Here is a 139,562-nt window from a genome sequence, read left to right as displayed (position 1 = left end):
TGCTCCTCGAGACAACCAGCTCGAAAAGTGTTGCTTTTCACTTTTTGACGCACTCTAAAACTGAAGGGTTCTATTTATGTTACATAATGCTTATGCATGCATTTTGGTCCTTTCTGATGTCGTGGGAAGGGCAGGAATTTCTTCTTCTCTTTTGCAGGAGGTGAGGAAAAGATAAGACCGAGGTCCTCAGTTTCACTCTTGTATGCACGATGCATTCTTTAGGCACACCACGTGTTGGCAATAAAATTTCTTTTTTTTTGTTTTTGACTGTTTTGGGGGTTTCCAAGATTTTGTTTTGTTATCTTGTTTTTGTACGGTTGAAAAGAAGAAAACTACATTAGATAAGATTGTTATATTGGTTATACATATTTCATAGTTCACTAACATTTTATCCGAATTTCTTCAATGACGTTATTTCCACAGACAAACAGACGTAAGGGATGATACACAAATTATGTCACGCAAAAATCGACCTTTTTCACCCCCCCCCTTTGTCACACTTTTTGTAAGGGACTTCAAAATTATTTGTATGGGTTGTCACGTTCTGCAAACCCCCCCTTCCCCCTACAAGCGTGACGTTGTTTGTGTACGGCCCCTAACACCTAGAACAAGTTTCCTAGAATCGATCGCCCAGTTTATACAACCACCTACCACCACTACGTTGTACAACACCTCCAGCAGAGTGTGAAACGTCACTTTCGAAGCAAAAGCGATACACGTGGCTCTGGGTATGACTGTAAGGGGTAATACACAAATTCTGTCACGCAAAAATCGGCCCTTTTCAACCCCCCTCTCCCCTATGTCACACTTTCTGTATGGAACCTCAATATGTTTTGTAAGGGTCGTCACGTTCTGCAACCCCCCCCCCCCCCCCTTGAAAGCGTGACGCAATTTGTGTATGGCCCCTAAGAACATAAAAGATGTAAAATGATTACTAGTAAATGATCGATGGTAATTTTGTCAGTGTTACGTTCGTTTGTCTGTGCTACTTCTTTGCTGCACAGCTAGTCGCGTTCGCGGACAGACAGACAGACAGACAGACAGACAGACAGACAGACAGACAGACAGACAGACAGACAGACAGACAGACAGACAGACAGACAGACAGACAGACAGACAGACAGACAGACAGACAGACAGACAGACAGACAGACAGACAGACAGACAGACAGACAGACAGACAGACAGACAGACAGACAGACAGACAGACAGACAGACAGACAGACAGACAGACAGACAGACAGACAGACAGACAGACAGACAGACAGACAGACAGACAGACAGACAGACAGACAGACAGACAGACAGACAGACAGACAGACAGACAGACAGACAGACAGACAGACAGACAGACAGACAGACAGACAGACAGACAGACAGACAGACAGACAGACAGACAGACAGACAGACAGACAGACAGACAGACAGACAGACAGACAGACAGACAGACAGACAGACAGACAGACAGACAGACAGACAGACAGACAGACAGACAGACAGACAGACAGACAGACAGACAGACAGACAGACAGACAGACAGACAGACAGACAGACAGACAGACAGACAGACAGACAGACAGACAGACAGACAGACAGACAGACAGACAGACAGACAGACAGACAGACAGACAGACAGACAGACAGACAGACAGACAGACAGACAGACAGACAGACAGACAGACAGACAGACAGACAGACAGACAGACAGACAGACAGACAGACAGACAGACAGACAGACAGACAGACAGACAGACAGACAGACAGACAGACAGACAGACAGACAGACAGACAGACAGACAGACAGACAGACAGACAGACAGACAGACAGACAGACAGACAGACAGACAGACAGACAGACAGACAGACAGACAGACAGACAGACAGACAGACAGACAGACAGACAGACAGACAGACAGACAGACAGACAGACAGACAGACAGACAGACAGACAGACAGACAGACAGACAGACAGACAGACAGACAGACAGACAGACAGACAGACAGACAGACAGACAGACAGACAGACAGACAGACAGACAGACAGACAGACAGACAGACAGACAGACAGACAGACAGACAGACAGACAGACAGACAGACAGACAGACAGACAGACAGACAGACAGACAGACAGACAGACAGACAGACAGACAGACAGACAGACAGACAGACAGACAGACAGACAGACAGACAGACAGACAGACAGACAGACAGACAGACAGACAGACAGACAGACAGACAGACAGACAGACAGACAGACAGACAGACAGACAGACAGACAGACAGACAGACAGACAGACAGACAGACAGACAGACAGACAGACAGACAGACAGACAGACAGACAGACAGACAGACAGACAGACAGACAGACAGACAGACAGACAGACAGACAGACAGACAGACAGACAGACAGACAGACAGACAGACAGACAGACAGACAGACAGACAGACAGACAGACAGACAGACAGACAGACAGACAGACAGACAGACAGACAGACAGACAGACAGACAGACAGACAGACAGACAGACAGACAGACAGACAGACAGACAGACAGACAGACAGACAGACAGACAGACAGACAGACAGACAGACAGACAGACAGACAGACAGACAGACAGACAGACAGACAGACAGACAGACAGACAGACAGACAGACAGACAGACAGACAGACAGACAGACAGACAGACAGACAGACAGACAGACAGACAGACAGACAGACAGACAGACAGACAGACAGACAGACAGACAGACAGACAGACAGACAGACAGACAGACAGACAGACAGACAGACAGACAGACAGACAGACAGACAGACAGACAGACAGACAGACAGACAGACAGACAGACAGACAGACAGACAGACGTAGAAATTTTATGTCTGCTTCTGGAAAATCCAACTTTATGCATGGATGTAAACGTTTCTACAAATTTTGACGAGTACACATTTCGTTTTAGATTAGCAATTGTCACAAATTCCTCTAAATTTAACGTAGCATTACACCTGCAGATACATACTTTTAAGCATATGTTGTTTTTATTGGATTTTATGGCACATGGAATTCAAATGGACTTTGGAAATTCAACGCACGCTTCATTTTCCGTTAACGGTGGTTTTACAACACTTCATAGCCTACCGCGACGTAGAAATTTTATGTCTGCTTCTGGAAAATCCAACTTTATGCATAGATGTAAACGTTTCTACAAATTTTGACGAGTACACATTTCTGGAGCTCGATTTGAATAGGTCGTATGTACATATGTCGATATAAAATTCGATCAGTTTATTTTAGTTATTGTAGCAATATGGAAGATATTTTGGAGACTTTTACTGATGTATGTATCAGCTTCGTTCAATTTCAACGGATTTTGCTATAATAAGCGAATACGACTGATCGAATTTTTAATCGACAAAAGCACATACGACCTTTTCAAATCGAGCTCCAGATTTCGTTTTAGATTAGCAATTGTCACAAATTCCTCTAAATTTAACGTAGCATTACACCTGCTAAGCGAGATACATACTTTTAAGCATATGTTGTTTTTATTGGATTTTATGGCACATGGAATTCAAATGGACTTTGGAAATTCAACGCACGCTTCATTTTCCGTTAACGGTGGTTTTACAACACTTCATAGCCTACCGCGACGTAGAAATTTTATGTCTGCTTCTGGAAAATCCAACTTTATGCATAGATGTAAACGTTTCTACAAATTTTGACGAGTACACATTTCTGGAGCTCGATTTGAATAGGTCGTATGTACATATGTCGATATAAAATTCGATCAGTTTATTTTAGTTATTGTAGCAATATGGAAGATACTTTGGAGACTTTTACTGATGTATGTATCAGCTTCGTTCAATTTCAACGGATTTTGCTATAATAAGCGAATACGACTGATCGAATTTTTAATCGACAAAAGCACATACGACCTTTTCAAATCGAGCTCCAGATTTCGTTTTAGATTAGCAATTGTCACAAATTCCTCTAAATTTAACGTAGCATTACACCTGCTAAGCGAGATACATACTTTTAAGCATATGTTGTTTTTATTGGATTTTATAGCACATGGAATTTCAATGGACTTTGGAAATTCAACGCACGCTTCATTTTCCGTTGACGGTGCTTTTACAACACTTCATAGCCTACCGCGACCGCGAGCACGCTTAACGTGCACCCCATGTTCTTCTGTATCCTTCTGGCTCCCATCCAAAATCTGTAAAAGGAAATGTAAAAAGGTAATATTTTTATGGCGGAAAATAAAGACATCCCATTCGTTCTAAACCCTTGGGAATTACGCACATATACCTGGATATAATCATAATTTATGTCATTTTCTTAATTACACCGTGGAAGATATACGTGGTTACGTCATAAATCAGCAGGAAATTTCTCCCTGTGAAAGATGTAATTATGGTATATATGTATCAAAAGACTGATCCGGTTCGTCCACCGGACTTGAACTTGTTCCATTTAAAATGCGATTCACACACCGATTAAGGACCTACCGATCTACGAGTCGGTCCCATTTGAGACGACGGGAAATGATCAACCTGATTCGATTTCGTCCGATTAAAAGTGACCGTTTTGGTATTTTAACACGAAGATACCCTCGAATTGTTAAGCATGGATTTTTTTTTCATCGAAGGGTCTCTTTTATTCTTTCCATCCTACATATATAGAGAGACAGTCATCATAAATAATGGTCTTAAGACGAGATCGTCTCCGTCATCCCAGACTGTTGGGCCCCTTTCTCGGTCTGCCGTTTCAGATTCGGTTGAAAGTTGACAAAGGACGATGCAATGACTAGAATCTGCGGGATCTCGAGAATCTGTTTATCTGTCCGAGCGGTTAAAGTGTTACATCTGCGTTTTCCCTCATTTTTTTCTGGTGAGAAGAATATGGGTCCCAAACGCCTGGGCATAGAGTATGTATAACTCTATATAGGTTAAAATACAAAGACGACCAAAACAATGTCAAAGCCTGCTTCGGAACATCGGCTGAAAGTCGTAAAACTGACCTCGATCAATTCAGCTCGACCGACAGGGTGAGGCATTAAAAAGAGGTAGATTTTGTTTGATGGGATGATATTATAACAAAAAACTTTTTTTTATCTATATATATAAATTCAGATATAAATGACAGAACAATTTTTATGAAACCAATAAGCACTTAAATACAATATTATGATAGTATCCCGCATAGAAAAATACAATTTGTCATACGTTCCAAACAATAAATTGCTTCCAACTGGTGAGGTAACTCTATCTCAAAGAGGTATTTTTATGTTCAACAATATGAAATCAAAACCAAATACTGTAATCAACAATTTGCAGAAAACATATCAAGTAGTGACAATTTGCCATAGTGGCAAGGTGTTGTTGAATAATAAGGGAATGAAAACTAGTAGTGCATGGTTGCAATGTAGGATCACAATATATCTAATTGTTAGTTTTTATATTTGAGCAGCACACTCACACCTGTGCAATTAACTATACATAAATTTTGTTCAACAATATGGCATACAGTAGTATGCATTGTATTTGTGAGTTATGAGTTTGCTTCATTTGTCGTCCAATTGTTCACAAGAGCTTATTTCACGCATTTCACGAGCGCAACCATTTGTAAATATTTGTGCAAATTTTCAATTTACATTTCGTAACTTTGCTACATATCGATCGCCTGTTTACGTGATACACTATTATTTTTCATTATTTGCATTGAAGTTTTTAGCATGCAATTTTCGCGAGGATAAATTGGTAAAATGTTATTGATTATTTTCGATGTTTGATTTTTGGTAATTTCATCATAATACCATATTTACTCGGATAAGCCATTTTCAAAAGGTATGCGACTTTTGCTAACCGCGTCGAAGGAGCAAACGTTCATCAAATTTCCCAAATTGCACTTTGCCACCATCACAACCAGTAGCCTGCGGACAAGCTGCCATCAGGAATTGGGACGATTCTTCCTCAACGGAACGTGCGAACCCGAGAAAACCCGAGAGCTGCGGACAGCAATTCCAATAGCAATTCAGCATCAGAAGGAATAGAATCTTGAAGGTAAGTAATTTGATAGTTTTTTTTTTCATTTTCCGAATGTTTCAAATGAGTGAAGCCCGTTTTTCGCAGGGGAGTAAGCTGGCTGTCAACTGGGAACAAATTGCGCCTACCCTCTATTCAATTTTAGTACCATTAGAAGGACGTAACGGCCAACCAAGAAAATATCTATTATCGTTCGCAAAATTGATTTTAACACCGTTTTATCATGCTAAAAGCAAGTCAGCATGTGATTCAAGCATAATCCCACAAATTTTATTTAGATTATATTGAAAAATTTTATTCCGAAAAAAATCAGTGCTTTGTTTTCGCCATTATGAAATATTTGCCTCTACTCTCGGTTGTTTTTGTTTTCGTTTTGTTTGGAGTGCGGAAATCGGTTGAAAATTGAAAACTCCCAGAGCGGTTCTGGTGCTTTAATATGAGGATAATTTAACACTACAACTCAATAAATTTCGATAATTACCTAAAAAGCTGAGCATCAGCACCGAAAGGAAAAGAAAAACGCTAATGTTTTTACTATTGTTGATGTTTATAAACAACTAAACAAAAGATGTTTACAAATTAGAACCAACAGCAGATGGCGCGCAGGTGGGCATGTTTGGGTGGGCGTAGAGGGTAGGATCTACCACCCCTGGTTTTTCGTTGTTTTCAGGAAGGAACTGAGGAGCCGACGATGAACCGAGATAACCAAGCGGCGCAGGATGCTCGCTTGAATGCGAAGGTAAACAACCGGATGTGATGAACATGTGGGTGGATGTAGACAGCTCGGATGGATACTCAAGGAACGAAGCGTTGGCTACTTATAAGGTGCACCAACGTGAAGCTACTTCGGCGACAGGTTCTTCAACAGGATTACATAATGGGGGAGTTGGAGCGTAAATGAACTGCTGTCGAATGCATTATTTCCGTTTAGATTCAGTGGCTACAGCTGGAGGTGGCAATTTTCAATATTCCGCGCACTTGAATTTCTGTTAGTGATAAGTTCAATTAGTCGGATAGGGGTCATCCATAAAGATCGCCACGCTCAGGGGGGGGGGGGTGTTAAAGTATGACAAGCAATGTATTATGTATAGAAACAACCCGTATAAAGAGGGGAGGGCTTGACAACCCCCAATTTTAGCGTAACATACTTAATGGATGCTCCCTCCTACGGTATAGGGTATTGCGCCACTTGGGCGGTGGCTTCTATATTCGTCTGTTTTCCACTAGAACTCAGCCAATTTTGAACCAATTGACTTGAAATGTTGTACACGGGTAGATACTATACTCATCTCACCACATTCCAAAAGTTGTGTCAATTGGTTCAAATTTGACTGAGTTATAGTGGAAAACAGACGAATATAGAAGCCACCGCCCAAGTGGCGCGATTCCCATTTTATATGATTTTCATTCTACCCAATATTTTACCTATGTTTGTTATCAATATATAATCACTAAATTGATTGTTTTTAGTTCTCATTTCCCAAGTAATTTGCTTTTTTCTAGTTATTGCTTTCGCAAATAAGTTAATTCATTCAAAAATGAAACGACTGTTTTGACAAACATTTCTATTTGCTCATAAAATTTATTTTTGGTTTCAACTATTTGCGAAAACAGTTACTAGAAAACAGTAAATTACTTGAGTATTAAATATTTACATAGTTAAAAAAGATTCTAACAATATAGTATACTGTTCATTTTAGTATATAGCACAATACATCAACTGTCTGTCTTGATGTTAAGATTTTCTGTTAAATTTATTGTTTAACAGCTTTGAAACAATATGGCTTACAATTATCCTTGCAAAAAATGGATAGTAAGTCGACACTATGACATACAGTTTTGCAAAAAATTTGTTCGAGAAAAATGCTGATTTTTTATTGTAACCTAACTTAACCGCCTATTACCCATACTGTGATTTGGCCCATTACAATATACCAAATGGGTTACTACAATATGTTCACACTACCACATGATGTGATGACGAACAACATGTGATATTGTTCAGGCATTGTAGCAGATTGTTGTGAACAATATGCGAGATAGTGCACTTACAGTTTACGATTATGCGGGATAATATGCAAAGCATACACTAAATGCTTTTAAGTTATGTAATGACGGTAACTATGGCAACGGTAGCGAACGCGCGTTTATAAGGAAGAGCAAAGGGAGGTTTTGGGAGCGTTTCAGGGGGTCCTAAGGGGTTTCAGCGGGGTACCAAGAGATCTCAAGGTCGTTTCAAGGGGGTACCAGGAGGTCTCACGGGCGTTTCAAGAAGGTTTCAGCGCACAGTGGTCCAGATTTAAAAATACCTGACAAAAATTGCCAAATTATAGTAGCCTGCTAGTTCTAGTCTAAATGAATGTATTGGATCATGATCATAGGCGAAACTACCGGGGGTGCCAGGCACCCCCTAGAATTTTGATGCATTGCTGTGAGATATGGGGCGATGAATGATGAATGCATGAACTCATGAATATTTGTTTGTAGTGCACCCCCTGGCACAAATCCGTAGTTTCGCCCATGATCATGATTTAGCGTGTAATTTCATGTAAATGACATTTTCATTATTTGTCGATTTTTTCGAACAAAATCCAAACAAAATGGATGTTTTTCATACGAATTGACTATACACAAATCATCATGGCTGTAGTAGTGACGAGAACTTGAGAACTCGCTCAGAGATATCGAGTGATAGGACGAAGAGAGAAAAGGGAAAATAGGAGAAGTTCGGCAGTGTAAGAAATAGGAGAAATATAAGAGATCAGAACTTTAGTGACTACAAACGAAGTAACACCTGTTTTATTTATCGTTCCGCATACCAGAAGTCTCTATACCTCTCGTTAACCAGTCATTTTAATGGCGATATTGTTTTGGCAGCTCTTGGCAATTGCATTTTTCCTCAACCGATACTGCATACATGAACGAGCATTTGAACGGAATATCCCCACGGGGAGTAGCGGGGAGCGATTTGTAAGACATTTTGAAGTCGAAGTGTCAGAATGTTCCGTACTAACGACATGAAATGTCAATTTTGAAGCCAAATGTGTTATTTTGATTTCTTGATCCATTGCAGATGTCTGACATACACACTAACTGACTAAAAAACTTTTAAATACAAAACTTACATTGACAGACTTTTGTAGTGGTTGAACTTGTTTGTGTTCTTTATAAAAAATCAGTACTATTTCTATCAGCAGCTATTCAATGCGGTAACAAGATACAAAATCAATCTCTTAATTTTTTTTAAAGGCCAGTCGGTGCTCCTGGTATTATAGATGAATGCAAGAAAGACTGGTCAGTTTCTCCCATTAAGACATGTTCAAAACTTGAGTTTCTGCCAGCTTTTCTCAAAATTGGACCTCTGTGCAGCGGGTTACTAGGAACTCCAGGGGGTCTCGAGCGTTTCAGGGGGTCTCACAGGCAGTTAAAGGTGCCTCAGAGGATTCCAGAGGGTCTAAGGGGCGTTTCAGGGGGCCTCATGGCATTTCAGGAGGTTTCAGAGTTTCAACGAAGTTCCAGGGGATTTCAAGGTGCGTTTGAGGAGGTCCTATGGGGTTTCAAGGGAGTACCTGTAGGTGTCAGAGACGTTTTAGGGGATCTTAAGACCTACGGGAGGGCACAGGTGTTTCAGGAGATCTCTCAGGGGAGTTTCAGTGGGCCTCAGGGAGGTTCCAGGGGGTCTCAGGGAGTTTTTACGGGGTCTCAGGGCCTTTTGTGGGGGTTTCAGGGTATACTTTAAGGTCTCCGGGGCGTTCCATGGAGTCTCGGGGGCGCTTCAGGGAGTCCCAGGGGGTTCCAGAGGGTCTCAGTAGGTCGCCTCCAGAGGCACGTTCGCTTCCATTTGGGAAATTTGTACTATTGGGCAGTGCGAAAAACTACGATTCACAGAAAATTGCTTTTTTAAAGACTCATCTTGTGCAAACATCCTAGTTCGTTCTCTTTTTTCAAGTTCTCTACCTGCATTCTATATGTAGGATTTACAAAGGACACCAAGCGCAGTCCCGACCCGGCGATGATGTCCTGCCTTGTTGCCTGTCGGTCCAGCCATCGCCGCTTGCTCGTGTAGTTCAATTCCAATTTATTTGCCATTGAAAAGATTTTCTCTACCAATTCTTCCAAGTTCATAAGGCACCTTGTCACTCAATATTCCAAACGTCCTACCTACTCGTCCCTTTTGTCATGTATTCATTTTCGCTTTGATTCTCGTTCAAAAGGCATCCGCACAAGTAAAAATAGATGACGTTTGAAGTGGGTCATATATTTTGCTAGGCCGATATGTGGTGCGGGACCGATCGATCTCGAGTGGTCCTTCTGGGTAGGAGGTAAGGTTCTTCCTTTTTGCCCAAGCTTTTGGCGCAGAATCAATTTGTTTGGCAGAAGCAGTTGCAAACTATCGGACTCGAATGGATGAGAGTGTTTCGGCAGATTCCATTCGGCGATAATGTCGATTCCGAATGGTTACCGTTTTTCACACATCCAGATGCGTGTACAATCCTTTTTTTTTCTAAAAAAGAAATTTATTATTTTTTTTATTCACCGTAGTGTGACGTTTTGTGCGATTTTCTACGGATGGGGCCTGAATGTAATACGATGATAAATAATTCTTGATTCTTGAAATCCCTAGCGGATTTGCTGGAAGAATCCTTAGAGGAACTTCTGGAGGATTTCCTGGAAGAATCCCTGGAGAATATCGTGGAGAAATCCCTAGAGAAATCCCTGAAGCAATTCATGAAGGAATCTCAGGAGAAATTCCTAGATAAATGCCTGGAGGAATCCGTGAAAAATTCTTGAGGGTAATCCTGGAGAATTTCCTGGAAGGATTTCTGAAAATATCCCCAGGAGATTTTCTGGAAAAAAATCCTAGAGAAATTTCTGACATAATTTCTGAAGGATGTCCAGGAGCAATTCCTGGATCAATTGGTCGGCGGGGGAAAATGTCCAGCAAAGGCTTAGGATATCGAATCAAGCGCATTATTTTTTGAAAAAATATTATTCTTTATGAAATAAAGCATCTGCATCAAAATAACATCGAAAAGTTCAGTGCTATTGAATTCCTTCGCTTAACCTGCACAAAACATCGCGTGGTCCACTCTGACTGAACGCCGACCAATTCCTAGAGATTGTTGGAGGAATTCCTGAAGAAATTCTTGGGGTAATTCCTGGAGAATGTGCTAGAGGAGTTCCTGGTGGTTTTTCTTCGGGAATTCCTGGAGGAATTTTTGGAGGAATTCTTGCAACAAGTACTGGATGAGATGAACCTTGGGAGAACTTTCTGAAAAAATCCCCTGCAAAATTCCTGGAGGAATTCCTCGAGGAGACCCTGGAGAAATTCCTGGATGAAATTCTGGAGGAATGCCTGCATGGATTTCTGAAGGAATCTCCTGGAAGAATTAGGAGGAATTTCTGGAGGAGTCCTTAAAGCAATTCCTGGAGGAATATCTGGTGGAATTCCTGGAGGAATTGCTGAAAAAAAAAATCCTCGAGAAATCTCTGAAAGAATCCAAGGAGGAATCCCTGAACGACTGCCCGGAAACCTTCCTGGAAGAATGCCTAGTAGAATTACTGGTGGAATTCCTGGAGGATTCTCTGAAGTAATTCTTGGAAAATCTTTGGAGGAATTCCTGTAGTATTCTCTGAAAAAAAATCCTTGTAGGTAAGTATCCCTTAAGGATTTTCTGGATAAATTTCTGTAGGAATTCCTGGTGAAATTCTTAGAAGAATCGCGGAAGCAATTACTGCAGGAATCTCTGAAGGAATGTATGGAGGAAGTCCTGAAGGAATGAATTGAGGAAACCTTGAAGGATTTTTTGGAGAAAAAAAAATCTTGTAGGAATTGTTTAAGGGATCCTTGAAGGATATCCTAGAGAAATGTCTGTAGGAATTCCTGAAGGAATCTCCACAGGAATTCCTGGAGAAATCTCTAGAGGAATTGTTGGCGGAATTTATGGGGAAATCTCTAGATGAATTCCTGGAGGAGCTTTTAGAGAAATCCCTGCAGGAATTCTCAGAGGAATCCCTGGAAAAAATCTTAGAGGAATTCATGAAAAAATCGTGGATTAATCTAGTGAGGAATATCAGGAACAGTTCCTGAAGAAATCGCAAATGGAATTCTTGGAGAAATTTTGGAGGAATTCTTAGAAGAGTTCCTGAAGAAACTCCAGAAGGAATCCCGGAAGCAATTTCAAGAGGGTTTCTTAAGGGAATCCCTAAACAGTTCCTGGAGGAAGTACTGATTAATTCCTGGAGGAGTTCCTTAAACAATACAAGGAGGAATTCCTGAAGGAATCCTAAAAAGAGTTCCTGGGAGAATCTTTGGAGGAATTTTTTAAATAAGTTGTTCCAGAAAGAATCACAAAAGTAATTACCGAGTTGAGACCGGCAGAATTTCTTGGAGGAATGCCTGTAGGGATTAATGGAGGGATCTCTAGAAATATTCCTGAAGGAATCTCTAGAAGAATTATTGGAGAAATTTCTGGAGGAATCTCTAGAGGCATTTCTGAAGGATTCCTTGGATGAGTTTTAAGGGGAATCCCTGCAGTAATTCACAGAGAAATAATTCCTGGAGGAATCTCTGAAGCAATTCGTGGAGGAATCCAATGAGAAATTCCTGGAGGAATTCCAGGAAGAATTCTTGAAGAAATTGCAGAAGCGATTCCTAGAGGTATTCCTAAGAGAATCCCAAAACAGTCCCTGTAGGATGTACTGGATTAAGGAGGAGTTCCTGACAATCCTGACATAATTTTAAGGGGAACTCCTGAAGGAATTCTAAAAAGTGTTCCTGGAGGAATCCTTGGAGGAATTTTAAGAAATCCTTGGAGTTGTTCCTGAAAGAAACACAGAAGAAATTCCCGGATGAATCCCTGGAGGAATTCTTGAAGGAAAACCTGGAGGAATTTCTGAAAAAACCCATGAGGAATCCCGGAAGCAATCCTATGAGAAAATCCTTAGGAAATCCCAGGAAAGCTTTCTTAACAAATTCTGTAGAAGTAGAATTTCTGTAGGAAAAAATAATATGAAATCCATGTCTGCAATAATTTTTGGACGAATTATTGCTGGAATCTTTGAATGTTTTGTACAAAAGGAACTCCTGGATTAATTTTTAGCTAGTCTCTGGTAAAATTCTGGTATTCCTGCTAAATTTTTCCAGATTGAATTATTGGAGCAATCACTAGTGGAATTCTTGAAGGAATATATAGAGAAATCCCTGAAGAAATCTCTGAAGGAACTCTTACAGAAATACCTAAAAAAACTGCTGACGGAATCCCTGGAGAAATTCCTGGAGGAATTATCGATGAAAGCACTGGAATTACTGGAGGAACTTCTATAGATATCCCAGGAGAAATTTCCGGAAGAATGTCTGGTGAAACCCATAGAGGAATTCTTTAAAAAATCTCTGGAGCAATCAATAATGGAATCACTGAAGAAAACTATGGAAAAATTCCTGAAGGAATTCGTCATCCTTGCAGACGTATCTGTAAAATTTCTTAAGCATTTGTTGGAACAAACCCTGAAACCATCACTATCAGAACCCTGCAAGATGCACATGAAAGAATTCGCGAAGGAGAAACTCCTGTAGATGTTCCTTTTGGAATTTCTAAAAAAAAAAATCCCTGGAAAGATCCTGATAAATGGCTAAAGGAATTTCTGAAGGTTCCTTGAAAGAACTCCTAAAGAAATCCCAGGTATTTTGCTCTTAGCATGACGTTTGTTTAAATTTACTACCGTCTACCCCCGTTGGTTTGAACGACACCTCATGCAAACCAACGGGGTTCATTTTTTAATTTGAACTTTTAGTAACCCTGTGGGCATCGAAAATCACACTGATGGCAACTCTTTTCGCTGTTTTGTTTTGATTCTGCGTTCCGTTTCACCCCGTTCCATGAGTAGAATGACGTTTGAACCATTTTTAGTTTGAACGATGTGCAGATTAGAGGGGGTCAAATTAAAAAGTGTTCAGATTAGATGAGGTCAAACCAACGAGGGTAGACGGTAGTGAAATTTCGTGTAGCAGTAGCACATTGCACTCTATAGTAGCATATGGTTCAGTGAATCAAAATTCAACCATCGCGCAACAATAATGACAATGTCGCAACCTGTATTTGTTGCGACAAACAAACCCATGCGACATAAGTTTGTCCCAACTTGAAAATAATGGGATTAACATCGTACACCACGAGTTTAGAGATTTTAAAGCCTTGCATTGCGATTTTCGAACGGTAACTTCGAGTCGGTAAACACTGCAACTCTGGTGAAGCTCTATTATCAAACAGTTTCGACTTTGGGTTAGCAATAATTGATTATTCACGAGTTGAAAAGTACGCAACAAATTCAGCTTCCGTTTTGTCTGCAACAAAAAATTTCGAGATCATGTCATTATCTGTTACCAGTAGGGATAAAGAGTAATCGTCGCACCTTCTTTGTTGCTTGTTTTGTGCCTCTTTTGTCTGACAATTCTCTTCACTGATATGGTTCTACAAGGTCGTACCGGAACCAGTTCCGATATATCTTGAAAATTTGGCATGCTGTTTTTGTATTCCATGAATAAACATCACAACATTTAGTCATTCAACCAAGCTTGTTTTTTGATAAAATTCTATGATTACACTAGTTTACAAAATAAAACGAAAGTCGTGAACTTCTGTCAACGACCAAAATTTTTGAAGCATAATTTAGCGCTGATTTCGAAACCGTGCTTCAAAAAATTTAAAGTAGAACAGTTTTTGAGTTTTAGCTCAATATCGAGTTTTACAACTTTTAAAATATGGAATTTAAAAAAAATCAAATATCTTGCGTTTTGTTCAACCAATTTTAAATCTTTTTCCATAAATTAAAAGCTGAATATAATACCATTCGATCATCTGAAAGCAGGTTTTGCGTCAGATTGATAAAATTCAAGATATTGGCGAGTTTTGGGAACGATCTCCTTAAATTTTAGCAAAATTTCCAAAAATATATGAAGAAATGTATTTTTTTAAAAAAACAATTTAAAATTTTTTCTCAACGTTTATTTGGTATATAGTAAAAAATTACAGTTACAGTGAAAAATTCAGCTCTATGGGAGGATTGGCTACGAAGAATGAGATGAATGAAGTGAGCGACTTTGCCTAAAAATAGAACACCGCCGATTTCAAATCATCAACCTTGTATGGAAAGTCGAAACAATTTCCGCTCTACTGCATTTCTTTTTCTTCGCGTTTTCGAACTCAGGACATGATTCTACACTAAAAATAATCATCAGCTTACCGAGTTCAAAAATGCTATAAACTAGTGTTATCATGGATGGCTTGAAAATTTCTGCGATCAGCATGAAACTAACACAATGTATATAAAAACAGAACAGTGAAAAATTTGAAAGAGACTAAAACATTGTACGGTTTGGTATTGGAGGGTACATATTTATGTTTATGATGGAACTGAACAAATTATGTTATTATATTATTTACGCTACCAAAAGATCATCCAAAGGTAGATCAAAATCTGTCATTAACTCAATTTTACCGAAATTGCAGATAGGACTGACTTGAGGTTTACGGCAGTTCAGAAGTTATGAACATACAAAATCACACATTTCATATAAATTACATTCAAAAAATACCGAGTCAACTAAATTAGTTGCTTCGAACTTAAAGTAGCTACGTTAAAAAATTGAACAAAAACGATTTTATAACTAATCGTTCACTCAACACTAACGATCTATGAAAAAACGATGTTTGACCAACTATAGGGCGTTTCCATATAAACAGGTGGCCAAACATATTTTTGTGCCAGTTTTGTATCATGTCTTGCCCCTATTCGTAGGGTTTATACCTTAAATATATTTAAAAAAAAACACAAAAATACTGCTAAGGTCTCCAAACTCCTTGAAATTTAGTCGTACTATATCTATAAAAGTTGTATCGACATACACGTACAATAATTGTGATTTATTGATGTTATTTTTTGTTAGCGCATATGCTTTGAAGATTCCCACAACAGTTTTACTATTTTGAGTTCCACGGATGTTCTAGGTTGTCACAAGACTTCATGAATTGTAGGTACAGAATCAATAAGCGAAACTAGTATTCTACGAATGCTTACTCTATACGCCACAGACTAATGATCCTTCTAACAAGTAAATGGAGTATGGTATGGATATGGAATAGATCTTTCAAGAACTCCATGGTATTTAAGCCTTTGTATCGACAAGCAGGCTTGTCCCTACTGAGAGCATGAACACCCTGCTCTTTGAATTTACACCATAAAAATCGTAATAAATTTGCAATCTCTCTATTTCAAGTGATACATAGTAGAATGTTGAAATATCTTAATAGTTATTTATGCAACATGTTGCAAAATGATGATTTTTTCAGCACGAGCCCAGGATATGCCGAAAAATTTCGCCAAAGACCGCAAAGTGATCCGACACTTGTGAAAAAGTTATAACGTACAGATTGCCCAGTGGTGCTTAACATTTAACATGTAAAGGAATAACATCAATAATAAAATCTAAATTTTTGGCCCAAGTTACCTAGCTAATAACTTTTTTCACAAGCGTCGGATGACTTTGCGGTCTTCGACAAAGTTTTTCGACATATCCTAGATTATACTTTAACGTCATTAGTTACATGATGTTAGACAAAATAATTCAACTTATGAGAAAAATGCAAATAAGTACGTTTTTTCCATACTAACTTTCATACAAATTTCAATCGTAATGCGGAATACGGGGACGCAACCAATCGCTCCCAAATTTTGCACAGTTGTTTTGGGCGCTAATATAAAATGAAACAGCTTTGTTCCGGGTTGATGCGATCAAATTTAAAATCCAATCTACAAAGTATATTCCAAACCGCTTCTTCGATAAAAGATTCAAGGTCACATTTAGATTCTACTATAATTGATCTACCATGTATGTGGCAACCCTAATCCCACCTAATGCATCTGACAGGAGCCAACATCTATCGTGTATCCACAATGGAATCCTTTGTGGATACACCAATGTTTACATACAAGATGTTGGATTCTTAAACATGGCGGCCTCGCACCCTGGTGTGATCTACCGAGAAAAGCAGCCATAACGTTCAAATTTTTACTCAAATGTGGGCAATAGGGGTCTCCAGTTAGCCTAGTGGTTAAGGCTATGGGTCGCCAATCCGGAGACAGCGGGTTCGATTCCCGTTCCAGTCGGGAAAATTTTCCCGGGCATAGTGTATCATTGTACCTGTTTTACATTATAATAATGTTGCAGTTATCGAACGTCTACTGTAGATCATGCAATGGTAGCCAAAGAAAGCCCTTCAATTAATAACTGTGGAAGTGCTTAAAGAACACTTAGTTGAAGCGAGGCAGGCCAAGTTCCAGTGAGGACGTAGAGCCATAAAGAAGAAGAAGAAGAAGGGTGATTGAATAAAGCTATGTTCATTTAGAATCCGGAATGACAAAATCACGTAGGGTAATTGATCCGATCATGGAGGAGTTAAGCATCGGGTTCATGTTTAAACCACAATTCTATCGCCCCAAGCAAACTTTTTACATGGATTGAATTGAAAATAATAAAATCCATCCTTAATCTACGGGAAAATAACGAAATATTGTCACTTTGATGTTGCTATGAGCATTTTATTCGTTTTTATCTGAAAGAACATTGTGTTCCTAATGTTGCGGCAGCAAACACATTAAGGAAAATATTTTTTTCAATAGGTTTTTGGGCAAATCTTAAGCAAACAAATGGTGCAATCTCATAAGTTTAGCACCATACATCTGTTAAAAATACCCTTTGGTAACATTTCATTCGAAAAAGTGCTCAATTGCCATTACCGCAACATTAGGTACTACCACAACGATGGGAACAATTACCCTATATCATAGGGATGGAATAACAAACATAAAAGGTGAAGCCCTCAAAACAAAGTTTATTTATTGTACTTTCATGCAAAAATATCATTGAAATTATTTATTTTTATTTTTCACACATTTTCTCACTTTTTCAGTGTTGACCTCTCTAAAAATCTGCACAACGGTGGTAAATTTTAGCAACAACCCCTTCCGCACGTTTGTTCAACAATCAGGTCATCTATGCAGTGTCCTGAGTGCCTTGACTAGTCTGACTAGGATTCCGAAGAAAAATTGCCAAACTTTTTTTTATTGCGAAATGAGGGGCAATTCAGTGAATTGAGAAAACGCGAAATTTGAGTGTTTTTTTTTCGTTGATAAACACTACCCATCTGTGACGATACCACTGAACGTCTCCGGCTGTCATGGCAGCTCATCAAAATAGGTAAAACCTCTACATATCCCTTGTGTGCGTTTTTGAAAAGCAGCACGCGATTCTTGAGGCTGTCATCCTTGTATGAATTGGTTCTCATCATCTTGTTGCGAAAAAACCATGCCCAGAGTTCGAACTTCTTGCCAAATCTTCAAATTCAAAGCAGATTTATCAATGAACCCAAGCTTTTTTCTTCCGAGGACACTTCCTTATGCCATGGTTAACAACATATGTGCACATAACACATAGGGTATCGCGCCACTTTGGCGATGGCTTCCATATTCGTCTGTTTTCCACTATAACTCAGTCAATTTTGCACCAATTGACTTGAAATGTTGTATACGGGTAGATACTTTACCTATCTCATCGCATTCCAAAAATTGTGTCAATGGGGCACGTTCGGTGTAGTACTAGATTTGTAGTAATGAGCTGAATTTTAGTATGGTGAGAAGGTCAGTTCTCTGTTTCTGCAATGAAATGTACAAAAAGCGTGGGTATTATGATTCCTTGCCTAATTTGATGCTGTTTGAGCAAAACTTTGGATAACTATGTTGTTTATGTTGCAAGAAATGGAGAAAACAACAACACTGTTGCCCAAAGTTTTGCTCAAACAGCATCAAATTGGGAAAGGAATCATAATACCCACGCTTTTTGCACCATTTCAGTGCAGAAACGAAGAATTGACCATCTCACCATACTAAAATTCAGCTCATTACTACAATACTTCACCGATCTGTCCTATTGGTTCAAATTTGACTGAGTTATAGCGGAAAACAGACGAAAATAGAAGCCACCGCCCAAGTAGCGCGATTCCCTAATGGTTTTGACGATATTAACATTTTTCGCGACTGTCGTACCTGACCACGCTAAATTTTCAACGTGTTTGTGTAAGATTTTTTCCTCTTGTCTTCAATCTGAAATAACTTTTCACTCGTTGCAAGAAAATCGATGAAATTTTCACCATTTAAAGAGGATTAGTGTATGATCAGAGTGCTGCAAAAGAATGATGATTATGTTCATTGAGAGCGCCACTAGAAAATGTGACATGATTCCGGATTCTAAGTGAACATAGCTTTAACTCTCTTGGAATAACTCAATCATCGCCGACAACTTGATTGGAATTGCAGAATAGCAGCTAGTAGCAGCCAAATTTGATTTCAATATCTCCCAGGGATCCTTAAGAAAGATATAGAAGTAGTTCCGAAGCAAACCTGTTTTTTTTTTGTATAAAACGGTTTGTACTGGGAAATTTGTGTTTATTTTTAAGTGGCATCATTTAATAGTTTTACAATCAACTTTTCTACGTCTGATATGTCATTTGAAAGGTTTATAAGTAAGCTTTTAGAAACTTCTTCAAAAGTTCTAGTTTATATTTAAGCCGAAGATATGTGAAGATGAACAATTTATTCATTTTTCCAAAAATTGTCAATGGTCTCATTCTGCTGTCAATATCTCGTCAATATAAGTGTATGGATTGGCAAACTAATATTATAGGGTTTGCTGGTGGTTATCAACTATCGAATCTAAATCTCAAATTAAATAAAGTCAATTTTCGATTTTTGGCCACCTGAATCTCCTTAGTGCACCGGTAGTGCACGATGCGATCGATCGCATGCAGAATTAACTGCATGTTAACCCTCTAATACCCAAATTTTTTATTTTGATCTAAATATCATTTTTCGTCATCTAAAATCGATTTAAACATGTTTTGGAAGATGATTCTTTTTAATTCTCGATTTCGTGAATTTCAGTTTTTGATTTTTCTAATTTTTATTTTTGAACATCCCCATACTTTTATATTTTTCCTGGAAGCCAATTTGGGGAACGGATTTTTTGAGATGAAAACATTTTGAGATTTTATGACTATTATTGAAATATAATTATTTTAAATTTTTTTCACAGAAAATTTTATTTTCCGTGTAATTTTAAGGAAAATAATTTTAGAGTGTATTCAATTCCCTTAAACTATTAAACAAGGATAGAATGATTTGGGAAAAATTTAAAATATGTTAATTGTAGCGATTCAATACAAAATAAACAATGACTTCTAAAAGGTGACTAAAACATCAATTTTTCAACGATTTTAAAAAAATGTAAATACGCTTTAAAATACACTAAAAACCATTTTGAGATATACAAAACAGTCCTAAATATCAGCCAAAAATATAAAAAATTTGATATTCCACGAAACAAAAATTACAAAAATGCTCAAACTATACCCCGTCTAAAGGCGGGATTGGGTATTAAAGGGTTAAATGAAGTTGGTCAGTCATGGTACTCATTCGTAGCTCTTTCTGGAGAAGTATGTAATCTAGAAAAAATCGTATTCTAACAGAAAAAGTCTAGATGTACGACTCGTGCTGAAAAAATCGTCTTTTTGTAACTTGTTAAACTAATAGCTATTGTAATAAACCTAAATCGAACGTTAAAAAAATTCAACCAGAGTTATATTGCTCAATTGCTTGAGCGATAAACAATATTGAAAATTGATTCCATTCCTTCAAACTTTTAAATTAAAATTTATGTATTTTCTTATTTTCACTCTGTGCATTGAATGGAGCGCAGAAAACATCCCTCACATACTCATTCACGTGTTAATTCAAAAGGAATATGTTCGACAGCCGTATAAGAACCCAAAGCAGGCTGCTGTTTGGAAAGGTCCTTGTGCTAATAACACAAAAGAAATCCATTCCATTCTCTTTAGCGCAGCAAGATTTGGGTTTTCGAAGAATCTATGTATATGGAGAATGAGCACTCCAGAGCATTCTCCCTTGGGTGCATCACCATCTAATTCTAATGGTATTTATGAGTCGAATAAAAGCCGGTCTGTCGTCAGTGATGGGTGAAATTTTGTTCCATAGCAATTTATAATGCTTGCACAAAGCAGGCCATGCGGATGGCAAAACCACAGCACACCCAACAAAGGTTCCCTTTCTTCGGTTTGGCCTGCTTGGGTTTCTGCTCTGTTGTTTGCAGAGAGACCCGAGAGTGATCGAACCCGAACTGGCTGATGTCATTTTGATGAAGTATGGCTGTGAGTTGATTTTGATTATCCTTGCGATCCTATTTTGGTTGGAAAGTTGCATTCTTTCGAAATTCTTTAAAAGTTTGTGAAAAAAATTATCTTAACATGGCATATGTTCGAAACACTTGAACTGTCGGAAAACTCCCTGTTCAATTAACAATTTCACACATTTTTCTAATTCTTGGGAATGGAAATCTAACTAAGGTCGTCCGACTAGACTAGACGACACACCGATCAAATTCACCATCCCTTCGCACACATTTCAGGGACCTGCTGCCAGCCGCCGTTGTTTTCCAAGTAAACGGTGGGAAATTGGGATTTGAATGTATATCTGGAAAGAAAACATCTGCAGGTTGTTCGTAGAAGACCGAAATGAGTGTAATTCCTGTAAACCACCGAACGAGCGCAGTATGTAAATCGCTTCGACACCCTATCACCATAAGCTTCCCTCTGTACTGAAGGCAAGCAATATTGGTTGTATCTAATCCCCTGGGGACAAGACAAAAAAACTCAAAAACGAAGAAAAAACAATTTATGGGAAAAGTCAAACAGAGGGAAGAACAGAGGGTCTCTGTTTTAAAGACCGAAACCAACCGAAATCAAAAGGACCACGCCACGTTCGTCTTGTTTCGAAGATTGGAGAGCCGCGCCAGGCACTCGAAAACACATTTGTAACTACTTATGACTTTTGAGCCGACTGTTTTCGATCTATGTATGGACTGGAAATCGCAGCAAGCGATTATGTTCTTGTCGCTTGGGAAACGCCGAGATGCTGTCAAAGTGCACATGTGACAAATTCAATTTGGGCGGTACTTGAGATTGCGGAGAACGTCAATGTGGTCGCACTGCACTAGGGTGATTCAAGGAATTGTTGTTATTCTACACCGCTTATTCTAACTATGACTCCTTCCTAAAACTTGCTCAATTTGTTGAAAAAATGATTCTAGACAAGCTCATCAAAGTTTTAATTGAAATCAGAGGTAGATAGATAGATAGATAGATAGATAGATAGATAGATAGATAGATAGATAGATAGATAGATAGATAGATAGATAGATAGATAGATAGATAGATAGATAGATAGATAGATAGATAGATAGATAGATAGATAGATAGATAGATAGATAGATAGATAGATAGATAGATAGATAGATAGATAGACAGATAGATAGATAGATAGATAGATAGATAGATAGATAGATAGATAGATAGACAGATAGATAGATAGATAGATAGATAGATAGATAGATAGATAGATAGATAGATAGATAGATAGATAGATAGATAGATAGATAGATAGATAGATAGATAGATAGATAGATAGATAGATAGATAGATAGATAGATAGATAGATAGATAGATAGATAGATAGATAGATAGATAGATAGATAGATAGATAGATAGATAGATAGATAGATAGATAGATAGATAGATAGATAGATAGATAGATAGATAGATAGATAGATAGATAGATAGATAGATAGATAGATAGATAGATAGATAGATAGATAGATAGATAGATAGATAGATAGATAGATAGATAGATAGATAGATAGATAGATAGATAGATAGATAGATAGATAGATAGATAGATAGATAGATAGATAGATAGATAGATAGATAGATAGATAGATAGATAGATAGATAGATAGATAGATAGATAGATAGATAGATAGATAGATAGATAGATAGATAGATAGATAGATAGATAGATAGATAGATAGATAGATAGATAGATAGATAGATAGATAGATAGATAGATAGATAGATAGATAGATAGATAGATAGATAGATAGATAGATAGATAGATAGATAGATAGATAGATAGATAGATAGATAGATAGATAGATAGATAGATAGATAGATAGATAGATAGATAGATAGATAGATAGATAGATAGATAGATAGATAGATAGATAGATAGATAGATAGATAGATAGATAGATAGATAGATAGATAGATAGATAGATAGATAGATAGATAGATAGATAGATAGATAGATAGATAGATAGATAGATAGATAGATAGATAGATAGATAGATAGATAGATAGATAGATAGATAGATAGATAGATAGATAGATAGATAGATAGATAGATAGATAGATAGATAGATAGATAGATAGATAGATAGATAGATAGATAGATAGATAGATAGATAGATAGATAGATAGATAGATAGATAGATAGATAGATAGATAGATAGATAGATAGATAGATAGATAGATAGATAGATAGATAGATAGATAGATAGATAGATAGATAGATAGATAGATAGATAGATAGATAGATAGATAGATAGATAGATAGATAGATAGATAGATAGATAGATAGATAGATAGATAGATAGATAGATAGATAGATAGATAGATAGATAGATAGATAGATAGATAGATAGATAGATAGATAGATAGATAGATAGATAGATAGATAGATAGATAGATAGATAGATAGATAGATAGATAGATACAGAACTACACAGAAGCCGCCGTTTATAATCCATTCGAGGACAATAGACAATAACACTCGAAGTCATTAATGATTCATTGAAACATCCCTAGGAAGCCATCCTTCCAACCGTACATTATTTTGTTCCCCCATCAAGTGTGCATAGGCTTATTATGTTTCCTGAATTCCGTTTTCTTCACTAAACTTCCAAAGCCTACTGCCGGTACAAGACAAGCATAATCCATCCACCGACGGAGTCTTGTTCTCTCGCCGTCGCCTACTTGGGAACCGTCAAAGATCCTCATCCTCTATTCCGTGGACGTTGCCGCGTGCAGCCAACGTCTTACTCCGCCCGGTTCGGCGTGGCAGACTGTGTTGTTACAATCAATTTATGTTCCCGAAAGCAGGAAAAGACACGACTGTGCAGAGAAGCCACCCCAAATGATGAGCATGGGAAAAGCATGATGTTTCGCTTGGGAAACAGCAAAAGAGGGAATCATCATATTTTTTGGGATTTTTTTTTCATTCTCGGATCTAGTAGTCATTATCGTAGTCGTCAGTCATAGTAGGAAGTCGTGTCCTGTCCTCCATCCGTATTGGTACGCATCGCACAGTGGCACGGTGGCACTGCGGAATCCGACCGGCCGCGATGATTGGGAAAAATAATTGACTGTCAGAGCTTATTAGATCATGCGGCATGTCAGTCAATGTTTTCCGTTTGGGTTGTCATATTTGGCTATGAATGGATAGAATGGAGGGATCCATCCGACCAGCTGGAAGTTGTTACATCGAAGACAGGCTTACCTGCGATGCAGCAAGGATTGCCCTTACGTAGATATAGGGTATTATTATGGACACGCGACTGATGGTGACTGTGGTCGATGCTTGATGGGAAAATGTTATCACCGTGGAAAATCAGAAGAAATTGTGACTGTCAAAATGTTACCCGAGAAAACGTTCTGAATTCCTTCGGAGCTACGGACGATAGTTTGAATTTTTATAATTTTTCATTAATATTGAAAGGAAGAAACCTTAATTTTTATTTGTTAGGTGAAGTTCGCAACTTGTCCGCATAAGGTGGTGCCACCATCCAACTTTTTAGTTTTACGTCCAAGAGACTGTGTCTTCGGCAACGTTGATCATTTTGACAAAATGAATAACTCTTTCTTAGACGTCAAAATTTCAGAGCCTTACTTGTTTTGTAGACGAAAAAACCGATAAAATCCGCAAAACCTAGCGCAAAACTTTTGGGAGTGTTTGAGTGGTGTGGTCTCAGGAGCCCTCAAATCCAAGGAATTTCAGGGGCACTACAAAGGGATTACACAGTGGTTGAAATCGCGAAAAACACGATCGTGGGCATTTTGAGTGTGATAATGTGAAAATAATATAATGTGATGTTCTGCAAAGTTGTTACATATTTTAAGGAGCAACTTTTGATAACTTTTGATTTTTGATAAATTTACCCAAAAGTTAGATGAAAAATCTATTTTCTACAAAAGCAAAGAAAACTAAATGGTGTCTTCGGCAAAGTTATAGATAATATCATGCAGAAAAATATTGCCGAAGAGACTTTTGCTCTATCTTTTGAAATGAGCGATATATAATAAATTTAGTATAAAAAACCCCTTAAAACCTTGAAAAGCCACTAAATGCTTTATATCTCTTTTGGATTAGGTTTTCGAGGCTTCCGATGTTCTGAAGACTTTTTCATTATGTTATTGTGCATCTTTTTTCTTACGACAGTGTTGCCATATTTTCATTGTTTCTATGTGATTTTTTAATTTTTCTATAAAAAATGACTGTTTTTAATAATGAGATATCTCGAAAAGTTGCAAAAAGTTGCAAAAAATTCAAAGCATGATGAAAAGTTGAATAAAATTACTATCTTATACAGGTCAACTAATGAGTTGCTCTCTGTCTCTTCGATGCGTAAAATCTGTTTGAAAATTGTCACTTTCACATTTTTAAATGTTGAAATATAGTTATTTATGTAACGAGTTGCAAAAAGTTGATTTTTTCAGCACGAGTCGTACATTTATCCAACGAGGCTTGCCAAGTTGGATAAATACGAAGAGTGCTGAAAAAATCGAGTTTTGCAACGAGTTCCATACAAGTATTTTATGCAATTCAGTATTATAATTTACATTTTATATAATGCATTTTGGTATCATAATGGCCAATTTTTCCGAACTGGCTCATTATGCAACTGAAATGATTTGCATAATAAAAAATAATTGTATAATGTTCATAATGCAACTCATTTGAGTTGCATTATGAACATTATGCAACTCAAATGGGTTGCATTATGAAAAAAATCATTGAATAAAATTTTTTTTATGCTTGTGCGTCTAGTAAATTTAACAAACAACACTAAACGTATTGAACAATACGTGGAAATGTGATTCTCAATTGCACTAATTTATTCTCGTACGACAAAGTTCGCTTCCGCATTGGATCGCAGTTGCCTACGCGCGCGGATGGCTGCATTTTCTGCTTGCTGTCACGTTTTTTCTCGGTTCTTCGCGATTTTCAATTCGGACGGCTAAATCGGTCATCGGCTGGTGGTGTTAGGTTTACGGCAAATACATATAGGAAAGTGTTTTTTTTTTCGAAATCGTTGTGCTTGAGATTGTTTTACCAGCAATTGTTATTAGAAGTTAATTGCAAAGTATGAAGCGGGAGAAAAAGTGCGAGCGAGTTCTAGTGTTCGACGTCTTCAAAGTGCATGGTTGTAATCGGTTTTTGTTCCGCTGTTGAGATGTTTTACACTGCGCCACATGCTTCGCTTGGAAGGCGTCGCATAATTTGTATAAATTGTTGGGCTGTCAGCTTGGCTGTCAGTTACGTGTTTCGCGAAATTTTGAAATCCGGATAGATTAATTGTGAGAGGAAGAGTGAAATTCCACCCCCACCAAACTTTCGATTTTGAATGCATATATACTGAGCACAAGTGTTATGTGGATTAAAAAAAGTGAAGCAATGAGTCGGGTCGGTAATGTAACGTGATTAGTTTTATGTTATAATATAAATGAAACAAGTTATAAATAGTTAGCCACTGGAAGTTACTGAGTGGATATTTCTTCACCCTTGCTTGAGGGTAAACCAGGTTTACGAGTTGTTCGGAGGCGATAACCCTGGGCCTGAAGCAGATGAAATCACTCCTCAAGAGAATACAACAATGGATCATTTAAATTTGGTGAGAATGTTTCATGCTACATATTTATTTCATATTCATTATACCTATACTTGATTATATACAACAATACACTTTCATATATCGGAGCGTTTGGTACGGTATGTCCGCGCATCCTTCCAGCCATAGATTCGAGAAATGTTTCGATGTTAAACGAATGTTCATTCAACTCGAAACATTTCAAAGAATCATCTTTGCGGTAAATGCTGCGCAGTAGGCCTGGCCGCTTTGACGCTTGTATCATATCGTCGATATGTTGCAAGCATCAATATTGACAAGAAAAATAATCGGGCGTATTCTAACCCGATTATTTTCCAGGATGCTTTCTCGTACTGGCTGCGTATGTGTTAGATTAGATTAGATTTAGATTAGATTAGTACGACAAAGTTCGCTTCCGCACGAAGCAGATTGGCCAAGCACACTGAAATTTCGTAAATAAACCCGTGGCGCCCCACCAAAAGTGGCGGCTTCATGAACTAACGCTTTCTTCAGGGGGTTGTTGAAATCCCCGAAATCCCCATAATCCACAGTGGTTGAAATCGCGAAAAACACGATCGTGGGCATTTTGAGTGTGATAATGTGAAAATAATATAATGTGATGTTCTGCAAAGTTGTTACATATTTTAAGGAGCAACTTTTGATAACTTTTGATTTTTGATAAATTTACCCAAAAGTTAGATGGAAAATCTATTTTCTACAAAAGCAAAGAAAACTAAATGGTGTCTTCGGCAAAGTTATAGATAATATCATGCAGAAAAATATTGCCGAAGAGACTTTTGCTCTATCTTTTGAAATGAGCGATATATAATAAATTTAGTATAAAAACCCCTTAAAACCTTGAAAAGCCACTAAATGCTTTATATCTCTTTTGGATTAGGTTTTCGAGGCTTCCGATGTTCTGAAGACTTTTTCATTATGTTATTGTGCATCTTTTTTCTTACGACAGTGTTGCCATATTTTCATTGTTTCTATGTGATTTTTTAATTTTTCTATAAAAAATGACTGTTTTTAATAATGAGATATCTCGAAAAGTTGCAAAAAGTTGCAAAAAATTCAAAGCATGATGAAAAGTTGAATAAAATTGCTATCTTATACAGGTCAACTGATGAGCTGCTCTCTGTCTCTTCGATGCTTAAAATCTGTTTGAAAATTGTCACTTTCACACTTTTAAATGTTGAAATAAATACTTTTTCCATGTGATAATCTAAAAATTGTGCTTTACAATGTTCAGCAAAGTTGTTGCATATTTTTTTTTTGATAAAAAAAAATTCTTGGGAATCCGCAAATCAAAATGGCGTTTTCAGGGAAGTTGTTCTAAATGGTAAATGGAAAAACTTTGTTGAAGACACCATGACTCTATCTTCAAAAATGACCATTTTAGAGCTGATTTTATGAAAAAAAAAACCCTTAAAAGTTTAGAAAAACATGAAAATTTCACTTAACCTTTTTATATTTAAATTTCTTGACATGGAATGTTTTAGGAACTATTTTGTATTCAATAAATGCACAATTTTGTCGAAGACACCAAGAAGTTATCTTGAATATTTCTCTTGATAACATGCGTTTTCAAAGAAAAAACACATTTTTGAACCAAAATATTTTTTTAACTAACTTTAAGGCAATTTTTTTGAAAAAGTAATTTTGTCAAAAGTTTGCTCTAAACATATGCAACAACTTTGCTGAACATTGTATAGCACAATTTTTAGATTATCACATGGAAAATACATTTTTGCAACTTCTTATCGTAATAGGCTGTTTTACCTCAAGCAAATATGTCAAGAAATGGCCTACTTTCCCGCACCAAATTAACAGTGCTGTAATGGTTCAATACAGCACTGATTTGCGTTGTGTAATGAACAATTACAGCACTGTTTTCAGTTTTGATCAACTTCTTGATGCTTTCTGGATGCAGGTTTGAAAATTTGTGACAACTGCACAGCATAACCTGCTATGATCAGATTTTCTTAAGGTGAAGGTTGCTCGAGATCATAATAATAAGCTTGGCTCCCGCTCTAATAACCCTCTCAACCACCCACTCAAAACAAACAAATCAGACGGCGCACAGTGTAGTGTGACTTGGTCAAATAAACTAACAAAAACGTTCCAAAATAAGCTATATTAAAATAGCAGTTGTACCTTTGAATTTTGGCACACATATGATTTATTGCATATGCCCACCAACACAATTTGTTCTTATAAAATATTTTTAAATTTATTTAAATCCTTACTTTGCCCAATATTTGCACCAATTATCCCATTGTGCACCACTTTATTTACGTTTTTGTTGACAACTCTCTCCTCTCTTCTCTCGTACTTTTTCTCTCTGACCGTAGAAAACTACCGTGTTATGGGGTGACATTAATTGATGTAATTTCAACTCATAAACAGCGAACGATTGTTCTGTTATCTATTGAAATCACATTGGCAGTATGATATTTAAAATAGTTAAAAAGATTAACAAAATAACAGCCTTGTTTCGTGATAAACATGAACTGCGGTTTTATCAATTTCACCGTACGTTGAACAATACCACTCAGTTTAACGGTACGCTTTTCCGTTTTAGCAAACCGCGATGTAAATTGATCCGGGTTTTCGGCCACGAAAGTGGAAAACGCGTAAGTTTTTCGCAATAAACGGTAGGTCAGGCGAAAGTGCGGACAATTTCACGTAATCGATCAACTTAGTACAGTGCTGTGTTGTGTAGAAGACTGTTAAAAAGTGTTTTGAAAATAAGGGTGACGCGCTTGTCGAAGAAAAAAAAGTGCAGTGTGTGCTACATTTTGGCACGAAATTGTGAAAATATTGTGAAAATTGCAAAACAGTACTTCCTGACGGATGAAAAATATAGTTGTCTACCACAAGTAGCAACCTGAGTGCAATTTGAGAAGGTAAGCAAGTATAATTTTGAGAAATTGTTCGCTAACTTCCGCGCTTCTCGATGACTATGGTGAGGGGAGGGAGGTATAAGGGAGAGAGTGGCGGCCATACTCGCTGCCATTTTGTAACCCCTGCAACTATGTCCTTAAGGCTTTTTACGGCATCATCAGCATCGGCAGCCATGTTGGATATGTGACTCGAAATTTCAAAGTAATAATTCTCTGCCACCAAAGCGAATATTCGTATGAAAAAGTATCATCCTATATGGCTATATGCTCACTCGCAGTGATTGCGATGATACTTTTTCAGCTGCGTTGTTGCAGAATTGACAGTTTTTATCACTTCAAAAACGCGAGGCAAATAATCATTGAAAAGCAAAAAGTCAATGATTTGTTTGAAAACTTGGTGCCGCATCATGACACCTTAAACATGGCTATGAACATGAGCGTGAGGTTTGATGAAAAAGTTTTGTTTAAAACTATCCTCAAGTGGTAATTTATGAAATTGCAAAAAACGTTGTACGCAACTCGGTGCAGAACTCGATTTTTACAGCACTCATCGTAATTATCCAACTCGGCAAGCCTCGTTAGATAAATGTACAACTCGTGCTGTAAAAATCTTTATTCTGCACCTTGTTGCGTAAACTACTATTATGCAATTCAGTATTATAATTTTTATTTTATACTACTCATTTCAGTATCATAATGACTTACTTTTCCGTACCGGTTCATAATGCAACTGAAACGAGTTGCATAATGAAAAATAGGTGCATAATGTTCATTATGCAACTCATTTCAACGGGACCACGGGGATTTCAAGAGCATTTCAATGGGTTATGGAGGTTTCAGGGGTGTTACAAGACATTCCAAGAGTGTTTCAAAAATTTTTGTTAATGAGTCTTAGAAGTTTAAGAGTGTTCAGGGTTATTCCAAAGGACTTACGGGGATTTCAGGAGCGTTTCAACAGTATGATGCACCCCAGAGACCCTCCCTTGAAACCCGTTGAGACCTTCTGAAACTTCATGAGAACCCCTGAAACGCGCCTGAAACCCCGTGACACATTCCCGAAGCCTTCAGGTACCTCCGGCAACCCCATTGGACACCGTGAAAGTCTCCTGAAATCCTATTGGACCTCCTGAAATACCCCTCAAACCCCTGGAACACCCTTGAGATCCGTTGAAGCACCCCTGAGACCCCACAAAACCCTTTAAGACCCCGTCTGAAACCGCCAGAGGCCCTCTGAAATACTCCTAAGTGTAGGTAAGTAAGATTGAATGTAAATTAAAATTAAGTCGATGAATAGATATACAAATTTGTACTGCACATTTATATCGGTGTGCGACTTAACGAAGGTTCATCTTCCTTTTGACGTGGAATGGAGGAAATGAAATGCGAGGAAAAAAAGAGCGAGCGAGAAAAGATCTCCGCTTGCAAGCACTCGTAGCTTCTTGAAGAAGGGAAGCAGCGAGAGCAAGAAATATGCCAAAGGAGTGTGTATGTGTGTGTGTAAGCGCGCCGGCCTGGTAGGCTCCGGGCCTCCACATTTTAGGGGCCCCCACAAAAACATTTTTTGGTTGCTAACATTAACTTTATTTTTCATATTGCTCAAGTACTGTTCGAAAATAAGGAAAAACATTTTTGGTCATCTCTCCGAGGGGCCTCTACATCCGCTCGGGCCCCGGGCCCTCACAATCCTTAATCCGGGCCTGGTAAAGTCTATGGTTTGACTATGTTGTTTGTTGTATATATAGACGCAATTCGGTTCAGAGGGCCAAATTTTGCGTAACCATTGTGATGATAGTTTGTAAAGAAGATGCTACAATTCCGTAGTAGTCTAGAAGCAGCATGAAAGTTTAATTTAATTTTAAAACCATCATAAAACCAAAACAAAAGATATAAGGTTTTAGGACTGTTTTCAAAACCTCTACAAGACTAATTGGTAATCAAAATGTTGCTTGGGCTATGTAACCTCCTCGAAACACCTTGGAACTACCTGAAACGTCCCTGAGATCCCCTGGAGCCCCCTGAGACCCTCTTAAATGTTTCTGAGACCTCATGGAACCACCTTAAACCTCCTGAGACCCCATTGAAACATCCCTGAGAAACGCCGCTGAACAGTACAGTCAGGTGACTGTACACTCCAGAGACCTCATGGAACCCCCTAAAGCCCCCTGAGATGACTCTTAAATGCCACTGAAACCTAAAAAAACCTAAATGCCAAAGTTACAAAATTAAATCAACATAATTTTGTGAGGAAACGGCCTTAAATTACGATACGCTTTGAGAGAGGAGAGGGTTCTATAAAGTGTGACGATCCATTCACAATTTTTAGTGGTTTCATACAAAAAGTGTGACAAAGAGGGCAAGGGGCTTATGGACACTCCCTGATTGGATTCCAAACAAACCCTGAAATGTAATGTTTTTTTTTATGCCCAAAAATAAGGTCTGGGACCATTTGGGCAGGAGCACCTATTTTGGGCACTTGCCGCTATAACTTAGTCAATTTCAAACCGATTGAATTGAATTTTTGTACATGGCTAGATACTGTGCGTATCTCATAGTGTCTCAAAAATCAAGTCAATCGATTCAAAATTGACTGAGTTAGCAGCAAGTGCCCAAAATAGGTGCTCCAGTCCAAATGGTCCCAGACCCTACTTGCAGTATTGACACATTGTTTAAGTTTTAAAATTTGTAAAGTCATACAACGACCTCATGGCTCGTAAAAAAAGATGATAAATAAATCAACCAATAAACAGTCAGCGCGTTTCGAAGCACCGTCCTCTATCTGTAAAAGGAAATGCAGTAGAAATAACTGGGATGTACCCAAGGCTGCATGCCTTGCCTATAGATTTGAAAATCACTCTTTGAATCCCATCATACTTACTTGCTTTGCTATACTCGTGATGCATGTCGTACTGGCAAGAGGGCCCTCTTTGCGGTCATCGAGAGGCAGTGACACACCGTCGCGTCGCCGACGGCAGCGGCGGCGCCACCAGTGCAAGCCTACCCCATAATTATATCCGGGGTTGTCTTTTTAGCATCCATCTAATGAAGGGCCAAAGTTGATTCTTTCCATCAGGCTGTATGTAATTAGTACCCAAAACACACGCACGTACGCACCCGCGCGCGTCTGTGGGCGTATAATTTCCTTTCGATGAGAGTGCGGGTAATTTGTCGGAAGGTGATCACAAATAAAGAACGCAACAACAAACCGGGGCCGTCCGGGATGGAATTCTTCTTTTCAAATAATTTATATTGCTCTATGTATAGTTTTAATAATAGGCTTACACAATATAGGTAACAGTAAGGATTTTTGGTAAAAGTTCCTCAACGTCCGATTACTAGATATCGTAGGATGTCATGCGAAAAGGGATGGGGAGATTTTTTTGAGCACATGCGGCATGATGTCTTTGTGGTTAGGTTCTAGGCGATCGTCGTTTCCGGTGCAAGATCATAAACCGTGTCGTAATCGTCTTCGCATTTGGTTTTCACAGCCAGATTGGTGGGTCGTGGGACGGCCAGCGGCACCGGCAGGGCTTCCGGCATGACCGAGTGGTGCACGATCAGGGCCTGCAGCGTACTGAACTCTTTGTGGAATCCTTTGATCTGGTACGCATCCGAGGCCGTCCGTACGATGAGGTAGTGTGCTATCTTTGGTCCAGGTGGAGGCACCCGCAGCGAGAGGGCGTAACAGTCTTGTTTGGTGGTGCTCCGGCGGACGATGAAGCTGCCGGGCGCTTGGTTGATGAGCAGATCGAGCGACAGGGCCCGGGGTAGGTTTTCGTGGAACCAGGACTCGGCACGTAACCGTTGGTATTCGGCTTCCTGGGTGAGATCGCTCTGGATGGAAGTGGTCTCCGATGGGCGCTCGGGGGCAATCACCAGGCATCGGCTATCGTCTTCCGCTGATTTCAGTAAATTCAGGGCGATTTTCTTGATCTGCGGAAGGAAAGAACAGAGGGTTTTGTTTGTGTGAGAATGATAGTTATTCAAATAGGCTTGATCAAAATAAAGACGTGGAAAAGATGGTCTTGTTTAATCAAAACTTGCGTAAGCGTCATAAAGGCTGGCAGAGACGCCTATCCGCCTATGTAATGTTCGACGAGAAGTTCCAACGAGTGAAGAACGAAAAGAATGCCGCCAAAAGTTGAATGCTAGTGGCCGGTACATGGTTCAACCGGGAGCGGTACAGGGTGGCAAGAGCAGAAGAGCAACGAATCTACCACAGCCAAAACGACAACACGAAGAAGGTGTTATTGCTAAAGCGCAGGAAAGTATGGACAGGAACGATATGCAGAGGTTTTATGCAACTGTCCAAGACGCGCGGCTGCGCCAGTGTCCGCCATGTGCAATGACCGGTAAGGGAATTTGCTGATAGACAAAACAAAGGTGGAAGCCAGGTAATAGCGAGTGCTTCGGAGATTTGTTGAATGGTAGCAATGAAGGAGCACTCAGGAACAGGATTAACATAGTGGATGATGATCAAGCAGAAAAACCATCATAGCTGGATGAGGTTGAGAAGGTCCTTAAGGGGCTGAAAAACACCAAGGCAGCTGGGAAGGACTAGATCCCGGTCGAACTTCTTAAGCACGGAAGTGAGCAGCTACATCAATCAACCCACCAGAATTTTGTAAATACATATGAGGACCAACCAGCTGGGCCAGAATGGCCTCACATGCCCAATCTACAAGAAAGAGCAGAGACTAGCGTGTGCCAATTACAGAGGGATTACTCTTGTAAATTCGGCGTATATGATACTGTCACGTGTCCTGTTCAACAGACTGAGACCTTTTGAGGAGTCCTTCGTCGGCGAACACCAGGTTGGTATTCGTTAGAGCCGATCAACGACGAATTAAATGTTTAACATGTGAATGATCGTAGATAAATTCCGGGAGTTCATTCATTTTTTTTTTTCGGGGAGTATAACTTGCAGATTCATCACTTATTTTAAAGCACCGAACGATTCAGTGAAAAAAAGAGCTTTGACAGATAATGCCAAAACATGGTTTCCCGCGATACTAATTAGGCTGATTCGTGCAACGCTAAATGGATCAAAATCAAGTGTTCGGATCACAGACAAAGTGTCTACCTCGTTTGTGACCTTAGATACCAAGGAGAGATTCGCTTCTCGGTTCGACAGAGGGCGGCCTTGCTGTCGTCAGCCAACTACGTATGAAGGAAGCGCTTGTAATCCAGAATGATCTCCACAAACCGCCATTCCAGATCATTTCCAAGCGCCATTGCAAGCTCAAGACTTCGTAGGTCAACGGTAGCTGCTCCGCCATCTTACCGGTGGACTACAGCGAACCTGGTCCTGGTCGGCCATCGCTGGAACAGCAGGACCGCCGCGAGCGCTCGCAGGTTTGCAGCCAAAAAAGGTACGTGCAGTGAACCAGAGACCAGTGACCAACACATCAGGACACCAGAATACACCGCAGGCAGTGTTAACAGGCATGGAAGACTAAGGCAGTTCCAGTGGGAGCAATAACTACGTCAATACAGCAGGGAGCAACAACGAGTCAACTCCCACTTGTAGGAGGTTAAGGATGCCATCCACCAGCTCAACAACAATAAGTTAAGGACACCAAAATCTGCATGTCTTCCTCTTTCGTATGATGGTCTGGTGACAGCGCTGGACAGCCGCTCAGATGAGGACATCTCCCTAGATGCTGTCAAGGCTAAGCTGGTCGAAGAGTTCAACCATCACATCGAACGGAAGGACATGACAGTGTAAATGGAAAAGGCGATGCAATGCGCAGAGGGCAGGCTACGAAACGAAACTCGGACCTGCCACTACTGTAAGAAGGCTGGACACCTGAAGTTGCTGGCGGACATGCAGTCGACGAAGGCGGAATCGGACAGGAATGCGAAGGAAAAAGCTGCACAGAGCGATGCGAGAAGAGTTGCGTTCACGGTTGCGGAAGCGACCCATAGCAGCTGGGTCATCGACAGCGGGGCGAGCGCCCACATGACCAATGACAAATCATTCTTCCGAGGCTTGAAGCAGTTCGCTAGTGGTTTTATCACACCGGTGGATGGAAAGCGGACGATCCGGTCCGGTGTGGTGTACGGCAGCGACGGTGAAGGCAACACACAGAAGATCGACGTCAACGAGGTGAAATTCGTTCCTGCTCTTCCGACGAACCTCGTTTCCGCGAGTAAGCTCTCCCAAAAAGGCTTCAAGGTGAGTTTTTATACGGATGGGTGTGATATTGTTGATTCTGGCGGTACCGTGGTCGCGACTGGGGATCGTCACAGCGGTTTGTATTACATGCGAATTGCAGAGGCGTCAATGGCTGCAACCGAAGGGCATCACAAGGTGAATTGCTAACACGAATGACATATACGGCTCGGACACAGCAGCTGAGCTGCAGAGAGAATCGTCAAGGAGGATTTGAGGACAGGTATGAAAGTGAGTGATTACGGGTTGCGACAGGTGTGTGCACAGATCGAAAAAAGAGTGTAAAGTTCTGTGACATATGATGCACATGATTGGAGCGTGGGATATCACTGAAGTTTACATGACATATCATGTAAAATTTACAAAATATCATGTAAACTTCCATTATATGTCATGTAATCCAGCATGACTCTGTGTGTTTACATGGCATATAACACAAATTTATATGATATATCATGTAAACCATCATAACACTAAGTTTACATGACTAAACTGAAGTTTACATGACGTGTAAATCTCATTATTTTTATCTGTGTGGGTGCTGCATGGAGAGCAAGTCGGCCAGGTTTCCGCTTCTTCCGGTAGTTGATCGGAAAGCGTCTCGGGTACTATGGACAAAGTACACCCACATCAAGGAATACGTCAAATGGGTCGAGAACCTGTGTGAGCGAAAACCGTGCGTGGTGCGTTCGGATGGAGGGGGAGAGTTCGTGAATAAGGAACTGCGTGACTTCTACAAAGCCGAAGGAATCTAACTCCAGCCTCAGCAGAACGGGGTAGCTGAGCGCACAAACAGATAGCTTGAGGAGATGGCTACGAGTATACGAGTTGACGCAGAACTCTAGTTTAAATTGAACTGTTCTATTGTTTGATAATACAAATATTTTCATTTGTCGAAATTTTTGACAGTTTGTTGAAACAAACAGAGATATGGTATTTTCAACATGAAATAATGGATTGATTCAAACGACTGCACTTTGCCACCCGGATTGTGATTGTGTTGATGACGGCAGCAACTGCGGCAGCTCGGAATTCTATTTTTAGACCATCGGTAAGCGGATGGGGAGAAGAACGACTAGAAAAAAGACAAAAAAGGCGAAACCGACCAACTTTTTGTGGATGCTGTCGTGAGTAACTGCGTGTTATCCACCAACATGGCGATGTTGGGGTAAGCATTTTAAAGATGTGTGAGTGCTTTCGGACCATGTTTATGGTTTTTATTTTGTTGAAACAAATGACATTTTTGACATTATATGAAATGATGGTAATCGGCTGTTTTTAAATGAAAACAAAGAAATATAACTTTGGCATGGATTAAATACCTATGTTCCATCCCCGGAAGGACCAAGGACCAAGGGGTGACATTAACCTTCTTAGCATCGTCACCCCCACCGAATCTTATCATATTTTAATTCGACACCAACATTTCAAAAGGGCGTAACTGCTTTTGGAATCATCACCTTCTTTTAAAGCTGTGGATCATGTTTTTCACAACAAGTACCAGATGGGAAAAACTCTCCTCTTTCCGGCAACCACGGTGGTTTGAGTGTAAGGGAGGCAGTACGACCTACAGCTTTGAAAGAAGGTATTACTTCCAAATGCAGTTACGCCCTTTTGAAATGTTGGTGTTGAATTTTGCTTTTTCATAAACTGAGCGGTTGGTACGAGATGTCCCCACTCATTGTCTTTATTGTTGTATTAAAAACGCTGCACAGTAGGCCTGGCCACTTTAATGCTTGTAATGCATCTCCAATGTATTGCAATCATTAATAATGACAAGAAGAATGACGGAACTAGTCGATTCCATCATTCTCCAGGATTCTTTCAATGAATGGCTGTGTATGTGTAGACTAGACTAGACTAGAAAACAAAGAAATATAACTTTGGAATAAGTTAATTCTCAGTTTGAAAATCAACCATGCGTTTTATTGTTTTAAACAAGCGCCATTTTTCTGCGTGTAGGGCAAGATACTGAGACTTACAGAGACTTACAAACTGTTCAATCGACCCAGTGGCTAAACCAAGGCTCCCGGATAACTAGCTCAGCAGCATGAGACCTAGAGCTGGGTCTACAGGGTCGGCATGCTACTGGGTAATTCGGAGGGGCTACGCGGAACAACGGGTGCTGAAACTGTGGAATTCTTAGTGATTGGTGAATTGAAAAAGTGTTATACAAAAACTATGTGGGATTTATTTAATCTAATACTGATGTTGGGTGTCTGAACTTTATTGGGCTATTGCTACTAATATGGGCTAGTTTGTAGTGTGAGGATCGTTGTTCTGGTACGTACCGGGGCGTTGTTGGACGTTGGCGAGCGCTCGCTGCTGCAGGTGAGGTTTGCTTCGGCGGTGGTGAGTAGGAAGATGGCGACTTGGTGGCTTGGTCTTCGCGCACCTGAATGGCGGCGGCGCCTCTTGATTGGGCCAAAGGCAATGGCGGATTGCTACGGTAGTAGCCTGGGAGTCTACGGCGTTCCCTTCGTTGACGCAATCGACAGGACGAGACCGTATTGGCCACGCCGAGAAGGGTTCTCCTGGACACTTAGGACTTCACGGTCCGAGACTTCTCTCTCTACGGCGGTTACGGAGCCTGAGAGGTGGTCCTTGTCGTTTAGACCAATACCAACGAAATCGTTGGTTTGGCCGAACGTGCACAGTTGGCTGGGGCAATCTAAGGATTATAGAATCCAAACAAAGGTCTTGGCTGAACTATTGGCCTCGCACTGTGGTTCAGGGACACACACGGAACTTTGGGCACTGTAGGCACTTCAATCACTTGGCTCAACTGTCTTGCACGGACGCCGAATTACTATTCATCAATGGCCGACTCCCCAAATTTCTATCTAGCCAATCCATTCATTTTCCATTTGTTACATTCTCCCTTCATTTTCCTTCCTTGTTGAATATCACCACCCATCCATTTTCAATCCTTTTTCCTTATTACCACAGTTGATTTATTCTGCCTTTTTAAGCCCGTTGATCTAATACATTTAACACAAACTATACAATATCTATACAATCTTACAAACCCAACATGAAACACAATCTATAAAAACACTACAGTTTCTGAACAAATGCACAAATTAAAAATAATATTGAGATAATTGTAACTAAACGGTTACAATACCAACGAAGAGGCACGGGATACTGAGGATCCTGAAGCAAGTGATTAAGCTAGTGGTGAAGAAGAGGAATCCAGTTCTGGATTTCGTCGCTCCAGGAGGACTACTCAAGAAACACGACCACGGTACTTGGCTCAACAACGGAACGGCACGTGGAAGCTGATTCCGCGGCCGAAGGTTCAGAAAGCTAGTGTATTTACAAGGTAAAACGGAACGAGAATAACGACATCGTGAAGTGCAAGGTAAGGTTGGTTGCCCAGGGATATACCCAGCGAACTGGAGTCGACGTTCACGATGTGTTCGCTCCTGTGACGTGCCAGGCAACGAGGGGCATTACTAACGGTTGCTTCGAACCACTACATGTCCGTACGCCACTTGGATATAATGACAGCGTACCTCTACGGACATCCTGAAAGCGTCCTGATACGGCAACCGACCGGCTTAGAGACCGCAGATAAAGAGAACCATGTATGCCAGCTCCAACGTAGGTGCGTGAACAAACGTTTGGACGAAGTGTTGATGAAGAATTGGTTCCAAGTTGCCGCGGCGGACCCTTGTTTGTACGTAAAAGATTGCGGGAAAACGAAGGTGATCCTGATGGCATATATAGACGGCATCTACGGACGAAGGCTAGTTAGCGAAGTTCTGTGAAGGGCTGTGGACGAATTTCGAGTTGACGTGTCTCGGGGAGCTACGCCTCGGCGTAGAGGTTCAACACGTCGGCGGTGTCTACAAACTGAGTCTGAGAAGCTGATTACCATGTTCGGCAGATTACCGCCCTGCAGCAGACGTTCCACGTCCGGAATAAGCTTCCAACTCGGAGACGGGACAATATCTTGGGCAAGCCGCCGCCAATCAAGCGTCACTTTATCTTCCAGGGCAAGAATACCGGATAACAGTCCTGCAATAAGCTGGTGTTTGGAAGATATTCGGATGGTACGAGAAGACCTGGAGGGCAACTTGCAAGGTGCGTAACGATTTGGCAAATGTGGGACGTGGCTGAAGATGGAGGGCTGCAGCCACGAACCGGATCTTTTTATTCTTCTTCTTCTTTATGGCTCTACGTCCCCACTGGGACTTGGACCGCCTCGCTTCAACTTAGTGTTCTTTGAGCACTTCCACAGTTATTAATTGAAGGGCTTTCATTGCCTGCCATTGCATGAATTTGTATATTGTGAGGCAAGGACAATGATACACTATGCCCAGGGAGTCGAGAAAATTTCCCCGACTGGAACGGGAATCGAACCCACCGTCTCCGAATTGGCGATCCATAGCCTTAAACACTAGGCTAACTGGATACCCCATGAACCGGATGTTATAGTGAGGAATTGTTGATTCAGTTTTACCATAATATGCAATGAGGTAATACCACGGGTAATACTAAATGAAATGAACGAAGTCAATGGCAATGAAAAGTCATGTGAACTCTTGACCATATTCCACTGAAACTAAACCACACATATTCACCGAAATCAAACACTTACCAGCGCGGGTTTGTCCACACACTTGGCCAGGTTCACATCGTAGTCCAGCGGGGACTTTTCCTTCTCGAGTAAACTTTTAATCTCCCGATAGTCGACCACCTTTGATTTATCTTGCACCTGCTGATGCTGTTGGTGCTGCGGTGGCACTACTGGATGGACTTTGTGTTGCTCTTTGCTGGAGGAAAAGTTGTTCCTTTTGAGGATTCGCTTGATACACTTGTAGATGCGAGCCTTGCAGTTGAGGGCCGTGGCGGTGGCCGTCGTCGAGTGGCGCTTCTTGCCGCCGGGGGTGGATACTTTCGACGACGGCTGCTGGCTGTTGGCCAGTGGTTTGTAACTGCGGTGACTGGGTGAGGAAGTTGCCAGCACTAGGATGGACCGTGACTCGGGCGTTTGGTGGTGGTCCTGATCCGAGAGTGCTTTGTTGTCACTTTTGTTCGTTGGCGAGTCCATGGCGAGGGTGTTGATCTGTAAGAGAAGAGAAAAAAGCAGATGGTTAGATTATCAAGAGATTGAAGGGTGAAGAGAGAGCACATTATAACATTTATTTTAAACACCCAATTGACTATAAAAAGTATTAAACATCACCACACACTGTGGCTTAAAATATTGAAAGACTGTTTAACATTGTTAGAAAATTGTTTTCTCTAAAATCCAAGATGACGGCCGAATTCAATATGGCCGACCCAACTTTTATATAACGGCAAATAGTAGCTCTATGTTTCATCTGGTCAACGATCCTTCGCTTGAAACTGTTTAAGTTATCCATCAATTTATTTAAGCAACCAAATGATTCAGAAAATCACCACTTGTCATTTATAAAGGCTAGGTGTGAGTAGGGAGCCGGTTTCATGATGACATACGTAGTTAACTCGTTAACGCCCAAGGTGTCTCACAATTTAAATCTTTAAATACATTTGTTATCAACGGTCAAATTCCAATAAAATAGGCATGATTTGACGAAAAAATGGAACTCTATGGTGTAGTTCCAAAAAAAATCTGCATTGTAGGTCCTCAATATCTGATAATCTTCTCAAGTTCTATTTCAGCACAACTTCTACGCTATCGTTATATTCTGATCCGTATAGATACACAGCTCTTAACAAATGAGAGAGCTCAGAAAGAATAGAAAAAGAACTTGTAAATTGGGACAGAAATCTAACCCGCTAAACGCCTAAAAGTATGCATGGCCCTTGTAATTTCATGTAGTTTCAACTGTAGTGTTCAACATTTCTCAAATTTAATTTTCTAAAACAAATCAAATAAAGAGTGCTCGCTGTGTGTAGCATAGCTAAATGTTAAAATACTGTAGAAGTTAGATTTTACACAGATAATGATTTCTGATAATGTAATTGAATTTATCATTCAGTACCCCACAAACTCTCACATACGTGAAACACCAAACGTACTCATCATACGTATTTGACCTCAACTATAAGGTCGTTTCCAGTGAGCTAGGATTGCCTGACAAAAATCTCGGCAGAAATGGAGAAGAATTGGATATCAGTAAGTCGGCTCCAGAGGCACGTTCTCCTCCATTTGGGAAATTTGTGCCATCTTGGATTTCAAAATGGTGTCAAATATCGATTATTGACTTCTACTCATCAAGCCCGATCGATAGATACCAATATTGCATGATGTCATAGTTCAAACTATTATTCCGTGACCGACATCTTGGATATGGTCCGCCATCTTGGATTTCAAAATGGCGTCGTATATTAATGTTTGAGATCTACTCATGATGCTCAATCAATAGATACCCATATTGCATAGTATCTGAAGCAGCATTACCGTTAAATAGCATACATTCTGGAGTTTTGGCCGCCATCTTGAAAGCATCTTAATTTTTTAAAACTAAAATTTTTCAAAAAATCGTAACTTTTGAACCAGTTGACTGATTTTAAACTACTTTTTTTATTTGAAAGCTATTGAATTATAGTTTTCAGGATAAATACGTTAAAGGGGCTAAAATGTAAAGAGTACTATAAAATATGCAAATATATTAGTTTTTTCACGTTTTCATGGTCTCGGGACCAAAGAGGTATCCTGGTTTTATATTTTTTTCAGAAAATTCAGGAAATTTGGCGTAACATATCAAAAAATCAGAGATGTATGTTTTTTAGTTTTTGAGATATGATTTTTTGAAAATAAAAGGTAAAATTTTCCCACACAAGACACTTTTTTAAATTTGATTATATTTTGATTCCTTATAATATTATGGATACCAAAACCACCAGGAATCACTTTAAAAAGCAATACTATGCATAGTTTTATGAGAATTTGCAATTTCAAGCAATTTTAGAATAGCTAGTACTAAAATATATTACTCTCTATATTCAAAAAACCATATCTCAAAAAACAAAACAACATACATTTCTGATTTTTTGATATGTTACGCCAAATTTCCTGAATTTTCTGATAAAAATATAAAACCAGGGTACCTCTTTGGTCCCGAGACCATGAAAACGTGAAAAAACTAATATATTTGCATATTTTATAGTACTCTTTACATTTTAGCCCCTTTAACGTATTTTTCATGAAAACTACAATTCAAAAGCTTTCAAACAAAGAAAAAGAAGATTAAAATCGGTCATATGGTTCAAAAGTTACGATTTTTTGTAAATTTTTAGTTTTGAAAAACCTCATTTTTTTGGACCACTTTATATGAAAATTGGTCACCCTAATGACGAAATAAAAAAATACGGGTCTAATTATTTCCGAAGAACTACAAGCCCACCAAGTTTCACGACAATCGGAGTTGCACTATATCGTTTTTCTATGGAATGGCTGTATAAACATACAAATAGACAAACATATAAACATACAATCATACATACATCGACTTTTGCATGTATTGACATCTCTGCCGAAGAAATGAATTATTAATTATTAATCATTGTCAAGATTCCAGGGAAATAAATTCTTTTCGAATTGGAAATGAAGCTCGTAGATCGTGACAATATGTAATCTTTGCAGCACCGTTTACGCCACCTAGTGAAGCAGTCACAAACTACATTGTCCACTATGAGCAAGGTATGGATATGGAGAAAATCTTCTCAGAAGATAGTATTCATGAATTTTGCATAATTCTGGAGATATTCACATCAAAAGGACTGTCCTATTTATAGGACGCTGGGCGTTCGGGGCATCTGTCCTATAAATAGGACGCTGGGCGGATATGGGTTAATATGCTTTACATGAAAAAAATATACCAATGAGGTTCTTAAGCCCTCCCTTTATTTTCAGTTTAAACCACAAATGATAAATAGTCTAAGAATGCATATTTACTCATTTTTCGATGTTTTTTTTATTGTGGTTGAAAATATATATATTTTCTTGTTTTATTTGTCTTGTGTCCCGCCCCTAGGTTTAAACTCATGATTTGAGTATATTTTTGTTACCGAGTACGTTACAGAGGAACATTTTGAAATCCCCAATGAGGAAAATATCGAATTCCATCACGTCAAGGTTGACCTCAAATGTCAGACTAGACATTTTTCAATCAACTCAAAGTAGGGTATATGTGCCATCAGTAATCTCACGCTTCCATGTTCATCCTATTCGAAAACGCCACCGGTTGATTTCGTTCTTCTTGTTTTCATGGGTGCTCACCTCTAACAAAAAATACAAAAATAAGAAACAAAACAAACAGCGCTTCAATCCTTTGTTTTTCGTAGGACGAAAATGGTAGCCACATGCTTAATAAGGGAACCAGTACCCTACTCGAGTTTTCAGAATATCATGCTTGACCGTATTGAAAATTTTATTAATTTTAGGACCCTATCAAGTACCCTATTTACTGCATCGGTTCAACCAAATGTGTTTTCCATTTCCAGTTTTCCAATTGAAACTCCCCTTCTAAAGTCAATCTTTCTATGTTTACGAAAACAGCTTCCTCTATTTATTTCTCCAACCAAATGTGACTAATTGACTTGTGCTTGTTTTCCAACCATGGAATATACGTAATCCCGGCATCATCTCGCAGTAGGTATGCTGTGCTACCGTGTGACCCCTATTCAACAAAGCATCTTAAAAGATGTTTGTTTTCCCTCATCGACTCAACCTTTACCTCATTTTTAAACAGCACACATATCGAATAAAAATGGCTTGCTTGGATGCTGTCTTCGTAGCCGAACAAAATCGAAAAAGTCTTGAGTAGGTACAAGCCAAACGACGACGTTGCAAGAAGTGCTAGAAATCCTTGAGTTGTAAACATCTGTAAACATAACGCTTTGCAAACTGTCAAAATTCATTTGGCAGTCCGCGTTGACGTCATTGTTGTTTACAGTTGGGGGATTATCCACCACGTGGCGTGTAAGCGCTCACTCACACCTCATGGCACACCGTGATTCACGCGCGCTGGATTGCTTGGATTGCTTCATACGAGCGAAGAAAATTTAATGCGGAGCAACCATGAATCACACTGAGGAGAGTGCCCCGTCAATTAGGAGCAGAGTGCAATTTTACGGCTTTCCTCGATTGAAGCGTTATTTACGATCTAATCTGGTGTATGTTGTGTTTTTCGAACGAAATGAAAGCGAGAGCCAAAGAAAAAGTTTCAGTGAAAACCTTCAGTTCTGAATAATGCCCCCCTCCCACTCTTTCCTACTGGATAGCTCATTTGAGTCAGCAAAACAGAGCTAATTCGATGAAGCAGGCGGAAAAAAGGTTCCTTCTGTTCTGTTACGGCATGCTCCATAAATTCTTGTTCAGCAAATGAATGCACTTGGATGCATTGGATGAACACCTTCATGTTGGAGGTGTTTGGACACATATTTATCAGGGTTGACACAGTTCTGTGTCAGAGTTGGAAAAATTAAAAGACGACATTCGACTGCTATCTCATTCAAATACTGATTTAAATTCAGTATTTTTTTTTAATGCAATTCAAACTTAGATTGATTTTGATTAAGGTCGTATTTTCTTATCGTTCTCAATATTGTGAGCTTGATATGATTCAACCCTGTTAATGAAATAACCTCGAAACGTTTTATGGTTGCTAATGGAATTTCTTCACACCCATGGGGAAATGAGATGCGCACTCTTGAAAGAGTGCATCAACTCTGAAACAAAACAAAAAATAATCTCAAACGACCCGACTAGATTGAAATTTATAATATTTACTTTTCCAGCTGACGGTCTGGCCGTGGCGCATGGTTCGTTCTAAAAACGGTAAAGGGGTTCCTCCTCCGAGATGGGTGCCTTGGCAGTTATTCCGTATGGAAAGACCGATAAACAGATGTAAAACTCTTGATCTGTATTCACGTTTTCAAGTGTCCGAAGACTGATCTAAAATGAATCTGAATTTTGTTCAATCACCACCAGATGCGGTAGTTTTCGATCATTGTGCCATTTTAATCGTGTTACGAGATTTGACAATTCTCAATTACCGGTTCGACATTAGCAGTGATAAAGACATGCTTGAATTTGGATGTTGTTAAGTTATGCAATTGCTATCGAAATGACCTGTTATTTGTCAAACTTTCACGTCGTATATGATGAGGAGCAGCAAACCAATAGGGTTTCTGTTTTGATTCGAACTTCTGGTAACCCTGTGATAATTGGAAAAACGTACATTATTGGTTGTTTTGTTCTTATGTTTCATTCCATTTCGTACTGTTCCATAAACAAAATTACGTTTGAAACATTGTGCAGCAGAAGCTGGGGTCAAATTATAAAGAATTCACAAGGTGGAACCAACGTCTGCTTGTCTGTGGTATAAGAAATTGATCTGCCTGTATCGTCTAGCCGTCGGCTCCATTTCCCTCTTTAATCGAACGGAAACCACTTGCAGGGCGTTAAAACATCGCTCGCCGCAACGTGATTGCCATGGGGATCCACCAATTAGGGCCAATCCGCCGAAACACGTGGGTCACTTTAGTAGTAGTGTGATAGATGCGTCCCCATTAGGAATCGCATGTGGATGGAGTTCTTTCGGTCGGAGGGAATGGACTCCTTCGATTCGGGATAGTAGGCGCATTTAGTTGCGACTGCCGCTCAAATGGAGCTGGAGAATTTATGACTGAATTTGTTGAGATAAAGTGCATTCCCCAGCGTAGAATGGGAAAAGAAAATTCCTAACTAATTTAACCACCAACCTAACACATTCGGGACGGGCTTATAAATTAATTGCTGCGCGTGTAGCCATAGGCTTATCCACCTATTATCACCTCATAAACCAAAAACAAAAGAAAAAAAAAACTGTCCCAAAAGGTGACCCAATGCAGCATGCCATGACATTGTTCGACGACGAGGTAAAGTGTCAAAAGCCATAAAAATCAAAGATACCGGGGAATTTCGTTATCTGGCATCTCGCGACCCAACCAAGGCCAACTCGACTCGACGAAGGGCGTCTTGTGGTTGCTCGTGGCTACGGCAGTGCAGCAACGCCTACTAGACCGAGACGCGTCTTTATTATCAACGGACGAATGTTATGGCGCGAGTTCCACACTAGTTTTCCAATGATTCATCCCAATGCACCGGGGAACGTTTTTCAAACTCGACTCAACAATAAATTTCAAGATTGAGTTGGGTGATAATAAAGGTCTGCTTGAGGTTTTCGAAACATGCATTGTTGCTATAAGTACGGGACCAATGCTCCCAACAGTGCGTGATAAAAGCGATTGGAATCTTCGACACACACACACTTTGGGCTATCGGGATGCAAGACGATCCCTAAAAAATAGCTAGATTAATCCACCTAACAGCGATAGTACTTTTCACGTTACCGTGAGTCTATTATTGAAGACAATTTGAAGGATTCATAGGATAGGAGCTATGAAGATCTCTTATAGAGCAGAACAAAACTTAAAATATTACTTGGGATGCGCATTCAATTTTACCGTGAATATTGGGGTTGCAGAATCATAAAATTAATGCGCTTCGTGAATATTATCATCTTGGAATGAAATAAATCAATTTGTTAATTTGGTAAAACTATCTCGAATCACAAGAAAACTCAGCAGAGAGAGTTTATCTATGTATGCAATAAAGTTTTTCAGCACATGTGAGACTATAGTTCAATACAATCGGTTATGTGTTTTAAGTAAAAATAGTGCCCCTCATGAGAAAAATGCTAAAAACGATGTTTTCCCATATAAACTCCCATACAAAATTCAAATGAGTTTAGCACCGCCCAAATGTTAACGGATTTAGCTGAAAATTTGACCAGAGCATCGTGGCGTCATATAGAACGAAATGAGAAGGGGGCCCATTGAACTTTTTGACATGTGGTATTTTGAGCCACTCTACTAAGACCGCAAAGTCATCCGAAGCGTGTAGGAAAAGATATTACACGCAGACCATCTGGTGGTGCTTAACATTTAACATGTAAAGGAATAACAATAGCAATAAAATCTCATTGAATGGGCCCGTATTGTCAAGGGCTATAGCTTTTTTCGCAAGTGTGTGATCACGTAGCGGTCTTCGACAAAGTTTTTCGGCATATCCCAGGCTATATTTCTATAGGATCGATTACGTGTGTTGCTGCCAACACTGTATATCGTTGGTTTCATTATCAGTTAAAACAATAGCGGATGATTAGAAGTTTGAATTGGACAGATGTCAGGAAGAAGCAGTAAGAATAGTAAGAAAACGAGAAGCTGTCAGTATGTTAACTAGTATTCAGCGAGCAGAATAGTGCAAATTGTGTTAACGAAACATTTTCTGTTCTACTTACAATTCTAGTTGAATATTTTACTAACTTATTGCTAAAATCGATAAAACACAATGAATTAATATTGAAATTAACTTATCTTATACAGTAAGTTATCACAGTAAGTTTTCCTATACTAAGTGAACTAAATGTAACTATAACCTATATCACAGATATGTAAAACCACGAATATCGAGGGAGATGACTAGACAAGTTTCAAACATGCTCTAAACCGTTATTTGTAAGTAAAATGTTAATATTAACTCTAAATTTCTAATAAATATGAACTATTTCAGCTTTGAGCTGACTCGCACCCAAATTAAGGAGATTGCGATCTGCTAAATAGAAACGGAGATGAGCCCCCCTCTTTGTTCCCGCAACAACGTGTTTTAAGGGAAATTGGAACCCCTCAGAAGAAAACTGCAAAAAACGATGTTTTCCCATATAAACTCCCATACAAACTTCAAACAAGTTTAGCACCGCCCTAATGTTAACGGATTCAGCTGAAAATTTGACCAGAGCATCGTGCCGTCATATAGAACGAAATGAGAAGGGGGCCCATCGAACTTTTTGACATGTGGTTTTGTCATACAAGCTTGAGCCACCCTAGTATGCATGTTATGGAAATGGTGGCAAACTATCAATTCATGGTTAATTTGGGCAAAATTAACTATTTTCCATTCACGTTAGCTAATTCTTCAATATGGCGACGACCACAACCAGCGAAAATAAAACGAAAGCAAGTTTACTTTTATGATGACCGCAATAAACCTAGCAGTATCGTAGTTTCTGCTTTCCCACCAACAGATGTCATTACTAATCGAACGGATCGCCATCTGTTGAGAGTTTTAACAGTTTTATTCTGCCGGTGGAAGCATAATTGTCCCATGTACATTTTTGGCAATATTGAGATTTTGCAGCCCATGACCATGTATCGTGGGGTACTATCATATGGGGAAATAAAAATAGGTAGTTTGTTCCGAAAATTGTTGAAAAAAATGCATGGCCGATTTGTAACATTCTTAAAAGTGGACGCATAAGAGTCACGTTTCATTGGAAATCCTATGGAACTATAAAATCGCTCTAAAACAAAAAATAGTGCTCAAATTAAAAATTGATTGATGTTAGAACACGATTCAGCACTTATACTTCATAGTTGAGACAATTTACTTTCTTCGAACTTTGGACGCGATTTTCTCGAATGTCTGTTTTTGCACATGGGACATTTATGCGTCCACCGGCAGTATTGTGGTAATAATTATTGCCAGAAGGTTTACATATCGGAAAGTTTTATTTACTCTTGAAATCTGGCTTTATGAATATCTTCAAGTATATTATAAAACATTTTATCAATAGTTTTCATAAAAGCAGTCAGAAAACTGTGAGTATTAATTATTGCTGTAATAAAGCCCTAATAAAAGTCAAACAAAGCCAATCAGCAATGGAATTGTTACTTGGGATACTCACAGAAAATCAACAAGTATTGTAGCCAGGAACGCGTTTACTAATTCCCCAAGCAAAGTTTTGTTTATTTGTGTCAAAATCATCAAACAGGCAGAATGACAGGTATAGATGTTTTGACATCACCTTGTCATCGTGTAGAAAATTCGTATTTAATTTGATCATATAACCTTTCGGTACAATTTGACGTACGAAAAAGGCAAAACAAGAAGGATAACCCAAAGGACAACGAAGGATGATCGTTATTTTTTATGGTCGGTCTATGGTATAGTAGGCTGGGTACATCCTTAAGTGGCTTGTCCGAATGGACTGTAGTCAAATGGTACTCACCAGTACCGTAGTCTGGAAGGTACAATACACACCCTTTTCTTTCGAAGAAGGCCCCATCCCTTCTTATTATCGCAAGGGAATACATATACATTCGGAAGATTATGGGTAAGAGGTGCTTTAATGGTGTCCAATAAATTATGCTTCAATTCGTTACGCTAATCGTCATTCGATGCTGCGTAGCCTGCTATGATGTTCGTTTCTTATTGGGTGCAAGCAAGTGCCACTCAGACTCAGGCGGAAATTGGAATCGAGTAGGCCTGGGCATTTCGTTTCATTTGCTTGTAGGGAGATTGATTGATTCCTTTAGGATATAAATAGAGTTGCTTTCTTATTACGGGTCTCATTTCATTTAGAGGGATTAAGCCAATTTGCGCAAATTGCGTTTCGATAAAAAATCAATGCATACTACCCAAAATCGCTACTCGCTGATTATATGTAAGTGTCACCCTTTGGCGACCCCAGCGAAACATAAGATTGCTTCCGATCGATAGCGTCAAATTTCAAAAGAGATATTTGGAAGTCAACCGTAACTGTGTCGATTCCGTTATTTACAATCATCGCTTCACCCATACCTTAGAAAGCATGATTTTCCCAATGATTAGATCCCAGAACGAACGGTAACCAACAGCAACGGAAGCGCGCATTTTTCCACCCCATTTCCGTTTCTAAATTTTGCTCATCGAATTGGGATTTTATCTAAATTTAATTTATTTACGTTCTCACTCCATGGGTTCACGTGCGATTGGAAAGGGGAGCAAGAATCCCAGGTGGGATCATTTATAGGAAACACCACTCAAGTGGAGGGCAGGCTTCGAACATGTGTATTTGAATGCTTGCGGGTTGCTTCGATTGCGGCTGGGGTTCCAAAAAAGCATGACGCATTATCGTACCATCTTCACGTTTTAAACATATTTTCAGGATATGAAACATTATTATTATTAGCTTTATTAGGGAGATTTTCAGCCCGAGGCTGGTTCATCTCCAAATGAATAGCATATGAAACATTCAATTCGTCTATTGTTTGATCCAGAACTGACAGAGAAAGATCTTACTACGAATACCTAAACAGCTCATTGTTGAAGATCCCAAATTCTGCATCCGAAGTTTACTGCTGATCAATGTACACTTCCACGAATAAGATTTTCCCGTCCTCGATCCAGCAACACAAGCATGGGCCAAAGTCGAACTGGATGAGGCCCTTTGCACAAACGTCAGAAAGATGTTTACACCAGAAAACTGTTTCCTGAAGTAACGAAGATCACTTCTAGCGCAAACAAATCAAGTGGGAACTGTAGTTACCAGTCGGTTTTAAGCCTATCCGGAATTGAACGCCTATCGGCCAAGTGGACTGGGCCCATAACCTGTTGGCAGTGCGCAAGAAGCACGGCTGATTCGATTGACAGTTAGAAGAAAAGTGAACTTTTATTTAATTCGAATAAAATCTATGACTACAGCAATGAATGGCAATGAGCAATGAAGGCCTCCAAATGTCACATCATCAACAAAAAGGAGTCTAAACTTGAACAACAAATTTCAAGTCTGATTGCCTTATCTTCACATTTACCATTGTTTGTGCAAACAGAAGCTATCCCGAAGAGGCATCGAACCTTTGAATTAAGGTGCAAACATGATTATCATCAACCGAAGCGCAATACTTTGAGAGAATTTTCCCCTAGTTGTCTCGTATTCTTTCATCCCATACCAACCAACCAACAAACGCAACGTTGTTGTTGTTGTTGGTAGTAACAAGAAAACAAGACGATTCATCTTCACCCGGCTGGCTGCCGCCAGGTCCTTGCCTTGTACCTTATTTGCTTCGCCAGAAACTGTCAAAATAAACTCAACCCAATCAAATCAAGTTGGAAAGTTTTCTTCCCCCTTTCACTTTTCTCCCTGATTGAACTTTTCACGGGCTCGCATCTTCGCATTTCGGTCGTCATCATCATCCCCTTGTGGTATCAGCGAGTGTTGTTCTTTTCTTTTACTTGGGAAAATATCGGCCTGTGAGGACTGAGGAGTGGCACGGTGCGGTTGTGGTGCCCTAAACGAGTTCTCGCTAGTAATGTTCAAACTGGCTGACTGACACACTACTGAATGTTGAGGTACCATTAGAACAGGGATTCTCAACCGACAAAACTAGCGTTTTCTATTACAAAGACGTTCATAAAACATGTAGATCGTTTTTGTCATTCCAGAACACCCCCCCCCTTCTTTCTCCTAAAGCTGCACTACAAAGTCAGGGAAGTTTCCATTACGAAAAATTCATTCTGCGTTCCGTTTCACCCCATTCCATAAGCAGAATGACGTTTGAACCATTTTTAGTTTGAACGATGTGCAGATTAGAGGGGATCATATTAAAAAGTGTTCAGATTAGATGAGGTCAAACGAACGGGGGTTGACGGTATAGGTTTTCTAGCTAGCAGAGCAAGTAAATTGAATCTTAAGGTACATAGGTATATACTACAGTAGACGTTCGATAACTGCAACATGTTTACGTTTCACTTACCGAATGAAATTCGATAACTGCAACAGCTGACAGACGTCAAAGAACTGCCAGTGGCTGCAGAATGCAGCCAATGTGCATTCAGAAAACATCGCACTGCAAAAAAGTGCATGCGAAAAACATCGCATCGCTGTTGACATTTGATTTTGACGGATAGTGGTGCGATAACTGCAAAATTGTTGCACTTAGCGGACTTGCAGTTAAAAAGCATTGCAGTTAAAGCGTTTGCACCGAGCGAACGTCTACTGTACTAAATCAGGAGAAATGCTTTAATGGATTACAGTCCTAAATCCGAACACTATATCAATGATCAACGAATCTTCACTATTTTTTTCTAATTATGCAACGATGTGTGCTCATCAGGGTTGTGCAGTTTCAGGATGGTCAATGTCGAATGACACTCGCTCTAACCATCACTTCATACGACAAACACAGTCCATCAAAACATAATCGATTCACGCAAAAGCCACTCAAGCCAACCCTCGTTCAATGCAGAATCAACCACATCCAACAGCAGCGATCGTCTCTTGTTTTCGAACCACACGATGAAACACCGAAGCGAGTTTTTGTTCTACGCTTTGCATTCTATTCATAGGGCGTGCTATGTTTGTGTTTGCTTCGCCATGCAATACTACTTAACAAATTGACCCTCATCCTGGCATTTTCAGACGAGAGTCACCCAGCAGTGAGTGACATAGCTCTGCGTCGGAACGACGGTTAAGAAGCGTTCGGCTACTCAAGAGATTTGCAGAGAAAAAGAGTGGCGGCGGCAGCCACCGTATCAATGCGTTCGTCTCGAATGTGTTCGATACCAACATAGAGACGGTCGTCTGTAGCGTTGATGGAGGAAGAAGGGCAATGTTGATGTTGCGGCTTTTTTGTGTTATGATGGTGATAATGCACAAGACTGGTGCTCATTGATTGTCATAGCCTGTCGCTGTCATTAATATTTTGTAAAGCTTGTTAAACATTTTCAGCAAGAAGTAATTTACATCATTTCTTCATCTCAGAACCGCCTCTTGGGAAAATGGTAATTTTTCTCAGACGGATATGCCGCTTTGCGGCTCCCCGAGGGCCCAGACTTGTCAGCAGATCCCGTCGTGAAACAAGTTCGCTAGGGCCACGCCGCCACATCAGCACAGTCATCGAGAGTTTCATTAATCGTGGAAAGTTCACTGAGCTGTAACTTCTCCGCCCATTTGGTTGCTGGTTGGGGAAATGAAGCAATTTGGAGATACATTCAAGGCAGCTTCCTGGGCGTGACTCCCGGTATCGTACGAGGCGATCACAGCAGGCAGGCATACTGACTGACTGACGTTCAACATGTCACTGTCAGAAACAACTGCCTACTGCGCCAACACGTGCCAGAAGTACGCCTCTCAAAATGCGGACGAACAGAACGGACAGCAGACCGATGAACGACCGTTGATTGCAAACATTCGTTGAGTCGGAGTGCTTCAGCATAATCAAGTTATCAATTAATTAACCATATTTCATCGAGTTCCTGTGTTCATTTTCGCCCTGTTGAATGCAAATATTTTCCTTCGCTCTCACAATGGGGCCCTTTATTAGGCGGCAACAACCGCAACCATCGGCAACGGCGAAGCTCGCAATTTCCATACTGTACGGCTTCCTTTTCAACATGCCTACTGCGTGCCGTCGACCCGAAGCCCGAGACGTAAAAACCATTTAATTTAAAAATAACATCTGATCCTATCATTATTTATTTATTTGCTTCTCGTCGCTCGCTCCGACAGCCACTTGAACCTAATGGACCGCTTTTTTTTTTTCCTGCAACCAGGACCCTTTTCTCCACGTCCGTCCGGGTACCGCGAGCTGAGCATTCATTTACTGTGTAAAAGAAATTTTTAGTGCAGAAAAATTGTTCCAATAATAACAATCGATTCCCTTTCGTTCCATCCAGCGGGAACCCTCTTCAGTCTCAGGACCCGGCCCAGCCCGGCCCGCCGTCGTATAGTACCCTCTGACCCACTTGAAACGTTTTTAGCCTGGCTTGCTTTGTTTTCTTTTGGTGCAATTTTGAGCATTGCCTTTCCTCCGATCTCGCACAGTGCGATGTGGGATATGGGTAAAAGGTCTGGTGAAAGAAGTATGAGGAATAAAATGCACTATCCTTCTTTATGATCAACGGCAAATGTGGAACGATTTTGTGGTTTCAAGGTAGCCTTGTTGGCACAGTGAAACAGACGTCTCGCTCTACTTCCCATCGATTACCTTTTTACCAGTTTATTCAAATAATCCATGGTTTATAAATTGGCCAGTCACGGCGCTGGCGCTGCCGCTGTCATTGTTTTTGCTCATGTTTGGCGTTTGCTCACTACTGCCATCTAGTGATGGCTCGACTAAACACTGCGTGATTAGCATTCGGTGGTTTCTTTTCAGTGACGCTGTTTTTTAACTTAATTTGGTCTAAGTTTTACGTCTGTATCTCTGTGTTGGTTTATGAAGAAGCACCAGTTCCTTCGTCACCGATCTGATTCCCAATCTACTAGCACCACATTTACGCACAGAAAAACCTCGTTCGAGTTTCGAAGAACTAACATTTTTGTTACCAATCAATTACCAATCGATGGAATTTCATAAAGCCTAAGAATCCTAAATGGGCACATTTGTGTAGGAATCATGGATAAAACTCATAGAGGAACCTGATGCAACTGTTAGTTGTTTTTTTTTTTTATTGAACTGGATGCGTCGACTCGACGTTTTGGCTTTTTTATCGGGCCTTTTTCAAGAGAAAAGAGCCGAAACGTCGGGCAAAGCAAAACACACCGTTTTGAATAGCCCAAGACTGAGAAAGCCCGTTTTCGGATGATTTTCATTGAACTTCCTGCAATAATGTGAGATGAAATCTCATTTCAACCTTTAGATAAATTTTTTTGCCCCTGATAAAATTGTTAGAAAAACGTGAAGAATTCCTGAGGAAATCGATGATAAAACTCCTGAAAAAATAACGAATCGAATGAGATACGCCCAACAAACAGAACTAACTGAACAGCAGTTTCTTAAGCTTCAGTTTGCTTAAGAATGGTTCGTTCCACTCTTATGCAGCGAAAAAGTTTGTTGGGCGAGCTGCTTATACTTCTATTAAAAGTAAAATCAGTTAAAGATCTCATAATGAATTTAAATCTGGAAAATCTTCAAACTTTTCGAAGACGTTTAACTTCATTCAACTTTGACTGGCTTCGAGCAGAACAGAACTACACAATTTCGAATGAATAGTTTCGTAGTTTATATTGGAAGGCTCAAATCGAATCTTTTCATAGATAGCGCATTTTACCCCGACCTTCCGAAACGGAGAAGGACCACCGCAGCTGCTGCTGTAAAACGCTCTCGGAGCTCTATTGTATCGTCAATTGTTGTAGATAAATAGATTCGATTCGATTCGATTCAAATTTCAACCATTTATTTTGTTCGGCTCCTTCATCCTCCTTGGAACGCACTTGCCTGGAGATGATGGGAAAGGGAACAAACTCAGCTGCTGCTGCACTTCCCTCTTGTTGTACGAAGCAATAAGATCCAAACAGAGCCGCAAAAGCCACCGAACGTGTCACAACACAACACTAGCTAGCGCAGCAAATAATCCCTGCGATGGTAGGCCGATTTGGGACGTTCATATTTGCTCATCGCAAACAGCCCGGTTTGATGAAACTATAACTCCCCTCCATCCCATCCCAGTAGGCGCATGGTGTTCTGTTATGGCTAGCAGGCAGTCGCTTTTCAAGGAAGCGCCCGCACAATGAATGCAGCGCACGTTTTCCGTTCAACTCAACACGTCTGCTCTGCCAGAGTTCGATTCTATCAACTACCTTCTGAGATGTAGCTGTTAGTTTATACTCTCTGCCTTCCTACCTAGCTGTTGTCATTGTTGAGCTGTACGCTTCCACCGAGTTCCGACAACATTTGGGGAATTGAACTTGCCGCCGCACTTCGAACCTAAATACATGGCGTCTCCTTTATTGGTCTAGTAGGCCGATGTAAATATGGTCCTCCTACCTATATGCGTACGGATGGAGTTTACACATCACGGGCACGGCCAGCACAGCCCACATTGGGCCAGGAGAGTGTCATTTTGGTAAAAAATCAATAACTTTTTTTCAAGATGAGATATCAATGGGGTGTCTTCGGCAACTTTTTTATGCATTTTAAGCTGCATCTTATGTAGGGGTCGTCCATATTTTTAATTCATTTTTGCGAAATTTACGATATAAAACTTTTTTCTGGTGCATTTTTTGAGGTCAAAATAATCTACAAAAATATAGCCCAAAGTATACCAAAAAACTTTGCTGAACAAACTTATATTTATTTTTTTCATTTTCATTGAGTTTGGAAGCGGTTTTCATGGCCGACCCCTAAAAACCAGTTTTTGGCCGATAACTTTTTTGTGTGCGTTTTTCAAAGCCTACTATGTTCTAGACAAATGTTCATGGGATGATTTTGCAACTTTTTCTCGAAGACGACCATAAGCTATTTCGTCACTACTAAGAGTTATACAATTTTTTAGCTTGAAAATGTGCTATTTTGTGATGCGTGTATCTCAAAATGGCGCAAACATTTTTCAAAACTGTTAAGGTGACACAATTGTACTAGTATTCAACTACATTTTAACGGGTTAAAACATTGGGGATAATCTAATTTACCCATAATAAGATGCACTTGAAAACTGTGATTTATTGATATTTGCAAGTGAAATTTCCTTGTCACCATGTAAGGCAACATTGCATGGCATGCTTTGATGACATTTAGGGGGCCGATACTATTAAGCACATTGCAACAACATGAAAATGCTTTATTATGGAGTTCAAAAATCAATTTTACTTCATTATTCACAAATAACAGAAGTGAGGAACCTTAAAATCATTATGGTGAAGGTCCACTGCGTACCCCATTTTAATTGTTGGAGTATGGAGTTGGAGTTTCGTCAAACTTACATACTTGAACTTGTTTTAGGTATTGATGCTCTGCAAATCGTTGCGTTCAATCTACGTCAAATCGTTCTTCTCTGAGCCCGGGCCAATCGCTCAGTTCCTCTGGACGTTTAGTGCTTTTTGGTACTATCCTCAACTGCAAACATTACGCGGCCTAGCACGGAGCCGAAGGCATCTCTCTAGTTCTCTACTTAATTTTACTTTCATCTGCTATTTTCCCGACATCCGTGTAACTTGAACAGCCCAATGCAGTCTGCCGTAGACTAGAGAGTTTATAAATTAACGCATATTCTACTCTACAAATGCAACCAATTTCTCCCAAACGGTTTGAATCGTGATCAAAACAGGACGGCCCATAAGCCGCACATTATGTGTAGATGTCTTTTTTTTCCTGTTCGGGTTTGTCACTGCGACCAGTTTTTAGATCAAGTGTGACATTACCCGTATCCTTAGTGTAGTGCATGTGACATTACTCAATTGCCATTTAGGGACAATAAAGTATCGATTTTGATACAGTTTATGTTTTGTTTGTAGATGTCTAAGCTCCGACCATTTTCACAAGAGAATGATTGCTAAGCGTGTTCTACTCCATATGGAAATGACAGGAAGCATGATTAACAGATTATTGATTCACAATTCAATTGAAAAGACATGGAGTTTTTACGCCTTTTTGAGGGAGTCCAATTGAATGTTTCTGGTTCGTTCAAGGAGGCTTTTCTCCATCATAATTCATTAAGAAAAGATGTCAGATGATGCAAATAAATAAATAATAATAATGAATAATGATCCATCATATATAGAAATGCTACTCTAACATTCCTTAGCTCGTTACTTTTGACGGATATAATACTTGGCGGTAAAGAGGAACACGGCGCATGAATTAAGATTTTTTTATAGGTATGTATCAAACGATTGGCATTGTTAAATTAATAAAATAAGGCAGACTGTGTTGGGCTGGCCACGTCACATGGGCGTCGGAAGAACGGCAAGTGATGGTAATATTCAGTAGAAAAGTCCAAGTATGTAAGTTTGACGAAACTCCAAACTCCAGATTCATTATCGAGAAAACGTGAGGCAAAATCCAACAATTAAAATGGGGGACGCAATGGACCTTCACCATGATGATTTTAAGGTTCCTCACTTCTGTTATTTGTTAATATTGAAGTGAAATTGATTTTTGAACTCCATAATGAAGCATTTTCATGTTGTTGCAATGTGCTTAATAGTATCGGCCCCCTAAATGTCATCTAAGCATGCCATGCAATATAGCCTTACATGGTGACAAGGAAATTTCACTGGCAAATATCAATAAATCACAGTTTTCAAGTGCATCTTATTATGGGTAAATTAGATTATCCCCAATGTTTTAACCCATTAAAATGTAGTTGAATACTAGTAGAATTGTGTCACCTAAACAGTTTTGAAAAATGTTTGCGCCATTTTGAGATACACGCATCACAAAATAGCACATTTTCAAGCTAAAAAAGTGCATAACTCTTAGTAGTGACGAAATAGCTTATGGTCGTCTTCGAGAAAAAGTTGCAAAATCATCCCATAAACATTTGTCTAGAACATAGTAGGCTTTGAAAAACGCACACAAAAAAGTTATCGGCCAAAAACTGGTTTTTAGGGGTCGGCCATGAAAACCGCTTCCAAACTCAATGAAAATGAAAAAAATAAATATAAGTTTGTTCAGCAAAGTTTTTTGGTATACTTTGGGCTATATTTTTGTAGATTATTTTGACCTCAAAAAATGCACCAGAAAAAAGTTTTATATCGTAAATTTCGCAAAAATGAATTAAAAATATGGACGACCCCTACATAAGATGCAGCTTAAAATGCATAAAAAAGTTGCCGAAGACACCCCATTGATATCTCGTCTCGAAAAAAAGTTATTGATTTTTTACCAAAATGACACTCTCCTGGACCAATGTGCAGCCTCCTTTTCCCGCCGACTGCTGTGCAAGCATTCATTTGAATTCTCCATCACCACGCCACATCGTAATCTTCCTAGACCTTCCCTCGCCTACTTGATGAGCATTGGCAGCGCGCTAGTCAAGCTAGAGAGTGTGTGCACTTCTCCCGGAATGTTGAAATGTGAAGGTAGGGTAATTGATCCGATCATGGAGGAGTTTAGCTCTGGGTTCATGCTTAAACCACAATTGTATCGCCCCAAGTAAACTTTTTACATGGATTTAATTGAAAATAATAAAATCTATCCTTTATCTACGGGAAAATAACGAAATAGGGTATGTGTTCCATCAGTAATCTCACGCTCCCATATTCATCCTATTCGAAAACTAGCGATTACGGCACCGATTAACTCCGTTCTTTTTGTTTTCATGCGTGCTCACTCCTAACAAAAAATACAAAAATAAGAAACAAAACAAACTAAGCTTCAATCGTTTGTTTTTCGTAGGATGAAAATGGGAGCCACATGCTTAATAAGGGAACCAGTACCCTATTGCCACTTTGAGGTTGTTATGAGCATTTTATTCGTTTTTATCTGAAAGAACATTGTGTTCCTAATGTTGCGGTATTTGTTCCTAATTTTGCGGTATTTGTTCCTAATGTTGCGGTATCCCATTGAAATCATATGGGATACCGCAACATTAGGAACACTACCGCAACAATAGGAACACAACAGCAAACATATTAAGGAAAACATTTTTTTAAAATAGGTTTTTGGGCAAATCTTAAGCAAACAAATGGTGCAATCTCATAATTTAAGCATAATACATCAATTAAAAATACCTTTTGGTAACATTTCAGTCGAAAAAGTGCTCAATTGCCATTACCGCAACATTAGGTACTACCGCAACGATGGGAACAATTACCCTATTTCTGTTCCTTCATGGAAATAAAAACATCCCAAAACAAAATGCACGTGGTGTGTCGATGTCGATGACGATCTCCTTCGGGGAAAAGTTCTTCACCCTGCTATTCTTTCCGCACCGTTTCGGTATTGTTCTGAGAAAGTCAATCAACTTTGCTATACCTAGGTAGTTTGCCTTTCCTTGCTCCCATCACCGGCTAGGAAATTGAGAAAAAACGACGAGCCGAGACGTTGATCTGGGCAAAAAAGGACGCACGTTTTTGGTTTCGTTGTTGGTCCACAACAGTGATTACCAAACAGGAATGAGGACTTGTGGAGCGATTACGGCGCAATGAAGTCTTCTAATATGGGTAATTCCATTGCAACCAAACAAATTTCACACCTTCCACTGCATATTAGACATTTCTAAGGGATTGAAAGATTTACAAAAACACTTTTATAAAGCCTGTATCCGTAATAATCGGGACACAGAAAAACAGGTGTAACTCTGCAATAGATACATTAAAATTGCTCAAATTTGGCCTAATAACATCTTAAAATATGTTCATTTCACCTACAAAATTTAATGTGAATTAGTGCAGTACTTTTTATTTTAGCAATGAAAGAGTAGAATGTGCGCCATTGAATTTTGCACAGCCCCTACTTTTGCTTATCTGCGCTGTAACTTTTGAATTTCTCAAGGGAAATGGCTGAAATTCTGAACACAAACCTCACAATCTACGTATGTTGCATGGGCAAAATTTCAAAAAAATCGATGCAGTATCAACAATTTTATAGTCGAAACATATATTGGGACTGATCGTGATTTTATCCCCTCAGACAGCAATTAGTCAGCACCCTTAATTGTTTCGATTGTACTATTGAGGGTACTACACCAATAATCATCTAATTTTGCAGGCATAATATACACATAATCAACTAACTTCTGTGAAAATGTCATGAAAATTGGCAAAGAAATTCAAAAGTTATGAATAGACAAACATCGCACATGAAAAACACGAAAAATTTTCACTAACACTCACCCCTATCAACACCAGTAGCTTTCAAACTAATTGATCAAAGTTAATGAAATTTTGCAAGAAAGTGTCTCTATAAGTATCATAACTGCTAACGAAATTTCATAATTACCATCACCAGCTTTGAACTGTAGCGTAAAAGAACCATCTTTCATGCGAATGAAAATTGGTCATGATTGTACAAAATGCTTAAAACCACGTCTGTTTGTTTTTCACCCACAGTTAAAAGTAATGCTTCGATTTTTATTAAATTTGGCACAAATAATAAACATACACCAAAGAGTTTTCAGTCAATTATTTGGCCATTTTTACCTATTTATCACATAGCTACAGCCGTACTTCTGTGTCCCGATTATTGCGGATACAGGCTTTAGACTGTTTCAGAAATTATAAATACACTAACGATTAACTGCCGTTTCAATTTGAGCACAATATCCAACAAAGTTTCTTCTAGCTCTTATAGTAAACATGCCAACGAAGCTAATAATACCAATTTTATTGATGTTTCTGGTAAAAGTTAAAAAATAGGGCTCGGTAAACCAGATGATTAAAATTTGAAGTTGCACAAAGTGATCAAAAAATGTAGCATAGTAGAAAAGAAAAAAATCTCACAGATGAAATATTTAATATCCAAACACAATAAAAATTGCTGTATCGATAATAAAAGATATTTCTCTATTGGTAGGAGTAATTTTTACTGGAATATTTGATCAAGAACCCCCATTACGGGCCTTCTCAATACAATTTTTTTTGTTTCAAATTTCTCAACAACACCAGTAGCAACAAACGTTAAGCAAACGAATGTCTTAATTACTGCTTACTGCATTCGTTTTTATGGTGTGGCAAGCTTTGCCATCTGAAGGATCGAATGAGCTGAAAAAATAAGTTTGTTTAGATTAAATGCGTTCAGGAAAGCTAAGAAACTGTGTGGTAGTTCTTATGTTCCGTAGAAAACCTTAAAAAATAAGAAACTTGATCTCTGAAAAAATGTTGTGGGAATGCCTTTATCGATTTTTCCCAAATTTTTATCAAGGCATTACTTAGACAACTTGTTGAGAAAGCGAATGTGATAAAAATTTAGATATGTTTTGGTATTTAGTGATGAATAATGTTGAAATCATTAAAAAACACCTTTGTGCAAATGCAAATTTGAAAAACTAAGTTATTTGTTAGAGAACTCGACTGTTCTTTAAAATAACAAGACAATTCAAAGGAAATATAAAAATATGGAGTACAATATGCTATACTCTGAAACAAGTTGGTAAAAATCATTAGAACAGTTCATTTAATTGAATAAACAAAGTGTATTTATGATTTCTGAAACAGTCTATATTGCATTCAGCTTTTAATTTACGGAAAAAGATTTGAAATTGGTTGAACAAAACGCACGATATTTGAATTTTAATAAATACCATATTTAAAAAAATAGTAAAACTCGATATTGCGCTAAAACTGAAAAACTGCTCTACTTAAATTTTTTCGAAGCGCGGTTTCGAAATCAGCGCTTAAGTGTGCTTCAAAAATTTTGGCCGATGACAGAAGTTCACGACTTCCGTTTTATTTTGTAAACTAATGTTATCTGACGTAAATGGATAATAGTTAATTTTGCTCAAATAAGCAATTAATTGATAGTTTGCCGCCATTTCCATAACATGCTCACATAAATTAACTCTCTCAGCTGAGTTTTCCTGTGATTCGAGATAGTTTTACTTAATTAGCAAATTGATTTATTTTATTCCAAGATGATAATATTCACCATTTTCGAAGCGCATCAATTTTATGTTTCTGCAGTGCAACCCCAATATTCACGGTAAAATTGAATGCGCATAAGCCTACCAAAACAATAACTATTAAAATTTTATTTTGAAATGATCGCTTCCTACTTACAAGAGGTATCTTCATGAACTTTATGTGCCATCGAAGAAGCTTCTCTGCATCTTGAGCTGTCATATTTTTTGTTGAAAAAAAAAACAACAACAATCATCAGAACCTCTTTTTTAGTACGGAAATTTTTCTAACTAGGTTTAAAACAGTTTATTGCTTCTCCTAATACAGTTTGCAAAACCTCTCCGAGAGTGGTCCACTTAACCGGAAGATGCTCTTAAAGAGGTTATCAAGAGGTTTTGTATAAATCAGTTGCAAGTTTTTTTTTAAATTGGTCATGAAGATCTCTTTTGGAGCTGAACAAAAGGGGCTGTTCATAAACCACGTAGACCAAAATTTGGCCATCTCACAATCGTCAGTAGATGATGAGGCAAAAACAACACGTTGCGTTTATAATAACTAGTGAAATACTACTATCTAAAGTTATTTTCTACAGTTAAATGGCTCAGTGTACCAATAGTACCGTAAACCGGGGTCAAATTGATCTTCGGGTCGAAATTGATCAGACGTTTTTCCGTTACAAAAAGCATATTTTTAATCGTTTGCTTTTGATTATCGTGCTGTCAAAATGTGATACTTAATGCTATTTGTAAAGAAATTATTCAAAACATGCTTTATCCATTTGAAAAGCGACTGATCAATTTCAACCCGGAGATCAATTTGACCCCGGTTTACGGTACCTCAAATTCGTCATAGTTGATTTTCAACCTTTAACAATGCAAATCAACAAGAATAAATATGTGAGCAACAGACCACGTTACAAAACATGATTGCATTCATTCAAACTTCAAAATTTTCTTAAATTATGATAGAAATAAATCATTTTCCTTAAACTTTTGGCTTCCTTGCACCCTATTTCGCCATAGTGTACCAGTTATGGCTAATCCCATAAGGAATGCATGTAAATAGTGCGAAGTAGACCGAAATTACAAAATGTATCCATAACTGGTACAGGGTTCCTATCATTGGCACACACACACAGTTTTTATTGAAGAACTGAATTTTAGTTGACACAAAATGTTGAGATAGCTTGCCAAAGTGCCGAAGTAATAAAGTTTTGGGATTCTCCAATTTTATAACATCGAAGTTGCTCAGAAATTTTATATGATACTTCGCGAAGTTCTTATAAATCTTCGTCGAAAATTCCGACAGAAACTCCAACACTGTTTTGGTCTACGCTCCATTTCGAAATCCTTGATACAAAACTTACAGATATTCGGATTTTGTACCATAAATTTGGTCAATGAAATTTCAGAATGATTACTTTACGTTCTTCTTCTTTCTTCTTCCTTTTCTTTATGGCTCGACGTCCCCACTGGGACCTAGCCTGCCTCGCTTCAACTTAGTGTTCTTTGAGCACTTCCACAGTTATTAATTGAAGGGCTTTCTTTGCCTGCCATTGCACGAATTTGTATATTGTGAGGCAAGTACAATGATACACTATGCCCAGGGAGTCGAGAAAAGTTTCCCGACCTGAACGAGAATCGAACCCGCCGTCTCCGGATTGGCAATCCATAGCCTACTAGGCTAACTGGAGACCCTTACGTCTGCCTTTCGAATTCTTAAATCAATGCTGTCCACGTGGAAATTTGACAGACCCCCACTCCCCTCTCCATGGACAAGCGTGGACTTCTCTCAAACTCCCTCCCCCTCTAAGTTGTCCACGTGGTATATGGATGGCCCTAAAACAAATCTATCATTTGACATATCGACGACATTCGTCGGTCTTCCTCTTATTTTCTTAGAAATAGTTTTCCTTATGTAGTGCGATAACTGGTTCAGGTACCCTAATCCTGAACTATATTACAAGTGAAATCAGATATATGAACTATTTTGTATGTACATGCCTTAATCTAATGGACTTTTCCTAAATTAGTGCCTAATATTTACTATAGCGCAAATACCTTTCGAGTCGCAGAGTGCATAACCTATGATACCTTAAGCTAAACCGAAACGGTGGAACAACATGAATTATGTAACAGCCTAAAATTATAACAAGTATCCTTACAGCTACTAGGAATATATACACCACTCAAGACCCTCCAGATTACACTAAGAGTACTAAAGGGAACTCAACGTAAGTTAAATCTATGAAATCCACTATGCGACTTATATTGCAAAACAGAAACTTATATCTACATTATGTCACAAAAGTATATGCTCAATTACCAATCAGTCTTAAATTGTAAACTTAAAATTACACCCTTATTTCTCTCATCCTCATTATTATACAGGAATTTATTAATTTTCCGAATAAAGAGCTGTAGATTGTACATTGATCTGAAGATTAACTAAACGGAAAGAAATCCCCATTCAGTCTGGGTGACTAATTGTTGAAACGAACCTCGACAGTTAACAATGAAACTAGAAAGAATAGCCAATGTAAAAGAAGGAAAAATTTATGATGTGAATATCAACAGTTTCAGCGCCATAAACTATGTTAGCGATGATACTACAAAGAACAACCGTTGCTTAAAGGAAGGAAAAATTCATGGTTTAAATATCAGTAGATTCAACATCAATAATTATTAGATACTGTTTTAATAGAGAGAGGGAAACTGAATAACCTGTAGAGTGTATGTAGATGACAAATATTACAGAAGCAAAGAAGCTGAGAAGCAGGCTTTGTCTCGGTGGGACGTAACGGCAAGAAGAAGACCCCATGACCATTCGGTCTAGTAAATATTCGGCCTAACGACCATTCGGCCGAATGGCCTGACACCTTCAGAAACTGAGGTCAAAACTTAGTGCATCTCATGTATTGCATTGTGTATGGTGGATTGCTTATTTGTCTATGCCTCAGTTGCCCCCGGTTATCACAACTATTTTATCAACGTTTCCGCAATCTTTGTTGATTAGAACTTAAATTCCCGCAATCATCTTTTCATCATTTTTTACATAAAGTATCGTTACACAACCTACTATCCCACAAATTGTGGAACATCCGAGCACTTCCCAACTAACATTTATTGTGAATGTAAACGTCAACAAAGCGTCCTTAATACGGCTTGATGCTGAGTTACTGTGTTGTACATATGGACGGAAGCTTCTATGCAAGCCCTATACCAATGAATCTGGCGAACTTAATCAGCTTGTACATGCTGTGCGATCAGCTTCTATGCCACCTAGTCATAGCTCTTTTCTCGGCTCCTATGCAACCACTAACTGAATAGCATCTTGAGAAGGCGCTTTTTCAGCCTTTTCGCAATTGTTAAATAATAGTTTTACGGCATCCCCAAATTAAACGATTAAATATAATTACGTTATGGATACCGTGACGCAATACATGTGGAACTGGAAGAATTATCACTTTTAAAATTGAATAATTAAAGTACTTGCCGCTACTTGGAATCGAACTCCCGATCTCCGTATCCACTGGTCCCGGAGATGTCCTCGCTGCCACACTGCTATATATAAATAGCATAGAAAATAGCCCGTTTTGTTTTACCCCAGACAAGGCTTCATAATTGTGCCACAAGAAACCTTACCCAACTTCATCTTGCTGTAAAAGCTTGTGAAACGTCAAACGCAATAATGTTTACATTGAACAAGCTGTGTGGTTGCGCCAACAGATTCTTCTCCACAGCTTCTAGCTGAAAGAGTGTTCTTTAAAACGGCTACGAACAGGGGGATGACGAAGGGCCCGAATCATCTACCCAGCATTCAATTCAACATGGCGTCCAATGTTTTTGTTTTGATTCTTTATTCATGGAAAACATGCGCTGGAAACATCGACACTGCTTCGCTGCTACATATAATATCGTGCAAAGTGATAAGGAAAGAGAAACAATCATCAAAAACAACGATTTCGTTTGAAATGTGTAATTTCTGAAATAAGCACTAGCAACACACGAGCCACACACCCGAAAATCAGGAGCAAGTTAGGGTAAACCAACCAGAAAGTGGGTACCAAAACGCGCCGTACCAAAAATGATGTTGGGTGGAGCGGCGATGTACCGAGTTTGACAGCCGTGTCACCCCACTGGCTACGAAGCGCTGCTGTTTTGTGTTTTGGCAACATTAGAAAACGTACTGTATAAAAGCAGCTGTTGTAGTGGCTGGGACTCTTACTCGATTTGCGCATCTTCCGGCAAATCTTTTGGCATTGAATTGAAGTGCAAATAATTTCACAGCACAGAGATGGATAGCTGTAAAGAATTTGTGAAGTAGCTATATATCCGGCTTAAAGTTTGTTTTGACAATAATGTTTACATCCGACAAGCCGGGTTGGTAAACCAACGGTTTCTTTATTACAGCTTCTAGCCGTAATGAAATCGCATAACGGCCTTTAAAGCGCTGCTGGTTTGGGGATTTGTCAGTATAACGAATTGTACTGTATAGTAGCAGCTGTGTTCAAGTTTTCACATCTTCCGGGAAATCTCCCGGAGTTGGAATAGAGTAGAGTAAAGGCAGCCCCAGTGACAAGTGATGGATTTCTGAAAACCGAGTTTGGTAGCTGTATGGTGCTTGTTTTGCAGTCGTATATTAGCTTATGATTTATATTTGACTAGCTTTCATTTTATTCAGCGTTGACTGCTTTTACTCGATGGTTACACAACAGAAAGCAAATGACTGAAGCTTATAGCGCTGAAAATGTTAGTTGGGATATGTTAAGTGTTGTGTAACGTGTTAAAAACCAATGGAACCGTCCAATACAATTACAGATTCCCTTAAGAAGATCCAATAAGGATCGAAACGTTGGAAATAGAAAACATATAGTTGTTTTTGATCCCCGAGCCACAAAAAAAAAACATGTTTTTTTCCATTTGTTTCTAACATAACCTGTCAGAAGATATTTTTGTTTCAAAAATGGATTGAATTTGCTTCAAATGTGACGTTCGATTTGCTCCAAACAGTTTAATTTTTGTTGCCAGAACAAATTGACAATTTATCTGAATTTATCTGAAATATTTTTGATTTTACCTTCCGATATGTTCGACCTCCTCCACCACAACAATTGTAGCTGGTGAAAGAATCAGCTGAATGGATTTCTAATGCCAACCCCCATAGTCCTTCCTCATTCCATAGAGAGAGCAGCTGTTCATCGCGTACTCCGGAGGAGGTCCTCGCCGAATCCCATTCCTAGCGCATCCTCTCCGTTGTATTTATAATGATTTTCAAATTAACCACCACCGTGACGTGACCGACTGTTGTACCAGCAGAGCCTGTATAGTATAGATAGATCTCCGCGATGAGTTTACACTTTTCCAAGCACGCGGTAACAACCTCCAACCAGCATCATTGAAACGGCTGTGCTGTAGAACCTAGATAGGTACTAAACAAAGTGGAGATTCCTTGAAAGCGATAGGATTTTTCCCGCGATTGCAGGATAGCGTGACGGGGCACTCTAGTCCCAACCACAGTCCTAGATCGGTCGGAATGGAATGGAAACGTAAATCTTCAAATGAACCATAACGATACAGCACAACAACCAACGGCTCGAATGGAACGAGAACAGCGTTGGTCGATGGGAGGTTCTGTTTGAAAAATATGATTTACGATTTTACATTGTGTTGGGGGAACCCGTCAATGATGGCGAAGATGTTGCATATAAATCCTATGAATAATGCGATTGCCATCGTTGACGTAATTTGCATAGGAAAATAAACAAGGTATACCTACATCGGATCTGCGGAATAGAAATCAGATCCTCCTGTGTCTTGCAAGATGTTGGAATGGGAAACTCAAACCGGATGGCATCAGAGCCATTCTAGAACGATTCGAAATCGTTTGAAGTGAAGGTGAAGCAAACACGTGGGACGTGCGTTACGGCCCAGAAGTAAAAGTAATTGAAATGTGATCCCATGTGGCAGCGCAAACATGTCGTCAGACAGGGGCCTATTGAGCGGTTGAGTAATGGGATACCTGTACGGAAGTTTGTGTTGGGCCACCGACCAACCGAACGACCGCCTGTGTTTACTACAGCTCTAAGTATGTCATGACGACAACGCACGACGACACCGTCAAGCGGCTTTTGCCATACCTGCCTACTCTTCTCCACGACGGTTCCGACCGCGACCACGTCCTAACAGCGGTGGCCCGTGAGGGCGACGTTTCGTTTCGTAATTGATCCGAATGACAACAGCCATCAACTAAGTACACACACGACATACCTAGGTCCCTCTGTCTCTCGCCCCTCCCGGCATGCCACTAATTATACGCTGATGGAACACATAAAACAAACCGCCGACACCTATTTTGGGGTCGATCCGGGAAGCCGGAAACAAGGTGTAATTAAACTCGATGGGTTGGTTGTTGGCAAAGTTCCCGGGAAAACAAAACGGGTGTCGATAATGATTGATGCTTTTGTGATGTACTGACCGTTCCCGTTCCATTTGATGGAAGGCCGTGGTCGCGTTGGTCAGTGAACCGGAGAAATTGCAATCGGCCTAATGAGGCAGAATTAATTCACGAGGTTCCATTTCATAACGATGATTTCGGAGAAGAGGTCTGTCGGTCATTAAGTGGGACATAATCGGTGTCATACGGATTGGCTGTGGTGTGCGGTAACCGCATTCTACTAAATGAATGGCAGCGCTTTATTGCCACGTGTGACAGACATCCGCAAAGCGGTAATGTCAACATTCATAATTAAAATTTGAATTCACGGGATAATCCACATTTGAGTCGAGCACAGCCATTAATGTGAAGCTACCGCCAAGTACCCAAGTACCCATGAAACACGGTGGATTTTCCAAGAATTATCCATCGCAGCAATGCGGTAACCGAGTAAAGTAAGCTTTTCGAATTTAATTACATAATACAGAAGGTTATATGAGCTACAATGTTGTTGAATAATTAAGATTATGATTAACAACAAAATCGTGATTGGCATTTAGGTACACCTTTGACCTGACGTATTTTAAGTACCAACGAACTGATTTAAGAGTCTTCCACCATTAACAGATAAATGTATGTATATTTTTTAGATTACAAAGAATTTTAATTGTAATATGTACTTTACAACTCTGAGGTATAGCTGATCAAAGCATAGACAACAAACAGACGTAACACCTTGAACAATTTTCGTGAAAATCCATCGCCCAGCTCACACTACCATCACCTGGTGAAAATGTTTCACGATACACCGAGTTGTGCAATATCGTAAACAGAAGGCGCTAAACGTCAAACGCAAAGAAAAGCGATGCGCGCGTCTCTGGTTGTGAAAGCTACAACTATGAAGATTCGAAAATTATCGTTAAAAGAGTGGTCGATGGAAATTTCGCAGGTGTTACGTGTGTTTGTCTGTGGTCAAAGTATAGGTTTTTGAGGCGTTGTTACGCCACGAAAAATCAACATTTTTTAAATTTATTCAAATACAGAAAAAGTCCCAAATCTGATATTTTGTATGGCCTTCGTACTGTAGAATATCTTTCAAATGAGACTAAAAGGAGTTGCGATGGGGATCTCGATCGGGTGGCATTGTTCGGTGGAAAAAACGAAAAGCGACGCGTGTTTGGGTCAGTTGCGATGGGGATCTCGATCGGGTGGCGAAAAAAAAAACTAAAAGTGACGCGTGTTTTTAGCAGGTGCACATTGTCCTTCCTCGTGAAGTGATAAAAATTGATGCACACTATGTAGCAAACAGTATTGCAGAAAATTGAAGGAGTCAAGGAGTGGTTGCGGTCATCCGACGACATGGAACTGGGTGAGATCATTCCGATTTTTTTCTTCATACCCAGAAGGAGTTGGGGTAATTTCGCCAATGCCTTTTCATGAGGACTCCTGGAGTCTGGTAATATTTGCAAAATAATCATGTGGCCTTTCAGTAATTGCAGTTCACAACAATCATTGAGCAAATTGAAAATAAATGACTTAAATACCTCAACGGCTCTCGAGCACAGGTAACACATGGAACTACTCTTAGTAAAATACATAATTTGAAAATACCCAACTAACAATCACTCATTTAACAGGCACCATTATGACGAATTAATTCAGCATAATGTTGAATAACCTTTGAATTATTTTCACGTATAACCTATGTTCGGGTTTTGTTCACACAAATTTGGAGAAGTTGTAAAGCATCATGTTGTGCACAACTTAATTTTTTGTTGTCCAAAGCGTTTTAAAAATGTACAAGGAAGTTGTTATTCAGCTTTGGCAAAAATGACTGAAAATAAATAAAATGCAAAAATGTTGAACTCTCACGAGAGTAATCATTTGCTCTCATGTTGAGAACACCTATTATGAAATAAGAATTACATATAAAATTACCTAAATCCGGATTAGAACTCGAGACCTGTCGATTGCCAGCCGCATGCCTTCCTATCTGCGCCATCCTAGAGATGGTGAGATGCAACATCCGAAGCAAAACATACTCTTCCCGTGACTCAATAATGATCACTTCTGAACTTGTGTCCAGCAGTGGTGAATTAGCACAGCACGTGGTAATCAACTGAACAACGCCTTACACTTCAACAGCTGTTCAGCTCAAAACACGTGTTTTCCATTCTGATTTCGCTGTCAGTATTTTTATCGCACGGTGAGAAAACTTGTATCGAATGCGGCCAAAAAGTGTTGGTCCTTTTTGAAGATATTGTTTCCAGACGAACTAATTGCGATATGAAAATATTTTTATTTTTATTATTATATATCGATCTTTAAAAATGTATGATAATATGTGGTGCGGAATGGTCTTGGACATGGTGCATTCACAGCATCTGTTCAGGTAATCTACCCAAGTAGCACTTGTAACTTAGGAAATATTTTAGAAAAATATTAAAGATTGCATAGCCGTTTCACTTCAGACTAATGGTAACAATTCTATTTTTGCAGTACACATTCTGGTTGCTCAGACATCGCAATGCAACCTTAATCTTGCAGAAGCTACATTAATGTCACACAGTGGCTTTAGTGAAACCTGCTCTTGAACTGTCAAATTCAAAATGTTGCATTCCTGACATCATCCTGTTACATTGAAACCAAAAACCAAAACAAATAACCAGACCAGTTGCTGCGAAGTCAATGTTTGGTTACCATGTATCATGTTACCGAAAGTCGTTTCCAAATGTCGACAGTGTAACTTTTTGTTGTTACATTGTAAACACATATGAGACGCGCAAAAACGTTCGATTACTTGGTCACAAATGTGCAACTTACCAGTTACTAACAGGTTGAGTTCAACACTGCATGTCGAAAGTATCAAGTAATTAGATATGTTTGTATGCTAAAACTTAACAAATACGATGTTTAGAGCTTACCAATTTACCAAAAAAATGAGTATAGGGGCTGTCCATAAACCACGTGGTCATTTTTTTGGGACTTTTCAACCCCCACCCCCCCCCCCCCCCCCGCGTGGTCATTGGTCCATACAAAAAATTTTATTTGTCCATACAAAATGGTCATTGGCCGAACCCCCCCCCCCCCCCCATCATGACCACGTGGTTTATGGATAGCCCCATATCGAATAAACTAGTTTCCCAAAAAAAAACAAATAAAGATGCATCGACCCAAGGGGGGGGGGGATCATGAGGAGAACTCAAGTATGACGATTCCGTGAATTAAAAAAAATGCTTTCAAGCTTTTAGTTGGGAATTCTGAAGTAATGTTTGATGTGAATATTGATATCTTCAGACATCCAACCGGCAATGTAGGATCTACCCAATAATCACAATGGCGATTAATTGTACCAGTTACAAAAAACTGACATAATATATCTTTCAATTATGACTATGGAGTTCTAAGCAAACAGAATAGAAAAGAAAACTTATCAGAAGTGATAAATAAATTGGCCTAACAAGCCTAGTACCCTTTTTCCCGTTCAAAAACCGTACAGCGAATCAGTGCGATGTGCAAATGTTTATGCTAAAATTATCGAATTTTGCAAGCGCACGTGTTTTTCGCTAGTAAAATTGTCAATTTCACCAGAAAAATACAATTGCCAGTCAATTTTATGACGGTGTTCCGACGAAACACATTTCCATTTGACTACAAAGATACTTATTTCCAATCGCCATTGCCATGTTTATCATTTTCCATAATTGTTATGACGAAACAAGCAATGTAACTTTGAGTTTATTTTTCTATTGCAGTGTAAACAAACTATATTACACATTGGTTACCATCTAAGCTCTTGTGCGACGAACGACATATGTTGCACAGGCTCCGCCTCCTGCGCTTTTTCGGTGACATAGCTGTAGAAATAGACGTTGCAGTCTTTTAAAAGCGATTTTTGAATTTGTCGCGTAGAAATTACCGTGATTCAGTTGTAACAAAGTGTGCTGCTTGGGTACTCATGCTCAGTCGAAGTTCCGTTCAGCAATTTTTTTTATTTGTGCTTTTGTCATGTAATCTTGATATTATGTTCAATAAATAGTGCATAAGGATGTTTGGGATACTTGAAATGTGTCGATCGATTTCTGAATGCTGTTTGGTTATCTAGGTGAATGTGGGAACAATATTCAGTAAACACGACAGCACTGCAATGTCAAATGTATCGATCCAAGCGTCTCGTACAATCGAACTGCAGCGGAAGATAAAAAATACAGGGTGTTAGGTTCCTGAGTGCAAACTTTTTAAAGGGTGATAGAGGACCATAAATGGTGAAAAAATTGTTCTACGCATATGGTCAAATCTCAACCGTTACGTAGTTATTGAATTTCCCATGTTTTTTACTCTTATTGCCTTAACTGGCTATAACTTGAAAATGGTTAAACTTATCGTAATTTTTTTGCCCTTATTTGAATGGTTATTAAATTTTCTATCAAATGGCATCTTTGAATTGATTGTTTTAGTTAAATAACTAAGTTTTCTAGAGTAAAAAGCTCAAAAGTAGTGTGTTTTAATTTGTTTATGTCAATTATCTTTGAAAAATGCGTAATAAATTAAAATTTCTTATTCAGCAAAGTTGTGGCCCCTGTTTTACTCTACAATTCGTTCTTTGACATCAAACTTCTATCTCTTATCGTTTTCTTGCAATTTCGATTTAAACATCGCATTTCAGATCATAAATTTGCAACTGTCAAGGTTAGCACTTTTTTGCGCACTGTGTCACACATTTGAATCGAAATTGCAAGAAAACGATAAGAGCTAGAAGTTTGGTGTCAAAGAACGAATTGTGAAGTGAGACAGGGGCCACAACTTTGCCAAAGAAAGAATCTTAGTTTATTACGCATGTTTCAAAGATAATTGACATAAACAAATTAAAACACACTATTTTAAGCTATTTTGCTCTAGAAAACTTAGTTATTTAACTAAACCTATCGATTCAAAGATGCCATTTGATAGAAAATTCAACAATCTTTCGAATAAGGGTAAAAAAATTACGATAAGTTTGACAATTTTCAAGCTATAGCCAGTAAAGGCAATAAGAGTCAAAAACATGAGGAGTTCAATAACTACGTAACGGTTGAGATTTGACCATATGCGTAGAACAATTTTTTTCACCATTTATGGTCCTCTATCACCCTTTAAAAAGTTTGCACTCATGAACCTAACACCCTGTATAACAATCAAGGTACAAGATATCTTGTTACAGACTAATAATAATAAATAAATGACTCATTTTTACGTTGATGGCGTCTCTTGGCACTCAATATTAAACTACATAATTCTATTCTGTTTTATTTTATGTGATTCGTTTAAAATTTAGGTTCTTTACTAACTTGGTTGTCTAAACAGTTTTAGCCATGATTTATCCCATAATCCGAACAAAGTTCCGAGTCAAACTATGACGGGCTGAAGGCGTTTATTTGACAAGTGAAAAGCACATTGTTCAGGAGCATATGCTTATCGATGCATCAGCTTAATAAGATGCAGACAAATGTTTTGTTAAGCTCCTTTGTTAAAGAATCAATGCTTGTCGAATAAATTTCTTGTTAAACTTTTGAAAAGTGTTATCATTGTTGATACCGATGAGGAAAGTCGAACATTGACTATTTTCTCAATTGAAAAATCATTTAAACAGTAATGTGTAGAGCATAATTTTAGTTCAGCTATCATTACCATTATTAAGCAACAATTCAGCAAGCTTGCTTGTTTGTGACTTGCAATTGTTAGTTGGGTAGCTATCTAAGCTTGAAAGTTCATTCTCCGTATACTCTAAGTTGAATACTGTGAGAAACGCGCGACTATTTTCGCCCGGTTTTCTCGGTAGGGAGATGGGGACGCGAATAATGAATCAGAATTGAATCAGAAGCGTGCGATAACTTTCGTGGGAAAGTTGGTTTTCACGGTTAAGTAAACGATCAATGCGGTGACGCGTTTAATATTGAACGATCGTTGACTTATGTGCATTACTCTTATCGCGACCAAAAAAATCATAATCGGGATGAAGTCGTGTCGTGTTTTTACCCTTCTTACACCCATAAGAAGGGTATAAATACCGCTTGGAAAACCGACTTTCGATCCGAGGCCCGCAGGGCCGAGTCACATATACCAATCAACTCAGCTCGACGAATTGAGCAAATGTCTGTATGTGCGTGTGTGTATGTGTGTGTGTGTGTATGTGTATGTGTATGTATGTTACAAAAAAATGTCACTCACGGTTCTCAGCCATCTGTTGACCGATTTGAGTTCTCTTGGAAGCAAATGAAAGCTACTACATCCTAGTAGAACGCTATTGAATTTTATTTTGATTGGACGTTCGGTTACCGAGATATCTTTCAAAGAGTGCTAGGGAGTAGTACAACTTAATTATTTTAGATATTTTTGACAAAGTGTATCACCATAAATTTCTCAGCCGTCTATCAACCGATTTGGGTTCTTAAGGCCCCAAACGAAAGCTACTACATCCTAGTAGAACGCTATTGATTTTTTTTTTGATTGGACGTTCGGTTACCGAGATATCTTTCAAAGAGTGCTAGGGAGTAGTATAACTTAATTATTTTAGATATTTTTGCCAAAGTGTATCACCATAAATTTCTCAGCCGTCTATCAACCGATTCGGGTTCTTAAGGCCCGAAACGAAAGCTACTGCACCCTAGAAGAACGCTTTTGAATTTCATTCCGATTGGACATTTTGTAACCGAGATATCTTTCGGGGAGTACTGTGGAGTAATACAACTTAACTTTTTAAGAGGTCTTTGACAAAATGCTTCATAATTAATGAATCAGCCGTGTGCAATCGATTTGAGTTCTCTCAGCATCAAATGAAAGCTACAGCATCCAAGTAGTATGCTATTAAATTTCATGCCGTTTGGACATTTTGTTTCCGAGATATCTTTCCACGAGTACTAAGGAGTAATGAAATTTACGCTTTTGAGAGATTTTTGATAAAAATGTATCATAATACATTTCTCAGCCGTTTGTCAACAGATTTTTTATGATCATATTTGGTTACACAAGTTAGTTATACATGAAAATGCAATTGCATCAAATACATAAAAGCTACTATCTCTTTGTAATATTTGAGCTTAATAAACAGTAGCAAAAATATCACGGAATGTATGTAGGAAAAGCCTTTTTACCCTTCTTACACCCATAAGAAGGGTATAAATACCGCTTGGAAAACCGACTTTCGATTCGAGATCTGCAGGGCCGAGTCACATATATCAATCAACTCAGCTCGACGAGTTGAGCAAATGTCTGTATGTGCGTGTGTGTGTGTGTGTGTGTGTATGTGTGTGTGTATGTGTGTGTGTATGTGTGTGTGTATGTGTGTGTGTATGTATGTTACAAAAAAATTTCACTCGCGGATCTCAGTCGTCTGTTGACCGATTTGGGTTCTCTTAGCACGAAATGAAAGCTACAACATCCTAGTAGAACGCTATTGAATTTTATTGTGATTGGACATTTGGTTACAAAGATAGCAGTCGAAGAGTATTTGAGAGTAGTACAATTTAGTTATTTCAGAGATTTTTGACAAAGTGTCTTATTGGATTTCTCAGCCGCCTGTCCACCGATTTAGGTTCTCTTAGCACGAAATGAAGGCTACAACATCCTAGTAGAACGCTTCTGAATTTTATTTTGATTGGACATTTGGTTACAGAGATATCTTTCGATGGGTATTTGCGAGTAATATTATATGACTATTTGAAAGACACTTAACTTAGTTCTTAATGTGTCTCAGTCAATTTCTCAGCCGTATGTCAACCGATTTTCGTTCTCTTAGGACCAAATGAAAGCTACAATATCCCTGCAGGATACAATTGAATTTAATTTTGGTTTAATATTTGGATATTAAGATATATTTCGAAGGGTATTTGCGAGTAATATTATATATGACTATTTGAAAGACACTTAATTAAGTTATTAATGTAACTCAGTCAATTTCTCAGCCGTTTGCCCACCATTTAAGTTTAGGTTGAGTTCTTTTAGCATCAAATCAAAGCTACAACATCACAGTAGTAAAACTTTCGTTTTTGAGATATCCCACAAATAGTATTTGGGAGAAAAAAAAAGGTTCAGATACAAAAATATCGTGGAATGAATTTCTGACCAAAGTCTACGGTCCATTCAAATTTCAGTTTTGTATGGACATAAGTCTACGATGGGGGGGGGGGGGGAGGGGGGGGTGGTGAGATGGTCAAAAATGAGTCTACGTAGTTTATGGACAGCGCCTAATGCGAATGGCTCTTGGGCTTGCTTATGTCATAAGCATTGTATAAATACAGTAGACGTTCGATAATTGCAACATGATTACGTTTCACTCAGCCAACATAATTCAATAACTGTAACCACTGACAGACGTCAACAAGCCATCAAATGACGTTGAATGAACGCTAAATTTATGATTGTTCATTTGGACTTACATGCTCAAGTAACCACGGCGTTGAAGCCTTATTGCATGCAGATATACGGTGTATTTAGAGCAATCATTACTTTACATGCAAACTTAAGGTTGATTTAAAGTGGAAATGGGCAATTATAAAATCAAATTAAGATTATTCTGGTATAATCTTAGAACAGTTGCATAATTGCCAACTCCATTTTAAATCAACCTTAAGTGTTCATGTAAAGTAATGATTGCTCTAAATACACCGTATATCTGCATGCAATAAGGCTTCAGCGCCGTGGTTACTTGGGTGGCGCACCATTTTAACGATCCATAACCCTTAGTACTAAGTACGTGGGAGAAAATCTTTATGACTTATTGGACAAAACAAAATGTAGCTCAATGAATTTCTTATCCATTTGTTAATCAGTTCAAAATATTTAGGTGGTAAACAAAAGAAGCAATATTGCAAAATATGTAAGCAAAATTTAATTTTAATGAATCACCTGATTTAATAATTTGATTGCAGAGGAATGAATCAAATTAAACCAATTATAAAATACATCAACACTTTGGAATCCCTCGGCAACAAATGATAATTAGAATCTATTGCGCATTACGTTCACCACTGGACTGCGCACTTAGACTCCATAAGTGCGAAAACGTAAATAAAAGTGCACGATTTCATCAAATCGAGTTGCTGTCTTCAGCGCATTATTTCTTCGATCTTTGCTGAATAAGTGCTCTGAAGACACCGAACTGATTTGCAATTCTGAATTTTTATTTACGTTTTCATAAAACTAGTGCGATAGTGCAGTGATGTACTAAATGCGTAATATTTGTACTATAACTGCAATATTACCTCAATTGAACATTATCTATTCACGTACAGCAACGACATGATAATTTCTTAGAAAAGTACTTTCTTCAAATAGTATTTTCTAGAATGGCCAAATTGCACAATGACATAAAATTAATATGTTATATACGAAAAATACAGCAATGAACTAACTGCATTGGCTGTTTTCCTACTCTCCGCATCGACCAATGTGGCGCTAGCTTCTATGCGCGAAAAATCGCTAAAAGTAAATCGCAAAAATATTGTATGGTGAATAGCATCTAAAGGCAAATTTATCAAAATGGAACATATTATTCGAAAAAATATTTGGTAGCGGTTGTGCACAATGGTGACCACTATGAAGCCTACCTAATATTTTTTCGGGAAAAGATTTCTATTTCAAGTAATTCAAGTTTAGATTCCTTTCGCCATACAAAATTAAATGGATTTACTCCTGCTGATCAACTGTGGGTGCGCGCCAAGCGGGTAGTCCATTCTTTTGATAAGTGTAAGAAGGGTTCCGTTCACCATAGGTGGATTAAATCAGGTTTTTTTCATATAACAATACTCTTTCCCGAGACAACTGTGGGGATGCTGTGGATTCCACGGTTTCTAGTAACAACGGTTGTCGAACTAACATTCCTTCCCTTTCCCGATGACCGTAAGGACGTGGCCGGCGCCGTTATTGACTTCAAAATATTGAACTATCTAATTGTGCACATTGAGACTGTGTATAGTCCCAAGCACCATTCATTGGATCTCTGTGCAATTTCGATTGTTCTGGTCAATCACGGATTAGCAACTACGATATGTACGGCTATCTTTGCTTTGAAAATCCTTAGATTTCGCAAGGATTTTGTTCAACCGACCCCAAAGGGTTTTCCAGCCGGTTCGTTCAGCAGACCGAAAAGCTTTCTAGTAACCCTTACGAGCTGACCTAAAAGCCTCCGATACAGTCAAATGTCGTTCGTTCCAACTCATTCTTTCTACATCAAGGATGGGAACACTCACTTGCAGAGAGTTACACTCACTTGATGTTTTCTCAGCTCAGAAGCGTGCAATCAAGAAATAATGTATGGACGACTTTTGTCTTGTGGTTTTGTCTAAAATTTTGCCGAATAGAGTAGGGGTCGCACACGCATATCGAAGTCGTGAAGGAGCTGCGAGGGCAACTCTCCACGAGGTGAATGTAAATTACAGTCAGGTCTTTTTTTACGCGGTTTTCATTTACGCGGCCGCGTAAATGAAAACTCCATACAAAAAAAAAATTCATCGTCTTATTTTTGCATGATTCGTCGAGAAATGGTGAGACTTTTTTTACGCGGTTTTTTGAACTTTGAACTGAGTTTTATTTTTACGCGGTACGTATCTCTCGCGTAAAAAAAACCTGACTGTACACTCACCTCGTGGAGAGTCGCTTTCACAGCTCTGTCACGACTTTGATATGCGTATGCGACACCTACTCTATTTGGCAAACTTTTAGACAAAACCACAAGACAAAAGCCGTCCATATACCATTTCTTGATTGCACGCTTCTGAGCTGAGAAAACATCAAGTGAGTGTAACTCTGTGCAAGTGAGTGTTCCCATCCCTGTTCTACATTATTCCCTTAGCTTGACCAGGTCAGAGTTCGATCAAAGGGTTCAACAAACTACAGAGGGCAAGCTTCTTCAAAAGCTTCCATGATGAAGGACATTGTAGTATTAACGGCATCATCTAAATTACTTTGAGTGTCCATGGATGGTGAGTATCCGAGAAATGTGGTCGCAACCAAATCATTAAAGAGATCCCAGTTGATCAACCGGGGATTCCTGAAACGCACAGATTGCAAAGTAGCATTGAGATGTTCAAAAAAGATGAAGCGATGACCATAAAGATATATTTAGATTTATAAAGATTCTTCATCTAACACCTGCACACTTATTTTTTTTCGCTGAATCTCGGCAATTTTTCTTGCTTTTTACCGAGATTGGCACCGCCGAGCACTCAGCAAACTCGTTTTTCAACGAGATCTCAGCAATCCTGTTGTTTGTTTGCTGAGGTTCAGGAAATGTTTTGCCGAAATTCAGCTAACAAACGAAATTTTTTACCGAGATTCAGTATAAATATTTGCTGAGACACGGCGGTGCCGGCGTTTGCCGAGCTCATCTTAGTGTGCATGCTAATTGGTCATGCATGCTAATGCTAATGCTAATGCATGCTAATTGGTCAACTCGTGACTAATTATGTTAGAGCAAAACGTTATGTCCAACACTTCCTCTCTGGCAGATACCATGAAGGTTGGGCGGTTGCCTATGTTAAGAAATCCAAGATCTGTACTTCTCAAGTACTCCATCAAACTGGAGCCTCTAGAGTTAATGTCTGAGCTACCCCATATGATATACATAGTGAGCATTAGCATCACTGCCTACAATTAGCGGAAGGCCTTTTGAAGTGCAGCATGCGATGACTTGCTTGAATGCATCCGTAGGGGATGGTTCATCATGCGATAAATGAACCGAACAATAGACGTATTTCCCATTGAGATTTTTAACAGATATATCAATTGTGACAGCACATACCCCAAGAAACAATTTTTGCTTGAAGAAATGTTTCTTATACTTACGATATTAACCTTCCAGGACGCGCGCCATCAAGCAACCGAAACTGCACCGCGCTCGCGCTGTATACGAAAAGCGAGGTTTTTTGGTAGTGTTGTACTTTTTACAACAGCGCGCGCGCTGAAGGGTTAAGGATAGTCGTATTTTATTTGAAAAATTAAGAAATAAAACTATTCTTCAACTCTTGTTCGCCCAAAAATGAGAATCTATTCAACATCAACAGTTTTATAAGCACGATGAAATGAATGTTTATTCAATGATCGTACATCGGTTGTTAAACTCTTGTTCAACGTTTGAACCATCAGCTATTTACACAAATATCATAAGCTTTTCTTCAACGTTTATTAAACATCGTTGTTTGATGCCATTTGTTTAATCGTTTAAGAATGGCTTAAGAAACCATTATTGTGCATTAGCTGCAAAGTGCGTAATAACAAGCTTTCCTCGAAATTTATTCCACCATAATACAATCAAAACATGCTATTGTTTCCAGGTAACCACTAAGCATTTAAATAAGCCGTACAGCAGACGGTATTAAGCATTTGAACTGCTTGCTGCCCTACATAAGCAGTTCGAATGCATAGCTGCCTTGAATCAGCATAAGCTATGCTATTCAGAAGCTTTCGGTTGTTAAATAGCATTTCAACTGCTTGAGGTATTTTTGGTGGGAAGCACTCAGAATGCTTTTCAACTGCTCTACAAATGCCAAGAGCAAAGAGTGTGGGAGATATGTTATGCATTTGGTAGCACATGCTGCCTCTCTCTTACAGAATCTATGCCTTTGTTGACAAATTGGACATCTGAGTTGCTTATTCGTTTTTTTCCCTTATTTATCCAAAAGCTCCGAAGCAAACGTTGCTGCAGCTGGTTTGGATTGGGAACATTGTCATCGAGAAATTGTGTGGTAGGTAATGTCAGAAAACTCCGGCGGATTATACAATAATTCGAAAGAGGGAATCAAATGTTACTGATGGAAGAATAAATGAAAACACTTCACACACTATGAAATGTCTCCTTGAAAACATGTTTCGGGTGTGAGAACAGAATCTGTTTTCCAGTCATTCTTTATATTGGGGATGAAATAAGCGCACGTCATCGGACCAACTGTAGCGTATCCTGGAGCGTGGGCAGCAGCTTGAGCAGTAAACATGATTGAATAATCACCGGACCGTGAGTTCAAGTCCAGATAACACCAAAAACAAGCAAAAAAGCACCACCTTAATCAGCTGGAGTGTGGAGAAAGCGGGATCGTCGAGAGAGTGAGAAGCACACGCAAATCTATTTTTGTTTTGTTTTGCTCGACGAGGCGTTACGCTTCTTTGACATTTTGATACGACGTTCCTGAAGGTGCTGCACTCAGGCAGCCCGTTATTTTGCCAAAACCTGCTGTTGGGTAGCACTATAGGCGTATATACGACCAATTAGCATTAAATGCCTTGTCATAAGGGCAACTATAATGCTGCAGGAATGCTATTTTAAATGCTTACTGGTTACTTGGGTTATGACGTATCTCATTTCTATTAATAGATATGATTTTATAACTGCTTCAAAAACGTTTCTTAAACGTTTCTTCAATATCGTTGTTACAATAAAATGGCAAAATAGTTTTACTTTCTATATTTCTGCATTTGTATTCAATCTGAATTATCTCTTTCTGATCTTATACCTACAACATCACCTTTTTAATTTCATTTTAACCTTCCTTAGTCCCTAAAAAAAAGTTACAAATAAGACCCTGGGGTCATTTTTGACCCCAAACTTTGAACGGCTCTCAAAAATCAGTGGCTGAGCCGATTTTGATTTTCTTTGGCCCAAATGAAAGCCACACATGTCTAGTTTTCAAAACCCCCGGAGAGTTCCGGATTTGGTCACTGTGGCCACCGAGAACCTGCTTCAACTGAAAAATGCCACTTTAGAGACCCTAACTTTGGCAAGCTATAACTTTGCAACCAAACAAGTAGTCAGGACCGTTCAAGAATCGTTGGAAAGGTATTCACGTGGACTTTGATTAAAGACATTAATATTGACTAATTCTTAAGAACCGGTTCCGGAAATCCGGAACATCCGGAAAGTAATGTTTTTCACGATAATGTGCTAGAAAGCACATTCATATTATTTACAGGATAGAAGTTTTTGCATCAAACTTCTTTAGGCCATAATACAATCTGTCGAGAACTATTTCTGTATGTTTCTGGTTATGTCCCGTCCTTCTGGAACCGGTTCCAGGGATCCCACAAGATGGCCAACGAGTTGACTGTAACGAAATTGAACGGTTTTCCGCGCTAAACACATCTGCGTTGGTTAACTCATGATGAAATCTCAATAATTCTACATGCTCCATATTGTTGTGATATGTAAAAATATTGTTGGACATTGTGGTCTTATGTGGCCACCGGAGTGACCACCGGAGAAACCCGTATTGAGGGACTTCCATGTTTGTGCAACAAAGATAGGCATTCGACGGCTCTAACTTCATGATTTTTCATGGCCATGTGGCTTCTTGCATTAAATAGAAGAATTGACCATTCTGGTCTGTTTTGGCCACCGGAGTGACCACCGGAGAAACCCGTATTGAGGGACTTCCGTGTTTTTGCAACAAAGATAGGCATTCGACGGCTCTAACTTCATGATTTTTCATGGCCATGTGGCTTCTGGCATTAAATAGAAGAATTTCCCATTCTGGTCTGTTTTGGCTACCGGAGTGACCACCGGAGAAATCCGTATTGAGGGAGTTTCATGTTTTTGCAATAAAGATAGGCATTCGACGGCTCTAACTTCATGATTTTTCATGGCCATGTGGCTTCTGGCATTGAAAAGAAGAATTGACCACAATGGTCTGTTTTGGCCACCGGAGTGACCACCGGAGAAACTCGTATTGAGGGAGTTTCATATTTTTGCAACAAAGATAGGCATTCGAAAACTCCAAATTCATGATTTTTCATGGACATGTTGCTTCTGGTATTAAAAAGAACAATTGAATAGTCTGGTTCGCTTTGGCCACCGGAGTGACCACCGGAGAAATCCGTATTGAGGGATTTCATGTTTTTGCAATAAAGATAGGCATTTGACGGCTCTAACTTCATGATTTTTCATGGCCATGTGGCTTCTGGCATTGAAAAGAAGAATTGACCACAATGGTCTGTTTTGGCCACCGGAGTGACCATCGGAGAAATCCGTATTGAGGGAGTTTCATGTTTTTGCAACAAAGAAAGGCATTCGACGGCTCTTACTTCATGGTTATTCATGGCCATGTGGCTTCTGGCATTAAATAGAAGAATCGACCATTCTGGTCTGTTTTGGCCACCGGAGTGACCACCGGAGAAACCCGTATTGAGGGACTTCCATATTTTTGCAACAAAGATAGGCATTCGACGGCTCTAACTTCATGTTTTTTCATGGCCATGTGGCTTCTGGCATTGAATAGAAGAATTGCCCATTCTGGTCTGTTTTGGCTACCGGAGTGACCACCGGAGAAATCCGTATTGAGGGTGTTTCATGTTTTTGCAATAAAGATAGGCATTCGACGGCTCTAACTTCATGATTTTTCGTGGCCATGTGGCTTCTGGCATTGAAAAGAAGAATTGACCACAATGGTCTGTTTTGGCCACCGGAGTGACCACCGGAGAAACTCGTATTGAGAGAGTTTCATGTTTTTGCAACAAAAATATGCATTCGAAGGCTCTAACTTCATGATTTTTCATGGACATGTTGCTTCTGGTATTAAAAAGAAAATTGAATAGTCTGGTTCGCTTTGGCCACCGGAGTGACCACCGGTGAAATCCGTATTGAGGGAGTTTCATGTTTTTGCAACAAATACAGGCATTCGACGGCTCTAACTTCATGATTTTTCATGGCCATGTGGCTACTGGCATTAAAAAGAAGATTTTACCATTCTGGTCCGTTTTGGCACTGGCTCGGTCCACGGCGACGGCGACGACGACGACGACGAAGTGATGATGAAGAATAAATTAACGACAGTTTGGTTTTTGGGAGACCACATAAAGTAGTTGGAACAAAACGAGGATAATGATCGAGCATATGATGATGAGGATCAACAACGGGGCGCAAGAAATTTTTTAGGGGATACCAATCGTGATGTTGTCAGAGGCGTAGCTGGATGTTCATCATACGTTATTTATTTATCGGCGCAAATATTGTGTATACGACAGTTGTGGAAATTTTACTATACTGTTGTTGAAAGCTTTATTGAATTAAGGCTCTGATTCATTTGACGGACTTTGTGGTTTGTGTAGTGTCTACCTAATGGTTGTGCGCATAGGATATCTACCTACATGAAATACTATTCATAACAATACCTAAATGTCTAGATATCATTCATTATGTCTACCTAAGGTAGTATAAATACGGGTGGTCATTGGATCACACAGCAGAGACTGCACAAGCCTTGGATTGTCAACATCTTTATTATTCTTCTTTTAAAGGATATAAAAGTTTGATGTTTAATGTTCCTGATTACTCCTGGGCACTGGGTTTTATCCCTGGCCCTGGCCAGTCTCTTTCAACCTATTTTATAACTTTGTATGTATATACAGTCGAGACTCTTATAAGATCACTGGTCGGGGGCGCAATAGGAATCCGCTTAATAGGAGACTAAGAGCTTATGGGTTTTCAGCCTTTGGGGGTATGGCCTATTATCTCGGGTGTGTTAAGAGTTAGCGCAATACTTTCTTCGGCAAAGTTTTAGAGCTTGATAAGATCTACCATTTAGAACTTTGGTTCATAGGATTAGTTGGCAACTTGGCCGCTAGAGGGACCATCAACAGTTTGATGCTAAATTGCACTGACTACAGAAACCATATCAGGTTGTCAAGCAAACGTTACGATATGCGACAGCTCAAGACCCTGATAATTTGGAAGGATTGTGTCTTCGGAAAAGTTGTTGGGTACGCCAATAACTTACTGACGTTGCGAAGTTCAAAATTCCTCCACTGGGCGGCGCTAGTGAATATGCAAATTTTAGAAATTTCATAGCTCAGAATCTTGATAACTTACGAAGTTGGTGTCTTCGGCAAAGTTGATCAGTATCCCGGATAAAAAATTACCATTCATCACATGGTAAATATTATTAACATATGACTGGTTTTATTGTTTACAATAAAACACATAGTAGATATATTGTTACTTTTTACAATAGAAATCAAACCCATATAGTTCGTACAATAAGTGAACATTAGCTTTATTAGTGACTAATTGATTCGATTGTTTTTCAATAGTTCTATAATAATTTAAAGTTACTATCAGTAAAAATTAATTTAAGTTGTTTTTAAATAGTTGCAAAAGTACCTCCAAAGTTCTCATGGACTTCTTATTAAAAAAGAGTTTATTTGACAATTACACTTAAAAACAATTCGTAACAAATAAATAACAATAAATATTATTGTTGCTTGAATCATGTTTGTATAATCAAATACAAAATCACTTGACATATTTTTTATAGTTTTCGTTTTAAATTTGAATACAATAGATGTTTCGCTTAAGCTTCAATGACTGACAGACGTCAAGCCGTGTTGGCAGAGGAAGCTCTCAATGAATAACTGAGGAAGTACTTATAGAAAACTAGCTGAAAATCAGGTTTTAGCCAAGTGAGGATGTTACGACAAGAAAAAGATGAACAATGATTTTTCTAATGTTTTCCAATAAATTAACGACGCGTAGTGCGTCATCAGCATCATTGAAATCTCGCTCGAAATTTCAAAGTGATAAAACTCAGTTACCAAAGCGCAAATTCGGATGAAAACGTATCATCCCATATGCTCACTCGTGGTGAGTGTGATGATACTTTTTCTACTGCGTGACTGCAAAGTTTCCCGTTTTTTATCACTTCAAAAACGCGAGGCAAACAATCATTGAAAATTAAAAAGTCAATGATTCCTATGAAAATTCTGTGATGCACCAAGTCACCTTAAAGGAATCTAGTAAATAGTAAACTATCATTGATAACAATACAAATACAATTAGTTTAATGGGGTCAATTGAACCGATGCTAAAAGAAACATGCAATAATATTTGTTGTTATGTAAACAGATTTCGCCTTTGAAAAACCAGAGAATTCATATTTCTCGCTAACATTTTTCACCAGCATTTACAGATACTAATGGCCACATGAATTGTGAACGATTTATGATATGGATCATACGACCTGCAGGTCTGACTTGTGATATTTGGCAGTTATTTGAAAAGATTGAAGATAGATCTTATCAACAGCTGCCAAGCAATACATACCAGACAGACATCAGAGTGTTTGATTCTTATCCTAAAATGTGCATATCATTCTGGCGGCCGTTAGTGCTCGTAAATGCTGGATATAAATGTTAGCGGAAAATATAAATTCTATGGATTTTCAAAAGCGGAAACTGCTTACAAACAACAACAAATATTATTGTATTTTTATTGTAACAACGATTCATTTGACGCCATTCAATTAATTGTATTTGTATTGTAAGAACAATGAAAAAACATTAAGATATATTGTTTTCTTTTGAAAATTGCCCTAAAAATGTCTCATAAAAACACAATACATTCTATTGTTTTTCGCGAAAAAGTGTATGAAAATTTTCTCAAAATTTTATGGTTAAGATACATAACGACCACCATTTTTTATTGTAAAAGTGCCATTTACCATTCGCCGAATGGTATAGAACAATAGGGGTGATGGTGAGTGTACTGTGTAAATTACAATACGTTTAATGGTGAATATTTTTCGAAAAAATGGTGTTGTAACAATAAAATTTATCGTATTTTTATGATATTTTTTATCAGGGATGACATAAACTTACATAAAAATAAACACTTGTTTCGCAATTCTGCCACTAGGCAGCGCTAGTGAACATGCAAATTTTAGAAAACTTATAGCTCAGAATTCTGATAACTTAGAAAGTTGAGGTCTTCGGCAAAGTTGAGCAGTATGACATAAACTTACATAAAAACTAAACACATGTTTCAAAATTCTGCCACTAGGTGGCGTTTACCTTTTTTTCGTCTTTTTCCGATTTTTTTGTAGTTTTTTGGCTTGGCAAAACTAGTGTCGCTCCCCCCGATAACTTATTAAGTTGGTGTCTTTGGAAAAGTTAATCAGAATGACATAAACATTCATAACAATAAACACTTGTTTCGCAATTCTGCCACTAGGCGGAGCTAGTGACCATGCAAATTTTAGAAATCTCATAGCTCAGAATCCTGATAACTTAGAAAGTTGGTGTCTTCGGCAAAGTTGATCAGTATGACATAAACTTACATAAAAATAAACACTTGTTTCGCAATTCTGCCACTAGGCGGCGCTAGTGAACATGCAAATTTTAGAAAACTCATAGCTCAGAATCCTGATAACTTAGAAAGATGGTGTCTTCGGCAAAGTTGATCAGTATGACATAAACTTACATAAAAATAAACACTTGTTTTAAATTTCTGCAACTAGGCGGCGTTTACCTATTTTTTTCGACTTTTTTTTTTGAAGTTTTTCGGCTCAGCAAAACTAGTGTCGCTCCCCCCGATAACTAAGAAAGTTGGTGTCTTCAACAAAATTGACCAGTATGACATAGACTTACATAAAACGGAAACCTTGTTTCGCAATTCTGCCATTAGGTGGCGCTAGTGAACTTGCAAATTTTAGAAATTGTTTAGCTCAGAATCCTAATAACTTAGGAAGATGGTGTCTTCGGCAAAGTTGATCAGTATGACATAGACTTGCACAAAATGGGACACTTGTGAAAGAATTCTGCCTCTAGGTGGCACCAGTTAACACGCAAATTTTAAAAATCTCATGGCTCAGAATTCTGCAATCTTGGAGAGACTGTATTTTTCATTGATGAGATACTTGGTTTGAAATTCTGCCCCTGGGCAGCATGCACATTTTATTAGGCTCAGTGTACCAGTTATCGCTATAGTACCTCAAATTCGCCATAGTTGATTTTCAACCTTTAAAGATGCAAATCAACAAGAAAAAAAATCGTGAACAACAGATCACGTTCACAAAAGATGATTGCTATCATTCAAACTTCACTATTTGCTCAAATTATGATAGAAATAAATCATTTTCCTTAACTTTTCAGCCTCCTTGCACCCTATTTCGCCATAGTGTACCAGTTATGGCAAATCCCATAAGGAATGCATGTAAATAGTGCGAAGTGGAACCCAAATTAACAAATGTGTCCATAACTGGTACAGGGTTCCTATCATTGGCACACGCCGTAATAAATACTAAAAGTAGTTTTGGTTCCGTTTCTGTATTTTTCCTGTAAAGTATGTAAACAAATCATTGATTGACATATCGACGATATTCGTCGGTCTTCTTCTTATTTTTGTAGAAGTAGTTTTCCTTATGTAGTGCGATAACTGGTACAGGCACCCTAATTGTATACCTTGATGTCAGTCGGACTCGAAAGGAATCCTCCGTGGAACTTTAAGAGTATGCCAGTTGAAACTACTAGACGAATTAATTTTATTAAAAAACTAGCTGTACCCGGCAAAATTTGTCTTGCCTACTGCGTTTTTTGACGTTTCATGTTTCCAGCCAACCAAGACCCCGGTCAAAATGTATGGAAGATCGATTTTCAAAAACTCTCAATTTTTCCATGTTTTTTGCCTCATAAACCTTCCTTGGGTGAAAACTAACAGAACAAAACTAAGACGACCAAAATCGGACCTTCCATTCGCAAGTTATGCGCGGTCCCACGTAGTATGCCACTGCATTTATATATAATATAGATTGAAGAATTGCGAAGTGTTCATAAAATTCACTAAATGGATAATATTTGTGACTGAATTCCTCGATTGCAGAACTTGACAATTCCCTAATTCAAGTGAAACATTGTTTGTCTTCCTCAAAAAAGCCCTTCTCCTACCAACTAAGACAACTTTTCAATCTGAAAAAGCTGACTTCACGTAAGTATAAGAAAATAGAGCCAGCAAGAAAGGAGAAAGCATATCAAGTACTAACAAATAATGTGGACGTATCTAAAAAGATAATGAAAAGAAACGATATGATTTTCAAGAACAGTGAACATAGACGACCAAAACGTTAAGTGGTGTTAACCAAAATATACGATGAAAGGTTTGTTTATGAACCGAAGTAAAACTATCCTCAATTCTCGAACTAACCATATTACCATTGACAGTGCAGTATCAGACTGCAAGAATCGCAGTATATTTTAACATGAATTGCCTCTACTACAGAATAACCTTGTTGAACAATAAGAATAACAACTGAGCATAAAGATAATATGTCGCGTGTCGAAGCATGAAAATTGAGCCGTCGAAAGACTGCTTCTGGTGATAAATCTAGATAATATGAGCGTTTAAAAATAAACATAGGAGTTCCCTAGTATGTGTTTCTCCAGGTGGTCACTCCGATGGCCAAAGCAGACCAGAATAGTCAAAATAGTATACAATCATGAAGCTATAGCCGTCGAATGCCCATCTTTGTTGCAAAAACATGGAAGTCCCTCAATGCGATTTTTTCCGGTGGTCACTCCGGTGGCCAAAACGGACCAGAATGGTCAATTCTTCTTTTTAATGCCAGAAGCCACATGGCCATGAAAAATCATGAAGTTAGAGCCGTCGAATGCCTATATTTGTTGCAAAAACATGAAACTCCCTCAATACGGATTTCACCAGTGGTCACTCCGGTGGCCAAAGCGAACCAGAATATTCAATTGTTCTTTTTAATACCAGAAGCAACATGTCCATGAAAAAATCATGAAGTTAGAGCCTTCGAATGCCTATCTTTGTTGCAAAAACATGAAACTCCCTCAATACGGATTTCTCCGGTGGTCACTCCGGTAGCCAAAACAGACCAGAATGGGAAATTCTTCTATTTAATGCCAGAAGCCACATGGCCATGAAAAAACATGAAGTTAGAGCCGTCGAATGCCTATCTTTGTTGCAAAAACATGGAAGTCCCTCAATACGGGTTTCTCCGGTGGTCACTCCAGTAGCCAAAACAGACTATTGTGGTCAATTCTTCTTTTCAATGACAGAAGCCACATGGCCATGAAAAATCATGAAGTTAGAGCCGTAAAATGCCTACCTTTGTTGCAAAAACATGAAACTCCCTCAATACGGGTTTCTCCGGTGGTCACTCCGGTGGCCAAAATAGACCAGAATGGTTAATTCTTCTTTTCAACGCCAGAACCCACATGGCCATGAAAAATCATGAAGTTAGAGCCGTCGAATGCCTATCTTTGTTGCAAAAACATGGAAGTCCCTCAATACGGGTTTCTCCGGTGGTCACTCCGGTGGCCAAAACAGACCAGAATGGTCAATTCTTCTATTTAATGCCAGAAGCCACATGGCCATGAAAAATCATGAAGTTAGAGCCGTCGAATGCCTATCTTTGTTGCAAAAACATGGAAGTCCCTCAATACGGGTTTCTCCGGTGGTCACTCCGGTGGCCACATAAGACCACAATGTCCATCAATATTTTTACATATCACAACAATATGGAGCATGCAGAATTATTGAGATTTCATCATGAGTTAACCAACGCAGATGTGTTTAGCGCGGAAAACCGTTCAATTTCGTTACAGTCAACTCGTTGGCCATCGTGTGGGATCCCTGGAACCGGTTCCAGGAGGACGGGACATAACCAGAAACATACTCTCGACAGATTGTATTATGGCCTAAAGAAGTTTGATGCAAAAACTTCTATCCTGTAAATAATATGAATGTGCTTTCTAGCACATTATCGTGAAAAACATTACTTTCCGGATGTTCCGGATTTCCGGAACCGGTTCTTAAGAATTAGTCAATATTAATGTCTTTAATCAAAGTCCACGTGAATACCTTTCCAACGATTCTTGAACGGTCCTGACTACTTGTTTAATTGCAAAGTTATAGCTTGCCAAAGTTAGGGTCTCTAAAGCGGCATTTTTCAGTTGAAGCAGGTTCCCGGTGGCCACAGTGACCAAATCCGGAACTCTTCGGGGGTTTTGAAAACTAAACATGTGTGGCTTTCATTTGGGCCAAAGAAAATCAAAATCGGCCCAGCCACTGATTTTTGAGAGCCGTTCAAAGTTTGGGGTCAAAAATGACCCCAGGGTCTTATTTGTAACTTTTTTTATGGGAGCTCCCCTAGGGGTCGTCCAATGTTTTGGATGAATGGAAATGATAGTTTTCCACAAAAAAAAAAAAATTGTCTGAAAATTTCAGATTTCTAGGCCTTTCGAAACAAAAGCTATAGCGAATTGAAATTCGGAAAAGGTCAAAAAAGACCCCAAGGCCTTACTAAGGTTAATGGAACAAATCACATTGGTGGAAAGACTTGAAGTCGGTACCTTCTGATTGACAGTCGTCGGCATTCGGTCTGCTTCAATCTGAATTACATGAATCGGTCAGATTTGAAGCAGTATATAAATATTCAGTTCCTGAGTCTATTGCCGTACATATGTTGTTTAAACATTGCTTAAGTATTTCATTCAACAAATTGTCCTCATAAACATTGAAGCTGATCAATGTTTGAATAATTGTAACCGCAATGTTTAATCATAAGGCATGTATGCTGATATATTTGTCAGTCCGTCAGTCAATCATGGTGTTGTGTTGTAAGTTTGGTAACTCTTTGAACATTTTTTTTTTGTTTGTACGCCTAAACTAGTGAGCTGAGTTTTATTTTTTCCGCTCCTGTTTTGTATCGGAAGGAAAATAGATGTGTGACGCTGGTGCATATCTCCAAGCAGCCATAAAATTGGATCATTCGGAAACTGATCCTGGTTTGACCGGTAGCCAAGGTTGCAACCATTCATTTGCAAAGATTTACATTCATTTGCTATTATCTCAGTTCAGAAGCATGCTATCGAAAAACAATGTAAGGATGAATTTAACCTTGTAGTTTTATCTGAAAGTTTGCCGAATAACATTGGGGTCGCAAACGTATACCAAAGTCGTGAGCGAGCTGTGAAGGCAACTCTCCACGGGGTGAATGTAAATTTCATTCACGCTGTGGAAAGTTGCCTTCACAGCTCGCTCACGACTTTAGAATGTGTGTGCGACCCCAATGTTATTCGGCAAACTTTCAGATAAAACTACAAGGTTAAATTCATCCATACATTGTTTTTCGATAGCATGCTTCTGAACTGAGATAATAGCAAATGAATGTAAATCTTTGCAAATGAATGGTTGCAACCTTGCCGGTAGCACCAAAGTGGGTATTCTATTCGTCAATAGCATCCGCCTGGAGCTACTTCAGCTGCCTTTTTCGGTGTTTCTGTTGGCGGTTTTGCTGTCGTTAGAGCGTGTAGTGCAAAATGTGAGCCAGAATGATTTTGAAAGTGTAATATTTTGAGCTGCTGCTGGTTATTTGTTTGGTGTTGAAGCTGGTAGCCGCAGACGCTCTTCTTAGATTCCTAATCAGCAATCGTGTTTAAAAATGGGAGCATGGCGAACAACGATAATTAAGTAACACAGTTCCACTGCTATTCAACATTGATTGAATAAAAGCGTAACATATGTTCTAACGAACCTGATTACATCTTGTTGTTAAGCTATACTATTGTAGATGAATAAAATGATCAAGCAATAATTGTTAAACTTTGAATAAACTACTTGTTCCATTGTAGATCATATGTGGAATAACGGCATCTCATGCGTCGGAAGCAGCTTGTTTTCTCATTAAAGCACTATTAGGCAGATGAAGTGAATACCTAAACAAATTTCTCTAAACTTCTGTTCGATTAATTATTCAATGTGCAAGAATATGGTTAACAAACGTGCAGTTTTCAGTGTTTGAAACATTTATTCGCAACTTTGTTCGACATATGCTCTTGTTCAACTGTCGGCGCTTTTTGTAGAACATTTGATCAACGCGCATGCTTATTAATGGTTTTGAATTGTTACTTGGGACATCTCTGGTGATTAGTTCATAGATGAGTGTAGCAACGATTGCGTTTTGGATACATGTTCGAGACATGAAACACGAGTATGTCATTTCATTTTGGCTGAAAATAAAGCAAAACGGGTTCACAAGGTTTCCTCATATAGAAATTTCTCTTTCGAAAGTAAGGTTCTTGTACTTGTACTTGTACTAGCCACTTGGGCTGTACCATTTTGCATAAGTCTGCAAAGATTGATCTTTGCTGTTCTTTTATGATGAAGATTGATATGAGCTATCCTATCCGTAGCTACCACCCAAACTAGGCAAAATTTAACTCTTTACAATCACAACACAATAAAAAAAAACAACAGCTATAAACCCAGATCGGTAACGATTAAAAACGCCAAAGGCGAGGGTACACAGAATACACTGTGTAAATCGCATTATCGCATAATCACATAATCAATAACATCTCCCAAGTAACAATCAGCATGCCTTGAAGGTTTATTCATGTTTTATCCTGGTTTTATACGAGCATGTCAAAAAGCTAGTTGTTCTAAACTAGTTTTATGTAGTTTTTTACTTTGAACCTTTTGCGTTTCATAAAACTATCATATAACTTCTGCTATAAACATCTTCAGTTAAAGACTTGCCAGTAGACATGAATTGGTTTTATCACTTATTATATACCATTTCAATAAAACTTGCATTTGCGGTTGTTGTCGGAGAGATTTCTTTTTGTAAACAAATACACAAAACTGTGAGGAATGCATAAAACCAACAAAAGATTTCGTGGCCGTAACATAAACCAAAAAAATGCTGTGATAAAACCGCTAGTTCTATCATGAGCTCAGTTATGACTACCTCAGGAGGGTTAGCCCTATTGGAGGAATCATCAGGAACACAGAGTTTTAGCAGAAAAATATGTCGCCTAGCCGGGATAATTTATGTAAATACAGAAAAAATATTACTCAATTTTATGATTTCACGTACAGCTTAAGGTGAAACATCAAGAAATCCCATTGCAATTTTTCATACAAACTTTAGCGGCACAAATCTGACGAACAAAGCATCGAGCCAAGCCGCACTTGTTTTTCCTGGCTTTGCTCACTCGCAAAAAGAGGCAGCTTTTACAAATCGAGAACATTTGTTTACGAATTTTCAAGATTGGTGCTCTTGAAAACGTGAGTAGGGGACCAAGTCGGTCATTGTGGCAGCCATGTTTGTATTCTTTGAAGTTTCTCCTTAAGATCAAATTAAACCAAACAACACGTTTTCGTCATTTTATTTTGTCAGAAAAATTACATAATAAGGGGATTCACTAAACAGTGTAAACTGATTAAACTGATTAAACGTCGCGATCACCAAGGCAATCTTCGATTATTTCATTCGCAAAATCATGAAACATTTCAAATAAGCAGAAAATCATGGCTTACGTAGCAAATTAATCTGTTTAGTGAGTCCCCCTAATGTCTTTTAAACTCCGCTGTGTTGGAAAAACCTTTTTTGCACCCAATTCCACCGAGTAAATTAAATGCATTTAACTTCCAAATTATGCATAGTTTGTGTGGCGCACTTAGTTTTTGTCATTATCACAGTCACATTCACCACAAATTTTCCGTGGCATGTCTCCTGACACGTATTAAATAGGAAAACAAATCTGAATTCCATATCTGCATCTTTCCAATTGATGGCTGGATAAACAACCAAGCATAATTTATTCTGACGATCGAACATTGAGAGTGAAAAATAATCAAAACAATTATTTGACAAGTCAGAAGATGGTTTTATTTAGAAGATTGATGAAACTATGATACAACCCGAAATCCTAAACCGGTTTGCGTACGAAGTCCTGTAGACCCTAATAAGACTGGGCCAACTAGCCAGAACGTGGGCTTATTGAGGCATACAAGAACTCGAGAGCATTTTCAAGTCGGCATCAATGGTTTTATGTTTAGGATTTTTGAATCGCTAAAAAACTTTGATAAAATTAGAATTGTTACTTGGGCTTCTTTAGCCTCAATGCTTTGAGGCTGTTCATAAACCACGTAGACCAAAATTTGGCCATCTCAGAATACCCCCCCCCCACCCTTCCCCCTCGTAGACTTTTGACCAAACACAAATTTTGAAATTTGTATGGAGCATAGATTTTGGCCAGAAACACCACCCCCCCCCCACCCCCGGAAAAGTCTACGTAGTATATGAATGAATATCTTAAGAAAGGCAATTCAAGTTTGGGTGTACGTAACTCACAAGTTCCCCCAATGATCCCAGTGGGCTCATCTTCGCGAACATCTTGTTGCTTGTGTTCGTTTCTGCTCACTAACGGCATTGGCCTACTCTTCTTGCCTATGGTCCCCACCACATCCCTTCCACCATTACATCATGGCATACTAACAGCATCGCGTCGCAACAGTTTATTATGCAAAGTCAAAAGAAAACTCCCGAACTTTCCCGCGAACAGTAACCTTCGCCGCGATACATGTACAAAAGTAGCGCCAGAATTCATCCCCCCCCCCTCATACACTTTAATACACAAAGAAAGGAAAGGAAAAAATCTTACATTTTTCATCGCGCTCCCATTCAGCTGATTGTGAATCTGACGGTGATGGTGATGCCGGTTCTGCTGCTGCACAGGTGTCAACGTCTGCCGTTGCGGTGGCTGCTGATTGCCATTATCGTCCCAAGGACCCAAAGTGGTCCCCTCACAGGACGACAAGGCCTCTCCACCACCATCGCCACTGCTACTGCTGCTGATGCTGCTACTGCTGCTCAGCTTCTTATACTTCAATAATCCAAAGCGAAGCATTCTGGTTGCGGTGTGGGAGGCGTGGAAACACCACACGACACGTGCCTCGTAACCAGATGGATGACGGTTAATAATTGATGGTTTCCTTCCGCTGCTGGCTGCCAGCGCCACGGGATGACGACGGTTCCAATAAATTCACCGGCCAACTCCCCAAAACACGCTGGACGCCAAACCGTCGTCCGTTGTTGGGCGATAAAAATCTCAGTTTGATACCGGGTATACCGCGTCGTGGGTGATTCAACTAACTTGTTTTTTTTTTGCTCACTGCTGGCAGCTCGATTTTCCCACTTTCACACTTTATGTTCGTTTTGGGATAATTTTAACGAGTTTTTCCGCCCAGTTTGAATTTTCTTTTTCCGCACTTGACTTGCTTCTCAGATAAAAAAGGACCGACGTTATCACCGACTTGGGGCCCACACTCCCGAAAATGGCGCGATCTTAATTAAGAACATTAATTTGCACGAAATTACACGCACACAACGTGCCACCGGAACAAGTTTCGCAATTATAATTCACTTCCAAGCTTGTTCTGAGTTTCACTTTCACTCTTGGCTTTTCGCACCGGGCGACGAAGCACGCGCGTTTTCTTACGTTTTCCACGCTCGCACGTGACTGGCACAGTAGGCGGGTGGGGTGGTGCAGGTCTTTTTCCGAGCCTGCTGTCGACAACCGTTCTCGACGAAGCGCTGTAGAAGACTGATTTCCACCGAACGAACCAAGCAAGACCCGCTGTTGATGTTGTTCGGTGAAGCTCTTCTCCCGACTCACTACCCACTGTTGAGCTTGTTATGTTAGCAGGTATGTAGGCAGCTATTGATGGGAAAACATAAGCATAACACTGAATGCAACAGGACGATGATGCGAGCCAAAGCATAGGTGCAATGGAAAGGAAAATAATGCTATTTATGCTTCGTGAGACGCTCTCTTTTCGGGAGATTTTCTCTCTTCTATATTAGGGCGATGGTTTGATATGGATGTTATGTTGGGCATTGAACGCCAGGGTTGAAGCTACAAAATAAGCTAAAGTACGAGAGTTTTATTGCAAGATGAATTCGCTAATTGAAGTCGATGTAGGGTATTGGTTCAATTATTAAGCATGTGGTTCCTATTTTCATCCTACGCAAAACAAAGCATTAAAACGCTTGAGGGTTTAATAAGGCGCTGTCTATGGTCTTGTGGCTATGGTCAACTGCACGAATTTATGCTGGCCTGCTTACTCTCACAGTAAATTTGGCGTTTGAGAGATGCCGACACCGCCCAAACGTCAAATTTTGCGTGAGAGTAAGCAGGCCAGTATAAATTCGTGCAGTAATCCATCGTTTCTGATTCTTGCAGACCCATCATCTGTGTATTGCTTTGAAGGCGGCATACGATTCAGTGAAGATGAACAAGCTATGGCAGATTATGATCGAACATGGTTTTCCGGCGAAGCTGATTAGACTGATTCGTGCAACGCTTGACGGATCGACATCAAATGTACGGGTTGCGGATGAAATTTCGTCATCGTTCGTAACCTTAGACGGACTGAAGCTAGGCATTGCTGCTTCGAATTTATTGTTCAAGATAGCAGAGCTGGTGTGCAAAGGAGCAGTGTTGGTAAAATCACACTCAAAGCACACTCATGAACCGCTCCTGCGTGAGTAAACTCGCGCGCGATTCTGAATCATTTTCTCACGCGCGAGATTTTCATGCAAAATCTCGCTCTCACGAGTCAAGCGCCGAAATCTCGTTCGCTTGTAAAACGAATCCAAATCAATTTAAACGACATCTAATGTTGTTGTAAGATAGGTTTGGTTTTGTTCTATCATAGAATCCTAAAAACTTCGATGTAAATAATAAGAACACCAAGAAATAACACAATGAGTGAAATCGCGAGTCAACTCATGCATGATTTTTTCGGCGGTGAGTTTGGCGAGTCAAGAATCGCGTGTGAAACAACTCAAGCATGAGATTTGAGAATTTGAGTTTTTACCAACACTGCAAAGGAGCGTAACCATTGTCATGCGATCGGGGCTTCGCGGACGATATCGACCTCATCGGGCCGTGGAAGAGGTGTTCATACTTGGAACGGGACCCGTCTGGTACTAGTGTAAAAACATGTCGTGATTGAAGAGTAATGGAAAGACGACTGCCTCTGGTGACGGTTTTGAATATACTGTTTTATTGAACAAAACATGACTACTATGATCTATAATAATATTTTAGTTACTACGATTCGTTTGTCGTCCTTAACAAAACGAAATCATTTGCCAGCCAGAAAAGATCACTACTGATTGGCCGATTTGACAAAAGCAACATTGCGTCCCGTTATGTCCGGGCACTTTGTTGTTAAGTTAGACCATCAATAGGGAACTGCACTGTTTTTTTGTATGGGATTTTGACGTTTGTTGGCCTTGTTGTTTACAAAATTTCTGTAAGAGTGTTCTGTAAGAGAAAGAGAGAATTTCATGCAGTGCCCTATGGATTACTGCATGAATTTAGACTGGCCTGCTTACTCTCACACGAAATTTGACGTTTGAACGGTGTCGGCACCTCTCAAACGTCAAATTTTCTGTGAGAGTGAGCAGGCCGGCATAAATTCGTGGCACTTGCTGTGGTTACTGAGATTTTTTTCTATGTTTTTGACGTTTCGTGGCCATGTTGTTTACGATCCGGACTTCGTCCGGACTTCGAAATTTCGTCAGCTTTTCATGGGTGGTTTGATTGAATTCAACATGTGGGGTTCGTGTGCGTGGGAAAATGTGCTGATTTGACACCCCTCCAGGAAGTGCTTCTGGGATTCCGCAGGAATTTCATCCTAGATTTCTCCAAGAAATCCAGCTTTCTACAAATTTGATCCAGAGCTCCTCCAGGAGTTTCATATTGGATTCTCAGGGAGTTCTTGATGAGACTTTTACGGGGGTTTATTAAGGATTCCCTCAGAAGTTCCATCTGACATTCTTCCAAGTGCTTTCAATAGGATGCTTCCAGGAAATACTCCAGAGATTCTTCCAGAGATATTTTCTGTGATTTCTTAAGAAATCCCTTCTGAGATTACTTTAGTTCCTAAATTCCTTCAAATATCTTTCGGAAACTTCTCTAGCAATCAATTCCGAGATTCCTCCAGAAATTCTTTATTCCAGTCATTGTTCCTGAACCTTGTACTGACTTTTCGAACCCTCTTCGAATGAGTGTAATCAGTTTCGAGGAAAAAAAGGCGGAATTAAAAGGTATGAAACTGATTACACTCATTCGAAAAAGGACATTTTTCCTGAAATTCATCCGAGAATTTCTTCCGTGGTTTCTCCACAAATTTATTCAAGGATTCTCCTAGATTTTTTTCCTGTGATTCCTCAGGAGCTCCATCTGAGATCTAGGATCCTTTCTGAGATTCCTAAAAGTTTGCTCCATTGACTTCTTTCAAGACTCCTCCAGAGATTTCTTCTGGGACTTCAAGGGATTCCATCTTAGATTCACCTAAATTCCAGCAACTTTACCCGGGATTTCCTCCGGAATTCCTCCAGGAGTTCTCTGAGGGGATTGCTCCAGGTATTTCTTCAAAGATTCCTACAGAAACTCCTTTCAAAATTCCGTCTGGATTCCTTTCAGGAATTTCATACGAGAATCCTCCAGAGTTCCTTGTAGGGTTTCTTCAAGATCCTTCCAGGAATCCTACAAGAACTTCTTTCAGTATTCCTCCAAAAACTTCTCCGGGATTCTTCCAGGAGTTCATTCCGGGATTTTTTTTTCAGTAATTATTACTTCTGGAATTGCTTCAATGTGTTGTGGGCTTCTGTCGGGAATTTCTTCAGGAAAGCTTTCGTGAATTCCTTTGCGGTATTCTTTTGGGAACTCTTGCCGGGATTATTTCGAGAAAGTTTTCTGGAATTCATGCAGAAGCTGCCTCAGAGATTTCTTCACGAAATCTTTCCAGGATTCATCTATGAGCTTTTAAGTGTAGAATTAGCTTAATGTTAAAATACATATTAATAAAGAAAACAAACAAAATCTATGAACTTTTTTTTAGTTTCTTCCAAGAGTTTAATTTTGAATTCCTGCAGATTCTTCTGAATTTCCTCCAGAAGCTCATTCTGGAATTCTTTCAAATGCTTCTAATGAACATCCTCCAAGAGTTTATTAGGGAGTATTTTTAAAAGTTCCCCATGTAGTTTTTATTTATGGCATTCATCATTGCTAAAAGATTTTTGAGGTAATACTCCTGTAAATTCCTTCTGGTTTTCCTCCAACAGGAATTCCTGGAAGAATATCAGTTGGAACCTTAAAGGAATCTCGGAAAAAAAATAAACTAGGAATCGCAGTAGAAGATTCTGAAGGAATCCTAAATAAACCCCCAGAAAAATCTCATCAAAAACTCCCTACGAATCGCACAAGAAACTCCACATATAAACTTATGAGAAGAGCAGTAAAATCGTTCAATGAAGCAGGCTGGATTCGATCCATGAACGTCAGGATCATGTGGTTATTCTTAATGGGGATTTTGGGGGTTTTTGGGCCTACGCCAACACTCCTGTCTCCCCGGAGGGCAATCGTACCAGTTCTGTTTAGCGTCAGCATTTCTTACTCAGCCGATGGATGTCTGAACTCTGAACAGACACTGTTTGAACCGCACGTGCGGTTCCAAGGTACCTCCTTGGTGAAGAGACACTCGGGACGTACTCCCTCAATCTAGCTGGAAGTCAGAAGGACAACAGTGTCCAGGCTGCACTTCCACTGCCGTTCTTCTGCAAAGTGACGTAAGCGCCATTTCAAATTTCGACATATTTGGTATATATCTGGTGAAATAATAACACTGTGATTTATCAGCTATGTTAAGATGCAAGATCTAGTGGAAATCTAATATCTATGGAATAAAACATAGCTAAAGATTAAAAGTTTTATGAATAATAACTAAACATGTACCGAAAGTGTTAATGCACACAACTCTTAGCTGGCGGTCTTTGTCATCGATTGACCCGTGGAAGCATGAGGTCGGAACTTGTGAGGACCAGTGCTGTTTTGGGCGTTCCGGGTTGCCTACTCACCATTCTGCAGTCCTACTACACTGAAATAAATTTTGTTGTCGTTTCCACCGAATCCATGGTAGAATTAAGAACTGTACCAACAATTTTCAGCCGAATGCAAAATTCTGTTAATTGTACTGAAACATTGTCAATATTACCATGCGTGTATTACTGTTGACTAAAAACATTCTTGGTTCTACTATTTGGGCATTGTAATTTCGACCATGTAAACTTAAATATTGCGCGTCTTAGATAAACATGGTCAAAAATACAATGTCAAAATAGTAACATCAAGCATGTTTTTAGTCAATGGTACTTCACGCATGGTAATATTGACAATGTTTCAGTACAATTAACAGAATTTTGCATTCGGTTGAAAATTGTTGGTACAGTTCTTAATTTTACCATGGATTCGGTGGAAACAACAACAAAATTTATTTCAGTGTATATAGGCAAAGTTGAAACAAGATGAAGTTCAAGGACAGTTAAGGACAGACGCCACAATAATGGCTCACATTGGCACCTACTCACGATTTCCAGCGCACAAATCTCTTCGTAAACAAAACCAGCGCACTTGATCTTCTAATTTTAAGCTAATTACAAGTGAGCAAGAACAGAATAATAAAATGCACTGTTGTTTGAAGCTTGCTTCTTCAGATTTGTGCGACTGAAGTTCTGATGCACTGTTGAAGCGAGATTTCAGGACGTTTGTCCTTAACAGGAAAAGATGAGCGGGCGAGGAAGCCCTGATAAAAAATATCATAAAAATTTGATAAATTTTATTGTTACAACACCATTTTTTCGAAAAATATTCACCATTAAACGTATTGTAATTTACACAGCACACTCACCATCACCCCTATTGTTCTATACCATTCGGCGAATGGTAAATGGCACTTTTACAATAAAAAATGGTGGTCGTTATGTATCTTAACCATAAAATTTTGAGAAAATTTTCATACACTTTTTCGCGAAAAACAATAGAATGTATTGTGTTTTTATGAGACATTTTTGGGGCAATTTTCAAAAGAAAACAATATATCTTAATGGTTTTTCATTGTTCTTACAATACAAATACAATTAATTGAATGGCGTCAAATGAATCGTTGTTACAATAAAAATACAATAATATTTGTTGTTGTTTGTAAGCAGTTTTCGCTTTTGAAAATCCATAGAATTTATATTTTCCGCAAACATTTATATCCAGCATTTACGAGCACTAACGGCCGCCAGAATGATATGCACATTTTAGGAGAAGAATCAAACACTCTGATGTCTGTCTGGTATGTATTGCTTGGCAGCCGTTGATAAGATCTATCTTCAATCTTTTCACAGCACAGGGAAGTAGTCTGGAAAGTCAGGGAAAGTCAGGGAATTTGATTTTCAAAATTGAGTCGACACCCTGTATAACATTCAAAAATTCGTCAGTATCACCAGAAAAAAAGTGAATAAATATCTAAAGAAAGGAAATTCAAGTTTGGGTGTACATAACTCACAAGTTTTCCCAAAGATCCCAGTAGGCTCATCTTCGCGAACATCTTCTTGTTGCTTGTGTTCCTTTCCGCTCACTAACGGCATTGGCCTACTCTTCTTGGCTATGCATCCCACCACATCCCTCCCCCCCATTACATCATGGCATACTAACAGCATCGCGTCGCAACAGTTTATTATGCAAAGTCAGAAGAAAACTCCCGAATCTTTCCCGCGAACAGTAACCTTCGCCGCGATACATGAAAAAGTAGCGCCAGAATTCATCGCCCCCCCTCAAACACTTTAATACACAAAGAAAGGAAAGGAAAAATTCTTACATTTTTCATCGCGCTCCCATTCAGCTGATTGTGAATCTGACGGTGATGGTGATGCCGGTTCTGTTGCTGCACAGGTGTCAACGTCTGCCGTTGCGGTGGCTGCTGATTGCCATTATCGTCCCAAGGACCCAAAGTGGTCCCCTCGCAGGACGACAGGGCCTCTCCACCACCATCGCCACTGCTGCTGATGCTGCTACTGCTGTTCAGCTTCTTGTACTTCAATAATCCAAAGCGAAGCATTCTGGCTGAGGTGTGGAGGCGTGGAAACACCACGACACGTGCCTCGTAACCAGATGAATGACGGTTAATAATTGATGGTTTCCTTCCGCTGCTGGCTGCCAACGCCACGGGATGACGACGGTTCCAATAAATTCACCGACCAACTCCCCAAAACACGCTGGGCGCCAAACCGTCGTCCGTTGTTGGGCGATAAAAATCTCAGTTTGATACCGGGTATACCGTCGTGGGTGATTCAACTAACTTGTTTTTTTTTGCTCACTGTTGGCAGGTCGATTTTCCCACTTTCACACTTTATGTTCGTTTTGGGATAATTTTAACGAGTTTTTCCGCCCAGTTTGAATTTTCTTTTTCCGCACTTGACTTGCTTCTCAGATAAAAAAGGACCGACGTTATCACCGACTTGGGGCCCACACTCCCGAAAATGGCGCGATCTTAATTAAGAACATTAATTTGCACGGAAATTACACGCACACAACGTGCCACCGGAACAAGTTTCGCAATTATAATTCACTTCTGAACTTATTCCGAGTTTCACTTTCACTCTTGGCTCTTCGCACCGGGCGACGAAGGGCGCGCGTTTTCTTACGTTTTCCACGCTCGCACGTGACTGGCACAGTAGGCGGGTGGGGTGATGCAGGTCTTTTTCCGAGCCTGCTGTCGACAACCGTTCTCGACGAAGCGCTGTAGAAGACTGATTTCCACCGAACGAACCAAGCAAGACCCGCTGTTGATGTTGTTCGGTGAAGCCCTTCTCCCCCGACTCACTACTTACTGTTGAGCTTGTTATGTTAGCAGGTATGTAGGCAGCTATCGCTGGGAAAACATAAGCATAACAACGCTGAATGCAACAGGACGATGATGCGAGCCGAAGCATAGGTGCAATGGAAAGGAAAATAATGCTATTTATGCTCCGTGAGACACTAGCTCTCTTTTAAGAAGATTTTCTCTCTTCTACATTAGGGTGAAGGTTGGTATGGATGTTTATGCTGGGCATTGAACGCCAGGGTTGAAGCTACTAATTTAGCTACAGTACGAGAATGGCATTACAAGATGAACTTGTTTTTTGAAGTCAATATGTGTATTACCAAGAAAAATTGAAGCTTGTTAAAAACAATAAAAAATATGGTTGAATTTATAATTGAGATATTCTAGAGTTTAAATAATCACGAAAGTAACATGATCGATTTCTCTTCATCGACCCTCCCTTCTTCAAATTAACTCATTAACGCCCAAGGTGTCTAACAATTGAAATCGTCATAAAAATGTTATCAACAGTCAAGTTCCAATAAAATATACATGATTTTACGAAAAAAAATAGAAGTCTACGGTGTAGTTACAAAACATTTTTCAATGTGGGTCCTAAACATATGATAATTTTTGAAAGCTCTAAATTCAGCACAACTTTTATACTATCAATGTATTCTAATTGGTATATATAATTGCTATAGATACAATGCATCTGTGGAGCGGAAAGGACACACAAAAGTTCTACGAGGCTTTTGCAGAGGCTTTGTGCCACAAGCTGACATGTGCCGAGATAATCACGGGCGACGTTGCAAGTACCGAAGGTGGCGTGGTAACAGATCTAGGAGTACGTGCACAGGACGAAAGACTTCCGGCCCCTGACCTTCAAGAGATTGAGGAGGAGGTTGGCCGGTTGAAAAACAACAAAGCCGCTGGAGCAGATCAACTACCAAGCGAGCTTCTAAAATACGGTGGAGAAGCACTGGTGAGAGCACTACACTGGGTCATTACCAAGATTTGGGAGGAGGAAGTATTACCGGAGGAATGGATGGAAGGTATCGTGTGTCCCATCTACAAAAAGGGCGACAAGTTGGATTGCGGGAACTACCGCGCGATCACACTACTGAGCGCTGCCCAGAGATGGCACGCTCCTCAGAGCACTAAGTGAGAAGATAAAAAAATACACATTACACACAGCCTGCATGATGAGAAAGAGTGCGTGTAAAGAATTATCTTCTGCGTGGTCCAACTGTACGCGCTCGGCATCGTTGTCGCATCGCGCAGGACGGTGAGCGCAGGAAAGCAAGAGAAAGTACAGTCCAACACACAGCTCACATCGCAGCGCTGCGCTACTCTGTACTGCCGAGAACCTACAACTTGCAGCTCAGACAGCGCAGCTGTGTAGCACATTCCTAGAAATGAGCGAAGCTCACGCAGAAGAAGTTTGAGCTCTGCGACGGCTCGCGCAGCTCGTGTGGCAACTTACACATTTCGCACACTCACGCAAACTTTTACGGCTGAGCGATGTGTGTTTGTTGCCGGTCCACATTCGTAGCAAAAGAGAGCGGCGCACATTTTATTGAAGATGTGTACGCAGAGCTGTTTATCAGTGTATCTATGCCATCTCTGGCGCTGCCTACAAAATACTCTCTCAAATTTTATGCCGCCGTCTATCACCGATTGCAAGAGAGTTCGTGGGACAATATCAGGCTGGATTTCTGGGTGAACGCGCTACAACGGACCAGATGTTCGCCATCCGCCAGGTGTTGCAGAAATGCCGCGAATACAACGTGCCCACACATCACTTGTTCATCGATTTCAAATCGGCGTATGATACAATCGATCGAGAACAGCTATGGCAGATTATGCACGAATACGGATTCCCGGATAAACTGATACGGTTGATCAAGGCGACGATGGATCGAGTGATGTGCGTAGTTCGAGTATCAGGGACACTCTCGAGTCCCTTCGAATCTCGCAGAGGGCTACGGCAAGGTGATGGTCTTTCGTGCTTGCTGTTCAACATTGCTTTGGAGGGTGTAATAAGAAGAGCGGGGATAAACACGAGTGGGACGATTTTCACGAAGTCCGTTCAGCTGCTTGGTTTCGCCGACGATATTGATATTATTGCTCGTAAATTTGAGACGATAGCGGAAACGTACATCCGACTAAAGAGTGAAGCCAGGCGAATCGGATTAGTCATTAATGTGTCGAAGACAAAGTACATGATGGCGAAGGGCTCCAGGGAGGAATCACCGCGCCCGCCACCCCGAATTCATATCGACGGTGATGAAATCGAGGCGGTTGAAGAATTCGTGTACTTGGGCTCACTGGTGACCGACGACAACGACACCAGCAGAGAAATTCAGAGGCGCATTGTGGCAGGAAATCGTGCCTACTTTGGACTCCGCAGAACTCTACGATCGAATAAAGTTCGCCGTAACACGAAGTTAACCATCTACAAAACGTTGATTAGACCGGTCGTCCTCTATGGGCACGAAACATGGACCCTACGTGCAGAGGACCAACGCGCCCTTGGAGTTTTCGAACGGAAGGTGTTGCGTACCATCTACGGCGGAGTGCAGATGGAAGACGGGACTTGGAGAAGGCGAATGAACCACGAGCTGCATCAGCTGCTGGGAGAACCAACCATCGTCCATACCGCGAAAATCGGGAGGCTACGGTGGGCGGGTCACGTCATCAGGATGTCGGATAGCAACCCGACTAAAATGGTTCTCGAGAGTCATCCGACCGGTACAAGAAGACGTGGAGCGCAGCGAGCTAGGTGGGTCGACCAAGTGGAGGACGATCTGCGGACCCTACGCAGAGTGCGGAACTGAAGACAATCAGCCATGGACCGAGTGGAATAGAGACGGCTACTATACAGCAGAGGCCACCCCTGCCTTAGCCTGATCGGTAAGGTAAGTATCTTTGGAGCGGACCTGATGCGATTTTTAGAGCAAGTGACTATCACGACGAAGACCTGGGATCGAAGTCCACTCCCGACAAAATGTGAGTTCTTCTCTCGGAATGAAAATAAAGCGTGAATCCCGATATAAACTAACCTCGATTTATAAATCTCGTTAATGTAGAAAAATAAATAAAATAAATAGAATGTAATGCATCTTTAGTGAGGAACAACGGGAACAATCTTTGAAGAGACCCCAGTCGGAATCCAAAATGAATCCCGTCAAGATACCCTGAAGAAAACTTTGAAAGAATGCAATGAGGAATCCTTGAAGAAATCCAAGTAGGAAACCCTAAAGTAATCCTTTGCGAAATCCCGGAAGAAATCTTTGAGGGAATTCCAGCAGTAATCCCAGCAGTAATTAGCAGTAATTAAAGGAATCCCTGAAAGAATCACAGAAGAAATCCCGGGAGAAATAACTGGAGTAATCCTGAGAGGAATCCCGAGAACAGTTTTTCAAAGAATACAGTCAGTTTTTTCTACGCGGATTTTTGCATTAACGCGTCTTTCAATTATCCGGAATTTTGAATTAACGCGGTTTATATTTGTGCAAATTTGCGGCACTGAAAATTATTTTCGACACATTATTTTTTATTTCTTTCAAAACAAGATGGCTAATGTTCTGATGTTTTCATGTGTGTATGACTTTCCAGTAAGCTGATTCCCTTGGAAAATGGTTATTTTGTTGTAGATTTTGATGCCAAGTTTGCAGCATATCAATCATAATAGAGTTGATTACTGACACTGAGGAAGATTGCAAGTGGTAGTCGAAATACGCGTATCTGTCAAAGGATAAGCAAAATAGGGCGGAGTTAAAAGGTACGAAACTGATTACACTCATTCGAAGAGGTTATTCTGCTTAGAGGGTTCGAAAAGTCGGTACAAAATCATAATTATTTTTTCAAATTAGATACCTAGCCTAAAGACACAGTCGATGCCTAGCGCCGTTTTGGAATCCAAGATGGCGACCATCTACTATGCTTAAGGCTCAAATAACCATCATTCAGTCATCAACAATCATCAATTATTGAAAAGCAGTTTTCTTGCTCTTAATCACAAAAACGTCATTGAAAATGGTTTCACTGTTATCCAGATGGTGAATACTGGGCACTGATAAATTTTTATTAACGTTGGTTTAGAGTTGAGCGAGAAAACTGCTTTTGAGTTTGATGGTTTGTTTCCTCCTAAAACTATGGAATACGTATTTGGTATTTCGATATCCGGAATATAGAAAAAGTGTGTACTCTCCGAATTATCAGAGTCTTAAGGTATATGCTATGTAAATTAGTTCAGCGTAATGTCTTTTTGTCTGGGATTCCTGTGATATCTGAGACAAACAGACGTAAAACTGACAAATTTTCATACCATATATCTCAGAACCCTGATAACTTGGAGAGTTGGTGTGTTCTGCAAACTTGTTTGGGTGGTCAAGAACCATGATGGGACATTTGATGCAAAATTCCTCCACTAGGGGGTGCTAAAGAGAAAACAATTGTTGCCTTTCATATATCTCAGGACTCCTACCTTTAAGAAAATTGTTTTTTTCAGCAAAGTTGTTTGGCAAGCCAGGGACTTACAGTTGATGGACCGTTTATTTCGAAATTCTGCTACTAGGAGGCGCTAGTTACACATTTGCAAAATCGTTGTAATGATAATAAAATCGTAGAAATTATTCAACATGCTGTATTTTTTTTTTCAATATAATAATCATATATTGATATATTTCATAATTTCATTTCATTCGATGCACTCAATCCTGAGAAATAGCACTTTAACGAACAACATTTTATTATGAACCATTTTACAAGAAACGCTTTAACTTCATGAAAAGTTATCCATTCAAGCCCAAATATTTACCATTAATAGCTAACTAGTTGAGCAACTAGCAGTTAAAATTTGAGAAGTTTTGGTGCATTTTATAAAACAGCTTGTTGAAAATTGTCTGAATATTAATTGGTCGGCGTTAAGTCAGACTGTACCATCCGTTCTGCAATAATTTTGAGAAATGTCCAGCAAGCACTTCGGATATCAAATCGAGTGCATTATTTTGTGAAAAACTATGATTACACAGCGTAACAAAAATTAACTTTTTGTCTGTCTCAAGAGCAAACTTATGTGTCTCTGACAGATTTTGGGCCGCTGAATCCGAATCCGGGCTCAGATTTGCTCCAGCACGTCACAATTTTGAGCTTTACCCCAATATATACGGCAAAATATGCGATTTTAGGCTTTTTTGACTGCCAGCCATTAAGCATGGAAATATTTTTTTTTCGCAATCAAAAGGTTAATTGATCAATTAACTTCTAAATTAACGACTTATGCAAAATATTTTGTTTTATCAAATCAAATTTGATAGATTTAAACATTTTATGTTAGTAAGTAAACTTGCATGCAACTTTTGGAGGGTCGGGTCGAGTTTGAATAACGTCGGGTTCAAGTCGGGTTTGGGTACCAGTGTGGATAATTTGGTACTCTAAAAAATGCTTTATTTGTCATGCACGTTACATTTAATAATTATTTTTGAACTCGGGTTTTGGTCGGGTTTCTTGAGAAATATTTTTCTCGGGTTCGGGTCGGGTTCGGGTTTGACCGCCGAAAATTTTTCGGGTTCGGGTCGGGTCCGGGTTTGACGAAAAATTTTTTCTCGGGTTCGGGTCGGGTACGGGTTTTGAAATTAAAAATTTTTCGGGTACGGGTCGGGTTCGGGTCTGTAAAATCTGAAACCCGACCATCTCTAAGGGTGACTTGTATGGGGAATATCGTACCTTACATTAATCGCTTAAAACTATCAAATTTGATTTGGTAAAACGAAATATTTTGCATGAGTCGTTAATATAGATGTTAATTTACCAATTTACCTTTTGATTGCTTAAAAAAAATTATTTCCATGCTTAATGGCTTGCAGTCAAAAAAACCCAAAATCGCATATTTTTCCTTATAAATTGAGGTATAGCACAAAATTGTGACGTGCTGGAGCAAATCTGAGCCCAGATTCGGATTCAGCGGCCCAAAATCTGTCAGAGACACATAAATTTGCTCTTGAGGCAGACCAAAAGTTATTTTTTGCTACGCTGTGTAATCTCGGCACGTATACCTACATGAATTGCACTCAAATTCTCCGAAAATATCTCCGAAGTAATTTTCGAAAGAATGCCTGGAGGAATTCGTGAAGTAATCCCAACAGGAATCCCTGAAGGAATGTCGGCTAGAAGATCTGAAAGAATGCTTTTAGGAATTTCTCAAGCAATCCCGGCAGAAATCCCTGAAGTAATTCCTGAATGAATCCCGTAGAGAATACCTGATTAAATCCTTAGAGGAACCACAACAGGAATATCCGCTGGAAGCTGTGCAGGAACCCCTGAATGAGTTATTGAAGAAATTCTTGAAAGATATTAGGAACATTTTTTGCTGGAATCCTATCTGGAATTTTGGCACGAATACCTAAAAGAATCCCTCCATTATTGCCTGAAGAAATGTCAACAGAAATATATATTTTTTTCGTATTCCTTTTTGGGAGGAATCTAAGCAGGAATCCCTGAAGAAATGCCGTCTAGAATACCTACCTCAAAGAATCCTTTCAAGATTTTCCAAAGCAATTCCTGCAAGAAATCCATAAAGCGATACAGGATTCCGGAAGGAACATCTGGCGAAGGAATCCTGAAAACAGTACCTGAATAAATCCCGGAAAAAAATCATGAAGGTATCTCGTGAAAATCTCATGTTATTTATACATTCATTTCGATTTACATTTTTTCACCTCACTCGCTGCCCTAACCTATCATATTTCTACACTCTACCCTACGCATTATGCGATTTACACAGTGTATTCTGTGTATTCTCACCATTGGCGATTCCCAATCGATACCGATCCTGTTTTTATTTTTGCTGTTCTTTGTTGTACTGTTGACAAGTTTCATCTTGCCTAGTTTGGGTAGTGACAACGGTTAGGATAACTCAGACCAATCTTCAGCGTAAAAGAACAGTAACGACCAATCTTTACAGACTTATGCAAAATGGTACAACCAAAGTGGTTCAGTGAGCCCGATGTTTGCTACTTTCAGTAAACATGGAAGGGCATACTCGCGTGTCATGCCTCGAGCATGTGTGCTTGTCAACAATGCTATGGTTGCTACACTTTTCTCTGAACTCCCCACCATAACAGGGTCGGCATGCTCCTCAGTAGCGCAAAAAATGCACCTTTACGACCGGGACATTATGGCCTCGGACGTTATGATCCGGCCTCTTGCAAAGACCACTACAGGACACTTTGGACAATTTGGCTACTTGGGCCCTCAAGCTGGGTTTTAAATTCTCTCATGGGTATGTCAATCACTCTTAGCATCATGTCTTCTCAATATCTCGGCGCCTGGTTCGACTCCAAATGCACCTGGGGGAAGCACATTGTGTATCTGATACAGAAGTGCCAAAAGCGAATCAACTTCATGCGAACTATGGTCGGGAGCGTACCCGGATAATCTGATCAGGCTGTACCAATCAACCATTCTGTCGGTTTTACAATACAATTGCTTCTGTTTTCAATCTGCGACGGAAACACACTTGCTGAAGTTTCAACGGGTTCAGAACCGTTGCCTTCGGATCGCGTTAGGTTGCATGAGATCGACTCACACAATGAGCTTAGAGTAAAGTCACTATATAACAGTCTGGCGAATAGAAAATCCTAATAACTGGAAACTGGACTATATGCTGCTAACACTAGAAAGCTTACGACAGACTTCGTGTTTCCAGAACATGAATTTATTATCTTTACAGATACAATACCCCTCTTGTATTCAAGCTCTCTCGAAGTATCAAGTTCAATTGCTCCGATCAAATTGACTCCGATAGTTCTATCCGCCAGACTTTATATATTAGTGTTTTCTCAGATCAAAGCTTTTTTGGTTCCGTTTCGGGTCCTGAGTATCTGTGCAAAATTTGAGCACAATCGGTTGCGTCTACACTTTGCGCATTGCAATTGAAATTTGCATGGGATTTTGTATGGGAAAACATGCTGTTTGTCTGAAACTTTTTAACCGATACTATTACAGCCTCTGACAGATCACTTTGGGGAGTTGTCGTTGCGGTTCCTCATCCGATGCGAGGTTGTAAATCCGTTGGTCATAGAAAACTACGAAAATCTGCTCGAATAGAATCCTCAAACTCGTTTTACGAGTATGTACTACTGGTACATGACACTGCAGGTTAGCCCATCTCTGGTTAACACCAATCGTAGTAACTTCTCAGACTTCGACAGTTCCTCTGTGGATTTTGATCTATCTATGAAGGATGGGATCACCGATATACCAGAATCTTTTCGTTCCCTAAGTATTCCACATGTTTTGCAAATAAGTTCAAGCATGTTAGCGGGAACAGACAGAAAAACCGATGATTCGACTGGTTTCGGTGTCTACAACGAATTTCATAGCGCCATTTTCATGCTTCAAAACCCTAAAGTGCATAATTTCCAGACTACAGCAAAAATGTGTAACCCTTGCACATTCACAAAATCAGCTCCTGCGTCCACAAATTCGTAAAATTCGCAAAAAAAATGTACGGCAATCTAGCTAGGTTTACTAGTGACCTTGATAAACATAAAATATCGACATTTCGCATCTAGAAGAGTGTACGAGCTGTTTTTGTGAATGTGTTACTGTTACACATTTTTGGTGTAGTCTGGAAATTATGCACTTATGAGTAGGTCTTACATATTCTAGGTGCTGAGCGGTCTTAGCGTGTACGCTCATGCACCATAACCAGCATAGCACAGACAAACAGACGTAACTCTTAGAGGAAATTTACCAAAAGTTTTTGCCAGGTGTCTTTTTCATGAGCACACTGCCACCTGTTGGTATAACCGCGCGAGACACTGTCGGCCATGTTGAATTTTGATTTGACATTTACCTAACACGCACACTACTACACAAATTGCCTGTAATTTTCGTTTGCATCATTCAGCAACGTGTACTCTGGCAAACGTCAAAGCGATCGAACACCAGCACCTCTGATGGGAGGATCGCGCAGATCGAATAAAATTTGAATTGATCGATAAATGTATGTACAAGTCGTTTTGCAGAGTGTTACGTCTGTTTGTCTGTGACCATAGCTTGGGTGCCTTCACATTGCATGATTCCGGGCAATGAGAAAGGGCTAGGTGGGCACTAGCGAAGGCGATTTTTACGAGCATACAATCGCCTTCGAAGAAGTTTTAATTGGCACTTGTCCGTCAGGAGACCTTGATCAGCTGGCAACGCAAATGGAGAGCTGGAGAGATGGGTCGATGGTTGCACTCTATCATCCCACAGGTATCGAAGCAACCATGGTTCAAAGGATTGGGTTTGGGCCGCGATTTCATCCGGGTAAAGTATCGACTGATGTCCAGCCTCAATTTGTTGAACGCACATACCTTCCGTACTGGGCTCTCGGAAAGCAATCTCTGTGTCTGCAGCGTGGCTTACCAGGATATTGAACATGTCGTATGGGTATTGGGGATGCGATGAGTATCATGAAGTCTGATCTGATCTGCATGAAATTCTCCGGGTCCGAAGAAAACAACAAAAACTCATTAAAGAAGTGATGACAGGTCTTGATTTGGAATACATGAATATCAATTTTTGAAACATGTTGATCTCAGAGTTCGATGTAGTACGTTGCTGACACATTCTATCGTTTCGTTACAACATGTCGACGCCTTTTTGGTCAGATTTCCCACTATAACTTGTAAATTCGATCGTAAACCCTCAAACATATTCCTTGTAAATAAAATTTCCAATATATAATCTATTGAACAGTTAGTTTTCATCGGAAAAAATAAAATTGTAAAATATAAAATCAATGTGAAAAATTGAACAAATGATTTCGGCTCAGTTATGCCCTGGATAGCTCGAATAAGTAAAAAAAATGCCGACCCTGTGAAACAGAAGAGGTGAGCTGGCCTAGGCATATCTTCCCTTAGCTTGGGAGGTGGATTATTTCCGTCCTCTACTTCACTACCGTAGCCATTTCCTCCGCTGCCTTGGTTCCTGTATCTGCATTCTCAGCCTATCAGAATGCTGCTTCCACCTTTCAATAGCCTCACGTCCGTCGGCCAAAAAGATCATGTCCCGCTACCTGCATATTGTGGCTCCCGACACGAAACTTTTGCGGAATGTATTGAGCTTATGTTAGAGCTTCCGTGCTTCTTGAGGACGCACAATAGTACAATTTTCCTAAGTTCTGAGAACTAAATGAGAGATTTCGCTGAAAAGTTTATTAATTGTTCACCACCGTCCAATCGATCAACAAATTGCTACAATCGACTCTCTATGCCTCGATGCCTCTACATCTCGATATCTCTCCTTATCTCGATGGTTTGATCGGTCCCTTCAATCTGCATATATTTTTCCTCTCTTAGCTGCCGGTGGAAGCATAATTGTCCCATGTGCATTTTTGGCAATATTGAGATTTTGCAGCCGATGACTATGTATCATGGAGTACTATCGTATGGGGAAATAAAAATAGGTAGTTTGTTCCGAAAATTGTTGAAAAAATGCAAGGCCGATTTGTAACATTCTTAAAAGTGGACGCATAAGCGTCACGTTTCATTGGAAATCCTATGGAACTATAAAATCGCTCTAAAACAAAAATTAGTGCTCAAATTCAAAATTGGTTGATGTTAGAACACGATTCAGCACTTATACTTCATAGTTGAGACAATTTACTTTTTTCGAACTTTGGACGCGATTCTCTCGATTGTCTGTTTTTGCACATGGGACATTTATGCGTCCACCGGCAGTTAGTAGGAATCTCCCTATCTATCTCGATACAATCTCGTTTGTTTTTGTTCTAGATTGTCTCTCTATATCATTATGCCCATGTTCACAGGTTACTAGACCTCGTTTCTTAGGTGCATAACGGGAAGGTGAAGTGACAACTATTTTTTGTCATTTTTGTTAGGGCCGTAGGTTTCTTCAATCTAGTGTGCATTACCAATTTGAATTTCTCAGCCTATCTTGATGCGTGGGAAATTCCTTGCCTGAATCGCTCAAGAAACCGGTTTTTCTTCGATCGCAGTACGCAGTAGCGAAGAAATGACAGTTTAAATGGCAGTCACCGAAGAAAGTTTCTGTCAGGAATCACTCAAGAAGTTTCTTGAGCGATTCCTTTCGAACTCGAAACTGCGCTTATCTCGATGATCCCTTCAATACCAAGACATTGAGAGAGATTCGATATGGACCAGTAGGTCTGTGCCAAAAAGGGAGAGAAAAAAAAAAAAAAAAAAGACATTGAGAGTCGACTGTCTTGATTGATTCTTTAGGTTTGTTGTACCCACGCTTTTTGCACCATTTCGTTGTAGAAACGGAGAATTTAACATCTCACCAGTGAATCAAAATTCAACCATCGCGCAACAATAATGACAATGTCGCAACCTGTATTTGTTGCGACAAAACAACCCGTGCGACATAAGTTTGTCCCAACTTGAAAATAATGGGATTAACATCGTACATCACGAGTTTACAGATTTTTAAGCCATGCATTGCGATTTTCGAACGGTAACTTCTAGTCAATAAACACTGCAACTCTGGTGAAGCTCCATCATCAAACAGTTTCGACTTTGGGTTAGTAATAATAGGAAGCAATCAGTGAAGTACTAGATTGAAAGTAGTGAGCTGGATTTTTGTATGGTGAGATGATCAATTCTCCGTTTCTGCAATGAAATGCTGCAAACAGCGTGGGTTATATGATTTCTTGCCTAATTTGATGCTGTTTGAGCAAAACTTTGGGTAACTGTGTTGTTGAAGTTGCAAGAAATAAATAATACAACAACACAGTTACCCAAACTTTTGCTCAAACAGCATCAAATTAGGCAAGAAATCATATAACCCACGCTGTTTGCAGCATTTCATTGCAGAAACGGAGAATTGATCATCTCACCATACAAAAATCCAGCTCACTACTTTCAATCTAGTACTTCACTGATTGCTTCCTATTGATTATTCACGAGTTGAAAAGTACGCAACAAATTCAGCTTCCGTTTTGTCTGCAACAAAAAATTTCGAGATCATGTCATTATCTGTCACCAGTAGGGATAAAGACTAATCGTCACACCTTCTTTGTTGTTTGTTTTGTGCCTCTTTTGTCTGACAATTCTCTTCACTGCATCTCACCATATCGAATTTCAGTTCATTACTACAAATCCAGTATTTCATCGAACGTGAACGGGCCCAATGGGGCACGTTCGGTGTAGTACTAGAATTGTAGTAATGAGCTAAATTTTAGTATGGTGAGAAGGTCAATTCTCCGTTTCTGCAATGAAATGGTGCAAAAAGCATGGGTATTATGATTCCTTGCCTAATTTGATGCTGTTTGAGCAAAACTTTGGATCACTATGTTGTTTATGTTGCAAGAAATGGAGAAAACAACAACACTGTTGCCCAAAGTTTTGCTCAAACATCATCAAATTAGGCAAGGAATCATAATACCCACGCTTTTTGCACCATTTCATTGCAGAAACGGAGAATTGACCTTCTCACCATACTAAAATTCAGCTCATTACTACAAATCTAGTACTTCACCAATCTGTCCTATTGATATGAAAAGTTTCCTATTGCGCATTGCGCGGTTATAAGTGCGACGATGAAGTGCGGAATCTCAAATAAAAGTGCGATTTTGCGTCAGATCGTTCCGGTGTCTTCACCGCACTTATTCATTAGCTCGTGATGAATAAGTGCGGCGAAGACACCGGAACGATTTGATGCAATATCGCACTTTTATTTGAGATTCCGCACTTTGTCGCAGTCCAGTTAGCAATGCAATAAACTATATTTGAGCCAGAAGATAAGATCAGCGCGTACTAAGTTAATGTACAAATGTCACGCACATCGACGAGACGTCATGCTGAATTATTCTTAATTAAGTGCTTGAAACTATCACCACCCTCATCAGCAGACTAGCCAACGTACTCTCAGCCAGCAAAGCTGCTGAACACGTGTTCATCAAACTGTTCCCCTTTGCACATTTCTACGATTATGTCAGTACCGATAGACACGTAAACACTCAATAAATCCAGAGTGCCCCTTCAAGAGTAGTTCATGGGCGTAGTGCGCCATGTGTAACCTTCCAACCAAAAACCACACAAATTGGTAATTAATCTACTGAATGGAATGCCACCTTGTAGGCGAGCCATCCCGGAAAACTGGAAGGGCGCATTTTTTTTCCCTTCAACTTCCAACACTGACATCAACTATCTATAGTTATCCACTTATCCGCGAGCGGTAATGGCGGCGGCGGGCATGTCCAACCGGTTCGGATTTTGACGTTTCTTGGGGGAAAGTCAAAACAGTTTCATACTCCTCCCCACCCCTTCACCCTCCGTTTGATGGCGCCAACCGATTGCGATCCCCACGAAACGTCAAAATTCGAATCGGTTATTTGCGCCCGCCGCCGCCATTACCGCTCGCGGATAAGTGGATTCTACAGCGCAGCGGAGCCAACTCACTAATTTCAAATTAGGAAAGTAATGAATACCTTATGGAATACCATCCCGAATTGAATTCATTTTTCTTGTTCCAGCTCCCCTCTCATCAGCAGTCACAAAGGGGCCATGTAGCGCAGCGGGAAAATCCGAATTCGGATGTTGCCCTTTTTCCTCCCCAGGGATTATGAAAGTCTGTCTGTTATGCTGACGGCGATGAATCGAGAGCAAAGGGTGGATGTTAATACCGACCTATCTATATCAATCCTTTCACTTTCGGTGCCCTACAGGCTCCAGCACCGCACCATAGGGATGTTATACTCAGTAGACCATAGTTGGCAGGAAGCTCCTAACTTACTTTTCCTACTGTACTGACATGGTGTTGTAGCAACAAGGGAAAGTTTTTCCCCATCACTGTTGGGTTTTCAGAGCCTCCCTTCAGCTCCAGCCTAATGATTTTATGACTGGAAATGGTAGTTCACGCAACAAGGTGCAGAATGAAGATTTTAGCAGCACAAGTCGTACATCTACCCCGAGTTGGATAATTACGATGAGTGCTTGCGTTGCGTACAACTTTTTTCTTTTGCAATTTCATAAATTACCACTTGAGGATAGTTTTTAACAACACTTTTTCATCAAATTACACACTGATGTGCATAGCCATGTTTAAGAAATTCTGATCATAGCAGGTTATACTGTGCAGCTCATTTTTCAAACCTGCATCCAGAAACCATTAAGAAGCTGACCAAAACTGTTGTGCTGTAATGGTTCATTACGCAACGCAAATCAGTGCTGTAATATACCATTACAGCACTGCTAATTTGGTATGGAAAAGTAGGCCTTTTCCTGGCAGATTTGCGTGAGGTAAAACACCCAAGGGGCTGTCCATTAATTACGTAAGGGTTTATGGAGGGAGGGGGGGGGGGGTTTGAGAAATCTTACACGCCATACAAAAATATTTGGGTTCTCATACAAAATATCTTACAAGGGGGGGTGGGGGTGTCGAAAAATCGTAAAAATGCCCTTACGTAATAAATGGACAGCCCCCAGCTAACATTTTCAGCGCAATAAACTGCAGTCATTTACTTACTGTTGTGGTACCATCGTATTGGAGCAGTCAACGCTGAATAAAAGGGAAGCTAGTCAAATGTAAACCATAAGCTCATACACGAACCCGAGCAAAGTCTAACAACAAAATTACAGCAAATCGAAAACATGTTTTGTTTTCAGCAACAAATTGATACAGTAGACGTTCGCTCGGTGCAAACGGTTTAACTGCAATGCTTTTTAAATGCAAGTCCGCTAAGTGCAACAATTTTGCAGTTATCGCACCGATATCTGCCAAAATCAAATGTCAACAGCGATGCGATGTTTTTCGCATGCACTTTTGTTGCAGTGCGATGTTCTCTGAATGCACATTGGCTGCATTCGGCAGCGACTGACAGTTCTTTGACGTCTGCCAGTTGTTGCAGTTATCGAATTTCATTCGGTAAGTGGAACGTAAACATGTTGCAGTTATCGAACGTCTACTGTATCACATTTTGATATCAGTTTATCTTTACTTAATTTGATTTCCAATTTTGTTTTCAGTTTGCTGTCAATTTTAATTAATTCAAATGTTTAGTGTTAGAATAGTTTTAACTCTTTTATGTAAACTATGAATTACTTTACACTAGGGATATATCATTAGTGCAATTATACTTTTGCATTTGCGTTGCGTGGTAACGGAGTAATTCGTAGATTGCATACTGAAAGTTGTCATGTTAAAACTTTAATACTCCTATTCTAATTGCTTATGGAATGCTATTTGGGAAGGAACAGCTATCCAATCAGAGGTTGAAGTAAAAAAGACATGAGAACTTGCATTGCCGGCCACGCCCATCTTCTCCGTTACGAGGATAGGAAAGGATGTGATGATATGACACCTACTTTAGGTGAGGTCAGCGACTCACCGACACTCCCATAGGTGTCAAGGAGTTGGATATTTGGAATGGGGTGATTTAGGAATCACTATAAGCGAGTGATGCGACAAGATTCAGATGGTGTAAGTGTATTTGAGTAAATCATGTAGATATGTTGGAATGAGTGAAAGTGTGTTAGTATATTTAAACACCAACGTTGGGAGTGACATAGCTAAGAAATGTTGTCACTCCATGGGCCTTTTAGATTCCGGGATGGGGCACAGGCATTTGGACCATGTGTCCTGGCTAGTAAGCCTAGGCTTAAGCGCCATTCCTCGCTCTCTGAAACGATAAGAAACACGTTATGTGGATGGGAAGGGATAGTGGGGAAGGGATAACTGTTTATCGAGATGCCAGCGACTCACCGACGCCCTCGAAAATAGAAAGGAAAAAGGAATTTGGTAAAGGAATGGTCAGGAATTGAGTATGATTTTAACAGTACATGTAATTAAGGCACAAAAACATGAATATAATCTACTAATTTAACCATAATTTCAAATGTATATTAGCATTATGGAAAAACAAAAACGTATATGCGAATACGCTAGTTTGTATAGGCTTCCGAATTCATAAATAAACAATGGTAGCGATTCTTGTAGCAAGATGTTAATATGAATTGCCATAGAACATGGGATAACGATAGCTGCACATGACAGCATAGTACACAAAAATCAGATGGATCTCACCAAAATTGTATCTGGAAATTGCATGCATCCTTCATCCCCACGTTATGACAGTTGAAAGATCTATCAAAGCAAGCACATGATCCCAGTCAGCATCGAAATCTTCCATGGTGACGTAGGCTTTTCATTTCTTCAGCTTGGAAAAGTTTTCGGGTTCGACACCATCCAATCAAGCTAGGTCAACATTTTTCTTCTACTTAACGGATCACACCTAGGTTCACACACTAATTAAATTCATGGCATTTCACACTATTGCGTTGGAAAAAGTGGCAATGGAAGATTCATCATATTTCACTAAGCATGGAAGCTGTTGACACCCGAACACTTATGCAACTGTACTGTCCTCGCGTACATTTCACCGTAACTCCAAGGAAGTGTGCACAAAAAATTCTCCTCAAAGAAACAATTACACAAGCCATATCTGCCACTGTAACACCGAAACAGACACTTAGATGTAGTTAGTTGATATCTGACAGAATTTTGTAACTTTCAGGCGCGATCTGAAGGCGCAGTAACTGCACAGCACCAGCCGTTTCATCACCTCACCGGTTCTAATCTAAAAGCACGCGGGTCGAAAACTAATCCTAAGATTCTTCACTTTCACACTTTAGAAGCACTTGTAAACTGAAAAAAAAAAAAAATGCCGGATGGCGTAGACCCACCAGCCGAATCACGATTCCGCCGAATGCGTAACAGAGATAAAAGCGTAGCCAACGATTTTCACTTTCAATTCGTTGGAATAATTCAAATTGTCCATAATTTTCACTTTTCTTTTGCATTTATGATTTAATATCATCCGAAAAATTCTACATTTTACGGTTTTTCATTTTTCTTGCGCTGATAACAATAACAGTTATCAATTTGCTATCATCGATAGCAGGAAATGTTTTTAATTTGCTGCCACAGGAATATTTTTCTGCTCTCATTTTTGATATTTAACCGTTAAAACGACCAAAACGACAACAACCTGAGTTATCGAAAGTTGCAATATCACAACATCAAAATTAGTTTTCAATTTGCTATCAGACTTTGCTCGGGAACCCAACACCATACAGCTACCGAACTCGGTTTTCAGAAATCAATCACTTGTCACTGGGGCTGCCTTTACTGCACTCTATTCCAACTCCGGAAGATTTCCCGGAAGATGTGAAAACTTGAACAAATCGAAAAGGAGTCCCCACTAACAAAACAGCTGCTACTATACAGTAGGTACTATTCGTAATACTGACAAATCCACAAACCAGCAGCGTTTTGAAGGCCGTTATGCGATATCATTACAGCTAGAAGCTGTAATACAGAAACTGTTGGTATACCAACACGGCTTGTCGGATGTAAACATTATTTTCAAAACAAACTTTAAGCGGAATATATAGCTACTTACTAACAAATACTTTACAGCTATCCATCTCTGTGATTGCTTTTATTGCACTTCAATTCAACTCCGGCAGATTTGCCGGAAGACGGGCAAATCGAATAAGAGTCCCAGCCAATAAAACAGCTGCTTTTATACAGTACGTTTTGTAATGTTGCCGAAATACACAAAACAGAAACACGAAAGAACACTCTTTCAGCTAGAAGCTCTGACGAAGTTGGTGCAACCATTCAGCTTGTTGAATGTGAACATTATTTTGACGTTTCACAAGCTTTTTCAGCAAGATGAAGTGTGGTAAGTTTTCTTGTGGCACAATTATGAAGCCTTGTCTGGAGTAAAACAGAACAGGCTATTTTCTATGCTATTTATATATAGCAATAGCAGTTTGGCAGCGAGGACATCAGCGGGACCAATGGATACGGAGATCGGAAGTTTGATTCCAAGTAGCGGCAACCCAAGAAACAATTATCAGTTTAAGAAATGTTTCTCAAAGTATAGAGCAAATAGCTCACTGGGAGCATTAAACGTGTCTGTTAGCGTGGGTCATCGGAACCGTTTTCTCAGATCAAAACTTTTTTGGTTCCATTTCGGGTCCCGAGTATCTGTGCAAAATTTGAGCACGATCGGTTGCGTCTACACTTTGCGCATTGCAATTGAAATTTGTGTGGGATTTTGTATGGGAAAACATACTTTTTTGCATTTTTGATATAAGTTGAAAAAGTTTGTCTAAAACTTTTTAACCGATACTGTAAAATGATAGCCTAGGACATTCTGGAAAACTTTGTTGAAGATCGCAAAGCGATCCGATGCTTGTGAAAATAGTTATAACCAACGAACCGCATGCATGTGTTTATGTTTTAACATGTAAAGGAATAACAATAGCAACAAAATCATGCTGTTTCGGCAAGCAATGCCAACGCTATAACTTTTTTCATAAGCATCAGATCACTTCGCGGTCTTCGACAAAGTTTTTCAGGACACCTTAGGCTATGTTTTCACTTTATTGGTTACATGGTTATAGAAAAATTCGAGCTTGTCATGAGAGAAATACAAAAAAAAATGTGTTTTCCCATGTAAAATCCCATACAAACTTTAAACGCGATGCGCAAAGCGTAGACATAACCGATCGTGCTCAGCTTTATTGGGTTGAGTTGAGATGAAACTGTTGTTCAACTCTTGTTAGCCCAGAAATGGAGAACTTGTTCAACAACAGCCGTTGTGAATATTATGTTTATTCAATGATCGTGCCATCGTTTAACATCTGTTGTTCAACGTTCAAACCTTTTACTATTTACAAATATATCAGAAACTTTTCTTCAACGTTTATTAAACCAAGTTGTTTGATGTCTTTTTGTATAATCGTCTAATAAAGATTTTAGAAACAATTATAGCAAATCAGCTGCTGGGTTCATAATAACAAGCTTTCTACAACAATTATTCCAACACAATGCAATCAAAATATGGCAATCATTTCAATGTTTACATTTGAATGAACAAATGCTGCCAAAAAGTTTCTTCAATATAGCTGGTTGATTGAAAGCAAACATTATTCTTCTTTTGACATATTTTTTCACATGTGAATAATTTTAAAGAACAAAGTATGGCCATATTTACCTATATTAACACATTTCAATCACATTTTTATGATAGAACTCACATCAAAGACAAGACTCGAACTCGGGACCTACTGCTGCACTGCCGTCTGCATCTGCTCTTCTCCAATCAGGACTACATGAACTGGAAGATTTGGAACAATATTTAAACATTGATCCGAATACGCTGCCATTCATGCGTTGCTTAAACATCGCTTAAGTTTTGTTATTCGACTAATTGTTTACATCATTCAACACTGAAGCTGATCAATGTTTGATTAATCATGTCCGCAACGTTTATTCGTGTAAATAAAGTTTTCAGCAAGATGATCAAAGCAGCGCTACTGGACTCTAATAGTAGCTGTATGGTCACTTAGCTACGGTGCGGTGTTGTTTTGCAAGTTTGGTGACTTTTCAAACATATTTTCATTTCACACACCCAATAAAGTTATTCGTTCTAGATTGATAGACTGATGCCGTGTCACGATGAAGGAACCATCAGCGGGAAAACTTCTCGACGCTGCTAAGTAGTTAGAGGAGCCAGCTGCCGTTTTCAAGCTCGGTGGTTTTGCTGCCGTTGGTCAGTGTAGTGTGAAAGGTGAGTCGTGATATTATTTGAAAAGTAATTTAATGATTTAGAGATGTTGCAAGGCTCTTGTTTGATGTCAAATAATATGTAGCCGCAGATGCTCTTATTAGGCTCCTAATTGAAAAAAAATAGGAGGCCTTGGACCGATCCAGTTTTAGTAGTAGGCTATGAAAAACCTAGCTACTCCGCCATGACAGTTGTTAAGGTTAATCCACTACAAGCCTTCTAACAGTTAACACATACTTACAATAAAGCTAATTTAAATTGTTCAAACTCCGTTTCATTCTTTCGCCCATCTGAAGAGAGCTCCTTTACTAATCAACAACCATGCTTACAAATGTGAACATGGCGAACAATGGTAATGGGGAACGTTCGGTGAAGTACTAGATTCAACTGTCAGAACCACTAATAAGCATGCCATTTTAACTAGTGTTCAACTGTCGGCGCTTTTGGTGTCAGGCCATTCGGCCGAAGGTCATTCGGCCGAAGGTCGTTAGGCCGGATGGTCATTAGGCGGAATGGTCATTAGGCCGAATGGTCATCAGGCCAAATGGTCATTGGGTCTCTTCTTGCCGTTTCGTCCCCACTGAGACAAAGCCTGCTTCTCAGCTTAGTGTTCTATGAACACTTCCACAGTTATTAACTGAGAGCTTCCTCTGCAAATGACCATTTGTGAAAGTGTGACAAGCAATGTATTAAGTGTAGGAAAAACCCGTACGAAGGGGAGAGGTGGGGTCGAAAATTCCCAATTTTAGCGTGACGTACTTAATGGATGCTCCCTCATTGATATCACTGTCATCATTGAAATTTCAAAATCAGTTTTCTCGTTCAAAACAGAAATGTTCGATATGAAAATGTATTCACTGTATTCCAGATGGAGAAAGGAATGCAGCGAATACATTTTCATTGTAAAGATGTATGCTTTGAACGAGAAAACTGCTTTGGAAATTTCGATGATCACGATGGTATCAATGACGAATCCTTCAACCTTAAAAGCGATAATTCCAGTTCACATGTATTGCATCACGGTATCCATAACCTAATTATATTAAATCGATTAATCTGGGGATGCTGTATAACTATTATTTAACGACTGTAAAAAGGCTGAAAAAGCGCCTTCTCAAGATGTTATTCAGTTAGTGGTTACATATGAGCCGAGAAAAGAGGTATGACTTGGTGACATAGAAGCTGCTCGCACAGCATATACATGTGGATTAAATTTGCTAGATTCATTTGTATAGGGCTTGCATAGAAGCTTCCGTCCATATGTACAAGACAGTAACTCAGCATCAAGCCGTATTGAGAACGCTTTGTTGACGTTTACATTCACAATAAATGTTAGTTGGGCAGCCTATTACGATGAGAAATTGCAAAAAACTTGTTTCATATCTAACTTTACAAAACACTCTATGTAACAAATGTTAATATTTTCCATAAAATGCTGCATTTCATTAAGGGCTAGTATGATTTGCGAAAAAATACCACGAATTTTTACTTTTCTGAGATTCTCAATGTATGAATTGCTATGGAAACTGTGAGCTCCAACGTCGGTTTCTCCGTTCATAGATTTTGCTACATAGGGAGTTGCTGAAAGTCTCTATAATATAGCTAAATCAATCAATCAAACATAGAGTAACTCTTGATTTGTCAGAGCTGGATATTTTTAAAGTTTCGTTTGTATGCATATTTTGGTAGAGAACGATGAGCGCATTTCGTGTCAAATTGTATTCGGAGATGGAAACACCTTTCAAACAAATATGTATGACTATGACTACGACATGCAGCCAAAGTCTACGGCTAATTGAGTCGTACTCAATTCAAACCCGTATCTTATTTCCTATGCCTTAGATAATTCTTTTGTTCTTCAATAAATATTTTCCCATTCGAACGATGCTTTCGAATCCTAGGCAAAAGTATCCTATACCTGCATTGAATCGTCACAAAAAGAAGAGCCGTAATAACCTAATCCATCACCGACATCGACGTACGGTGCCAAACAATGAACAGCTTTACCAGCCAGGGGAAAATCAAATAGATTCAATATGACTTCCAAATGCATGTAATCGAACGCAAGTCTGTCTGGTAGTGCGTACTGTAAAGCTTACCAGAGGAACATGGCACTTCAAATCCCTCTGCATGACGCTGCTGGAATCCTCTGTACAATACCGACATCATTCCCCGCTACTATTCCATAGAAAAAAAAGGAGATTCCCTGCCAAACATCCACGCCGGTGGTTTTGTTTGTCAATTCATTAGACATTCCTTTTTCGGGTTTGAAATGGGAGATATCCCCAGTGCTACACAGACACGAAGGTCGTATTTTCTATCGGGGTAGATAGGTACCTATGTGGTCTTGTCGGAAAAAAAAGTCCTCATTCTCGGTATTTAATCCTAATAAAGTCACAGTAGGAGCTTTTACGGTTGCATAGAGACACAAAATTCTATTCTCTCCGATTCTCCTCACTCGGATGGAGGATTCTCCCTAGCTAGCTAACAAGCAAGCCATGAGCACAGAAGAGGGTCAAGCGCAAGACAAGGCTTTTCAAATTTTGTATCCAAACAAAAGTTGGCCATGCCATGGATGGGTATGATGATTCCCAGTACCTCAGCGGGGCGAACCAAGTGTGCCATGCCTAGAAGCACCTAATCTTGCTGCTAATAACAAGCCACCGCACACGTTATAATCCTTGTTTGAAAACACTCGGGTGCTTGGTTGAACAGCTAGTAAAGTCCCTCTTTGCTCGATGTACCTACCTACATCATGACATGCTTCGGTGAACTACTTACACGATGGCACTTCTCGTTGTGGACAGGGTAGAAAGATGAACTAGGGGAACATGAAACAAGATTTTTTTCCGGTTGTGGACATTTTATGTTTTAGCCTTTGGGTTTCCATCTTGTCTCACTTAACCCTAACTGCGTATGTGCGTTTGCCAAAAAAGATAATGATCGAAGGATTCTGCATAAGGGGACGTTCATAAACCACGTAGACTTTTTGGGGGGAGGGGGGGTCTGGCCAAAGTCTACGCTCCATACAAATTTCAAAATTTTTGTATGGACAAAAGTCTACGAGGGGGGAGGGGGGGGGTCTGAGATGGCCAAATTTTGGTCTACGTGGTTTATGAACAGCCCCTAAGGTACGGATTAGTTCGGTATACCGACCGACATGACGACCGGCAGCGGCTAGGTATCGTCTGATCTGCCGTCTCGTTGCCGGTCGATGGCAGCCATCCGTAGCGACGACATGTGATCCGGCTTATCCAGAGAATTTAAAGTTTAAATTATGGCTTATTTCCACCATCATCCGAGTCCTCTCTCTCTCTAAGCAAGTTAGCATAATGTAAATGAAGTAAGTACATTAAGAAGCCGCTAGGTGCGGATGCTTTTCCGAGGTGTTTGCATTTCGAACCTATAACAAGAATGTGGAAAAGTTTGTCTTTATATTCTAACGAACGGTAGGACACCTCCTACGACGGTCCCGACTTAATGGTCTGAAAATGAACGGAAGCCCCACAAGACGGTTTACAACATCTCTCGAACGACGGCCAAGTCGAGTAGGAAAGGAAGATCTGAAAGTTGACGGTGCGTTTCCTCCTTATCCTTGCAGGAGCTGTGTGATTTGCGGAAATAGAGAAGGTGGGAGCGGTGCGACAGAGAACAGAGAGCTTGGGCGACAACGTAAAACAAGATGTATGAACGGAAGTGTGCACAAAGCAACATGTGATTTTGCAACCGCAGCAATAAGACGGCACACGCCGTCCGTAATCACAGTAGGCTGGAAAGCGTGCCAGCAAAGCCAATAATAGAGGTTGAGAACGGTGGTGTACTGTTCTAGTTTTCTTCGTCGCTTTATAGGTATTATAAGAGCCCTACTTTTGCACTCGTGGGAAAATTTCAAAAATCTTGTTAGCCCAAACTATATGTGAATATGCCCACAACAGATTTTAGGCGTTTTCTAGGATAGACGCAAACAAACGTTACGTACCGACAGGCAAAAAAAAAGTTTAACTACACAGCAAATAGTTTTGTAATATCCAGGCGCGTAATTTCTGGCGACGTATCCAATTTCGAACGTAATTCCGCTCTGTTGCATCGTTTTCCAACTATTATCACACTCACCATGTACACCCAGGTTGGCACTGGAAATTGGCAACAAACCCATTCCAGCAGATACTTAGAAGCAGTATCATATTTATCACCTACCTTCTAACTCGGTGAAATAGCCGAGAGGTAAAGGATATGCCTCACAATCAACGGATCCGTGTACGAATCCATGCCAATATTTTACTTATATATGATTTATCCATCGTCCCGGTTCTAGCGATTGCTAGACCCACTTTCAAGCTACGGCGGCTTATTTGTTGCGTGGGAAGGATGTAATTTGTACATCACTTTCAAGACGTGACTGATGTGCAGCGAAAATGATGTGATATCACAAGAATTTTTTTGCTGTGTATGTTTTTTGCACATCTCAATAGTTTGTGAACCAAATTTCAATCTTTTTGTTTTTCGGAATCCTACACAATCCTTGAAAGGTGTAGTGAAAGCCGATAGTAATTTCATGCAGTTTCCGGTGAGAACCAGGCGAATACATAAGTTCCACATTTTTAACTTCTTCCGATTCCATTTTGTTCCCAGAATGGTTATGAGTACCATGTATTTGTAGCGAGTTCTCTCGGAACCTCGACAAGATAGCAACATTCTGTCTTCGGCAAAGTTATTCAGAACAACAACCACTTCCTGGTGATGGATTTCATAGTTCCGAATTTCCCCACCACGTGGCGCTAGTGTACATAGTGACTTCCGGTAAAACTTTGGAAAGATATATCACGAGATTGATGTTACATAGGAAGGCACGATCTTCGTCAAAATTGTCCAGGACTATGAGTACTTCCAGGTGATGAAGAACATAGTTCCAAATTACACCATTACGAACCACGCGCTAGTGAACATCACTACTTCCGGTATGACTTTGAGATATATCACGAGATTGGAGCATGATAGGAAGGTACGATCTTCGGCAAAGTTAATCAGGACTACGAGTATTTCTAGATCATGAAGAACATAGTTCCGCATCTCACCACCACGTGGCGCTAGTGTACATATTTACTTCCAGTCAGTGGTGGAAAGCATCATACGCTTGACGTGTTTTTGGTTCGCATCAAACACAATCGCGCTCGCGAACCCAAAAAGAGAGAACGGTTCACGATTTCCCGGATCGACGAACCAACACAAAACAAATTTCGAACGAGCAGAATCGCAGTTGGTTCGCCAGAAGGATCACAATGTATAACACTTGGTTTGTTGCCATTTTTTGTACACTTAAATTTAATTAGTTGGGTGTTTTTTGATTATACTGGTCAGGTACCATTCCAATAAATGTTATCGACAAAAAAGTTTACCAAAATTTGATTTCATTACAGAAATATCGGCCGCGAACCTCTAAAATAAAAAAGCATCGCGCTTGCAAAAGATGCGATGCACTCGTTGGCGTTCGTGTCGTACGATTGCGAGCCACAGACGTACGAACACCATCGCACAGCAAAGGTTTGCGATGCGATGGCATTTTTTTGTAGCGCGTAAGCACGTTCGCGAACAATTTCCACCACTGCTTCCAGTACGACTTTGGTGGGATATAGCACGAGATTGAAGCCAGATAGGAAGATACGATCTTAGGCAAGATTGTTCAGGACTACGAGTACTTCCAGGTCACGAAGACCATAGTTCCGAATTTCACCACTACGTGGCGCTAGTTTACATATTTATTTCCGGTACGACTTTGGTGGGATATAGCACGAGATTGATGGCAGATAGGAAGGTACAATTTTTGGCAAAGTTGTTCAGGACTACAAGTACTTCCATATTATTAAGAACATAATTCCGAATTTCACCATCACGTGGCGCTGTGTATATATGTACGACTTTGACCACCATGTGGTGCTAGTTTACTTTTGGTACGAATTTGGTGAGATATTTCACGAACTTCAAGCCTGATAGGAAAGCGAAATTGTTCAGAATTACCGTCTGCCCCCGTTGGTTTGACCTCATCTAATCTGAACACTTTTTAATTTGATCCCCTCTAATCTGCACATCGTTCAAACTAAAAATGATTCAAACGTCATTCTGCTCATGGACCGAGGTGAAACGAAACGCAGAATCAAAACAAAACAGCAAAAAAGGGTTACTATCAGTGTGTTTTTCGATGCCCACAGGGTTACTAGAAGTTCAAATTAAAAAATGAACCCCGTTGGTTTGCATGAGGTGTCGTTCAAACCAACGGGGGTAGAAGGTACGTGCCCTACCGGGTTTCTAATTTCACCACCACGTTGTGACTTCTCTGACTCATACGAAAGATTACTCTGACAATTTCTCTAGTAATTTCTATGGAAATTTCTAACGGGAATCTCCTCAGAGTCTGTCCTGGGATTCTTTTTCAAGGATATATTCGAGAATTTTTTTTAATTCTTAACCAGTTCACCTATTTTACAGCTTCTTTGTCCACTAGGGCACTACGTAAGCGATTCCAATTTGCGACTGCACTTACACTTTGTACAGCGTCTAAATGCATTCTATTATATTCTTATTCTACTATATCGAACTGGTTTGGCTTTGTGCTGCTTTCACTTTTCTACCCTGTCCTTGGTAGAATGATGAGCACGATGATGAAATGATGTGTGGCTGTTGTTCCTTTTCCAGTCCGATTGGGGGTCGTCCATTATGGGTTGCCGTTCGCCGATATCCAGTTATCCGGGTCCGTTTGAGCTATGAGAGCTCAGAAGAGGGTCAAGTGCCAGCCGCTCTCGGGGGGAAGAGCAACTGACGAAGTGCCGGGGCTTGGATCGAACCCATGACCATCTGATTATAAAGCGAACGTGTGGCCACTGCGCCACGGGCCCCGGCAATTCGAGAATTTTATTAGCGATATTTGTTCCAGATATTCCTTCGAGAATTTTATTAGCGACTTTTGTTCCAGACCATTTCTCCAGTGATTCCTTCTGGAATTTAACCACGTATTCATTATGTCTTCAGGAATTCCTCCAGAAGTTTTTCAAGGGGTTCCTCCAGGAATTCCTCAAAAGATTGCTCAGGAAATTTCTCCTCCAAGGATTACTGTGAATATTCATTGAGAATTCTTTTAGGGATCCCTTTGGAAATTCCACTGAGGATTTCTTTAGGAATCCTCCCAGTGATTCCATCCATTTCTGCAGTCTTTTTCACGGAAACCCTTCAGCGATACAATGATACATATTGCCCATTTTACTGGCATTTTACCAGGTTTGCTGGTATGTCTGAAACATACTGGAAAAACTTGTAATTAGAAGGCACGAAATTTGTCAATTAGCAACATTTCGTGCCTTCTAATTACAAGTTTTTCCAGTACCCTTCAGCGATCCCTCCAGAAGTTCCAACCAATTTTTTTTTCCAGGGAGGGGATTGCTTCTGGAATTCCTTCATGATGTCCTTCGCTTACTCCTTCAGGCATGTTTTGGAATTTTCTCCAGCGATCTCTTCGGGAATTTATTTCCAGGGATTCTAATAGAAATAGTTGAAGAGTTCATACAGAAATGTTTCCAGATATTCGGAAATTTCTTCAAAATTCAACCAAGAATTCTTTGGGATTTTTTTTTCAGATATTGCTCCGCGGAAATGTCGCCAAAGATGATTTTGTGGTTATATCGGTATTTTTCTACTCATAGTATAAGGGAGTAGAGATCAAAGTGGATAATGAAATGATAGATATGATAGAATCCGCTAGGTAGCGAACAAGTGTGAAAATTTTATAGAAGTTGAAATTAGGTAAGTAGGCCATGTATTGAACGAATACATCGAATGCGTGAAACTTCTGCCGTGCGACCTGTGCTTTTAAACAGATCGGCTTGGTTGGTAGTTCATATGAATACTGTTACTAGTTCAGGTTTCTCCACGATTCTCTAGATACTGTTATAGCGTGTTTGTTGTAAATTTGTTAATAAGTGAAGCTTCCAGTAATTCAAAATGCAATGTAGCGAAGATCTTGAGTGGATAGCATTCATTGATAATGATAGTGATTATTTTAATATGGCTTAACAAAAATTACTATTCAATTATTTTAAATCAGATTCGTCAATAAAATTATTGTTCATAAAATAATTAATCATGCGAATAATAACATGATATAAGAGCTCTCGTGTTTCAATCAATGCTGTCATACTATCTACCAAATCTTACAAAGAGGATTGAGGAAGTTAGATATTGGTTATATGAGCTACTACTATTTACTATACATCTTCAAATTGATAGTGTAACTACAGAAAACTACAGAAGAGCTTGCGGTATTTGTATTATTGAAGTGATATACCCAATGGGTGCCCCAGAAATAAAAATCCATTAATTTGGTTCAACTAGGAGTTCGTTCATAAATCACATATACTTCATGAGGAGAGGCAAAATTGTAACTTCATGCAATTTTGGTTTTGCATGGACAAAATTTTATGAGGGTTCGGTCTATATGTTTTATGAACGGACTCTAATATATGGATTTGCAGCATAGCTGAGCCTTTCCGTCATAAGACTGACGAAAATCAATAGTTTGTAATGAAATTGTCCGCGTGGATTTGTAGTACTGAATCAATTGCTCGACATGACTCATTAAAAGATTAAAATCTGATACTCATCTCATGTTTGTCTTCAAAACCTTTGTCATATTTAGAAAATGTATGCTTTTAAGGTTTAGCTCTTAAGCTATCTTAATAATTTTACTACTTACTGACTAGATAGTCAAAGTTAGAATTCACAGAGAATGAGATCATTTATAGTACTACAGCACTATAGGAGATCACTCACACTGCGTTTTCATAGAACAGCATTTTGTTCTACTAATAACAAACAGATGCTACTGATCTCCATTAGCATAGATCTGCAGCCTAATGCACGCGCCCTGTCGGATTTCATAAGCCTCGGAGATTATTACCACCTTCAATGGTATTCCCATATACTATCCCACATTATTCCCAACTAACAATTGCAAGTCACAAACAAGCAAGCTTGCTGAATTGTTGCTTAATAATGGTTATGTTAGCTGAACTAAAATTATGCTGTACACATTACTGTTTAAATGATTTTTCAATTGAGAAAATAGTCAATGTTCGACTTTTCTCATCGGTATCAACAATGATAAATTAAAACACTTTTAAAAAGTTTAATAAGAAATTTATTCGACAAGCATTGATTCCTTAACAAACGAGTTTAACAAAACATTTGTCTGCATCTTATTAAACTGATGTATCGATAAGCATATGCTCCTGAACAATGTGCTTTTCACTTGTCAAATAAACGCCTTCAGCTCGTCATAGTTTGACTCGAAACTTTGTTTTGATTATGGGATAAATCATGGCTAAAACTGTTTAGACAACCAAGTTATTGAAGAACCAGTATTTAAAACGAATCGCGTAAAATAAAACAGAATAACATTGAGTGCCAAGAGACGTAATCAACTTAAAAATGAGGCATTTATTTATTATTATTAGTCTGTAACAAGATATCTTGTACCTTGATTATTATATTTTTTATCTTCCGCAGCAGTTCGATTGTACGAGACGCTTGGATCGATGCATTTGACATTTCAGTGCTGTCGTGTTTACTGAATATTGTTCCCACAGTTACCTAGATAACCAAACAGCATTCATAAATCGACACATTTCAAGTATTCCTAAACATCCTTATGCACTATTTATTGAACATAATATTAAGATTCCATGACAAAAGCATAAATAAAAAAAAGCTTAACGGATCTTCGACTGAGCATGAGTAGATTACCCGAACAGATGCTGTGAATGCACCATGTCCATGACCATACCGCACTAATAAAAATAAAAAGATATTCATTTCGCAATTAGTACGTCTGGAAACAATATCTTCAATAAGTACCAACACTTTTTGGCCGCATTGGATACAAGTTTTCTCACCGTGCGATAAAAATACTGACAGCGAAATCAGAATGGAAAACACGTGTTTTGGGCTGAACAGCCGTTGAAGTATGAGGCGTTGTTCAGTTGATTACCACGTGCTGTGCTAATTCACCACTGCTGAACACAAGTTCAGGAATGATCGTTATTGAGTTATGGGAAGATTATGTTTTGCACTGGGTGTTGCATCTCACCATCTCTAGGATGGCGCAGATAGGAAGGCATGCGGCTGGCAATCGACAGGTCTCGAGTTCTAATCCGGATTTAGGTAATTTTATATGTAATTCTTATTTCATAATAGGTGTTCTCAACATGTGAGCAAATAATTACTCTCGTGAGAGTTCAACATTTTTGCATTTTATTTATTTTCAGTCATTTTTGCCAATGCTTAATAACAACTTTCTTGTACATTTGTAAAACGCTTTGAACAACAAAAAATTAAGTTGGTGCACAACATGATGCTTTATAACTTCTCCAAATTTGTGTGAACAAAACCCGAACATAGGTTGTACGTGAAAATAGTTCAAATGTTATTCAATATTATGCTGAATTAATTCGTCATAATGGTGCCTGTTAAATGAGTGATTGTTAGTTGGGATTGTCCCATCAAGGGTCTGACTGGGCTCATAACCCCCCTCAGTGGTAATATTCTCACCAGCTTGAAATTATATTTTCCCGGTACATAAGTGATTTCGACAACATACCGTTACACTATGCCGTAGTATAATTGGAATCACTATATCAGAGGATTGAATTATCTGATTTTAAAATTTACCATTGAATCTACATTCAGTTCAACCAATCAACACTGCAAAGCACAATGGTGGTCATATGCCGAAAATCAATGCTTCCTGGAAGATATAAACCAAGCCCAGGGGATCGCCTTGGTTGGTAGTTCATACCACCTTACCATAACTGGCAAAAATTTCAGGCACCCGACTGCCTATGTATTGTTCTGTTTTCATTACAAATTTTATCGATCGGTAGCTTTTTCGGAATTCGCACTCCGTTCATAGGGGTATGCCTAAAAAGCTACCGATCGATAGAATTTGTGATGAAAACAGAACAATACATAGGCAGTCGGGTGCCTGAAACTTTTGCCAGTCTTGGTAAGGTGGAATGAACTACCACCAAGCCGATATGTTTAAAAGCACAGGTCGCACGGCAGAAGTTTCACGCATTCGATATATTCGTTCAATACATGGCCTACTTGCCCAATTTCACCTTCTATAAAATTTTCACACTTGTTCGCTACCTAGCGAATTCTATCATATCTATCATTTCATTTTCCACTTTGATCTCTACTCCCTTATACTATGAGTAGAAAAATACCGATATAGCCACAAAATAATCAAGTTATTAATAGAATACGGTCGATAAATCAGTATATGTCTCCAAAGATTTCTTCGAAGCGATTTCTTCAGCGTTCCCTTCTGGATCACATCTAAGATATCTTTCGGGAATTCCTCTAGTGTTTCCATTTGGGATCCTTGAATATTTTTTTTTGCAAATCTTTCCAGAATTTTAAAACTTTTTCCAGAAATTCCTTCAAAGTGGGTGTTTGCAACTGATGCGGTTGGCGCAAAAAGGCATGGACCGCAGAGAGCACGATGAAGCATAATCTGGCGAGCACTTTCCTGTCCTTGATTGAGTATTTTGCAATCGTGCTTGATATTAATAGTTTCATATATCCGATCCTTTTTTTTGCACGGGTCGGATTTTTGCTATAACTCAGTCAATTTTGACTCTAATGAAATTTTGTACAATGTAGGCACGATTGGTAATATCCGTGCTAAAAAAAAGTTATTTGGTTCAAAAATGACTGAGTTATAGAAAAAAAAACGACCCATGCAAAAAAAGAATCGGGTGTACTGATTATTGTCTTTGTTTGGGAAAGTCTTATAATATTGAACTTTCTATTTGAAGTATATCATGAATCATGAGTGTCACATGCTAGTCTAAGGTATAAGGCTTCCTAAACAAAGAATGTCCTTCGATAACATTTATGATTTGTCTGTGCTTTGATTTTGATTCAATTTATTACTCATAGGCCAGTGTGATGAAAGCATACCAATGTAATTATATGCTGCACAACTAACTCTAATAAACCATTGAAAAGTCCATTAGAACGATAACCCGAGCTCAATCGAAAGCCCATGTTCGGCCCATCGCACGCGATCAATCTCACTCGAGCGTCACCACCCAGCAATCATCATCATGTCAGACCTATCTAATCCAAATGGTGCGCAGCAAAGCACCTTCGCCTTCTTAGCAGAAGCGCACCCAACCGTCTCCTGGTATCAGAAAACACGACAACACTCTTTTCGTGTAACTCATTTGTTGATGGGTCGGTGTACAATAGAAATCGAATAAAAGTACCTACACCCTCCTTTTTGCTGCTGCTGTGGAAGGTAAAAGCATCTCTCGTGCGCCCCTTGGGATGCACCCGCACCAACCAAGCATCAAGAAACATAAGCCATCACGAACACCCAAACGAAACCAGTCGAGCATAAGGTGTAATAAAGTTTATCTATCCAACAACATAAAACACCCCCCGAAAAAAAAAACCTCGACAAGAACAACGAAAACGAATCAACCGTGATGGGCATGCAAGCCTTTTAGTCACCCACTCCCGCCCAGCCGGCGGCACCAGCCCAGAGCCCTGTAGTACGAACAAGCGTGTCGGTCGGTCGGAGTCGGAGGGAAAGCCGGGTGCAATAGCATTATCAAGCACGTGCTTTTCTGATAGCTAGCTGATGCTATCGTCCGTCTGGGTTGTTGGAATCCGTTTAGACACCTCCCAGAGCGCACTCGGTATCACAAACGTCAATGCAAATTATGGAAATGTTCATTTCGGTGAAAATTGCTGAAAGATGGTTGAATGCCAAGAACAGTAAGGTGGTCAATGTCCGACACGAATATAGTCCGCTGGGGTCGAATGCGCATATTTTGAACCTGTTCGAGGACTAGCAGAGTATGAGCCAGGTTTGAGAGCAAAATGAAAGTTCTTGACGAGCTCCGCGGTTCGTCGGATTTTACCGCGGAACGTTAGAATACGACACTCTCGCCGTGGCTTTTCCTCGAATTAGCCCGTATGGCTCTTATCCACCGTCAGTTGAATCGTGACCAGCGCTCTTTCGTCTTTTCAAGCCACGCTTCAGTCACAGGATTCGGGAGAGTTTCGGGATCGCCATACTTCCACTTTTGGCTAGCGGCGTAGCAGTGCTTGCTTGTATCGAAAACACCATGCTTCGAGAAGTTCGCGCTCGTCAGCTTCTATAGCCATGCCCACTCCATCTTCAGACAGCTTCCGGAAAACAGGGAACTTCCAACCTGAGCTGGATTTTCAGGAACGGCTTCTGCTTTTCATTTCGGCGGGTTACACGTGGTGGGCCAATAACCTGTCCGAGGACTAGCAGAGTCTGAACCAGGTTTGGGAGTAAAATGAAAAACACGTCTTCACTACTACAACGCAGAGAGAAAGGTTTTTATTCAAATTTCGAATAGAAGTTACATAAAAGCAATCAGGTTGCTGTGATCGATTTCCATGTTAACGACTCCATTCAAACTTATGTTGCCCTTAGCAATTACATATATTGGGGTTTGTTCAAATATTACGTAACGCTAAGGGTGGAGGTCGGGTGGGGCTAATTTCAAAAAAATCTCTCCGATATATGATTTCCCAGGTGGAAAGTGATCTACTAGTCGAAATAAGTGAGCCTTACAAAAATGAGCGATTTCGGTTGATATTTAGGGGTGGCGCACAGGGTTCAAGTGAAATTTTTACTAAAACAAACTTTCAAAAAACATTTCAAATTTAATTTTCAAACTTAATTTTTCTAGACTAAATCGGTGATTCTAGAACCCAGTTGGACCGAATTTATGCTTAAAATTGCGACATCTTTACCGGTTTCCAAGATATTTGAAAAAGAGGTCTAGCGCTTTGTTACGATTCATAAAAAAATCCAAAATTTTCCATGCAAAAGTTGTTATGTGGGAGAGGGAGGGGGTCTAAAAATTATCAAATTGTGCGTTACGTAATATTTAAATGAACCCTTGACGCGTCTACTACTGTGACCACTTGGTGACCACTTTTTGCAGTAGGGTGTATCACCTCCAAACGAAATTGTCTTAAGCCCAGTTTCGAGTTCAAAAGGAATCACTCAAGAAACTTCTTGAGTGATTCCTGGCAGAAACTTTCTACGGTGACTGCTATTTGAACTGTCATTTCTTCCCAACTGCGTACTGCGATCGAAGAAAAAACGGTTTGTTGAGCGATTCAGACAAGGAATTTCCCATGCATCAAGATAGGCAGGGAAATTCCTTCTGAACTGCAAACAGCCCTTCAACCGTTTCCTTCCTGCGACTTTAAACGACTATTTCTATGCCAAGAAAGCGTTTCCGAAAAAGTGCTTGAACAAAAATTATTGCAAATTGGCCAAATTTTTCGAAATCAACTTAAAAAAAAATTAGTTGTAAATCAATAGTATTTTGATTGTTTAACAATAGTTCCACTATTGAAACAAGTAGTTGGGAGTTGGGTTTACCTAATAAGATTACAATCATATTTTTAAAACTATTGCATCATATTCATCTAATTCCGTTTGTCTCGAGTTCGTCGAAAATCGATGGTGCTCTAGAGCAGTGGTCACCAAACTGCGGCCCGCGATCTGCTTTTGAAATATATGCAAAAACACGGTGAAATATATTGAAAGATCGCAAAAACTAAAAGCAAATATTTTTATCAAAGCCTCAAGCAAAAGATACAAATAAACGAAAAAGCTATTTCAAATCAGCTCACTTTACTCTAAGAATAATTTTCATCTGCAAAATAATTATGCCCAAAAAATATGACTTTTTCATTTTGACCTTAAAACATTATTCTGTAGAGTATAAAGGATGAATTGTATGTCGAAGTTCAACCCTGAAACCCTGTTAAAATTTGATCAAAATAAATTCTTAAATGCCTTGCGGCCCGCAACCTTTTTGTAGAATTCAATTGTGGCCCGCGTAGACAGTAAGCCTGAGGACCACTCTAGAGCAACCATGGGAAGTAGAGGGTTAAGGTAAAGAAAATTAATGGACTTATCCACCGATGAACCGAATTCATCGCGGTCCGAGAATTTTGACACTAGAGCGGGGCCTTTCCAATCAGAATTCTACGATTTTGATTGGAACAGACCCCGCTCTAGTGCCAACATTCTCGGACCGCGATGAATTCGGTTCATCGGTGGATAA

The 139,562-nt window shown here is 39.5% G+C and overlaps 1 protein-coding gene across 1 annotated transcript; it reads right to left on the bottom strand.

The window, feature by feature from the left end:
- Positions 1-32,939: 32,939 nt before the first annotated feature.
- Positions 32,940-97,844, bottom strand: LOC109401508 (uncharacterized). The gene is made up of 3 exons (XM_062856975.1): positions 96,731-97,844; positions 40,618-41,085; positions 32,940-33,769 (listed from the first exon to the last, which is right to left on the bottom strand). The coding sequence occupies exons 1-3, from the start codon at positions 96,974-96,976 to the stop codon at positions 33,254-33,256; spliced, it is 1,230 nt and encodes a 409-aa protein (XP_062712959.1). The 5' UTR covers positions 96,977-97,844; the 3' UTR covers positions 32,940-33,253.
- Between the last annotated feature and the right edge of the window lie 41,718 nt (positions 97,845-139,562).

This window comes from Aedes albopictus, chromosome 3 (genome assembly GCF_035046485.1).
Source record: "Aedes albopictus strain Foshan chromosome 3, AalbF5, whole genome shotgun sequence".
Taxonomy (NCBI): Eukaryota; Metazoa; Arthropoda; class Insecta; order Diptera; family Culicidae; genus Aedes; species Aedes albopictus.
This window is presented reverse-complemented; position numbering and strand designations above follow the sequence as displayed.

Coding starts and splice junctions, on each gene's coding strand:
- LOC109401508 (XM_062856975.1), bottom strand. CDS start 96,976: ATGCTTCGCTTTGGATTATTGAAGTATAAGAAGCTGAGCAGCAGTAGC. Junction 41,086..96,730: donor ATGGGAGCGCGATGAAAAAT/GTAAGATTTTTT, acceptor CTTCTCTTACAG/ATCAACACCCTCGCCATGGA. Junction 33,770..40,617: donor GTGTGGACAAACCCGCGCTG/GTAAGTGTTTGA, acceptor TTCCTTCCGCAG/ATCAAGAAAATCGCCCTGAA.